Raw genomic sequence first — 144,179 nt, forward strand, 5'->3', positions numbered from 1 at the left:
GATTCCTTATTAGACCGATATTTGATCCAAGTCACATCAGATACTTCTTTTTTAATTATTATTTCTTTAGTGGGTAAATTCCTGCATTTGTCTTCTCCCTTCAAACCAAGCAGCTGTGTACTCCCAGCTTACAGATCCATAACAGCTATCCCCAACAGCTGGGGACTTTGGGACATTTAACTAATCTGTGTGGCTATATTATAGCTCTGCTGTCATCCTTACGTATTTATTCAGGTTCAGTTCATGAACAACTTGTGTGCACGTGGGAAATAATTCAGCCTGCAATTAAAGATGCCTCCTCCACAGCAAAAATGCCTCTAAGAATCTAGAACATCTTTCCCATTCATATTGAAATTCAGCAGCTAAAATAATATCTCCCCAAGTGATGTTCCTAAGGAATTTCCTGCTGCCTGCAGAAAAAGTCTGAGGTAGGAGACCCTGAGCACTTAAATATGATCAGCATTCTGAACAGACTCCAAAATTTTTCTTTCACTTCAGCCTTTGTCAGCTATAAAAATGCTTCTGCCATTAATTTAGGAGCCAATGCCCAGGTGGCCAGCTGTTAATGTCACTGACAAACTGCTTGCTCCTGTTGAGTGGTGCCTCACTCCACGCCTGCTCCCACTGAGGTCAATTTGCTGGGGGCAAGCAGTGCACAAACTCAGCAGGATTTGGCCTTCGTTGGGAATCTTTTTATGAAAACTGAGTAAAGGACTCTTCTGGTTTCCTGCCCAGTCAAAACTTTTATGTCAGGTAGAAAGGGATAAAGTTCCTGCAGCACACATTAAAAATATGCTGGGGGAAGCAGCCTGGGTGATTCCTGCCTCAGGCAAAGACAAACCATCTGTGAGATTGATTTTGCTCAAGGACCTGGCTGTACTTGGCACTTAACTGGGGAGGACAGGGAATCCTGGTGTCTATCTCAGTGGGGTTGATTCTGGGTGAGAATTGTCTCCTGCCAGGTCTCCAGACCTGGCACCTGGCATTGCCCATCTCTGCCACTCCACATTTGGGGACCTGAGCGCAACCACGCTGATCAGGAATGAGCTACCAAAGTACACCATGAGGAATGAGCTGTGGCCAAACTGGACACGTGCTGCAGCAGTGGAATTGGGGCTGGCTTCAGCAGGTGACAATCCACCACCACACACCACCTCTCCCACCCTGAAAGACTGCTGGACCCTCCCAAGGGCAAGGTCTAAATCACAGAGTGTCCTGAGTTGGAAGGGACCCACAGGGATCAGGGGGGCCAACACCTCAGTGAATTCCCCACACAGGAATCAAACCTTGGTGTTATCAGCACGAGACAATCTCAACCCGTTGCCTTCCTTCCTGAGTAAAATAATTTTTATTTCTTGCTCTAACAGCAGCCTCAGACAGAAGCAACAGCCTAAAAAGTGCATGGGGGAGAGCTGACTGTGTGAAATGTTTCCTTCTCTGAAATTAAATGCTGGTTACATTGGGACCCACAGGCAGTTTTTAAATGCCCTTTGCAGACATATTTTGAAGTTTCTAGATTTTTTTCTATAATTGTGGAGATGGAGGTGGCTCAGAACTGCACTAATGGGATGTTTGCATGTACCTTCCCCACTCTAGGTTCTGGTTGCCTTTCCATCCTCCAACTCTTCCTGTGACCCCCAAGTACTACTCAAAATCAGCCTTCTCCCACCCACTGGCACCTGTTGGGTCACAACCTGGCCAAGAGAACCCCAGGTCTGGGATTTTGTGAGTGTGTCTGCAGGTACACATATTTTTAAATTAACTTTAAATTAAATTAAATGCCAACTATGGTACAACTTAAATTGGAAAACATGGAGCAGCCTAGCCTTGCCTCCTGTAATTTTTTTTGGCACTGTACTGCAGGAAAAACCCTGTGGTTTTTGATTTTGAAACCGAAATAAGCAATACACTTATAACCTTTGTGTTCAGGGAATATCACAGAAATGGACACTGGTAGATTTTTGAGGGTTATTGAAGATGAGAAGGATTTAACAACTACACCAAGTGAAGTAATAAAGTACAGGGGGGGTTTTACAGTGCTTTATTTATTGTGCCTATGTCATTGTCATGCTAAAACTGCACACTGCTCTGGGCATAAAGGAGGATTTTAAAAATAATTGGAAAGCTGTATAATTTCATGGCTGTGGCTGATAAGAGTTGTGAAAGTGTTGTCTTAGCCTGGAAAGCTAAAAATTTCATCATATTGCATATATTTAAACCCTGATGTTTGTCACTTTTTCCATGATTTACTGTGGTTTGGACTGGTTTTCAGCCTGAAAATTACAAGTTATTGCATTCAGTCTGCCATAGATAGACTTCCCCTAATCTGAAATAAGTGTGCTAAGTGTGAATTTTGCTTTGTGTAAAATAGCATTAAATGTGCTACAAACACAAGTTTACACAGGAATAACACCAAACTGGGGCCACTAAGAGAAAAAAGAAGCCTCTGATTATCCTCTTACTGTACAAACTCTGCACCTTACTCTTGGATTTTCAGGCAGGAATGGCAATATTTTAATTACAGTAGATTAAATAAATTTGAGTAGGAATTAAATATTCTGGGCATTTTAAAAATAAACTCAGTGGACTTTTATAGAGATGGTCCATAAACTAAGGGAAAGATAGTTGTGAGAAAGTCTATCAAAAGATCAGAAAGTTAATGGTGCATTAGGAAGTGTGAGACCTGGTGTGACCTAAGTGGTGCATAAGGGATGGGAATTGTCCTGGTTTCCATAATGAAATAGGTCTCATCTCAGTCCATGAGGTGTTGGGGGATTTCCCTCCCCTGACTCTCCTTCCCATCCTACAGGGCTGGGAGTGAGCAAGGAGCTGTGTGGCCCTGGCTGCCAGCTGGGGATAAAACACAGCAAGGACAGACCATAATTTTGCTTTTCTATAAGTGAGAAGCAGCTAAACTAATCCAGAGTACTGGATCATCAGTAGCCTGCAATCGCTTTATTCCTGGAGGCATGTAGCAGATTCACTCTCAGCTCAATTACAGAAGCTGTGGAAATGACCAGGAAAACTTCTTTCTTCTGGGGGCCTGGCATCTAAACTCTCCACGGTCTTATCAACCCAACCAACTTCTCATATAAAAAACTTTTTAAAATACAGAAGACAAAAGAGTGAGCTCACTGAAGAGTCTTTTTTAATAATTACAGAACCAAGGATTAGTTTGGGTTGGAAAGGACCTTTAAATGTCATGTGGTTCAATCTCCCTGCAATGAGCAGGGACTGCTTTATCTTCCTATTCAGTACCTTTAACGAAAAGCAAAAATGCAAGTTTTTTTCCACAGCCCTTTGTCAAGGGATAGGGACACCTAAGCTTCTGATAAACACACACACAAAACCATAAGTTCAATATGTTATGATTACGCCTTCATTTCTGATGCTTTGGGGGTTTCTCTGGAGGTTCACACATTAGCATCTCCATCTATAAGAGTTACAACTGACATTTAGCTTTTCTCCAGGTTTGCAAACAAGAGAGGAAAACCTTGACTTCCTTCCGCTTCATCAAAGACCTCTCAGGTGCTTAAAGCAAATTACCAAGAGGATATTGGATTCAAGATTCTCTGGTGCTGCAAAAGTGGTGCGCTTTTTCTCAGAGGTGTTTGATTTCCAGGGTCACCCATGTGATGAGCCAGAGGAGTGCTGAGCTCTGTGTTTGAGAGCAAGAAATGGAAACTCATAAAAGACTCACAGAGTGTATAAGAGAGCTGAAAAGCCCAGGATTACATCATAAAGCCTAAGCTGTCTCTATTCTTTCTTTTCACATGATATATCTATCCCCTGCTATCCAGCACCACTTTAAAAATACCTGAGCTTGCTCTGAGAGCACACACTTGCACAACAGGAATAATTTGACACCAGCATTTGTGCTTGGAAATTCTGTGAGTGTGTTGTTAAAGGGGACTTGTGTTTTCCAAAACAGACTTTATAAAGATCAGGCTCTGTTTTCATCAGGCAGCCTGTGTAATTTCTTCAGTTCTTAGGTTGCTTCTGGAGTATGACAAAAACCATTTATCATATTTACATGTCTAGTTGCTTCTCCTGCACCACCTTACCAGGAGAGCATCCAGCCTCACATTATTTAAAGGCTCCTTGGAACAAAAGCCACATACCCAGTTCATTTATTTCCTCCTAAAACCACAACCTTGGGTGAGTGCCATTCTCACTTGTACTTTATCTCATGTGTCAGCATTTTACAGACACTTTCCTTCTGCCAGCATAATCTCCTATGTGAGCCTAATCTTGCCAAATTTCAGAATTATTTGCCCTTCTTAGACATTTTCTTTGTCACATATGTTTTTCTGATACCACTTTGAAGGGGATTTAATTGTAATCTAGACCACAGCAGACAAAACAAATTACTGAAGTGATCAGCAGCCTGCTCCTCAATACCACAACCAATACAGGACTCAATCCACAGGTGTGGGTACCACGTTTGGCTGGAGGCTAGAATGGACACATCGGAATCAAGGAGGTATCTTCTGCCGTTGGGAGGCTGGGAGGGAGCTCTGCACGAGGTCTGGATCCTCACAGGGACTCACATTTGTTTCAAGGTGGCACTCCTGGCAAGCTGCATTTTCTGCTGCGCAGCTCCAGACAGCGCCCAGAGGCACGAACGAGCCCACAGACTTCCAAGAATGTGGCTGACTCCTGCCCAAATCCACTTTTGCTTGTACCAGATATCCTCATTAAAGCCAGTAATTTAGGTAAAGGCACCCCAGCTGATTTGAGGAAGGGTTTACAAAGCCAGTTTCTAAAGCAGCAAACAGAAGGGTTAAACCCACCTTGCCTCTACGCTTCTCCGAGGAGACGAGGCAATTTGCCAATTTTGCAGCCCTCAGTAAACTTGACAGAATTGTTTAGCTGGACAAATTGGGCAAATTATTTCTTAAATACGTGCTGTTGCGGCCTTTTCCTTAGCTTGCTTGTTCTGTCTTTTCCTGGGTTTTTTTTCACCACTCTTATAATTCAACTTTGATAAGCCCTTGTGATTTCTTACTATTCCCCCCCTCGTTTACCCCACCTCTAAGCCAAAGGGAGCAGAAGGGGACAAACAGTAAGAAGCCTGTGATCCTGCCAGAGTGATGCAGCAGTGGGGTGCCCTCCCAACCTTGTGGAAATTGAAGCCTTCCCCTGAAAGTTAAACAGTCTTTATTCATCTTTATTGAGTGTTTACACCAAGTGGCCTTTTGAAGCCAACCAGAGCAGTGCAAGGGCTGCACACAGCCTGTAATAATTTTATATTTGCTGCAGAATTCAGAGCGGGGGGAGATATAATTCAGAGGCACCATGGTGCCAGCAAAGCAGTATTGATATTTTTTTCAAAATTCTGTGTATGCTCTGTGAGGTGTTTGTCTGACCTCACTACTCAAATGACATTGATGCCAGTAACAATTTTGACACTGACTTCAAACAGATTTTTTATTTTTCTCTTCCCACCTCCCTGAATTTTCACAAGCACTAATAGTGTCATCTTGAAATAAAGAAGTAAAACATACGGGGAAAGTTGCATTAAATCCAGTCTGGTCCTACAAAGTCCGTGGAATGGCATCCTGTTTTCATGAGGGATGTCCTGAGCAGAGCTGTGATAGGGGATCTCTTACTATAACAAAAATTGGGGGAGCAACCTTTATTTTGTGAGCCTGTCTGCTGAAAAAAAATCAGGTAAAAACCTGGTGTGCTCGCAGCAAAGACAAAAGCACATGAGCACACCACTCCAGAACCAGCCCCATGTCCTGGGCCAGGGCGTGCCAGCTCAGGGAATGAGCAGTGGAGATGACTTTTCATCTTCAACAACTCACTGTGGGTACTGGGGATAGCATCTTCCTGGCATAAGGCTGGTTCTTCTTTGGCAGGGCTCTGGCCTGGTCTTTGCTTTACCTTCAGGTCTGGAATATCCAGACAGCTCTTCCTGTACAGTTGGTTCCGCAAGTCTTCAAGACCCAAGACAGAGCTTTTATATCCAAGCATATCTCCTGGTTCCCAGATCATCACCTGCCTAAGACACAAATCTTCTAAAGACTCTCTGTGCCACCCACCACAACGCTGCAAACTGTGCTGTGACCAATCCAGTCCACTGGAGCTGCTTCCATCACTGCCACATGAATAAACAAGACAGAAATTTTGACAGAATGGAATAGATTCACAAGTAAAAAAAAACTAAAGGCACTGACAGAAACTTCACATAGAGGATCAAGGTACTAGCCAGATGTTTACTAATCAACCAAGTCACTATAGTGGTTTCTCTTCCAGTTGTCCCTCTGCCTGGGATTAATTCATCTCCAAGATGAGAACAACAGGGACTTTTAAAAACAACGGGCAAGGAGGAAAACATGACTAAGCATCAAACTCAAAGCACACAGCATGAACAAAATATGTGGCAAGTGGGGATCTCAAGAAGGTTTTACAGCTAGTTGTTTAGAAAAATATACACTGCCACCTCGGAGAGGGAGCAATAGAAACAATCGACTGGATCACTCACACTGACAGAGAGAGCAATGCTGTCACGTGCAGCTGAACACTTCCTCCCTCATCTTGGCAGTGGAAACAGGGCTCACAGAGTATTTGTGTCCCCTTTAGACACCTTCAGTCAGTCCCAGTGGTAGAATGAAGTTGTGACTGAGTACTGGTGACATTCGGGGGTTTGGGGTTTTTTTTTGTATTGAGGGGTTTTGTTGGTTTTTTTTTTTTTTTTGGTTGGTTTGTTTGTTTGTTTTTTGTTTTATTTATGGGTACTTGGAATGTACTGAAGTCTTTCCATGGTAGCATTAGATTTAGAGAGGAGACTATCAAAGCCAGAGGGGTGGTGAGCTCTGTGACCCTTCCTGTCAATGTTACAAGGTTCCCTGCCGCTCTTGTAGCCAAAAGGGACCACAGAGACAGTGTGGTTGACTGCCTGTTTTCCTCACCCACTTCTTGAGCACCCTCTGACAGGATCAGCCTGTCTGGATTTATACTGCCAAAAGAAACAAAGTGGAAGTTTTGTTCAGGTAACAAAAACTGCCTCGGCCTCTCCTGCAAGGCAGTAAAGTAGCACACAGCCCTCATTGGTGAAAATCCATTTGGCTTCAAAGCAGTTGTTAGGATTTGACACCAGGCCTGCCCACCAAAGGATTTTTGCAGGCATTAAGTGTTAATACATTAATTTTGGCAGAAAATAAACCCTCTTGCAGATCAGAGGGGCTGAGTGTGCTTGGGCTTCAGTTCTGGTTAAAAGCAATTCCACACCATCAGCCTGGTCACGTTCAGTAGGAACAGTCATGATCACAGATTCACAAATAGTGCAGTTTATTGAAAGAACAGAAATAACAGACTCAGAACTACCATGGATGAACATACCAGCTATGAGTGAACTCTAATAAAAACCATAATATTGTACTAACCTGGGTAATAGTAATCCTACACAGAAGCTTACCAAGAAGGTGTCCTCCCCTGAGAGAAGGGAGAACAGAGGATCCACTCATCTGTCTCCATCTGGTTTGTTTTGGGGCTCCCTCCTAGCTAGGTGAAATTTCCACCCTCCTGACAGACAGCCCAAACTTAACCCCCTCCTCCAGCTTCAAACAGCAGGATCAGGGTGGACAGTTGAGTACTTCAGTCACATATGTGGTAGCACTTACCTCATGAAGATTATTAGAGAATGCAAGTATGAGAATTTTAAAAGACAGGCAAAAATCACTTTTTGCCTGTGCTGTCGTTCAAATTTTCAGTCACACAGCCTTGTTCTGTTTTTCACATCTTATCTTCACGGGACCTCCCCCCACAGCCAGCTCAGCCTTTCGTGATGTCAGCCATGCAGATCTCCATCTGCAAAGATAACACAGAACGAGCACAGCATGTGCTGCACACAGGAAGCCTCAGCCCTTCCCTGACTCCTTCAGGATCAGCATCCATCCCACAGTAAGGCTGGAGCAGCCAGTGCACTGATGATCCACCACAGCAACGTGAAGGTTTTCAAACATAACACTCAACATCCTTAATGCAATTTTAGATATCTGAAAGTCTTTACAAATTTATTTTTCCTGACTGGTGAAAGACTGTGGAGGACAGAAAGTAAGGAACATCCAGAGGACTATTTTTTTTTCCCTTCAAGTGGCAATTCAAATGAAAAACATAGCATTTTGAAATCTTGGAAACTGTGTTTAGATAAATTGGAGCATCTTAATAGAAACAAAATAGTCCATTCCTAGTAAATTAAAGGCTTAACTTTATTTGAACAGTTTATTTTTCCCTCTCATTTCTCATTTTCTAACTATGATTATGAAAATGGTGGGGGGGGAAATCATCCCAGGCTGACCCAAAATAAGTCTCTCACCCACTCCAAGGCTAAAGACACAGTGAGAGGAGTCCTGCAGCTCAGCTCGTGACTTGAGCCTTTTAGAAGATGTGAGCAGCCAAAAAGGAGGGAGATAAGGATGAATTTAAGTAATATCACACTCTGCAAGGCCTTGGGGTTTTTTCTCAGCAATGGGAGCAGAACACAGAGCTGGACAGAAGGACTGTGATAACCTATTTCCAAACAAGCCCAGTCACTCAGAGGAAAAAAGCTCTGTAGAAGGTCACTGTGATATACACAGGACAAATGTTCTGCAGCCCAGAAAGCAAACAAACCAACCCTACTTCAAAGAAATGACAATGAGCCAAGCAAGCGGAAAGAGCAGCAAGAGAAATATGAGTGGTGATTTTAATCACATTTCCCTGCTGCATTTTTCGTTGCTGAAGGGCTTTCACCAACTCTAGCTGTGATGATCAGACACAGATCAAGGAGGAATAAATTCTGTGGCCACAGCTCTCCAGCAATCAATGCCACCAGCATTGCTCTGCTCATGGTTACACAGGGTGACAACCAGCTCAGAGGAGGCGAATCCATTTGCCTGGGTCTGCCTGGTCTTGTTTCAGTTGAATAACACACACACACAAAAAAAAATAGAGCAGAATGGACATTTCTATGGCACCGTGAGAAGGTGAAAATGAGGGAGGAGTGTTGAAGGCAGCCAGTCCTCAGCATGAAGTTGAAAAGTCAACAACTCTGTCAAAAATTATATTCTGTATTTTATTCAGCTCTGGAAGAGGGACTGCAGTACTTCTGAAAAGCACGGTGCAACTGATAGCAGTCTCCAAGTATTTTATTAGACTAAAACAATTGTGCTCTTTTGCACATGAATATTTATGAAAAAAAAAGGCAGAAAAAATAATGACACAATTTTCCAAATATATAAACTTTGGTGGCATTTATATCCTTTCTCAGGGCACTTTCTGGAAATATTCCAGCCTCTCACAGAGCACTACTTAAGGAGTACATAATGTCCTCTGAAAAACAAAGCCTGTGTTCAAGAAATTTTTTATATCAGGGACATTGCAGAGAATTTTATTAGCAGAAATATTTGAGCAAAGAGTAAAAATAAACACAAATGTCAGAGAAGACAAATCCGTAATTTATTTATTGCTATAAATAATGAAGCTGACAAGATACTTTCAAGATTAAGAGCCATTTGAGTCACAAGCATTACCAACAAAAGTTTGACCACTCTGTACAGTTCAGGTTTCTAACAGTGACAACTTGCTATGACTTGCTCAAAACTGAATCCAGAGCACAGATAATTCTTTACAGCCATAATCCCCAGAGTAGCACTGATGACCAAAAAAAATCATATCACAATCTGGTCATAAATTATCCACAAATGAAAAACAAACAAGCAAACAAAAACCCCAATAAACAAAACAAAACAAGCAAACAAATTAAAAACTGACTAGAAAAATGGCAAGCAAACAAGAAGAAAAAAAATATACTGAATGATTTCGTTTTTCTAATTGGTTTCTAGTGTAATTTTCAGAGTTCTTTCAACAATAAGGCTGATTAGTTTTCCTGAAGCATGTGCTTTTTTAAATTAGTGTCACCTGTGCCCAAAAGCCAGAGGAAGATTTTCTCATATAACAAAGCTTTAAATGAATGACAATTTAGGACACAGAAGAGTCACCATTTCTTATAAAAATAATTCCCACTTGAAAACTAGTAATTATCTAGCTACAGAACAGAAAATTTATGTGCTTACCAGTTATTTTTTTTCCAACCTGACAAGCAGGATGCAGATAAAGACAAGACCTCTGGAGCTGTACAAATCTCAAATGATCTCCTTCTCACTACCTAAAGGTAACTCCTGCAGCTCAGGAAAAAAGAAAAGTTTTCTACACACTGTGTGTGAGATTTACTATACCCAAAGCCAATTCTCCCAGCCAATAATTCCCTATTGCTAACGGAGGAGACTTGGAACACCCGTGTTAACACAATCCATCCATTCCTTCAAAGAAAATGAGGAAAAGCGACAGGAAGAAGCCAGGCTGACCAGACAAGAAACAAAAATGTGATTACAAGGCTAAAAGAAAAAAGGAAAAAGAAAATGGGAAATAGGAAATTGTTGCTAACTCAGACAAACTATCAGCTCACCCCTACACGTGGAACATGGTGCACTCTCGCCCTGCAGACCACCATGCTCTCCTCTGTACTTTTCCATGCTGGGAACCAATTTTGAAACCTTGTACCAATTTAGAGAGAGCCGGGCGCTGGGAAGGTAGCAACAGGCAGGGGTGAAGTCAGTGTGCTGGGGATGAGGACATGACGGGGGAAAGGACTTAGAGACAGAGAAACAGCAGCACGACTGCCCAAGACCTGGGTAAGACCTTGCTTTGAAGACTTTGTACACCTCTGGTAACCCCTGCTGAAGAAAGATGAATTTAAATCAGGAAACACACAGTTCAGACCTATTGGGAGGCAGTGACCTCCTCTTTCATGTAGCATGATGGGAAGTGTTTATTTCAATGCAGATTTTGTGTATATAAGTGGAAGAAAAACCAAGGGGGACAACAGAGTTTTTTCAGCAAGGGTAGTAAAACATTTTCAGAGTTTGTCCAGAGATATGGTGACTGCCCCATCCCTGGGAGCAGTCAAGGTCAGGCTGAATGGGGCTTTGAGCAACCCCATCTACTTGAAAATGTTCCCCTTATACCAGGAGGGTTTGAGTAGATGGCCTTTTAAGGTCCTTTGCAACCCCAACTATTCTGTGATTCTATTGTTTTCTTTTTCTTCATAAATATCTCTGAAGATACACCTCAAAGAAAGGGGAAAGAAAGTTAATATCCAAAGAAGGTCTTAAGTTAAAACACTGGGTCAGGGTAAACTGCTGGAGGAGGCACCGAAAGACCTCTAAACACTCCAGGAGTGAATGTCTCAAACCATCCTCCCATGCAGGACGCTGCACTGCACCCAGGACTCAAACGGGGAGAGAAGACAGCAGTCCCACGGGCAGAAAATGCACCCAGGTGTACTCAAGCTGGCAGCCTCCGCCTCGCTGCCGAGGAGAGCCGTGAGATGATTTCCACCGCGTGGCCGAGGAGAGGGATTCCTCTGAGATCCCTGCGATCCACCACAGGAGTGGAACGTGTCAATGCCCCAAGCACAGGATCAGAGTCTCAGCCCTGGGGTCTGCACGGCTCCGACAGCCCAGGATTAAACCCATCTACCAGAACTAAAACAAGGACGGGGACTTGCCCTGATCCTTTCAGACACGCACACAAACGCCCATCTCAGCTCTGCCCTGTTTTCCTTTAGGTCAAGGATGTCCTGTCCTAAAAGCCACGTCAGGCAGAGCCCCGGGTTTGCGGAATCACGATCTCGGGTCCCACATGTCGGAAATCGGTTCCGTTTGAAGCAGCAGCGCACGGGAAGGCACCGGGCATTGCCAGCGCTGCTTTCCACAACAAGCGGCAGCGGCAAACACGGCTCCCCCTCCATCCGAGGGGGGACCGAAGCCGCACCTTCGGTTCGCAGCCCTTGGAACACGAAAAACAGCTCCACCGCTCCGGCGGGGAGAGGGGGGCGCCCCGCGGCAGCACCGAGGGCTCCGGAGGGGCCGTCCCAGGACGCTCCCCGGGGGTGCAGAGGGGCGGCCCCCCAAGCCCCTTCCTCCCCTGGGCGGCCCGGGGAGGAGCCGAGCGGGGCCGGCGCTCGCCGTCCCTCCCGGTGGGAGCGCAGCGCAGCCCAGCGACCGCCCGCAGCCGCACCGGCAACTTTGCCCGGCTCCGGAGCCGGCGGGGAGCGCTCCGAGGGCTGCGGGGAGACAAGGGCAGGGGGCTGGCACAGGGAGCCGGGCCGGGATTACGGGGCGGAGACGCTGCGAGGCGGGGAGCGGAGCCGGGACGCGGAGCAGCGCGGGGAGCCGGGCAGGGGCGCGCCGGGGGGCGCGGAGAGGGGAGCGCGGAACGGAGCGGCGCAGAGCCCGCCCGGGCTGCGGAGGGGGGAGCCGGGCAGGGCAGCATCCCGCTCCCGGCGGGGCAGCGGGCGGGGGTCGGGTGCTTGCCGGCCCCGCAGAACCGAGGGGGGCGGTCCGGGGGCTGAGCCTCCCCGCAGCCCCGGGGCGGGGGCGAGGCGGCGGCGGCCCCATGGGCGGCGGCGGGGGCGGCTCTGCGCGGGGCTCGCCCGCCGCGGCTGATGCCGCTGTCGCCCGCCCGCGGGGCGCTTGATGCGGGCGGCGGGGCCGGGGGAGGCGGCGGCGGCGGCGGCGGGGGGCTCCCGGCCATGTGTCGGCCGGGGGTGCGCGGGGTCCTGGGCCGGGCGTGCCTGCTGCTGCTGCCGCCCTGCGCCCTGGTGCTGGCGGCGGTGCCCGGCTCCGCGTCCCACCCGCAGCCCTGCCAGATCCTGCGGCGCATCGGGCACACGGTGCGGGTGGGGGCCACCCACCTGCAGCCCCGGGCCGCCCCCGCCGCCGCCGCCTGGCCCGGGGAGGCGTCGGGCGGGCGCCCCGAGGGGCCGCGGGGCCGGCGGGCGGGGGGCGGCGGGGCACAGCGGCGGGCGCCCTCCTCGCCGCGGGACGCGCTGCTGCTGGCCGTGGCCAACCTGAACGGCGTGCCCGGGCTGCTGCCCTACAACCTGTCCCTGGAGGTGGTGATGGCGATCGAGGCGGGGCTGGGCGACCTGCCCCTCTTCCCCTTCTCTTCAGCCAGCGCCTCCTGGAGCAACGACCCCGTCTCCTTCCTGCAGAGTCTCTGCCACACCGTGGTGGTGCAGGGGGTCTCAGCCATCCTCGCCTTCCCGCAGAGCCGTGGGGAGATGCTGGAGCTGGACTTCATTTCGGCGGCGCTGCGCATCCCGGTGGTCAGCATCGTGCTGGGCGAGTTCCCCCGGCGGAGCCTGGTAAGGCGCCGGGGACACGGGGAGAAAGCGGGGGCAGGGGAAGGGGACGGGCGTCGGGGCCGGGCAGGGGTCTCGGCAGGACGATTCTGACCGAGGGAGAAGCGCTCGGACCCCGAGGCCGCCGGCATCGCTCTTCGGTCCCTCCCTCCTTTCGCACCCTGCTCCGCTTTAGCCCCGGGGTGGCCGGGGAGAAGCGTCCTCTCCGTGGAAAGTCAGGCAAGAGCTCGGTGGCACAAGCGAAGTTGCTAGCCTGAAGCCACACACTGCGATTAGTTGCAGAGCCGAGAGCAGAAGAGGGGCCCGGGACATGCTTTGCATATCAAGAAAAGGTTGTTAAGGGGGAAAGAAAAAAAAAAAAAAAAAAGGCAAACCGAAAAACCCCCGAACGGCTTTCAGAGTGTTTGTTTTGGGTCTTAATGCTGTGGTCTGTGTACGGGCACTGCAGTTTGGGCACCAGGTGACACTTCTCAGGGAAGTTGTTCAGTGTAACTTGACTTTGCATCGAGCTGAGCTAAAGTGCCAGGAATATCTGTAGTCCAGTTTCACCTCTAGTTCATGCGTTGGTACTAGATCAGATTTTTGCCAATTCGAGTTGCCTAACTAAAGTAGTGGAAACTGCAGCCCCTCCTGTTTGCTTGATTTTGTAGCACAAATAGTATAAATGGAATTCTTTGTGTTTGACAAAACTCTTAGGCACAAGCAGAAGTAGCGTCAGGAGCTAAACTTTCTATCGTACAAAGACATGTAACTTAGTGTCACACACTCTGGAGGAACGTGATAGATACAGTATTTTGGAACTGCACTTGATGTCAGGAATCATCTTCAGGTAAAAGAGCTGGAAGAAAATGCTCTGTTCTGTAAAGCCTGTGCAAGGGAAGTCATAAGTAAAATGGTACAGCTGCCTTTTAAGTACAGGATAAATAGCTGTTTGATGTAAAAAGAGGTAGCTCAACTTTGCTTTCAAAATATAATTCGAAAACACAAGTGAATTTCCTTTGCAAAAACAAATACAGACCACAGTCTGGATCTAATTTCTATGGTTTTGGGGAGTTTTTCAGCTTTTGTGTGTTTGATTTTTGACAAAAAAGGTAGAAAAAGTCTGCATTAGGTAGTTCCTAGTCTGTAACTGAAGATGTGACTGCTGTATCCTGGTCTGAATCAGAATTGTTGGAGTCAGAAGGGACCTTAAAGAGAATCTCATTCCACCCCCTTCCACACCTTCTACCAGACCAGGCTGCTCCGAGCCTCATCCAGCATGGCCTTGAGCATCTCCAGGGATGGGGCAGCCACAGCCTCTCTGGGCAACCTGTGCCAGGCCTTCATCACCCTCACAGTCAAGGATTTCCTCCCAATATCCCATCCAGCTTCTGCCCCTCCTCCTGTCGCTCTGTGTCCTTGTCAAAATCCCCTCTCCAGCTCTTTTGCTGCCCTTTAATTCAGCTAGGCTTCTCTACCTCAGCAGAACCCACATAACTCAGATCTCTCTAGGTTTAAGTAGAAACTCAGGGGTAATCAGTGCTGCTGAATTCTGCTGTTGATGGTGCCAGTGGCATCCAAGTTTGCTGTTGCATCTACCAGCCTTGCAGCTGGAGGCAATAGCCAAAGCTCCCTGAGGGCCAAATCCTGAGCGCAGGATTTGCTCTGGCTGTTAGCATTATTTTATCTTCCATCTCAGAGAAGGGTCTAAGTTCACCCAAAGCTGCCTGAGTTCACAGGATGTGTTCAACACATGCAGCACAGGGTTAGATTTCATTGCTGCTTTCCACAGATTTCAAAGCTCCTGCTTAACTTTCAGATTGTTCTCAGTGTGGAGCCCGAAGGATCAGTCTGTCCAAATCAAGGCTTTGTTCTTAAGCAGACTTTAACTGGCATCGTCTTCAGTGAGTGCAACCAGTGCCTTGCACTGCACCTGTGCTGCACGGACTCCGTTTATCTTTTGGGCTGAGTTTTAAAAGAATTAATTTTCAAGGATCTATGGCTTTAAAAAAACAACTCAGCCTTGCTCAAAGGCCAGCAGGCACTTGTATTCAAGTGTGCTGGTGTATCATGGTTGTCTTGGAAGGGCTGACATCTTTCTGAACACTGTTTTTTTTGTATTTTCACTTATTACATACCATTCTTAGGCTAATGCTGGAGGCAGTGCTACAGCAGCCTTGCCTTGCATACTTCTAGAGTTACAGGATTTCCAAGAGCATTTTGGACCCAGAAGTCCCTGGAGTTGTTGGCAGTCTCTGTGGCAGGCAGGGGTTTTGTGTTGCTCACAGTCCCACACCAGCACTGACATGAGATGAACATGCCACAGACCTGTCACCTTCCTGTCTCTGTAGAGCTGGAGCTGCAGATTGGTTCTTCTACTGACTGGCCATCTTGGAGGAGGCAGTTGTACATGACATCGTTGTGGACGGGGCAGATTTTACTGATAGGCCCAACATGCAGATATCCAGAGAAGAAAAGAGGACTGATTTCTAACCCTGCTTCTGACTTGGCATCCCTGGGATCACCCCTCCTGCTGATGCTTGGACAGAGCATCTTCCCTCCCACAAAATCACTGCAGCTTGCCCTTAGGAGTGCCTGCAGATATCTTCCTTCCACAAAGTCACAGTAGCAGACCCAAAACTTGTTTTGCCCTTGGAGGGCATTTTGTACTGTGTTCATGTGAAGACCATGGCAAACATAACAAACCCAGTATTCACTAGATGCTGTGTCATACTGCTTCTCCTTAATATTGAAATCCTTTATTAGGGTGATCTTAAGGTAGTAATGTCTAGCAAAGTCTCATTTTCCACACTACAACAGGACAGAGCATACACATGCAATGCCTTGTACTGCTGCTGAATGTTAATGTCATTATTTCATGCAGAAGTTTATAACAGGCAAATGTTCACTGTAATTGAAAAGCACGTTGATCTTGGAGCAAATCTCCTCTAACATGGAAAAAAGCAATAGAATAAAAGGGAAGGTAAAGATCCAGAAATTAAATACATTTCAACAATACTGCCTCTTGTCTCTGTGGTGTTTGATGACAGTAATATTTCAGACGTGTAACATCAGAGGAAATACACAGCACCACAGATGGGCAGCTACAGTCACATAAGATACCTAGACAGTGTTTTCAAAAGTTCTGTCGTTGCTCAAACGTATTTAAAAATCAATTTCTCATTAAATTCTACCACTCTGTGGATAAAAAAAGAGAGCAAAGTCTTTCCCCATGCCATGAACGATCACAAGACAACAGGCACCACAAGGTGTAGTACTGCACTCCTTCTCCCACAAAGCAACAGCATATTCTAAAGGTTCAGGAGTGTGTTGGTTTCAAGGGAGGCTATACAGAGTAAAATGTGACACACTTTTTTCATTTTATATCTGTGATTTAATTGTTAATGTACACTAACAATATATCCAAGTGCTTTTGTGACCTGAAAAAATGCTGTTTACTTTTCCGACTTTATTGTCATTTCAGTAAATTTTCACACTCGGTGAGCAAAAGTAACAATTTAACACTGTCATTCAGCAAGGGGAAAAAAATAGCATTGAGCATTGGATTTCTTCACTACTAACACAGATGCAAATTGCAATGAAACTTTGACAACTCATTATTTTGGAGAAGGCATCTTCACAAGCACTGATGCCACTGAGGCAAGGCTTGTCACCTTATGTATGTTTATATCAAGAGAAGCACTTTATCTTTTGTTTCCAAGATCGCCAATGTCATTAATAATTTTCCCATGGATGGAACAGGGAAAAGATCCAGAGAACATGAAGCATAAATAAATTCAGTGATATTGCTTCTAGTAGTACAGCTCAGAGCTGAGTCTGGGAAGAATAGCCCGTAATATCCATTTTGTTGGTGATAGTATCAGAAACACAGGGGAGGTCCTGTTTGCAGCAGTGTTCTCTGAATTCAAAGCAGTATTTTTAGAGGGTTTCAGATAAATCAGGACCTCTGATGTCTGTTAACATGAAAAGGAATCTTCTTAGAGTAACTAAACTGAATAAAGTAATTGCAGATCATCAGTCCCTGCCAGTCTGTGCTTTACCTAGTTTCTTAAAGGAACTGAAACTGCAGTGCTACTGATTACTGCTATGACTTCAGAAGGGGCCAAAAGAATAAATAAACCAAATCAAAGTTCCAGATTAAACTGAATTTTCCAGTAAAAAGCAAGCTCAGCCTCAGAACAGATGCTGTCAAAAGAAATGGCCTATAATATTTAATTTCTTGTTTTTAAAAGAATTAAGTGGGGTTTTTTAACAGCTTCCTTATTTATAAATATATCAGACCAGCCTGGATGAGGAATTGCAGGCCTTTTTGGAAACAGACAGGAGTACCACTGTGAATACAGTGTCCTCAGAAGTCATACTGACTGCAAGACACAGACTATGCATTGCAGTGAGGGCAAGCAGAAATTACAGCAAAGGGACAGAGATATGGGAAAGCTTCTGCCCAGCTAAATGCCCAGAGCCACTTTTTTCTTTCCTTCTCAGAGACAGAATTTCATTTTTGCAGAAAAGTGAGTTTGATTTTGGAGAAAGTTTTAATAATTCCATTTTCAAGGGAGAGAATGCAACACACACATTTGGCTGCAGGCTCTGGTCATTCAAACTGCCACAGCTAATCTGTCTTAGTCCAGATATTGGGAGCTTGTGCTAGTTTCTGTGTAGATGAAGAATATGTGTTCAGTCTTTCTCTGTGGCCAGCGACCCTCCTGACCCGACACTGAGTAAATAGTGTGTGGCACTTGCCTTTTGTGTACTTCAGGAGGGTTTATGAGAGGGGTCTTGAGAGGAATTGAGGACAGAAATTGAGAGGATGTGCAAACAAATGCCCAGTTGTTTCTCTTTCAGCCAGAGACCCCAGTGATATTTCCTCTATCAAAAATCTTTGCATGGAACAAAGAAAGGGAGAAAAAACCCAAACTAGTCTCTTTATTGGAGTTAAAGAGTTTAAGATACAGTTAATCAAACCCATAGAAAAAATCCCTTTTCAGAATGCAGGGAAGTGGTGAGAATGTTTAACTTCAGTTCTCCTCAGGTTTCTTAATTTTAAAGCCCTTGGCGACAGAAAGAGCCAGAAGTCTGCTGGGATAGCACTCATTCAGAGCTGGCCAGTAACGAGATTTTCTCATTCCTTATCTCATGCTGATTCTTTGATGCAGAAAAGCTGAGTTAACATCAAATTCAGTGCCATACATGATATTTATTTTGGGTTTGGCTCTTTTTTTCTATTCTGGGTGTTCACAAAACAATGTCTTCCTTGCTGCTAGGTCTTTCATAACACACTGCACAAACTCCTGTCAGTGATGAGTGACTAAATTGTGACAGCGTTAAATCATTGATTGTTACTTTGCTGAAGGACAGGCATTATCAGAAGAAACATCAAAGAATACTTGGCTTAATCCACTAAGTAAAAATTATAATTTTGCCTAGAATAGACAAATTTAAAGACAACCTGTTGTCAGATTCTATATGAGTACATAAATTACTGTACTGAACAGATTGTTAACAAAGAAAAGTAAGTTGGAGTATTTAATATAATTTCCCCCAAGTATTCGTTCATGAAAGCCAGTGAAAGTAGAGCTCCAGAAACTAGAAATCAATAAAAGATCTTGTGATGTGTTATTAAATTTATTTATTGTGATTAAATTCACACACTACCTTAAAAAGTTCTCCTTTAGTGTATATTTAAGAAATTGTTTACTATTTAAACACATGAAATATTGAAAATACATAATTTTAGAACTTGAGACTGTGCTGGATCTAGTTACTCCTGGATCTGAGTTTTAAGCCCTCAAATAAAGTGTTTATATTGTGTTGTATTATTTTCCTCTCTGGATTCCCAATCAACTTTTAAATGTGAAAGAAAACCAGGCATAACACATTGGGAATTTAACGTATTTATTGTAATCAGCAGAAAACTAGAAAAAGAAGTTTCCTTTAAAAAAGCCTAAATTTACCTTCCAACAAAGACTCAGACTATAAAGGCATGTTTCTGTAGCCTTTCACTGAAGGGCTTTTAAAGAGTGGAAGGGTTGTCTTCTCAATTTGATGAAATGAGAGTGCATCAAATCTCACTCCAATACAAATAGCTGTGCATTACAGAGTTTGTTCTGAAGAGCTGAAAGCACCCAGAGAAAAGAGGAGGAAGAAAACAAGAAAAGGAAGCCAGAAAACTGGAAACGTCACATGTCAGTGACGCAGGGCAAGAGAAGGAGAAAATAAGCTGAACTGAGAAGAGAAAGAAGAGGTGCCCTTCCCTATGTCTTTACATTTTGTGGTTCTAGCAGCAAAAAACAAGGGAACTGAATTTTTTAGGAAAGCACTGGACAAAAAGCTGGAATCACCAAGCACAGAGAAGAATGGCTTGCCCAAATCAGAGTTTGAATTCACAGGGCTGGCTTGATCCCTGGCTAAGAATAGTTACTTCCAGTGAGTAATGCTTGCCCAAAAAAGCATTCACACCCCCCCAAAATGCATTGTCTCTCTTGCAGATTTCTCAGGAAACTGATTAAGCCGGCATCTAGGATGCAGTGATGGGAACAGGAATTAATGTCAAATGTAGATAATGGTTTATTGCTGTTGCCAGAGGGATGTCTTGCAAAAGGTGTGAGGCCTTGGTGTATTTGGGTGTGATTAATGGAAGCCTTTTTGCAAACTTCATGCTGAGAGTTATGATTAGAGTCCCTCATGATGGTCTGGGACCCAGGGTCAGACCAGTTAGGATTTCAGAGCACCAGGTTACTGGGATGCATGCAGCATCATACCAGTAGGTACCCAACAGGGATTTCCTAATAAATGGGAGCAGGTTCAGGCACAGGGACTTAAGGATTGGAGCTCTGGACATTAGTGACTGTACTTTACTTCTGCTCTGGCCCTGAAAGACTCCACATTTTCCCCAAAACCCTGTCAGTCAGCCAAACTGGTTCTCACCACTCACATGGGAAAGGATGTGCAGATGGTGGAAGTAGCAGGAGAACTGGGAGAAGGATTTAAGCTTGAGTAGGCAGCGCTGATGGATGATTCATTTATTAAGGGAGTCACACTCGAGCAAAGCTGCTTGCTCAAGAAGCTCCTCATCAGTGTGACTCAGAAGTTCACAGCCTGGCCCCAAGTGCTTCACAGCTGTCACAGCAAGCTGATAACACTGCTCTTGGTAATATTCTTCATGAAGAACTGAGACAGACATACCACAGCCATTGTAATGTTGCATGCTGCACTTGTGGGGCATTGCAACCAAAAGTTTGTGTGCAGTTGGCCTTGAGACTTGGACTGGGCTGCAGACAGAGTTCCAGAGCATCTCTCTGTTTAGGCTTGATGTTCACCCCTCAGACCTGAGCTCTATGTGTCATTTCCCTGCAGTGTGGGTCCATGCAGGCACTGATGAGCATCTTGCGTCCCTGGAGCACAGGAATGCCCTGCTGGTACAAGCAGAAAGCAGGTGCCATCCCCCGTGCCAGGCTGCCATCCTGTGCCTCTGCAAGCTCTGAGTGCCTTGTCAGTAAGTGGGGAGATGATGCTGAACCTGTCAGATGCTCCCTGCTGCAAGAATGGTGCGGTGGGAGAGCCCTCAGAAGCTGATGAGAAGGTTTCCAGTTGGCAGCAGTTTGGAAAGGTCTGATGTGCAGTTTAGTGCTGGATAATTAACTTTTATCTGAAATGTTTCGTCCTGGGTGGCTACAGGCTGCAGATGAGGGGGTGGAGGAGGAGGGCACAGGTGGGCACAGGTGCACCCTCAGCTGACACTGAATCAGAGGAAATGGGGAAATTACTGTGATCACTCAGTTCTTATTATTATACAGGAAAAATCAAACATTGGGGAGCTCAGAAGAAGCAGCCACCATTTTTTCCTTTTCTTTCTACAGTATTTTTATTACTCTTTTTTCACTCACTTTCATCTGTGATGATCATTTCCGGAGCCTGTTTTACAATGTGGAAAGTATTTGAAGTGGATTATAAAAATCTATGAATGTGCTGCACAGGCATATTTTAAACTCTTAGTATTTCCCTGAAGGCATGCTATCCCACTTCCAGCTTCTTTAAGACTGTGAAGGAAATTATTGCCCATGCTGTCTATACGACATTTTACAAGACTTTCTAACTTGAGACAGAGTCAAAAGACAAGACAGATCTTCAAGCATCAACTGAGATTTTAAAATGAAGTTTTGCATTTTTTGCAAAGAAAGAGCTATTAGACATAGCAAATAATAACCAGAAAGAGCAGCTGAATTATGCACCAGCCTCTCTCAATGATGATACTGATAAAGCAGTTGCATTACACTGATTTTAATGGCATACTCACTCAAACTGGCTTAAAAAGATCTTTTTATTTTGCAAATCAGATAAAAAGTTGGTATCATAGAGTTCACAGTTTGATAATTTTCTGGTGCTATTTTAGGTGAAAGCATAATTATTTATCTCTTTCTGAGTGTGTAAGGCTCACTCATACATAACTGCTTTCTGTAAGGCAGCAGTTGTTTTTAAGAATTTTCTGCACTCAGTGTAAGTGTCAAAAGAGAAAAAAACAAATCTGACCTCTATTTGGAGCTGCCCTCCTTTGAGAATACACTGAAAGTGTTTTAGCTGTGATTTACATTGTTTTAGTGTGCTAATACTATAGAGCTGATTTTACCCTGCCTTAGATGGGCAACAAGATGAAAGGTTTATATGCCTGGGTTTCTTCTGCTTAAGTTTTGTGTGTGATAGGTGATGAACTACAGAAGCAACAAATGGAAACCCACTGACAGCCTTGAGGCAAACACAGGTAAATAGTTCCAGCATAAAGCAGTGGTATTTTTTGTTGAAGTGTCGAGGCATGACAATTTCAGTTGTCTCATCCTCTGTCCCTAGAAGTGTTGAAGGCCAGGTTGGATGGAGCTCTGAGCAACCTGGCCTGGTGGAATGTGTCCCTGCCCATGGCAGAGGATTGGAATGGAATGCTGTTCAAGGTCACTCCCAACCCTAATTATTCTGTGGTCTGTGAAAGTGTCTGCTGCAGAGTTCATGACCGGGGAAATAGTAAAACATAGCATAAGTGTTTCTTCCTCAGAGATAATGGGGAGAGAAAAAACACCTATTAATCACCTCTGTAAAAGTTCCTATCTCAATGTGGCAGTACAGAAATATCCTGGGTAGCTGGTATGGTTAACAACACTCCTGTGGCATCTGATTAGGAATCTTACATCAGCAGTCAACACAGGGAAGGCAAAATGATGATTATTCAGTCATCCTTATGATCATCTTTTTATATACATGAATTATTTACAGAGTACAGGGTGCTTACAAGCTTGTTAATTAAAACCTCCTTTTTCACTTCAGTTATACCCCTAAGATTTCTTCCAAGCATGTCATTCTTTTAAAGACTTTTATTTCATGTTCATTAAGCCATATTTTGTTTAATGTTTTCTTCCATTATCTAAACTGAAAATCCCTTAGTGTGGAGTACTCTTGGGAAAGGATTCCTTCACAATGAGAGTTAGTTTTTTGAGAGATAGATGGGTGGTGGGTCTGTTTTGGATATTGATGCCCAGAATCCCCAGGAATGCTCAAATATTTTTTTCAGGTGCTCTGTTATCTATCTACTCTTCCATTTTCAGTGTGGCATGCTCATTTCATCATCTCTTTATCTTGCCCACTGGTCTTTCTTCTGAGGTCCTGTTTTCCTCTGTAGGATACTACAGATCCTGAACTTACAGAGTCTGTGAACTGCAGGAAAAGACTGCAAGGCTCTATTGTGATACAAATGATCAGCAACATAAATTGCTCATCACTCACTGTTCATCTGCACTGAAGAGCACCAAAAATAAGGCACTTATTTATAAATAGCTCAGCCTGCTGGATTCCAGTGAAACACAATTTTGTATCTTCCCACCATTTTGACAGTGCATATAAATATGTAACATGCAGTTATGTGGAAGTGAGCTGTGCCACGATGTCCTCCTGGGGTTTTCACAACCCATACAGGTTTATAAGTGGCAAATTTAGACCCATGGTGGGATGCAGCAGTGCCACATGATTAGCAGAAGAAAGATGCTCTGTTTGACAGGGAATAGGAGCTTGTTGACCAGCTCATACTGCCCTTGCATTCCTGCCCAGAACTGTACTTTAAGAGGAAAATGAAATGAGAATTCACAGTGAATAATGCATCTGATATAATCACAGACATTTTATTTCTCTGTCTGAAAACCACCTGAAATTTCTGGAACAAGCCAGAACAAAGGAATGGCAGTATCCCAGAGCCTTACAAAACATCTATGGGAGTACTTCCTTTCACTTCACTAGCTTTGAGTAAGGACCAGTTTGAGATACAGTTTTGGTTGTCTAACTAAGCCCATGATTTTTTTTCCCCCAGTCCAATAAACACAGGAATTGGTGATATACATGGAATCTGGAACTTGCAAATATGTCAAGTGTTTGGTTTTGCTGTGCATTTTCTATAAGCATTTGTCCTAGTGTAATTTGATTACTGAAGTGTTCATGAAAAGGGGAAAACATTCTTGTTGAGGAGAACAAAAAGAGCTGAAGTGAATATTTTCAGTTGTATGAGTGCCTGCATGCTGTTTCTGATGCAATTGGCATGATTTTTAAAAAAATTATTCAGATTTCATTTAAGTGTGGTATTGTTTTGCTTTGAATGAGGAACTAGTCCAATAGGATCTGTGGTTTGTTGCTGTGATAATAAAAATATATTCATAAGCAAGCTTCGGACTTCTGTCAACTCTAACCTTTAATTTTACCTGAATTTGTCTTATTTTCACCAGAGAGCTCCCACTTTGCCTAAAATCCTATAGAAGGCAATTAACTAACTATGATCAAGAATAATTCAGACAATCCATCTTTTTGTGGATCCATATTATGCCAGCACTGTGAGAGCAAATGCATGTCTTCCGAGAGTCATACAAAATTATTACAATTTTATTGGAGAATAATAAGCAGCAAAATGGCTTATTATTGTCAGTAAGATGAGGAGAAATGAGTCTGCAGTCTGACCACTGAACAGGGGACTCAAAAGGGAAATTCATTCCTCTTCAATACAGTTAAAATCACAGGAAAGTACACTGGACTGAGTACTGGAATAGCTGCTGGTCTACCAGTCCAGGCATGAAGAAGTCCAGTGTATTCCTGTGCTTTGTCAGAAGTCTCCTCTGGATGATTAAAAGTTGCCAGGGAATTACCCATGACATGTTTCCTATCTATAAGCAATGACTGCCCAGTGTGATACTGATGTGGCTGCCACTGAAAATGTTTTGTGGTGCTGTGGCATCCTTTGACAGAAGATCCTTGTTTCTTGAGTCTCCCTTTGTTGCTTTTATTCTCACTGCTGGCTGTTTCACTCCAGTTTGCCACATACCTCACAGAGCACTTCTGGGGTATCAAAGCTTTATTGCAACAAAATTCAATTCAGGTTATAGTTTTTCACTTTCTTTAGTTCCATCCCAGGTGACTGAAGTGTGTAATTCTGCACGTTGCTCTAATAACTGTAGTACATTCCCCATCCCTGGAAGTGTTTAAGGACAGGCTGGACAGGGCTTGTAGCAAGCTGATCTAGTGGGAGAAGTCCCTGCCCTTGGGACTTCCAATCCAAACCATTCTACGATTCTGTATCTTATGCTGACCAAGACTTGCACTCAAGTGCTAACATCATGTAAGCAACGAAAGCTGAAATGTGGAAAGAAATAAAATCCCGACATTGCTGTGTCTTCAGGGAACATACTTTCTTTTTGTGGCAGTTTTTGCTGGAGGTTCTCTCTCCCTGAAGCAGTGCCGTTTCCTGCAGAGAGAGCGACAGCAGTTTGCAAGCTCTTGCCAAACTCTTAGGAGTGGTGATCTGTCATCCCTTCCTCTCAGGTTGTCTGGAGGAATTAGATACTCCTCTGCAACACTCCCCCTTGTTCGGAGCGTTAAAAAGAATCGCGGTGCCAGAAATAGTCGCTGCGAATTCCTTGTCCCCAGGCTTTGGTTCACCAGACTCTGCCGAGTCATCATGGATTATTTGCATGGGGATGGAGAGACGCAAGCATCTTGCAGAGATTAGTGAGACGTGACGCTCCCGTATTTTGTCGAAGGCGCTTATCCATGTTAAACTCCCGGGGTGCGCCTCATTTTCTCTGGTTCTTACCCTCTCCTTCAGGAGGATACAATCACCCACTCAAGGAGCAGAAATAGTGCATGACTAACTATGTCACGGAACAAATGATTAACACTAAGTAGTTTTGCAAGCTGTTTGCAAACAATCCACATGCCGACAATTACGCTGGAGCAATTTTGTGAATACCTAACTCAGTGTGTTTTGCATAACTCAAGACTGGCTCCCAGATCATTAAATTCATAACTTCTGTCTCGTTTGCTAAATTCATGAATATCATTATTTCTTTGAGTCCATAGAACTTGTAGTGTTAGACTTGACTGTGTTTATTAGTCTTGGTAACACCGGACTGGCGAAGCTGTCGGAGCGATGGTGGCTCTGATGACTGAGGAGCTGTTTAAGAGGAGTAACAGCTGCTGTGTTTCTAGAGTTTCTAAGTCACTTGCAAGTTAACTTACAAGTTTTTAAGTGCACAGGAGGGCAGGCTATGCTGGCATTACTGATCTGATGCTCTCAGATTCTCAGTGACACAAATAAAGATGCTGTTTGCCCCAGCTACACCCGGAAGACGCACAAGCCCGAACACTGGCTGCCCAAGTGCATCAAAACACTCTCAGAGTTCATTTCTGAGAGCTGAGAGCCTCTTTGCCAGCTGGAATAGTTTATTAGCTGTCTTCAGGGTCAAAAAGCTGACTTGTAGAGAGCGTAGCATCCATGGGTCAGGGCAGAGAGAGCTGAGCCATGAGGAAGAACGATCTTGTACCTCTGTAGGAGTCTCAAGCACAGACAAGAGTTTGTTGATCCATTTGGTTCAGAATGTTTGGGAGCCTTTTGACTCTCAGAAATGTGCAGCCCAAGCAGATGCTAAAGCTCTTAATAAAGTAACTAAATGCCCGATGTTCTTGGGTAATTGGTGCTTTGCAATGCATGTAGTGGCTTTTCAGTTGTCACAGGGTTTTTCAAACCCTATGTAATTCTAAGGAGGAGGTACATTAATTTTTAAGGGAGATTATAAGATATTATTTCATAATAGGAAATGGAAGCAGTGGAAATTTTAAGGAATTGCAACAGAGAAGATAAAACCAGTATCAAAGCTAGATTTCGTAGGCCTTTATGATAATTTCCATGCTGCAAAGCATTCTTCCCATCCTTAACATCCAGGCTATTAAATTGTTGCTGTTACTTTCATTACTTTCTCATAATCAAAGCCAACCCCTGTTAACTTGCCACAACCTTTCCTCTCAAACAATGTAAGGTATCAGTACACATAAGTTTTTACATAAATAGGTAGGTTAAAAAACTTTGTTTACAGAGAAGTTAAATTGGTATTTAATTATGTCTCAACAATTTGTCAACATTCTTCTGACTGTCTTTTTCCTACAAGTGTATTGAACTTCCGTGCCATGAAAGGCCTTGCCTGGTAAGAGCAGTATGCTGAGTTATTTATGGATGGACACATTGATTAAAGCCTCAGTTACCACTGCTCCACTGAATCTAAACATGATTCAAAGGAGGGATTAATATGTATGATTCATATTCCGTTGTTACTTACAAATCTTTTGCAGTCACACATTCTTGGTCCAAATGACTATGATAGGTGCAGAGAGACCAAACTGGTAGCAGTAGTCATGCAAGTATTTGTGTGTAGTAGGGACGTGAAGGTGTTGTGTATTTTCTGTCAGGCGTTTAGATGAGCCCAGAAGATTGAGTCACAAGTAGGAGCTGTAAATGCTCACTTGATGATCTTGCACATTGTAAATTCAAGAGTGAGACAGGGATGGCTGATAGTTTTTGACACATTCTCCCAAACCTTCCCATAATACTAGCTGTAAACCACTTTCTGTCCTCTACAGAGGCACCTACTACAGCAAGATCTTGTTTCATGGCTGTATCCAAGACTCTTTTGGAATACTGTGGACCATTAGTAACTTCCCTTTAAACTAATGAGGAAATCACAGTACCAAAATACCCATAGACATGGGGTCCTGATGAGGGGATTTTCAGTGGAATGCTGGAAGGACACACCAAGGCACCAGAGCAGTATAATGGTGCAAATACCCAAATTATTTAACAACACATAAAACAAATGGCTGTTACTTCCCATAGTTTTTATATATTGAGGCAGTTGTGTCTAGCACAGCAAAGAAGTGGAGATTTCGGCCTTAGATTTTGCTTCTGGCAAAGGCTTGGTGTATTACTTAATCTGGTTTTTTTTCCCCTTTTTCCCTCTGATCCGTGGCATTGTAAAAGTCTGTGAAGTATTTATCTTGCTGCAAGCCTTAGGATGGGTGAGAAGCCTGGTGGTGGTGTGTTCCCCTGGGGCCCTGTGTAGGGGGTTATCCCCGCATTACAGCAGGGTTTGCTCACTGAGATTAGGCAGGGATCTCAAACTGGATTGCTCAAGTTCTATATTCCACAGCCAGACAGTGCCTCTTCTTCCTCCTCCTCCTACTCCTCCTCCTCTCCTGTGTGCCTGGTAACGGGCTCTGTGCAGTCACACACTTTAGTGGGTCGTTGCTGTAACACTTTATTGGAAACTCAAATGCTTCTGCCTTTGGGGGCGGGCGGTGGGCGCCTCTTGATTACGGGATCTTGCCTGATTTTGTGGTTTGCATGCTCAGAAAAAGCAATTCCAAAACACGTCCACAAAACTTCTACACGCTGGCTTATCTTTCAGGATTTTGTTTGTTTGTTTATGACAGTGTTTTAAGTCAGTATTGGGAATTAAAAGTAGGGAGCAGTGGTTAAAGCATTTGTAGTGGGTAGAAGCCACTAGGCTTTGGTGCATTTTCAAAAGTTCAGATTTCTGTCTTGTGTTGAAAGGTAGTAAGTCTGCGGCTGAGGACCTAAAAACACCACAGCTCCCAGTTTATTTGGGTTTGCCCCCTGCTGAGGAAGGAACATTCACTGCCTGATTAGTGAAAGGTACCCAGCGAGCTGAGGATGCCCGTGTAGGGTGAGACCCTCTGACCCTGGCCAGCACTGTGGGCCTCAGGTCAGCAGCAAGAGGCATTTCAAGTCCACTCAGGACAGCACATTACAGTGGCCCATCCCCTTTGTCAGCTGCCTGCATCCCATCACATGGAAACTGTATTTGTTTCTAAAAGAGATGTTTGATTTTATTTTTCCCTGCTCGTCCTGTGCCCCGAGAGCCAATTTTAACTCTTTTTTTTTCTAATTTCCCATATTTCTAATTAAATCCTTGGTGTATTAAATAAGAAACCTCAAGTGAAGCTGCTTAAATTCTGATCCTGGTTTTAAGCCAAGCCATGTACACCCAAGAATTCACCTCAGAGCCATGTTTTTAATGCCTAGCCTCAGAAAGATGAACTACTAACTTAATCTACCCTGGCCTCATTTAATAGAGTTAAGAGATCAGGCTTTGCAAGCTTAATTCTCAGCTTTCTTTCATACAAAAAAATCAATATAGTACAAAATGCCCTTGTAGCTAAAATTAATCCTGTGAAACATGCCTGGAGCAAGGCCCAGCAGAAGAGGATGCAGTGATGAGCTGGTGCTGGCTTTCTGACTAATGGGACATGGGTCAGCATCAATTTCCCCTGCTGTATATTGCCATAGTCAGCTATCATTCCAGGGGTGCCCTGTGGATCACTGCTGGGTATTTCTTTGACAGGCAGAAGGAGGAGGAAACTATAGAGAAGAAGGAAACTTCTTCTCAGGGACACAGCTGCTGAGGGTATGGGGAACGCAAATGCTCAGGAAGGGTTGAAATCACTTTCAAGCCATGCTGTTATTGCACTGGTGAGTGAAAATGGTGCTCCATCAGATTTTATTCCTTGCTGCAGGTGTTAATGGTGAATATAATCTAATAGGATTAAATGCTGTGTGCATACACCAAGTATATCTCAGAAAGGACAATAGCTGCTTTTGTAAGATGGGACCAGACTTCTTTTACCAACACAGCATCAGTCTTCTCCATTCCCTCTCTTTTATTCTCCATTTCCTTCCAGAATTAATTTCTTCTTGTTCAGTCACTGTTTTGCTTATGCCAGAAAAGTTAAGTCATACAGAAGGAGTACTCACAGCCTGTCACGCCTCTGAAAAAGCAGCACTTTCCAGCAATATGCTGCAGGATGTCCATCTTACTGATGGGAAGGTGGAAGCTGCTGAAACAGGGCAAAGATGGGGGGAGTGCTGCTTCAAGAGCCCTTGATGCTGAGGAGCCTGGCAGGGGTGACGTGCCAAGGAGCCCAGTGTGGAGCAGTGCTTGGCAATGTGCATCATAATTACAGCCCTGGTTGCCAAATTCCTTGTCAGCTCTTGTGCTGTGTTAGCAGGGGTCCTCAAGAGCAAGGCATGCGAGCAAATATTGCTCTCAGCTAATGTGAGCTTCAGAAACCCTTCTTATGTGCAAAGCCAGGGATTTATTGTTAGCCTAATCAAGGTCTCAGCACTGTTAGCAAAGTGATATTGTTTGTCTCAATGATACAGGGGAATTATGCAAGTGCCACAGCTCATTCTCAGTAACAACTCAGTTCAAAATGTTGCAGTTAGAATCCCTGCATCTCTAGGATCATTCTCTGGGTTCCCAGGTCTTTAGAGAGACAGAGCACATCTGCCTGCGTGGTTTTGGGGGCTGGGGGTTGTGACTGGCAAGTAATCTGTGTTCCAGGATTTCTCTTCTATACGCTGTCTGCATGCCTACTGTATTTACTTGCCCATTCCTCATTTATTGGCTGTTCTACCTTATGTCCACATTTGTGGCATGTGGTACCTTTCATACACTGCGTAGTTGTCCTTTGTTCTGTGTAAATCCTGTTCTACTCAGTTCTCAAGGCTGCAGTCTGCTAGTGACCAGTAGCTGACCACTGGTGAGTGGTGATTTTTAGCCCTGGCACCTCGTGGTGTCATTCTGTGCAGGCAATGGTGTTACCTTGTGATGTCACTTCTGGGGACCTTCAATATAACCCTGTTTGGTTTTTATTTCATCAGTCTTCAAACTGTTATCTCTCCATAATCCAACTCACATTTTATTCCTGCAGCCTGGTCACAGCTATATCTTTGATCTGGTGTTGGAGGGAATCACTCTAAAAGGCTTAGGAGAGTTCTTCCATTAGCAGACACACGCACACACATGCACACACACACACATACACACACACACACGCACACAGAGCAACCTTGTATCTGCCTAAATAGTTTTCTTCAAGTTAAACCAGCAGCATTAGTGTGTTACCAAAATTTCTTTTCAACAGAGTCTTCCTCTATCATGCCTCGGATGTGAGGAGCAAGGAGACAAATTCCAACAAGCCCAAAGAACTTTAGTTAAAGTAGTATCTTCTTCAACGTGCTGCTGCTGGTTTGGCTCTGCTGCTGTCAAAAGCTGAATTCCTTGAACCAAAAATTTGGGGGAAAAAGCCCCTCCCCTGTGCATTGCATGAATAACAAGTGGGAAAACTCAAGACTGCCTGCTTCAGAACTCTTTTGAAATGGATCCATTTGGACTGAAAGTCAGGATGTGCAAAGTACCAGTGCTTGTGAGGTGCTTCTCTACAGAAAAGCACTCAGACATCCCTAAACAGTCTGCTGAAGGCCTTTGATTCAGAAGAATGCTGTCTCTTCTTAAGGGTAGGATTAAATTCTGCTTAACACCATATTACAGCTATCCAGTCCCATAGTGGCAATCAGAAGGAGCCCCAAAAGATGCTCTTAGTGGAACAGCTACTGTGGTTTGTATTCTTACAGGTGTGGGAGGACTTGTAGTGGGGCAGCTCCTTCTGGCAGGTCCTCACCCCCCTCCGTAGTCCATTCTGACCTCCACACACAGCAGCTCCTGGCAGCTTTTGCTCAAATGTTTGCAAGGGCTTTTTGGACGCTGATGACAATTCTGTGGCAGCTAGGAGGGAACACCACAGACGTGGACCCACCACTTCCTCCCACCCGAATTGTGCTGCCATTTTAAAGAAACGTCATGGAGAATTAGCACAGCTCCCCCTGGTCTGTCTGTACATGCCCCTTTTTTAAACCACAAAGGGAAATTTTAGGGAAGGGAAAACTGTTCTCTCCCTTGGATCTGTATGAAATGTTCTTCACTGAACTTTGAATGTTGGAATTTTTTTTTTTATTTTTTATTTTTTTTTTCTGAAGCAAAGAACACCTTGAAGTTTTTGAAGTAATATTACTTAGGATCATTTATAAGTGGCTATTCAGATAAATAATGGACCCTACTTTCCAAGAGCAGCTGAAAGTTCATATTTTACATTGCCTCTATGACCTTGTAGAGAGAGCTGTACATATTCAGATTAGTCTGGAGTATTTTTGTGTAGCATTAGAGAAAGCAACCTCAAGTCATGTCTGTCTGGTCTAATAAAAGAAATAATTTTCAAGACAAACTAAGTCAAAATTTAAATTAAGCTAACTCCTGTGGTATAGTGATTTTTAAAATCAACAGTCAGTGCATTTTTAGGATTTGCCTGTAAGCATTGCCTGGATGGATGCCAGGCTTCTTTTACTGCAGGAATCAGGATAGCTCTGGCTAGTCTAAGAAAGCTTTTCTTTCAGAGCATTTAAACCCTCTGCAAAAAATGGTCTTTAGTGTGGGGACCAACCCTTTTTGAAATTACAGTCTTGGTCAAACAAGGGTGTATAAGGAGACAGATGGACAAGAGAAGGAAACAGGAATTTCTGACATCATCTCACAGGTTTTTGGTCCAAAGCAGGTCTGGGATTTTCTTCCCCAGAGAACCAGAAGTCTGCATAGCAGAAGCAGCTAAGTGCTGAGGGCAGAGCAGTTTTTTTGCTATAACAGGAGCTCACCTTCCCTCCGGAGCAGCCCTGTGGGCTGGGCAGGATCTGGGATGTGGTGCAGAGGGGGCACCTCGCAGCTGTCAGGAAGGGGGCAGGACTTCCCACAGTCTATCAGCTTCCAGCACAAACTCCTTCTTCAAGTATTGCCATTCCAGCAGAGGCAGGACAGATTTAAAAAAATAAAATAGCATTTCCTAGCACCTTTTCTCATAGCATGAAATCAGGAAGTGCCCATAGACTTTAAGGAATTGGGCTTTAGGCTTAAATTTTTCTAATTTCAACCGTGGAAAAAAATCAGTCCTCCTGGATTGAATCTGTGGCATCAGTTTGCTCACAGCTGCTGTTGAGCTCTGTTTTAGAGCTGTGAGTCCCCACAGCAGCACTGCAAGCCAGGAGGGTTTTTTCCTTCAGTGGAGCTTTCTCTGATCTGATTATATAGCCTGTTTTCTCCTTTATGTTTCTTATCAAAAATGTATATACTTATATATATATATATATCTATGTGTGTGTGTGTGTGTGTGTGTGTAAGCACTGCCTTTTCCCCAAGAGTCAGAGGGGAATAATATTTTCTGTGTGTTATTTACTTTTACACAGTTAGGAAAACAATGTTCACATCTATGCTTTTAACTCTGCTAATGAAGCTATTATAATGTCAAATAAAACGTACCGTGACTATGCCTAATTAGCATTACAAACTCGGTTGAAGGGATAAATGACCAGATCCTTCAGGGTGCAAGTCAGCCCAGGTCCAGGCGCTTGTGCTCACAAGATTTACAAGGATGGGTCTGCAGACTGATGAAATGGAGGCCTGGAAAGTGCTGCATTAATGAAATGCAAATCGTGTTTCAGCTGCTAAATGAACCTGCTCTCTCAGGTGTCTCAGGCAAAGGGAAAAACCTGTAAAAACTGCTCTGGTTGGGATACAGAAAGCAAATCAGTAGTTACGGTCTCTGTTGATGGGCAGGAGAAGAGACACATCAGACCGTGTACAGCTTAATGTTCCATGAATGGCTTGGTCCAGAGCCCACTGAAAGGCGGTGGAAAGACTGTCAGCATCTCACCCAAAGGCAGTTAGTCAGAAATTAAGGATTCGAGGTCTGTTCTTTGCCGAGTAAACAGTGAAGTCAGGTGGTCGTGGCTGGTTTATAAAACAGGAGTTAGTGACGTCCAATAAAAAATTAAGCACTCGTGGACATAGAAGATGTTTCTGCTAATGGCGCTGTGTAAACACATTATTAAAAAACAGACAGCAATTAGCATTATTCAAATAAGGTTAAATTGTGTAGTTTGAAGAAAAACTGGGGTAGATCACCAGTCTTCAATGGCAGCTTAAAGTCAAAGACATTTAAACTGAATTTTCATGTGAGTTTTAATTGTCATTTTAACTGAAATAGTCAAGCTCTGCTAATTTCAAAGGGAAGTAAAGAAGGAGTTTGCCTGAGAACTTTAATAAGGGTGGAGGAGAGTTCAATATACAGATGAAATCTCATAAATCTCTGTTCTCTGTTATTACCATGAAGCTGTACACATCTAAATTATCATTTCAGTTGTCAGGAACCTTCTCTGTGAAATTACACTGTCTCAGCAATTACCACTGAATTATTTAATAAATAATTTGTAGAAGTTCTTCATTAAAAAGCAGTAATTGTTGACTTTGAAGAGACACAAATCAACAAGAGATATGTAAAAGCATTAAGAACACTATAATATCAAAGGCTCTCTACTGAAATGTGACTTCTGTGTATTTTTCTTCAACTGCAACCTCCATACAAATGGCAAATAAACCTTTCAAAATATAATTAGGAAGGCTTAAAATCCAAATATCTCCAAAGAAGCATTCCCTTCCCTCAGTCCCAGTACAAAGGAAACCATTGATTACTTTTCCTCCCCAACACCTACAGGGATGTTCTTATGGTGTGCGGAGACAATGAGCTGAAACCTTAGCAGAAGTAATGCCTGGTGACTAAATTTTATGTATGCTATTGTATCAGAAAAATTCTGAAGACAGGTTTGCAGTCCAATACTCTTAGTAGAGAAGAGAGACTCTGCTGCTTTTTCAGGGCTGAATGTTTATCTTTCAAGCATCTTAGCAGGGAATTTAACAGCTAATAAATCACAGTGATGATAAGTGCTTTTGCCAGTGCATCTGTGGGCTCCTGAAGGTGATGTGATGGCTGAAGCACAGATGGTCTCACTCCGAGGAGCCCTTCTACACGCAGGCTCAAGTCCAAGCCAGGTTATCCCAAATAACACCTCTATTCAGGGAGGAGGAGTGTCTCAGCATGGGAATGGGCTGTTGCGCCGTGCTGACACATCCAGGTGTTCTGAACATAGGGCAGGGATCCCAGTGCTGGAGCTCCTGAGCACTAATGCTGTGGATGTGGTTCTTTGGGAGAGTCCAGCCCTGCAAGAACCTGAGAACTCCCAGTCAGGTGGAAACTGCCTTCACCTGCATTGCTGGGTAAAATTGCTTCCATTTTTCTGGTCCTGAGGCAGAGTTCCACGTTCTCTGGACTGTGTGTGCTTGGGGGACCCAGGGTAATGCCCAGTGATCTTTGGGTGTGGGTTTTCATCAGTTCAGAGTGTTCTAATACAGGAAGAATGGTTCAGTAGAGGAGCAGAAGCAGTCTTGCTATTGTGAAACTGCACATGTGCGCTGAGTTTGGCATGAGGACATAGAGATCTTCAAAGAGCTCAACCTGCTGGGTGAGGTGGAGAGACAGTGCTCACACAGTCTTATCCCTGCTGGGATATTCTGGATACTCTTACTCCCCAAATGGTCTGGGTATGACAGGTGCCAAAACCAGACCCAGGATAGGGTGAGCCGTACAAAAGCTCCAGTTTGTTTTTTGTTGTCTGGGCTGTTTGATGCAGCAGTATGGACGCAGCTGTTACTGCAAACATCTGTCACTCTCTGGTTGTTTTTCTGCATCTGGTAGATGCCATAGTACTGTGCTTGAGATGTTATCCTTCTGAAATACTGAAGGTGTTTGCTGCTCCCTGTAGAGGAATGATCAGATTGTGTGCTGTCCTTTGTATGTGCACAGAGGCTGTTCTGTGTATACTGAAAAACATTTCTTCTCACTGGCATTAACACTCGAATTAACTAAAGCTTGCAGAGTTTGGCCGATGGGAGGTGAATCATTGTGTACAAAATATTTCTACTTCTCCCTAATCTTGGACAAAGAGGACAAGGCAAATTCTTTCTACTCCCATCTATTTCCAGTGAGAGACTAACTGGAGTAAATTTACATTAATATCTCATAACCTCAGAAAAGAAGTTTGCTGTGATTCAGTTTGCAGGGACTAGCTTATTCAAGCCAGCTTCCCAAACCCTCTATGCACAGTGCTTTATTTCCCTCCTAAACTTATCGTGTGTTTTAATTAGTAGGCAATGCTTTCCTGCTCAGAACTCAGAAATTCTACACAGATGAGCTCCTTGTGCACTGAGTAACTTGTCCTTTATCAAAGAGTCATGCCTCTTGTGTCTTGCTGGCAGTACATGATGTGCATCAATTGTGGACAGTGTTCTGTTTAATTAGCTTGTTCTTGCATCTCGGTAAAAAAAAAAGGGGCCACAGGTACTAAACCCAAGAGATAACAAAAAGAACTGAGAACATCTTCAATTACAGCATTCTTTTTATCAAGCTCTGAATTTAAACTGTCTGGAAAACAGATTATGAGTTCATGTAGCTGCAAGTTAACACAATGGGCCTGCTGCTTATAGCCAGTACATAGCTCTTCAGGGTTTGGGGTTTTTTTGTGATTTCACCCCTTACATCTGTGTTGGAGTGCCCAGGGTTTTATTTAATAAAACTAGTGTAAATTGACCCATTATCATATTATTCTCAATTCAGAATGACATTTCTAAGATCCGTACACACTGAAGCCTGTTATTATCAGTGAAGTACTTTTAAAACCAAAATGACATTTTTTATTGAATTTGAAAAGGTTCGATCCCTCACATAATACACATTAACTACTGAGAACATAAGAGAAGGATGAACTGACCTAAAGTGTTTAGTAACATAATGGATAAAAAGATAAAATCCAGGTACCTGTGTAGGGTAATATACAATTTGAGTGGACATGAATACAGGCAGATGCTGACATAAAGTCACAACGAAGATCTCACAGACCAAAAGGTGCACTGGAACAGACATGACATTTTTTGGACAGCCTCATGGCTGGAATTGAGTGCCAGTGTAAAGTGGTACAACTTCTTTAGGAAAGCTACAGGAAAGATTGTCAAGTTCTCAACTGAAAAGCAAAAGTTGGAGTAATATATAATATGCTAGCTGAAAGCCTGGTAGAAACATTTTTGTAGGGCATAGAATTTTTTCATAGCAAATGCCGGAAATTGCTTGGATTCTTTAACTTCTTTTCTTTTTTACTAAAACTGTAGATAAAAAATTATTTTTAAGACCAGGGAAAAGACAGGAATGAGAGTAAAGGAAAAGAATGATCAAATAATAACTACTCACCTTAAGAGAACAGAGGAGTTAGCCTCAAATCCCCCTTCCTTTTCTGGAAAAGATAAAGCCAAGGGCAATGGTGTTGGGAAAAATAATGGGTCTAGTTCTGTAATAGCATCAATGACATGGTAACAAATGAGTATGAAATGCTTATTTATCAAATGTTTTCCAGCTCAGAAATCAGAGTCTGCGTATCTTAGACTCTTGTGCATTGAGTAACTTGTCCTGTGTTGTTGGTAGTACGTGATGTGCCTTGGTGGCAGACTGTGATCCATTTGATTAGGTTACTCATATGTCTGTAAAAAATCCCCCCCCTACACACATAAAAAAAGAGCCATAATAAAAAGAACTGAGGGAGTTTCCTTTTTTTTTTTTATTGTTTACCAATGAACCTTTCAGCATGCATTTGTAAATGGGTCACTAAATCGGCTGAACTTGAGCTGTAAGGAAATATCTTTTCATATCACTGTTAGGGGTGCAGGGAAATCTTTGCTTGAGAATGCTTTGAAATCCAAAAGGACAAGTGGGTAGAAAGAAGATATTCTCAGAAACAGGCTCATAAATGACTGCTGCAGTTGAGTCAAACTAGCAGAGGAAGCCCATGAATCACAGTCCATTTAGGCTGGGTGGGTGTAAATTTTCCTGTTGCTCACACAGTTCTGTTGATTGGCAGGTGGTCACTTTGAACTAAAGGAGAGTATAAAAATTAATCAGACTCATTAGCTTGTGTCCAGTATATTTCTGATCATTGTCTTTCATTTTTATAACCACAGAACCCCCTTCACCTGCAGATGAGCTTAGAAAACTCACTGAGTTCTGATGCTGATGTCACTTTCTCGATCCTCGCGATGAACAACTGGTACAATTTCAGCCTGATGCTGTGCCAGGAGGAGTGGAACATCACAGATTTTCTCTTCCTCACACAACAGAGCTCCAAGTTCCACCTGGGGTCCATTATAAACATCACAGCAAACCTCACTTCAACCAGTGACCTTCTGAACTACTTGCAGTTTTACCTGGAGAGCATCAAAGACACGACGTCGACCATGGTGATGTTTGGGTGTGACATGGAGAAAACGCGGAGGATTTTTGAGATAACCACGCAGTTTGGTGTGATGCCTCCAGAGCTGCACTGGATTATTGGGGATTCACAGAACGTGGAAGAGCTGAGGACAGAAGGCTTGCCCCTCGGTCTCATCGCTCACGGCAAGACAACTCAGTCGGTCTTCGAGCACTACGTGCAGGATGCCATGGAACTGGTGGCCAGGGCTGTGGCAGCAGCCACCATGATCCAGCCTGAGCTGGCTCTCATTCCAAGTACGATGAACTGCATGGACACGGAAGAGAGGAATATCACTTCAGGCCAGTATTTGTCAAAGTAAGTTTTGCCTTTTTTTCCCCCTTTAGGTAATATTTGCTGTATTGCAAGAAAAATAATTTTCTTCTCCCTCCCACCATTCTCTGTGGGTTAGCTATCATGCTGCTTACCCTCCCTCACAAACACATTTTTTTCAGTATTTTCTCCTGCTTCTTTACTTATTGGCAGATAATGAAATTTTAACTTTGCCACAGTGGGAGAGAAGCCAGAACTTCGAGATTCTGGTAGAAGAAGACAATGTTCCACAGAAGTAGAAACCACATAGTCAGCATAGGCTAGGTTACAGACTGTGCTCTGAATCGTGTATTTGTGTTTATTTATATAAGGTGGGCTACTGTCAAATTCTCTGAGATTTTAAGTGTACAAAACACAGAATATTTGCACTGTCTAAGCCCTCAGACAATATAAAGATGTGTAGTAGCCCTTGATAGTATGCTTCCATGGAAAAGAGAGGAAAAAGATGCACCTTCATCTCCTCAGAGGGTTTATTTTGGTGAGAGCACTCAAAAGTACAAAGTGCTGTCTCTGCTTCATGTCACTATGTAGAAGCCATTCCCAAAACTACTTGGGTGTTCCTGTTTAGAAATATTCAGTTTTTTAACATACGAGTGGAAAACTTACATGGTTCTTTCTGAAAACAAGCAAAAAATATCTTGGGTAATTACATTAATTCATCACTTAATCTACATCCAGCAACTGTTGCATGTTTTCCCCCCTTTACATCTGTTTTTCAACTTAAAGATTTTGTTGGACAGAGTTAGGATAAAAGTTCTTGAGGCATTTTTTGAGAAACATAATTTTTTCTTGGATATGTCTGCTCAATCATGAATACATTATTAACAGCACTGCTCAAAACACAACCATTTGAGACCCCAACATTTCCTTAGTCCACTTGTCCATTCAGAGTCAAAAACTCTCTGTTTCCAAAGAGTGGAAGAGGGCTTGGGAAATAAACACTGGACCAACTCACAATAACCCAGCGACATGTGATGTTTATTTTGCCACATTATTCTGGATATTTTATCTGAAAAGTAAAAGCAGAAGCCTTCTTAGAGTAACAAGAGGACAGCAGTTTTATGAATAGGCTTTTTGAGGTTTGAAGAAGAGATTTTAAAAAAAGAAAACAAAAATAAAACACTTAAATGTATTCATGAAAAATAATTCATCATTGATGCTCTCTACAGAGAACCATTAGCTTTTGTAGTGTTTTGTAGTTTTCACATCTGTGAAATTTCCTTTTTCCTTCATATTGGTAAAGGTATTGTGGAAGTGAAAGAAAGAACTGTGTGCTTAGCCTTGTTTTTTTCCCCTATGCATTTGCTTGTGAACGCTACTAAAGAGAAAATAACAGGTTAGAGAAACGCTTGTGCTAAATCAGTGCAGCTGTTTCTGCAGAGTTTGAGCGAGACAGGTACTGACGGCCAGAACTGTGTTTGCGTCAGCAGCACAACTGTTAACTCTGAGTGGTGCCATTAATTTCTCAGGTGTGGCATGCTGATGAGTGGCTTCACTGTGACCAACCTGGCCCATCTCACCAAGGGTTTAGGCGTTTTTAGCCCCCAAAGATGAACATTTTTGTCTGGTGCTTAACTGCTTTTTAGTAATGAGTGCATTTTTCTGTCTTAATGAACCCAATTGTCTTGGTGGGAAGCCGGGAGCTGCCATGCATGGGGATGGAGAAGGGGATGAGGGAGCAGAAGCAGTGCCTTCACCTCGCCTCTCTGCAATGGGTGGATGAACAGCAGCCACACTCTCTGGCACAGCCAGAGCTTCTTCTGCCAGCACTGATCTCATACTTTGGCTGTGCAGACATTTAAGTGAACCCAGGAGCAGAATAATGAGTTAGTGCATGGCAAAGCATGCTTGTATCTGCATGGATAGGGGTATAGATGTACAACCCCCTGAAGATTTTACTGTTGTAAGTCACTGTCCATTATTTCTCTTAGAATGAGATTGATTCCCTCATCTATTCTTGCCTGCTCACAGGAGAATCCTTGTTGATGGAACAAGGCATTAAAATTTCAAAGCCCCATCTTGTCTTATAGCTTTAATTAGTCTTACAGCTTTAACTCAGCTTCTTGGGTAATTTCATCAACCTGCTATTTCATAAGTCCATAAAATCACAGAATGGTTTGGGTTGGAAGGGACCTTAAACATGACATCATTCCACCTCCTCGTATGGGGAGGGACACCTTCCACTATCCCAGGTTGCTGCCAACCTGGTCTTGAGCTCTTCCAGGGATGGGGCAGCCACAGTTGCTTTGGGCAACCAGTGCCAGGGCCTCCCCGCCCTCACAGGGAAGAACTTATTCCCAGAATCCCATCTAACCCTGCCCTCTGGCAGTCTGTAGCCATTTCCTCTTGTCCTATCAGTAAGAAGTCTCTCCAGCTCTGTTGAAGTCCCTTTAGGGACTGCAAGTTCGCCCCAGAACCTCCTCTTTTTCCATGCCAGTTCTGGTTCTTGCCTCCAGTAAGCTTCCCAAAAAGAGAGGTGGAATGACCCAACCATCAAGCTTGAGAGAAAATAATTTCATTAAATCATTCTTAAATATACAACAAAGATACTGCTACTGGAGAGTGATAGTGCTGCTAAAGGTCTAAGGAGCAGTTCTTGTAACAAAGCACATGAGAAACAAAGCTGAAATGCGCAAATGACACACTTTGGACTCGTTGTTCAAACTGAACTGACTCTGATAAAGCCTTGATGCAGTTATCATAGACTGTCATTGTGAACGTCAGCTCCCATATATTGACACAGCATCAAGAAAATTCATTCAGCTGTCAGACTTGAGGATCTGGCCCTTCACCTTCTGAAATTTGTGCAGGCTGTCTTTCTATACAGATCTGTCAGTAGCCCTTCTGAAATAGCACTGCTCAGATACTGCCAGTGTGTCGGTGCAGTACCCAGCACTTGTAATTCCCAAAGATTCACACTGGAGATTTCTAGCTTAAAAAGTGTAGTCAGAGCCTCTTATCTGTTTCTTAAAGTTATTGAGTAAAGGAGTTTTCACTTGAAGTTGCTGGCACGAGTTTCACTGGTGCTGCTCACAGTGCATGCAAATTCTCAGCAGCCACAGCTGCTTGCGTATAAAACAAAGTGCTGTTAAAATGCTTCTCCAGCATGGTTCCCATCATTTATTTTGATTCATGTTCTGTCACTACAAAAAAATACAGAACATGCAAATCAGCTGCAAAGATAAGCCACCAACTCAATGAGGTGGTGAAGTTGTACATTGAAATGCTGCTGAATCTCTCTCAGGTACCCGCTCCTAACAGAACCACAGGATAGGTTCAGAGGGCTCGTTCTGCCCTTCTGGGGATGCTCACTTCTACTGTACAAGTCAGGGAACAGCACGCATTAATTCCAGTGGTCTCCTTCCAGCTTCAGAAATTTAATGTAATGCATTGTTCCATGGCTTCAGTCACGCCCAGAGCACCTGCTTTGCAGCATTCTCATGCCCAGGTCATGCTGTATTAGCAACATGGGGCCAAATTCTTGAGAACTTTGCAAGCTTATTCCACTTGAGGACTTGTGTCCCCCTGCTTTTGGCATTTTTGTGAACTGCTAAGTCTTTTGAGCACATCTCCTAAAAAAATTTTCACGCAGGTCCATCTACACACATGGAATGGTTTTACTGTTAACTGTCACAGTGATGGCTTCTGCCTGTATGCCCAGCAAGGCTTGTAAAGAAGTTGCACAATTTTTTACAGAGACTGAGGGAGATAAAAGTAAGAGAGAGATAAAACCCAAACAAGTTTATGGGCACATAAACCTTCCTTTAGTGCTAAAGATTGCCTGCTCCCATAAACTTTGTCTTGATAGTGTTTACATACACAAAGAGGGAAGTTACACCATCAGGTAGGAAGCATGGATTAGGAGGGAAGGAGTGGGTAAACAGTTGCAGACACCACTGATTACAGGAGCTATGGTGTCCTTTAACAGTGGACTGAATGGTAAAGGATTTAAAACATGAAAACTGCATTTATAGTTTATATACGTTTATATTTATAAACTGTCTGCGTTTTTAGGTGTGATTTCCTGACCCAAGCTAGCACATGTACAGATCATCTGCTTTTGAGAGTATTGTCTGTGTCATCTTTCTCCAAACTCAACCTACTCAAAGGAGACTGAGCAAGAACTGTGAAGCTGCTTTAGAGAAGGCTATCACAGACACAACCACACTCAAAACTAAAACATTTACTTTCAAAAATTTGCCTTTGCAAAGGGCTAAAATTTATATGACTTTGAGACTTAAACAGTGCAGAGTTTTAACTGCTGAAACCCCATCAAAAATCATCAAAAGTCATCAAAACAAAGTGTAGAGACCGGGCAGCAGTATGGATGTACACACACTTGCAACTGATTTATTGTTTTCAAATCAATTGAAGGTTATTTTTTTCCTCTGTAACTATTGATAAACAGTTAACTGTACTTAAAAGTTTATGTCTTCCTTATTGAGGCTGGAATGACAGCCTTTATACTTCTCCCAACACTTACTTTCATCCAATTCTCAGGATTAATGTGAAGTGCTATATTCTGCTACGACAGCTGAGTAGTCTGTCTTCTAAATGCCTCTTACTGAAAAAAAATGCACACGACTTGCCTTGCACCATATTAGCAACAATTTAACTTGGTTGTTTTTAATGGAACCAGTGTTTTAAGGCTTGTGCAGCCCCTGCCAAATGCATAGCAGCTCTGCTGTTAGCAGCCTGCAGTTCAGGTAGGCCTCTTACTGAAAAAAAATGCACACGACTTGCCTTGCACCATATTAGCAACAATTTAACTTGGTTGTTTTTAATGGAACCAGTGTTTTAAGGCTTGTGCAGCCCCTGCCAAATGCATAGCAGCTCTGCTGTTAGCAGCCTGCAGTTCAGGTAGGCATGGTGCTCACACTGAAAAGGATTTTCTACTTCAAACACTCAATTCCTACTGAGTTCCCAGCTCCTTTACCCATGTCGTTTTTAGCCTCTTTGATGATGGCTTGCCAGAAGCTGAATTCAACAGGCAGAGAGGACAACTACTAGCAAACACAGCCTTGCAATACAAAGGAAATACACAACTTAATTGTCAGTAACTGAAATAGTAAAAGCCCAGAATTCTCAATGCAAAATGTGCAGTGCAAAACTGGCACACTTCATGAGTTCTGCTTCAGTGGCAGCACTGCACATTTAAGAACATTACTTTTGCACATTTTTTTTAAAAACTGCTTTTTCAGTTGGGTTTTTTTCTTTGTAAGAATTAAAACTGACTGTCCTAGAGCAACCATCTTTCACTTTCTTCCTTTACTTTATTCTGAAGTGTCTAACAGTGATTTACCAATGCCAAATTTGCATTTTTGAATCCAGATTGGTTCACTTGAGAGTGCTTGAAAGCTGTTGACAGCACTTCAGTAGCCCCTCTTATGTAAGCTAGATCTTACTGAGATTATAGCATTTTTCTTGGAAGGACATTTCATACATAATTTCCACTCTTCCATTTTCATATGTATTTTTATCTAGGAAAGTGACAGCAGATCTGGTGAGTTCAGCTTAGAACTAACCTGTGTTTCATCAGTTTGTGAGGCAAAGGTAACTGAAAAAATTACTGTTCTTGTACTCATTTTTTCTAGTAAGTAAAAAAACACATCTTTCCCAAGGAGTTTTCATTTGCATTAGATAGTAGGGGAGCATCCTCATATAATTTAGTCATAAATTATGTGGCTGTTTCGTTGTACCACAGGATCTATGTGCTATGAATGGTCCAGGTGTTCAGCAACATCCCCGTCTACTCTCTTCAACATAAATTCATGATTCACCTGTCTGCTCTGACTCCTCTGCTTTCTCTCTCCAACAGGTTTTTAGCCAACACAACTTTTGATGGTCTCAGTGGCCGCATTAAGGTGAAGGGCTCATCCATTGTCAGCTCAGAAAATAATTTCTTCATCTGGAATCTGCAGCATGACCCCGTTGGAAACCCGATGTGGACACGCCTGGGGAGCTGGCAGGAAGGGAAGATCATCATGGACTATGGGATATGGCCAGAACAGGCACAGAGACACAAAAGTCACATGCAGCACCCCACCCGGCTCCACCTGAGGGTGGTGACTCTGATTGAGCATCCCTTTGTCTTCACAAGGGATGTAGATGATGAAGGTCTCTGCCCAGCAGGGCAGCTGTGCCTGGACCCGCTGACCAATGATTCAGGTGTGCTGGACAACCTGTTTGAAACCCTCCAAGGGGGCAATGACACCGTGCCCAATGAGCTGAAGAAGTGCTGCTATGGCTACTGTATTGACCTGCTGGAGAAGCTGGCTGAGGATATGAATTTTGATTTTGACTTGTACATTGTTGGGGATGGAAAATACGGTGCCTGGAAGAATGGCCACTGGACTGGGCTGGTGGGAGACCTTCTTGCTGGTACAGCTCACATGGCAGTGACATCATTCAGCATCAACACTGCCCGAAGCCAAGTGATTGATTTCACCAGCCCTTTCTTTTCAACCAGCTTGGGGATTTTGGTGAGGACCAAAGACACTGCAGCTCCTATTGGAGCCTTTATGTGGCCACTTCACTGGACTATGTGGCTGGGGATATTTGTTGCTCTTCACATCACAGCTGTATTCCTCACCTTGTATGAGTGGAAAAGTCCTTTTGGAATGACCCCTAGGGGAAGGAACAGGAACAAAGTGTTCTCCTTCTCCTCTGCCCTCAATGTCTGCTACGCGATCCTGTTTGGAAGAACAGCTGCCATCAAACCCCCAAAGTGCTGGACTGGAAGGTTTTTAATGAATCTCTGGGCTATATTCTGCTTGTTTTGCCTGTCGACATACACAGCCAACCTAGCTGCTGTCATGGTGGGAGAGAAAATATATGAAGAACTTTCTGGAATACATGACCCAAAGGTAAAGCATGTCTGTTTTTATTAACTCAGCCTTTTCTTTTCTCCATTCAAAATTCACTGCTGCATAATTTATGGTTTCTAACAAAATCAGAAAGTAATCTTTGTGGAAAACTGTGGTTGCAATTACTTACAACCTGGTGGCATTTCAGGAGGAAAGTTCAGTGAGATAGGACCTTGAAATACCCATAAGAATGTAGGGGGAAGGATTTAAAAGATTGAAGGTGAGGAGAAAGATGAAGTATTCTGGTACTGTCCACTGCAGAGAAGAATAATTGGTTCTACATGAAGATTAAGGATTTGAGTTCAGTTCCAAGTTCCCTTTGATGGGACTTGTTTAAATCAATTGGATGACTCAGGCCATCCTAAAATCTACTCAAACAAAACAACTGCACAGAATGAGATGAAACCATTGATCCTCTCTAGGTAGGATTTTTCAAGTATTTCACTGGTCATAATGCTGCTGGCAAAGGCAGTGCTGGCAAAATTCCCCATGAATGCTAAATGAAACATAGCAGAACTGAAATATTTTGAAAAATCCTACCTTATGCTTTAAAACAGAGGAATTCACTTTACAAGTAGTCAGGCATTTGATTTGCAGTGCAGTTTCTGCTGGGGAGCCATCATGGGAGGAGATGAGCATGCTGTAGACAACCCATCTGCAAAGAGCTCAGACTTCCTCCGCCTGCTCTCTCCCCCTTCCCAAGAGGGCTTCAGTTGGAATTTTAGTCCAGTCCTTTTCTAAGACTACTCTTAATTTATTTGTCACTAAGTAGTGATCAGGAAAACAAGGGGCAGAATGGCTTTTAGAGAGATGGCTGCAGGTGACACCTGAGCATCCTCTGCACCCAGCAGCCACTCCAGGGGACACAATGGCAGCAGCAGATTTCCCTTGCTCATGTGGCACTTCCTGCAGTGAAGGTGTGATTGTACTCATGACATAACTGCTGGTACAGAAACCATCCACCATGTGTTTGTCTCAAGGGACTGAACTGACAGATTGTTCCACTATAAAAAAGTAACTTTAATAACACAAGAACGGGGCATACATCTTGCTTTTGTAAACTGTGTGGATAAATGGTATATATGCCCCTCCAGACAGCAAAGGCCAGGCCCCATCTGTTCCATTAGTGGAACCTCACAGTCAGGCTGATGACCAGACAGTTTTAACTGTGCAAGTGCAGTGACTGACTCACTCCCTGCAGTGTTAACTAGATGGTTTCTACCAGAAAATGTTATAAACAAAGAACAACAGTTTTGTGGCTCACACAAGGTGCTCTAAAATTGATTTATGGCTTAAAGCAAATTGCTTCTAATAATCTGCCATTCCCCTCCCAACAAAAAATATCATAAATATTGCATTAATATTTTCATCAATACAAGGCATAGAAGTCCATTATATATGATTTCCTCAAAGCATTCTGAAGAAGCAGATGAGAGCTTTCAGCTGAATTTCCCCAGCTCCAGGGATATCTCTGTTACACCGTTGTGTGAAGCCACAATGTTGGTTTGAAAATGAGTTTAGTCTTCTACTCTTTGCATGGGCATCTCCTCATCCATCAAATTGTATCAGATTACATCCTGTTTTTCAGCATCACTCCTGTGATCACATGCAGTGTTTTTAAAACAGGTGTTGGGAAATTCCTGCAGCCCCAAGGAAAATCAAATTATTCTAAATCTGTGCTGTTGAAGCTTAGTGCAGAACGTTAAAGCATGTCAGGTGCTGCAGACACAGATCTTAGTCCAGAACAGAAACACTGATGACTCCTGGTTAGTAGCCTCAGTGATTCCATTACCTCAGTGGGATTACTAGCCTTTCCTAGGAAAGCACTTCCCTGCTTTACGGAATAAATCTAAGCCTCTGAGTAGTTACCACCTCCCATCATAGGAATAAGACTACACAGATTTTAGGAAAGAAGAAGATTGCCTGCCATTGCATGAGCTGCAGAGTAGTTTTGTGTGTGTCATTCATGCATTTGCCTCCAAAGTCTTAGTCTGAAAGAGTAGTTGTAATAGAAAGTGCACTGGTTTAACCTTGCTCACACGAGAGCCTGAGCTATGGGTACTCAAAGTTCTCTCTAAGAATTAAAGCTTAGGTTTAGGAAATATTTGGGCCACAGCAGTCACACATTTACAGGCATCACTTTAGTTGGTTACTTAAAGCATTTTTTATGTGACTAAAAGATGTTATGCTTGGGATTTTCTTCCCAGATATATTTACCTCTTTACTGGTGGAGACTCATTTCAAAAAGAAGGCAGCAGGAGAGAGAAATAACCTTTTTAATTTAAATATACTCCTAAACATCCTTCTGCTGCTTTCAGTATGCATGTGCCCTTTGTACTGTGCTTTTGAAATTTATTTAAGAAACAAAGCCCAAAATAGAGGAGCAGCTTTCTGGAGGTGATGTAAGACATGTAATTTCTTCAGGCTGTCAGCCATAAATGGCAAATCCCATCTAAGGTTGTGAACAGTCAGGAAGGACAGAACTAGAGCTATCTCAGTTGGACCTTTAAATGCACTAATGATATAGAAGAGAATATAGAAATATCATCAAGCTGCTGAAAGGAGGAACAGCCAGTGAGACAGGAACCAGAGCAGAAGGAAAGCAGTGTGAGGAGTGAGAATTAATTTACTGGAATGTGTCTTGAATTTGGGGAACTTGCCCTGTATTTTCTGTGTAAGAGTCTTAACCAGGGCAGGTCACTAAAGCCACACTCCTACAGTGTCCATCAAAGGTGGTACCCCCCTTTCCTAGGAGGTACAACAGGAGCCCATTGGTTGTTGAGATCTTGAAGCAATGTCCTCACACCTTAAAATCTAATTCTTCTAAGCAAATGGGTGGCTTGGGGCCAGAGCTGCCCCCTCGCCCCTCATTTTCTAACTGTACAGGTTTTAGACATCATCTCTTGCCAGTGGAAACTGGCAAATACAGGTTTTGTGTCCACTGGAACATGTTCAGCCTCCTGTTTGAGGACAAGGAGACAGGATAGCTACAGGATTCATGTGCTGGCTGCCCAGATGGAATATGCATCCAGGTCCTGAATCCTTCTTAAGAAACTCTCTACAGTATATGGCAAAGAAGTTTGAAAGCTGTCTAAAGACAGAGGACATAGAGAAAAAACATTGTATTTGTATCATTTCCTCTACTTTTATCTCTTCTCTCATCTGAACCACACAGGCTCATTTCACTTTTTCTCCTAATGTCACCTCTTAGGCTGCACAAAAATATTATACCATTATTCTTTGTCAGAATGCCTGGCAGCCAGGTGCTCAACCAGAGCTGAGTTCTTTCCAAGGTTCAGATATTCCTCCTCCAGGCTTGCAGACCAGGAGCCTGCCTTGGGGATGGTCTGATCACAGAATTACGGAATGGTTTGTGTTGGAAGAGGCATTAAAAACCACCTCCTGGTTCCCCCCAGCTGCCACGGGGAGGGATACCCTCCACCAAGTTGTTCATTTATATATATTTTACTCTTTGGTACAGCCATGTGTAAGCCCTAGAAAGAAGATATTTTACTCTGCTGGGCAGCTCGTGGCAGGTGATTCTGCAGGATCCCCCAGAGAGTGGAGTTCTTTTGGTGGCAAAGGGACCTGAATGGCTTTTGGGTTTTTCAGGCAAGAACACAGAGTGGAGATGCACCTTGATGTCCTGAGTGTGCTGGATAGTTCAGGTTATTCGAGGCGAGAGAATTCTGGAAGTCCATAGTGCAGAAGAAATATTTCAAACATGCCACAATGGAAGCAAACAGCAGCAGAAGGGAGAGGAGCTGGGCAGATTTTCCATAAGGTAGTCCAACACCTAGCCTTCCTTTCTGCAAAAAGTGTTTTTTCAACAATTTAATGAGGGTTTTGGGTGCTATCCACCTGTTGCGACTTTTGTGACAGCTGACAGTTTTTCTTTCCATCTTTAGTACACACTTAAGTAGCCATTTACTCTGGTTATGTTTTTACTACTCTGTATCACTTTACCTTCGAAAACACCTCTTGGCAGTGGCAAAGTTCCTTTCTCTATTATATTTTGACATAAAATATTGAACGTATTTAGCTTCATTAAAAAAAAAAGGGCTACTTCTTTGGGTCCCATCACCAGCAATTTCACTGCATTGTGTCTCCTAACTTTACATGCCTACAAAGAAGAGATAAGATATAATTAGTCTACTATACCTTTACAGTTATATTTTGTACAGGTAGGCTGCTCTTAAGGAATTGGCTTCAGGACAACATCACCTAAACCATTCCCTGGAAGTGCCTCCTTCTCTCTGCCATGGATGATGGTGTTTCCAAAACTCACAAAAAAACACAAAGTGCCCCAATAACCAGACACCTACAGTCACTCTGGCAAGCTCCACCCAGCAAGTCCTCCAAACAGCCTTGGTGTGCATTGGGATTAGCCTCCAGAAATCTCTGATCTTCTCCTAGTTCAGTGCCTGAAGACTTGCTCTTATGAGGTGGCCACGTTTTTATTACAAAACTAAGTACTCTGAGTGATCCAGGCAAGGTATTTCTGAGATTTTGTTAATCAGGAATTCAGTATGTGCAACCACACAGATATTTGTATCTAGATATACAAAATATGAGGGTGCAAGCTCTCATTTCTGATTTATGAACATCTCAGTTAATTTAGAGGCCCTATGGCCCTTATTATATCAGTTGAATACTTTGTGTTATTTGTATTAAAACTGTCCAGAAACAAAACTGGCAAGCAACTGCAGATGAGCTTTAGCAACACCAAATCACAGGAAAAGAAGGTCAAGCCACTCTATGTGTGGTCCCTCATTAGAGGCATGATTCAAATACTCCTTCTTTTAATGATATTTTCCATTGAGTTCAGCAATTTTTAGAGTGAGGCCAGAACTGTTGTGTGTTTATTGGTAAATTTTCTTCCTGAAAAAGGAATTTTTGTAGGAATTACACTAATGGAAATTACTGCTGTGGTCTTTCACTGCAGCAGCCTGAGATGAATCATTATAAGGGGCACCACTTGAACTGCTATGTGTTAAATAGATAATAAAGTAGCATTTATTTAAATATGCATTAAATGCATTAAATAGTATAGCAAAAAATCAAGTTACAAACTCAGTGGAATTTTAAAAATCTTATTGCTGCCCATGGGGTTTAGTATTTGTACAGGACCGCAGGGTTCTTTTTACAACTAAAAGAAGAAACTACAGAGCATGTTTTTCTGTGAAGGAATTACTGATCACAGGAAGGTCATGATTTACAGCATCACAGCCTGCTAATTAATACATGGTGCTTTTCTGAGTATTAATGAGTCAGTGAAGGATTTCAACTCAAAAAGACTTTCAGTGTCACAAAGAGGAAAGTGAAAAACTCTCAGACAAAGGCAAAATTGAGTATCAAGCTCCAGCCAGAATAAAGAATTGCAAAGCTGTCTCGTACAGGAATGAAAGGCACATACAATTTATGGATGTGCAATCTTGACTTCTTTAGCTTCCCCATGCAATTTATGGTGGTGAACACTTGACTTGTTTAACTTCCCCATCACCTCATTAAAGATTTCTTGTTAAAGTTACAGCTTTGGAGGTTCAGAATCTGTCCAGCTCAGATCTGCTTTGTTCTGATACCCATTTTATCAGACAATGCCTGCAGTGTTCTGCAAATGAAGTTTCCTTTCCCAACTAAACACGTTTTTTTAATGCCTTCTTGCCAACAATTATCTTTTTGTTATCTTTGCATATTAACCCTTACTGCTTGAGGTCTTTACCTACACACATTGCCTCACTATCACCGGCTGCTCTGGCCACTCCTCACTTCCCCTCATTGTTTCAGACAAAGAATTTAAGGGTAGGTGTGGAAGAGAGGAGGTCCTGCTGTCTTCATTCCGTGTGGTGCAGGTCATGAAGGTTGTTCTTCGAGCACCAGAAGGAATTAATCTGTTTTAGCATTTTCCCATCTGTGTGGGGGTCAGTTTCTCATTCTCAAGCTAAATACCTAAATACCTAAATGCCATAATATATTTTGAAAAAAGGAAAGTGAGCCCACCACCAGAAATAGCACCTGCATCATAGGTGGGGTTCAGACCCTTGCAAGAAATAATGCAAGTGGAGAATGACAAGAAGTTAGTGAAGTAACTGGCAAAAAGTAGCAGAGAACAGTGAAGGTGCACAAGCTGATCCTGTCACCTGAGAGGTGGAAGGTCATTGCGTAGCTGACTTAGCAGCATGGAGAATGTTTATTTCTGTTCACAAAAGTCACGGCCATGGTGATCTACAGAGACCAGAGTGCTAGTCTGGCTCACCCTCCTGGAGCAGAAGTCCTGCCTGGTCCACTGGATTTCAGGGATGACAACTGTCCAAGTCCTCCTGAAGAAATAGTGGTTTTCATTGAGTGCATTAAGATTTGATTGAACACCAGGTGAAGTCAAATACTAATGTCTATATTTCACTGTGCAAGAAGCCAGGGTATCCAAGTATGGCCATAATTTTTCATTTACACTTCATGCTTAACACATTCCTCACTGATTCCAAGAAGGGAAAAATCCCCTTCTGTTCCCATGCTGGATCTGTCCATAACACAGGACTCCCTCTGATTAACCTTTATTTGATGCTCTTGAATCCAAAGCAAATAGCAAATAGTGTGTGTTGTAGAAATGAGGGCAGTGCAGGTAGTTCTACCACCCACAATTGGAAACCTCTGCATCCTGGTTACTCACAACCCCTTTACAACACAAACCCATTGTTTGTTCCTTTCCTGGAAACCTACCTTACAGGTTTAGGCAGAGGACTGTTTCCAGCCCTGGCACCCAGGGGACAGTTGGCACATGGCCAGGGGGTGGGAGGACTGACCTTCAACCAGCAACAGCTGGAGCAGAAGAAATTTGTAAGGAAAATTATTTTAAAGACAATGGTTTTGAAGATGGTAAACTACCTACTTAAAGTTGCTGCCACATTAGATTTCCTCCTTCCGCCCTCAGATGTTTGTAGAAATCTGTGATAGCTTTTCATCCCGAGGCTGGAGACTCAGGATGGAAGGACAAGAGGAATTCTCCAACCAGAAATCTTCTTTGGTATCTCTTTACTAGCTTGAACATGTTCTCAGCCACACAGCTCTTCTTCACTTGCTTGTGATTTGAAAAGGATTTCACCTGCCTGACAGTGCATTAGCCACGTTTTACAGGGAGCAATCAGGAGAACATGCTGGATGAAGTGACTCCATCTGGAACATCTTTACAGCTGCTTTCTGATGAAGTGGAATTGGAAGCAGTGATTGGAAGCCTTTTGGGAGCTACATCCCTTCTTTTCCCTCAGTGTATTCATTTTTCTTATAATATTTTACACTTTCTACCTTACAGCACTCAGCTCTCACAGAATAAATCACAGCTTAGAGATCCCTCTGTCCAGAAAACTCTTAGAATGCTATTAAGAAACAGGGATAAACACACCTAAAAGCTTATATTCTCCAGAGTGCTCTTCTTACAGAGCTTTTTGCACTGCCCAGCACCTGAATCATCAGGGCAGCCCTCAGAAATTTACCACAGACCTGAGTCCCCAGTCTCATCCCTTAGCTGAACAGCTTTTCCAACACACAAAGGAGCAGAGCAGATCTTACATTTAATTATCAGTGCTCACACAGGGACCATTAACACAAAGATTCACATTTTTGAGCAGAGACCTAAGTCACAGTTTCCTTTCACATATTCCCTTGTTGCAGTGAAAAGAATAAACTGTCAGCAGTGGACTCTGCACTTGTGTCCAGATTGAAGCTGCTCATTGACTTCAGTGCAGCTGTCAGGTTTTATGGCAACTAATGACCTCTCTGAGCTGGATTCAAAGTGACAGAATTTTAAGGAAATCTGTCATTATCCTGACAACGAAAGAATCAACTCCACCAACACTTTTCACAGCAGAGAAGCGAAAGCATTGATTCAAATGTATTCTGCAAACACCCTCTCCTGGAGGGCCTGGGAATGTCCCAGCTTCCGAAGCCTGAACACGTAGGACAGTTCCTGATCAAAACCTCCACTTCCAGAAGTTGAGCTGTGAATTTTCATCTGCTAAAATCTGAAATTCATGTGCTTCACTGTGAATAATTTTCTTTCATCTCCCTCTGCACCCCATAAATATTCACTAGTTAGTTTCAGTAGTTAGTTTTCAAAAACTCCTGCAGATACAAAGGGAAAGCCCATGAATAGTTTTATATTGGTTTGTGGTTGGGATTTTTTTAATTCCTATTATTTCATTTTTTTTGTTCACTTTCCCCTGAAATTTTGCTTATCACTTCCAATTGCTTATATTTTCTCACTGGGCTATGGAAATCTATTGGTGGCTGGGAAACTGCCTAAATATGTGGGTTACATAAGGTGAAGTAAAATTCGATTGCTTTATGTGTGAGAGACAAAAATATCGTTGTGAAACAGCAGATTTCTAAAACCACATCAGTCCTTTAACTAATGCTGTCTTTCTCTAGTGATTAGGAACTGAAACTGAGCAGATTTTTAAGATTCTGGAGCAGTTGCCTGGCAGAGATCATGTTGGCAATTCTGCTGATACACAAGGTGCCCATTAAACACTGCACTTGGTAACCAGCACTGTTGTGGAAGTGAGCTACTAAAACCTTTGGCACCATAGTTTTTCTTCAGAAGTTGTTACAAAAGTTAGGAAAGTGCTTTCAGCCATGTTTTTCATTTCTATACCCTATTTAAATTAAAAAGCACCTTTATGGGTAGTGGTAAAAGCTAAATTCACATTAGCTCTGTCACTGAAGTGAGTGGTCGCTGGCACTGCCCTCAGCTACATACTGAGTTGCCTTTTTCTCATTTGCAGCAAAAAAATAGTTCATGGAGTTGAATTTGGGCATTGAAGAGGCCAACAGAATGAATGATGAAATGCTTCTCGTGAGTTGAGATCATGATTAGAAATGGAGTTCCCAAAGCATTTTTCCTCCAGTCCCATTTCACAGAACTCTTCTCAGCCAGACTCAGTAAGGCAGCACCCCATCAATCAATTTTCTAGGTTTCAGTTACATCGATGCTTGTAGAAAATAGCCACAATTTCCCTTCCCAGTAGCTGCTCTGTTTAGATGTTCCTTATCTCCTCGCAGGTGCCAGCAAGCTCAACCTCCATGGGATCAGCAGGCAATATTGTACTGCCTACTTTTGTGGACCTGAGACCACAATTTTCTGTACCTGGGCTCTTACTGCAAAAAGAAATGGCAACTGAATGGGATGAAAACTCAAAATGATACTAAACTAAACCAGGGCACCAAGGGGGGAAATGTGCTTGAGGTAAATAATATGGTTTTGCAGCACTGAAAAGTCATAGAAAATCCAGAACCTGCTAGAAAGATCTCAAAACCCCACAGTTGCACAGCCTTGAATGTGCCAAGGTTAACTGATGCATTTTCAGTTTTAAATCCCAACCTGCACTGGAGATTTCTGGACCTGTTTCCTTTCAAGTTGGCATCTAGGTGTTCTCCCCAGCTGACAGCATTGAGTGCAATGGCAATGCATTGCATAAAATGGAATGTGCCGAGTTATGCAAAACCCCTGTCATTCAGGATTGTGTTTTCCTGTTTCTGCTGCTGTGATAAACATTGATGTTTATCATGTTGGTGTTTTCATGCATAATTGGCACCCCAAGCCATAGATGTATGCAGATTCCCAATTCATCTCAACATCTCCCCAAATAAAACAAGTTCTCCACTTCCCACACAGCAGATGTTTTAACAACAGCAGACAGAAACCAAGGAGATCTGGATGTAAGGGGCCAAGCTGAGGGAACTGGTAACTGCAGTGTTTGCTTTCAGCAGCAAGAAGCACAAACATCATTTGTCTGGGAGCACCATGTTATGCAAGGCACAGAAGACTCTGAGAAGTCGCAAAGCTTGTCCTGGCACTGTCAGAGAAGTTGGATGTACTGTAAAGCTCTGGTGTTTTCTTAAATACCTCATGGCCTCCCTGTCTCAAGGGACCCAACAGCCATTTCACCTCTTCAGTGCTTGGCAGCATTCACATTTCCCTTTTTTTTCTTACACAGTGCCTCTTGTTTGTTTCCTTACCCATGATACATTTCCTTCAGCAGTGAGACTCCTTCTTGGAAATGCTGGTCACAATCCATGTGTCCTACAATAGATACTGTCCTGAGAAGTCACAGGGACAGCAGTGTTCACAGGGACACCACTTCCAGAAATCACAGCTCTTTAGCCTTTCTCCTGCCTCTTCATCCTCTACTTCCCAGCAGCATGTCCTAGTCTTTCCTCTCAAGATTGCTGCCTTCACAGAAGATGGAACATCCTCCTGAGCCATCCGTCCCTGTCCTGTACAGCAAGATCCTCTGGTCTTGACATTCCACAGCTCTGAACCTGTAAAATCCAAGCACTCAGTGCTCAAGTGCTCAGGCCCCTCTAGCTCCATGTCTCACTCATCTCTTGAGTCTGCCCCAAGTACTAAACCAGGTCCAAATGGGATATCACCATGTGCGTCATCACAACTTCATGTGCAACGGCTCCCTTACAGTAGAGTGTGGAGCTGGTTCTAAAATTTGGGGCGCACCTAAAGAACGGCCCCTCATGGTATACACCATTGCTTCAGGTATAAACAGTTCACTGATAGGAAATCCATGATCTCCAGTATTTGAGATGCAAAAGCTATACTGTTAGCTGCTGGGGCTGTCACCCCTTTTTTGGAGAGCCACTAACCAGCAGCACTAAATAAGTTTTTAACCCCTTTTATCTTCTAACAAATAAAGTATTAAAATACATTAGCAGTTAATAGGTTTTATCATAGCTACTCAATTGACATAATCTTACCCCATGCTGTTGGACTGCCCAGGCTGTTGGTGTTTCCCTGCTGAGGCTTACAGCCAGCTGCAATTGGCTGCAGTGGCCTTGCCAGATAACACTCAAAGGGCTGGTTGCTTGATAAATGCTAATGGGTCTTCAGAAGAGAGATTCAGGGAAAATTTTTTCACCAAAATGGTTGTTGGGCATTGGAACAGGCTGCTCAGGGAAGTGGTGAAGTCATGATCTGTACAGGAATTTAAAAGACCTGTAGATGTGGCTCTTGGGGATGTGTTTTAGTGATGGGCTCAGCAGTGTTGGCTTAGTGGTTGGGGGGTCTGATCTTTAGGGTCTTTTAAGCCTTAATGATTCTGTGATTCAATGATCTGATAGTCAAAGAAATTTAGATATCCTTATTTGACATACTGTTATTTTGTAATATCTGTACCCATAACAATCCTCACATCTTGTTCAATGAATTGTCAAGCCAGGACAATTGCGGTGATGATTTTCTCAGGAGAGAGGGTGCATAAACCCCACTTCACTGTTACCTCAGAGCCTCATCCAGGTCTGAACAAACCTTGTTCTTTCCATTTCTTACAGCCACAGATGTCCGAATCTGGAGGGACTTTGTAAGGCTGTCTAAGCCAAATGCCAAGAAAACTCATGTCTGCAGATGGATCTGCAGCTATTGCATTGATTTATTTTTAATTGTGCTTGAGTCACCAGCAAACCTCCAGGCGCTCTGGATACAAAAGTGTCAGCATTTCCTAGTGCTCTTTACCTGCTTTGTGGTGGTTATTCACCTCTGACACTGAATGCTGAATTGAAAAACACGGTATATACACAGAAATAGAGAATCCACATAGCAGAAATTACTCTGATTTCAACAGTTATTTCTTCCAGTAAGCTGGTCTTTATATTTGCAATTACTGGTATAAATGCAAGTAACTGCCTCCCCTGAATTATAAATAAAAAAAAAAAAATACATAGAATCCATTCTTGATTCTTCAAATGCTGATTTTTCAGACTTTATGATTTCTCTGAAGCCCTAGGCATTAACATTCCATTGCTGGTTTATAGAAAACAGAAAGACTCTTTCAGTGTAGGGCTTTCAAAACATAAGACGAAAGATAGAGAGCATGAGAAACAGAAAAGATCAGAAAAAAGAGACACTAATAAGGCAATATTCAGAGCAAGACTATGGTATTTACCTATCCTGTCAGGACACAGATATTTGTGGTTTCCATCTTGTCACATAATCTTCCCAGGAGAGGGCTACAGAAGGTAAGAAAGCAGCAATGACAAGTGATGAGTCTTGTTTCCATTCTGAAGTTTTTATCTTCTGTTGAAGCAAGTAACCCTTAGCACTCTTAACAAATCATCAGTGAAGTGCTTTTGGCAGCATTTTGCACTGTCAATCCACAGAGCTGCAAGCAGACCTTTTCCTCCTGTGGGTGAGCAGCAATAAGAAGAAAAGAGAAGTCCTTGAAAGACATAGAGGGTTAAAATAAGTGTTAGCATTTATCCTTCATAGAAGGAGTTGATCAAATACAAAGCTGCAGACACATAATGATTCTTATGAAAAAGCAGAGTTTACCAGAAGCAGGTAGAGCCCTGGATACAAGGGATGGCTGAACAATTCCCTTGTGCAGACTTCCCAAGACTTCCCACCAGGCATATGGTGTTGCTAGAGACAAGCTATTAAGCCAGATGGACTTCTGATCTAATGAATAATCTGGTGTTGTCATCATTTGGGGTGAAATTTGACGGCATGCCCAACACAAAGCAAAGCGTGGGCAGTCCTCAGTAAAGGGTTTAGGACAGAAAATTGCATGGAGGTGCAGTTTACTGGTTTTGTACCAGCCTTTCTCATTCAGGCTTAAAAGTTTAGCCAAATGCAGACATTGGTGACAGTCTGAGTGAAAGATGTGTTCCAGTGAAGACTTTATCTGCAGATCAGATGTTGCACTGCAGTTGGCATCACTAGGTGGGCCACTAACTTCACAACAAGCACCTAAGTTGACTTGGAAAATGCCAATTTGGTTGAGTGTTGGGTCTTAATGGGGTTTTCAGTCTCTTCACTGAAACTGAAAAGAAATAAAACCTACAAAAATAGTCCTGACTGTGGAGATGATCTTCTTGGGATGGAGAGTGCATGAACCTCACTCCAAGTTCCTTCCTTAAGCAGGTCATCTTCAATGTCTCAAGACTGGCGCTGGCAGCATTGTGCTGGAAGTCTCCATGATGTATTGTCACAGCCCAGCTCCTGTTATTTATGTCTTCTGGCACCTGAATGCTGCTCCCACACTCCCAGGCAAGAACATTTCCCTCTGTGCCCACAGTCCTTCTGGCACAGCACTATGGCCAGCTCCAGATGGAGGCACACCCTGCATTGCTTGTCCCACAGCCATCTACACCAGAAAACATTAAAAAAAAAACAAAAAAAAAACAAAAAAAAACCAACCCAGACTAAAAGCAAACCCACCAAAAAAACCAGGACTCTTGGCCATACTCACAGACTTGGAATTAGTGGCCGGTCTCATTCCTGGGTTGCAACACAGGGACCAGATCAGCAGACCACAAGATGGTAAACACCTGCCCACCTTAATTTTCAATTTCAGGTAAAAATTACCAGAAATACAGAATGTTCATAGCTTCCATGACAGCAGAAACACCATCCAAAAGACCTTTTTCTTTTCCTTTTCAGACTAAACTGGGTGACAGTGAGTTTGCATCCTACCTCTGCCATTCTTAAAAAAACTACAGACACTCTTAACCATGGGGTCGTTGAAGAGAAGACTGGGAAAGGTCTTTTTATGGCTTTGTGCTGCCCTGCACTCTGTTCTGCTTAGATGGTAATGCAGAGGCCAGACGGACTGGCAGAATGCTTCTTTGCTTGGTCTTTGCCAAGCAGAGCATGGCTGTGGTGAGATAATTTTTGCAAGCTGCTGTGATGTCCATGAGCTTCCTGGGAAGCAAATACAGCATGACTGCTTCAGCCTTAGCTCTGTTTGCCTTCCTGTGCTCTGAAAGCTTGGCCTGTCAGAGGCTGGTGGATTGCTGAAGGCTTTTTAATTAGTGTGCCTTGGCAGCACTTGGCCAGTTCAAGGAAGTGCTAGGCGTAGTGGAAGATGCTGCCTAATTTCTCCATGGCAGCTTGAGACTTCCCCCAGCAGTCACTAAATGCTCCAAAGGCAAACAGAAACTTCAGGAAGACGGGTCTGTGAAACCCAAACTGGCCTCCTTGTGGCTGCAGACTGTGGAGTTGGTTCAGAGAAGGGCACAGAACTGCAAAAGACTGTGTTTGTGTGTATATCCATGGTTGCAGCCTGGGCCATGCAAAGGGGAATTCTCCCTCCTCACTGCCAGGGGAGTCTTTTTGGTGACCTTTCAGTCCTCAGTTTGTCTGTGAGCAATGGCAACCAAAACTGTGATATGGTGGGTAGACTTCTAGAAATGAACAGCCTTCTGCAGAAGGCTAAATTTCACCCCTAACGACAAAGTAAAACATTCTGAAAAAACAAATCTCGGCTGTGTGTCCTTTGCTGGGTACCCAGAGCCCAGAAGGTGGATTGTAGCTAGCCCAGAGGCTTTTCATAAAGTTTCAGTTCCTGAAACATTGTCTGTTCTAGAGACAATCCCAATAAACACCTACACGTGGGTGTTCAAGGTGTTTCATGGGGATTAATTTCAGTATTTGAAGAAAACCCTGAGTGTGGACAGACAGGTTATTTAGCCACCTGGTAAGTCTTTCCAGGCTTTTCCTGGGGGGTGGGAAGCTGCCTGCAGGAAAACACCCAGAGGGGCAGATCCACACCGAAGATTTCTGAGGAACTATCAGCACACTAGGGCCGAGACACCACATGTGATGGGAGGCAAATGGCTCTGCTAACCTTCTCCTGTGCTCCCCTCAGCTCCACCACCCGTCCCAAGGGTTCCGGTTCGGCACGGTGCGGGAGAGCAGCGCGGAGGACTATGTGAGGCAGAGCTTCCCCGAGATGCACGAGTACATGCGGCGCTACAACGTCCCTGCCACCACCGACGGCGTGGCCTACCTGAAGTGAGACCCTGCAAACAGCACCACGCCTGCCCCACTGGCTGCTTGTTATGATCTGGTTATTAAAATTGTAAAAGGAGATGCTTGGAGTAAGGGAAAATGAGGCCAAAGTCAATAGTAGGGATTTTATTTAACAGTAAATGTGTGCAAGAGAGAGTGAGTGAGAGAGACAGTGACAGAGAGACAGATGTAGAAAATATCACCACTCCATGGATGCCATTTCCCACTGATCTTCTCCTTCCCAGTGTTGAGGGTCCCACAAAATATGGGAGTTCAATGGATTAATATCCATTTATGGTATTAAACCCCTCACCACCTCTTTAGTCAACCTATATGGTAGGTCTTGTTCTTATTTCTGCATTTGTCCATAGAGGGTAAAAATCATCAGCTTTGTTTCTGTTGGTGGTACTCTGTAGTATTGCTTTTGCCATGATACTGCTTTGTCTGGCATGAAGCAAAGTATTGATGATCTGTGCTGTGCTTGAAAAGACAAAAGTGTATCCCAGCTGCTTCTTGTAGCCTTTGTTTTTTTCTACAAGGAAAACTGAGGAAAAATGCAGTGTAGACCATCACCTTGAATGGTGATGTGGAGGAATGACCTCCTGGGTGTGGGAGTGCCATCAGGCCAGGCAGTGTATAAACTCCTGGTAAGTTCCTGAGCTTGGGAGCCCTTCATCAGGCAGTGAGAAACATTCAGAAAAAGACATCCAGTCCAAGCAAAAGCTGCCAATGAGGTTCCTCAGTGTGGTAGGAGGAAAGGAGGTTCTCAGAGAGGAACCTTAATTTATCATTAAATTAATAGAAGAAGCACTAGACTGGTAAAAAGTAATAAAAGTAATAATAAAGTAATTACTAATGAAGTAATAAGAGCACTATGGTGTCAGTGTGCCTCAGAGACATTTGTGCTTAACAGTCTGGGAGTCACACAACTCCTCCAGGAAACATGGGAGGTGGTAATAAGCCTGAAATCATTCATTCATTTTATCTTAAAAGTTGCCTGGCAGATGGCCTGAGAACTTTTCACCAGAAGTTTTTTCCTGTTGTTTCCTGTTCATATATTTTTCCCCAGATCCATCCTGTTGATAATCAAGACCCATGGCAGTTCTTTGGGTCAAAGTGGAGTAAATGGATTGAAATCAATGAAGTAATCACATCAAGAGAACACCCAGACTTTTAAGGGGACAGGAAGGGAGGGTGCAGTCCTGGGGTCAGATGAGATCAGGCATTGCAGCTGTTATTTTTATCCAAACCTGCTGTTCAGATATTATTATTTTAGCAAAATTCAGTCATTGTGTTCGTGAAGAAAACACAAGGAAAATATAGATTTCCCTCCTTGGGTGAAGGAAATAATTTACTTCATATTCAAGGAGAAAGGAGGAGAAATACCTTTGAATAAGTTATCCCTCTGAGTTTTTGCTATAATATCCCCCAAGTTTAACATCACAAAGAAAATAATATAGCAACAGTACTTTTTAGCAATTTTTGATCTTCTCCACTAAAGCCTTGTGCCACTTTCAATTGAGTCAAAGTCCAACATTTTGTAGTGATTTTTGTCTTTCAGAACAATAGTATTTTGTGGGAGCAAAACAAGTCCTAAACACACTGACTGCTTTTAATGCACAAAGTTTGCATTTCAAACAATTCTGTACTTCAAAATACAAATGAGTTTTCAATTTAAGTGCAGATGTGCTAATATTAGTCCCTATTTTCATACAGTAATTTTCCAGGAAACTGCATAGAAAATGTTCTGTGTCACTTAGACAGTGAAGTGATTGTATTTCTGACTTTGGTGTTGAATACAGGCATGATCCAGAAAAACTTGATGCCTTCATCATGGATAAAGCACTCTTAGATTATGAAGTGTCAATAGATGCTGACTGCAAGCTCCTAACTGTGGGAAAACCCTTTGCCATTGAAGGTAATAACCTGTTTTATAACACACCACTCTGTTCCTCATGTGCTGAATTTGCTTTGTTGTGCTGTGGTATTCTCAGTGAAAATATGGAGGTGAAACTGAGGACCCCTTGAGGATTATGACAAAATCCTCAGTGACTGAGCAGAACAAAAGCTCCAGCCTTTTCTTCTGGTGGTTTTTTTTTGGTTTTTTTTTTTTTTTGAGATCTCTTATCACTTTTACCACCTGTTTCCAGGCCGGGTTAAGTGGAGCTTTGAGCAATTTGGCCTAATGGAAGATCCCCCATGGCAGGCGTTGGAATGAGATGCTCTTTAAGGTCCCTTCCAACCCAAACCATACTGTGATTCTATGATCTGTTGCCATGCTCTATACAGAAATTATTCCAAGTGCTCAGGCAGTGTGTCTCCAGACAAGTAGGAGGCAGAGTCCATTTCCCTACTCACCATGAAAAAAGAGGCCCCTGAAATGAGGCTTCTTTTCTGCCAGTTCTCTTTGTTGACATGTGTTCAAAACCCAGTTCTAACATGTTCACAATGTGGTTCTGCAGTTTCACTCTCATCTGCAACAGGCAAATACTGTTCTCATTTTAAAGGTGAGCTCAAGATTCCCACTGAATCTATAGTTAAATGAGAAGGGAGCCTCCCCTGGTGCTTGGCCTCCTGCAGCCTTGAGAAATTAGCAAGGACATCTCAGAAGGCAGCCTGGAAGCAAGGTTGGTGTGAAGCTGCTTCCAGCATGGATGAGCACATGGGCAGCAGACTTTAGAAACCACTTTTGTGATAAATGGACAGTGCAAAGGACTGGTGCTTCCACTTTCCTCCCCTCCAAGGGCAATAGCTCCAGCTGATCCCATCACAATGTAAAACAACCTCCTTCAGAAACCTGATAAATCCCTTTCAAAAAGGTCAATTCAGCTGAAATAAAACCAGAAGCTTCCACAATTTCAATTCAAGTAGATTAGATTTCAATATAGAAAAAGAAACAAACAAATAGACACTGAACTATACGATTTTGGATGAGTGGACTTCCTTCATTTCACCCAATTACAAAAAAAGTATGCTGAAAATGTGATATTTATAAGTTCTAGCTGTGCTAACTCTGAAACAAATCCTTTGATGTGAGCAGGTTTATTCAGGTGGAATTACAGGCATAATGCAAAATACTCAGCAGCAAGGGAGAAGCATTGTAGGAACAGTTATCACCTCATCACACATAAAAAAGTGAGCCACTGTCCTGGAAAATTCAGCACCTCTCTGTGAGGGCTTTTTCTTTCTTCCTGTGTTGTTATGGGTTTCTTTAAGGAGACAATCTGAAATTCTGAATTCTGAACTGAAAAACAAAAATCCACAGTGGACTAGAAATTAATCTCTGCAGGCAATTGGCATGCAACTGCATGTCTTCAAGGGATCAATTGTATTTGTTTTGAATTTCTTAAATCAAACCCCAGATTCTGGTAAAAGTACCACATTCAGAGTTACTGAATTCATTTTCACTTACACTAAGTCCTTTACCCACACTTTGACATGGTGAAAGATAGCACAGTGGCTAAAAACTGCATTTATTAGTGTCTGAAAATCCCTGTCACTGCAACAGCAGAAGTGCACGAACTGAAAACACAGCCCCAGGGCTTTAAATTGCTGTTTGATAAAAATGAAGATGGCTCCTGTATATATTGATGTACGTACAGCTCCTCATCAGAAAATGCATAGAAAGAAAATGTCACATCTGACACCACAGTCACATCCACTGCTCTAACAATCCAAGGGGATCACAGAATGATTTATGTAACATTGAGGCCCTTTTGCATTGCTGAAACAATCCATGACAAGGGCATGAAAAGGTCTGTGTTTCTAGAGAAAATATTTATTAATCCATTGTCTCCATTTTAAGTTTTTGAATCTCCAGTTTTAGATATTTCTTGTGTGGCCATAATAATGTTGAATTTGCTTATTCTGTTTGTATTGGGCGACTTTATTTTGCACCAGAAAAAGGTCTTGTCTCAGCATTCTCAGACCACAGTAAGCCAGGTTTGAGCTGGCTGGCTGAAAGAGATTGCCAGCTCGCTCTTCCATGCTGAAATGAACATACATCAGCAAAAGCCAAACAAGAAAGAGAGAGATGATTGCACTGTTCTCCCTTCTAGGATATGGCATTGGTCTTCCCCCCAACTCTCCACTCACCTCAAACATCTCTGACCTGATTAGCCAGTACAAATCCCACGGCTTCATGGATGTTCTGCACGACAAGTGGTACAAGGTTGTTCCCTGTGGAAAACGAAGCTTCGCCGTCACGGAGGTAAGCAATGAACTCGGGTCACTTAAGTCACTTGTGCAAGCTGACAATTATCTCCCCTCTTTCCTAATGGCATGCCCACTTGGCAGGGGTGGATGGCAGCTGAAGGGAAGGAGGAGGCATCAAAGGCAAGAGTGCTGACCCAGGCAGCAGTCAGGGCAGAGCGGGAGGAGCGCATCAGTGAGATTGTGCTGCTGAGTGGGCACCAGGGAGCTCCTCTGGACACAAGCAGGGCATGAGGAGGGCAGTAAAAATCGTGATCTGGTATATTTCATAGCAAACCTGTCTAATTCTGATTCCACTCAACTGTGTGTGTACCACGATCCACAGAGAGAGGGGGAGCTCAGGACATCCCAAATTTTTAATACATCCTGACCACTTCCAAACATGGGTGGCAGCTACCTGTACCAAAGATAGGATTTCAGGCTAGAAATGGTCTGCTAAGACACCATGCCAAGAAGAGAGGGGAAGTAAGTCTCACTTCATGTAGTTCTATGAGAAATGGAAGTAAATCTTCATGGATGTACCACCTCACAGGAGTTACACCATTCTTTATGAGGAAAAGATAACTCTTACCAGAACAGCAGTTTTTCCTCAAGTTCCCTAGACTGTCAAGTGAAAAAAAAGATAAAGTATTGAAGAATTAAAAGCACCAGCAATGTGTGAAGCTTATAGCATACTCTTTTAGCTGAAGGTCTTCCAGGAGGGATAGGTTATGTCTTCTCACAGGTACAGAACAGTTAGAACTCTGCTGTCTCCTTCTCAGACCGTTCAGCCAAATGCCAAACACACACATGGTGTTCCCTGAGGAAGTGGCAGCATTCTCCTATCAAAGAGAACCTCAGTTTCCTGGACTCTGACTCCCACTTTTCAATGATCAGCTACAAACCTCTGGCAGCTAACTAAATCACTACAAAGGTAGCATTTTTTTGAGATACGACAAAGCAAATCTTTATTTGGCATTTTTAATATAAAATTTGTTGGGGTATTTCTGCAGGTCTTACTACATTCTTTACTTTTTCATTACAGTTGTGTCAATAGGAAATAAATTCTATTTTAACATCAGACATTCATAGAAGAAAATTCAATTTATTTTTATCCAACTTACTCATTTTTTCTTTCTTTTTTTTATGTGATTAATTCAACACAAGAAAGCAAACTTAAATAGAAGTGTATATTCGCTTCTCTTTCTGATTTAGCTTATCTGAAGATTGTATTATCATCTAAAAAGGAAATTGTCTTCTTAAAATAGCAGTTCCTTCAATGACTTCTTGTTCCTCTACTTTTTAACAAGTCTTTTGAATTAAATCTCAGGAAATTACAAGGTGGTAATGCTATAAATTACCTCAACATTGCTTAAAACTGAAAACTCTTACAGCAGAGAAAACTTACCTTCCTCATAAATCCCTAGCGATGTGACAAAAGGAGCTTCCTCTGATCATGTCTTACCCCACAGCATTCATCTGGGGCTGTATGCTCTCTATTCTTAGTCATAGAATAAATTTCAGTCAAAAGTACAATTTTATCTAGTACTAGTTTACTCTCAGAACATGCGGTTCCTTCTGAAGTCTGTGGACCGAGGTGCTTAGATCCCCTGGGAGGGGCATGAGATGATACACTGGGCTGCAGAAGTATTAGAACCTGAGTAATACCTGCCTATAAAAATTGTAAATAGATGTACATATATGGGGGTCCTTGTTCAAAATGTTACCAAGAGAGGTGCATGATCAACACAAGATTCCTCAGGGCCTACCAACAAAGGGAGAGGAGGTGGGGCAAAAATCTGCTCCAGTCTGAAAATAAAGTTCAGATTTTGCCCTGTGAATAGTCCAATAGTCCCATGGAATTCCTTTGGGGTTTTTTTTTTTTTTTTTTTTCACTATTGAATAGGTTTTAACCACCGGATTTATGGGAGGCCTTAAGCATGGCATGACAGATGGAGGACGTGTTGTGCTTTAACATAATTAATTCTTTTAGTATAATATCCCTGTGAAGAAAGAAGGGCAGGTGTAGCTGCTCCCAGGCTGGTTGTCTGACCATAGTCCTTATTCCATCTTCAGTTGCACTAATTCAACATCCACAACTGAGTTTTTTGTTCAGAAACTAAAGTCCAACAAGTTGGTTCAGTTGTCTGAAATTAAGGACTCAGTTCATGGAGTCCAAGAAGGCCAAGTGCAAGGTCCTGCACCTGGGCTGGGGCAATGCCAAGCACAGATACAGGCAGGGCACAAATACAGAACGGATCGAGAGCAGCCCTGGGGAGAAGGACTTGGGGCGTTGGTGGATTAGAAGCTCAGGATGCCCTGGCAATGTGCTCTGGCAGCCTAGAAAGCCAAAGATGTCCTGGGCTGCATCACTAAAAGTGTGGCAGAAGGTCAAGGGAAGTGATTGTGCACCTCTGTTCCCTCTCGTGAGACCCCACCTGCAGAGCTGCATCCAGCTCCAGGATCCTCAGCATAAGAGGGACGTGGCACTGTTGGAGGAAATCCAGAGGAGACCACAAAGGTGATCAGAGGGCCTCTGCTCTGGACCCAGGCTGGGAGAGCTGGGGATGTTCACCTGGAGAAGAGAAGGCTCTAGGGAGACCTTAGAGCCCCTTCCAGTGCCTAACTGGGATCCAAGAGAGCTGAAGAGCGACTTGGACAAGGGATGGAGTAACAGATAAGTGTTTAGACTGAAAGAGGTAGGTTGAGAGGAGATAAAAGGAAGAATTGAAACATTTAGGTGGTGAGGGCCTGACAGAAGTTGCCTAGAGAAGCTGTGGATACCCCTCCCCTGAAAGTGTCCAAGACTAGGTGGGACAGGGCTTGGAAGAACCTGGTCTGGTGGTTGGTATCCCTGCCCAAGGCAGGGGGTTCAAACTAGATGGTCTGTAAGGTCTCTTCAAAACCACAGTGTTCTAGGATTCTGTGAATCTAAAAAGTCGCTGAAAGACCCTTATGCAATCAGAAAGTGAGCGGAAGCAGAATACCACTTGCAAGTCTGTGCCATTTGTGGGTAAGCTCTGCTAAGTCCAGATCTTCATTTTCCTGAGTTGCTTCACTTTTAATGTATCTCCCACATGCATCCCCCCTTCTTCATCCATTCCTTTTGGCCAAGAACTTGCAGATTTTAGAATGTGTGATTTCTTAGTTGGGAGAAATTTATTAAACTTAACAGCCAAGCAGCAAACACTCTCCAAAGTACAGGTTCCCCACTGTTACAGCAAGAAGCATGGGAATTAGTCTTGGACTTACCTGTATGTTGGTTTGTATCATTTACTCCTGTACAGCCCAAAACTCTCTGTAACTTTACTTCCTGCACTCAGTCACAGTAGTATTCTGCAGATTCACTGAAGAGCGGACAGCGTTCAACAGAGAAGCAGATTATTCATTTTTTGAAAAAGTCTCAACTTCTCAGTGGGTAGTCATTCACATGGACTATTTACCAAAGTGAGACCCAGCAATTCCCTTTTGACAGCAAGAGTAAGGCTTTGTATTCTTCTATGCCGATTTGATAAATTTGGTCTGTGACATGCTGCACCTGTTCACCAAGAGTAATGATGCCAAAATGGGAATATATGTAGGTGAAATACTGATCAGTATAGCCTTTAAATTGGTGGGATATCCATCATCCATTTTGGTCATTACCTCTTTAGCTGTGCCTGATTCATATCCACCTGCCACTCCTGCCCACTGAAGTTAATTTTTCTATAGATTTGTTTTGACATCCATCTTCCTACTCACCATTTTTTAGTAATCTTACACTGGGAAATTATATTTCCTGTGGCAGAACTCAATGCTAGCTCTTCCCATCTCTCTCTCTCTCTGGCAGTGGATGAGCACTTTGCTTATTCTAAACGGCATTTCAAAACAAAGTTGTCCTGGAAAGAAATTATTCAGTCTGGGGCTGGAAGATTTGCAGTGAAAACCTTGCAGCTCCTCAAGCTGGGAAACCAATAAAGATGGTTTATTTTCTGATATTGCAGAGGTCAGAAGTGCTTGACTGTGCTGTTTTGTATCAACCTCTTCAGCAAAAACACTTACCCAAGGTATCTGACCCTGACCAGCACCCACTGGATCATTTATGGGGCAAGCAGCTAACTCAGGCTTGGAAAGGACACTGCAGTGAATTGCACTTTACCCTCTCCACTGCAGGTAATTGTGGATGGCAGTGGCTGTTCTGGGTGAGTGCTAGCCTCTAGCAATATTGCCTGAGTACTCTTGGTTTAAAATTGTAATGTTTTAGTTTCAAAGGAATGCCTATGTGGCCAAATTGCTGAGTCCCCTACTTAGGGTGAAACATGGTGCAGAAGGGATAAGGGATTGACAGAGTTATATTTGCACATCATATCTGGGCATAATCAATGTAATTTGGTTTTATTTTTGCATAAAGTACACTCAGCTTCTCCTCTGCCCTACTGTTATTCTCACTGATGCCTCTTCAGAAGGAGCCAGGCTCTTGGGACTTGCCTTTCCGTCCCATTAGCTCCACCCAAGCTCAGAACAGACTACAGAGAGAAGGTTTTAACAAAGAAAGTGGAAAATCAGAAAGTGAGCAGAATGTTTTCCAGAGGGGTGGTGGATGCCCCCTCCGTGAAAGTGTTCAACCATCCCTGGAGTTATCCAAGGCTCCAAGCAAGCTGTTCTAATTGAATATGGCCCTGCTTACTGTGGGGCAGTTGGACAAGGTAGCCTTGAAAGATCCCTTTCAACTCAAACCAGCCTATGATTCTGTGATTTTGGGGAACCAAAAATTTTGCAATTTTCTACTCCTGGCAGCAAAGCAGCTCTGGAACTCAGCCAGCAGGGCAGCAGGCAGGGGTATCCCTGAAAGGCAAAGTGCCTGCAGTCAGTGGGTTTGGCTGCTCAGGCCAGGCAGTGGTGACCAGGGCAGGGTTTATCAAGACAGTTCAAAAAAGAAGAGCCCTACCTGGTCCATGCTTTGGGAAAAGCTAATTAAGTGTATACAATCTTTCACAGCTTTTTAGCTATGTTTTTAAAAATGTTACTGTTGAAACTGTATCTTCTGTTTCACTTGAAAGGTTTGTATTTCTCCTTTTATATTCATAATGATCACAGGACAGCTAGAACTCTAGAACTTAGACTGATTTCCCTGTTGACTGGCAGTTCAGTCATTTAACAACCAACACATGGAATAAAAAATGATATATTGCTGCATGCCATTATCCCAGCTATTAATATCAAGAACTTTCTGATGCTTCACACAAATGGTATCTAACATGACATTTAAAATAACAATGTACAAAAGCACACAGACCTTGCAGCCCAAACTGACCCTGACAGTGGTGATGCTGGGGAAGGCAAAGTGCTGTGAACCTCCTCCCAGTGTCTGAGGGACAGGTCCATGCTAGCAGTGGGAAATGGTCCTTGACCACAGCCTTCCATCTGATCCAGATGGAAGCCACACATAAAAAAATATCCTTTCATCTTTGAATCACGGAATAATTTAGGTAGGCAAAGACCTCTACGATCAATTAATCCAGCCATTAATGCAGCGCTGCCAAGTCCACCACTAAACTGTGTCCCTAACTGCCACATCTGTAGGTCTTTTAAATCCCTTCAGGAATGGTAACTAATCCTCTTTTCATCTCCCATCAGTGGTGAGATCCGTTGATGGTTGTTAGCTCTCAAGTTTCTGAAGGAACTTGCTCAAACTCACTGGTCTTTTGCCTGAATTTATGATCTTTGGCCTCAGCATCACTCAAGAGGCACAATCAGACAGCGCCTCATTCATCTTGCCATGATTTCACCCAGTTGTCATCCAGAAAATTGTGCCTTTCTGCTCTGTCTTCTTGCTAGTCCCCTTAAAGCTCAACCAATAGTTTCCTTTTTTGTTACACCCATCGCCTGACAACTCAACAGTGACTTTTCCAACCTTGAAGTTCTGGTTTATGTTTGTCCCTGGTGCACTGCAGGTGTCAAGGAAAGGCCATGCAGACACTTCCAAAAAGGAAACAAACTGCAATGTGCTCATAAATAGCAGCTGCCCATCACTCAACTTTCACAGCACCTTGTCGTGAGAGCATGAAAAACAAACACAAAGAACAGGGAAAAAAGGTTCTGCTGTACCAACACTTTTCTCAGTCTGCACGTATGCTGTCTAGGGGGGGAGAGGTGGCCCCTGCCCACAGGAGGAACTGGGAATGTTTCCAGAAAGGGTCTCACAAAGTGACAGATGTTGCATGGAAAAGGGGTCATCTCAGTGTGGGAAGAAACAGTGGGTTCTGGACTTGCACTGTGGAAAAAAATACTTTGCACAACAGTCCTGCAGAAGGAAGTGAATGAGTATTGACTCTGTCAACAGAGTCAGGAGAAGACGTGTCCTGCAAATGAGTAAAAGATTTAGATTCATCCATTGAAACTGAAAACAAACAAAAAGAAAAAGGTGTCTGTCTGAAGAGGTACTGACAGAGCTTGGAAAATTGATGAGTAGAAAATAAAACATTTATTACAAAACAGTGTTTTTCCAGCTCTGTGCAAAACCCTCACAACAAGGAGGGAAAGGAACTTGTCTTGCCAGTATGAGACAGTATTTACAATATCTTAAAATTTGTCACTCGAAACTCTAAAGCCATGGTCATCAGTCTTTGGGGGGGATAATCTCCCTGAAGAGATTAAATATGTATTATTTTTAAGCTGCTACTTCTTTGAGAGCACAGAAAGCCATAAGAATGAAAATCAAGTCTAAAAATAAGTCTCTCTGTAGCTACAAAAAATGCCACAACATGGAGAGGGGGACACCTTTTAATAACACTTAGCTGACTAAATAAAAGTATCAGCATCAGTAGGATTTTGCAAGCCTACTGAGATATGTAAATGAGTTTAGAATTCTACCCTTCATATCCATTTATCCCTACTAATTCCTTATCAGCACAGGTGCTGCAAAACTGAACTTCCAAAGATCAGCAAACCTTTTAAAGGGAAAATGCAATCAAGAAAATACAGTTTTTTTATTATACTTAACACACGCATGATACCCATATTTAGTATTTGGGTTCAGCAGTGTGTAGCACCAATATCTGTTCTGCACTGCCAACTTGCAGATTATCCATAAGAATCTTTACAAGCTTCTAATTAGTCAAAGTTGGACCACAGGAGCATTTGATGACTTATTCAGTGCAGCCAGGGAGAGTAAAGCACTTACAGTCTCCTGTAGTAGGGAGTAAAACAGGAGTTCTTCCCATGAAAACAAATGCTGAAATCACTAAGTGCCGTTTTTGTCTCTACTGCCTGCTCCAAAGTGAACACAAATGTCAGACTAGCTTCTCTGCATCCCTTTGCTTCTCTTCAGGGTTAAAAAAAGAAAAAAAGGCACACAACTAGAGTGGAAAAAACAGGAAGTATTCAGATAGCAACTGCATATATGGGTTGATAAATTGGAAAAGTGTCTTCAAGGATGTATTGTAAAGAAAAAGCACGTATCTTCTGTTGTATTTGTTGGTGTCTAGAAAATGCCAATTTCCCAATTTGTCAGTGGGAAACAACCTGGAGGCTGTTGCAACTGTCGTGGTTAGCACCCATTAGCAGTAATTATCACAGGATTGACTACACGGCCTATTGCTCCAGAAGAATTACATGACCATAACTGAGTTCATTCTCCTAAAATGCAGGAAGCTACCTCCTGGATTTATGATTACAAACTTGGAGCAAGGACTGCATTTTTATCCTGGCTTAATACAGAATACACCACATGGTGGGCTTTTATTCCTTAGGAAAAAATAAAATAAAATAAAAGGAAATAAAAATAATATATTGCAGTAGAGAAATCCACCAGTTTGTTTTCTGTTGCCACCCCCAACCCACATACCCACTCCCCTGGCTCCTAACCCTTGAGCAGAGAGGAATGCAGTAATGCAGAGAAACCATTTTTTTCCTGCTCTTTCCATGTATATTCTATGTATGCACCTAAAAATACATAAAAGAGCAACAAAATAAGTATTTGAGCTTGGTCCTCTAATGAGACAAGCCTCTGTTAGAGGCTGAAAATGAGAGCTGCCTCTCTTATATGGTTTCCTTTACTATTTAACGTGTGTCTCTACAGTAATTACAGACAGCTGATAAATAGCCAATTTACAATGGTTTGTGATTATGCTGATACTGCTATGTATAATCACTCCACACTGTATTAATTATTTCTACCCTACCTTTTTTCCCCCTTAATTTAGTCTCAAAAATTTCCTTCTACTCTGCAGCTTTTATCATGCAGCTCTTCCAATGTATTACCTTCTTCATTGCTAGATGAAATATTATTGATGCTTTGTTTTGGCACTTCCTTTGCTAGGAAAAGATGTCTTGTTTGGGACAATTTCAAAAGCCATCCATTACAGGTGAAAAACTCATCTGGGATGACAGTGCTGGAATTTCTTTCACCTGCTTCCAGGGAAGGTAGAAAACAATTCTGCAGAGCTGACAGGACAGGGAGCCAGACCCTCATCAGCGTAAATCAGAGAGGCTTTGCTGAAGACGAGGGAGTTATTTTTCACGTAAGGAGCTAGCCAAGTGTGCTTTCTGTTGCAGTGCTGGAGTGGCATCAAACACTGACCCCAGGCATTCAGGAACCCCCACTGCAATAGGGCTTTTAATTATTGTTTTGAATGGCTAGGGTTTTATGATATTACATTAAACCCAGTTCCCATGGCAAGAACCACCCACAGGCTGTTACTCTCTGTGACATCCAACAGCTGGAGCCTGGGAGCACTGGTAGATAAGTGTATTCATTAGATGACTGAGCAAACACATAACCTTTTCATTATTGTTCCGTTTGTTCTCATGTTTACTGTTAGCTCTGCATCTCTTAAGTTGTTGCATACTTGCCTTTGAATACCCTTTCTGGGAAGGGAGTGATTTGCATTAGAGCTTCCTGGAGAACTGGCAAAAGCAGCTTTAACCAGCATGTTCCACTATTTGGGATAGCAGGTTTTTTGCTTCTTACAGATACTTAGAGATGTGTCAAATTCAAAGGTGAGCCATACTGAGGCCTTAGCTCTGAGACTTCTGAGAAAAAGGTCAGACATGGAACCTCATTCTTATTTTATTCTACCTGGGCTAAAAGTTGGGCTTCACTGCCAGACCTACAGTCAAACACTTTGGTGCTTGAGCAGTGTAAAGCATTACCACCTGTAATCTCTGTGTCACCCTCCTATGCCCCCAACTGAAAGGACAAACTGTGATACAGCAGGTCATAAGAAATTGCGATGTGGAGAGGCAAGTTTTGCCTTGAGGTTGAATTGATGCAGTTTCCATAACAAAAAAACCCTTGTGCCAAAATTTTGACACACTTCTACCCCAGAGCCATTTTGCTATGTCTTTCTTATGGTTTACAGCTTCTTTAGAAATTGCTTTTACACCTACATTAGACCCTTAAACACCCTAGAACTGTTTATTCACTAGTACAAAAATTCTTGTCTCGAAAGTTCTGCTCAGTGTGCTTCGGGACAAGGAGGCTGATCTTGGCAGAGGATCCCCAAAACAAGAATCCATTGCCAGTGCCAGTATGGGAAAGTTCTCACTCTGCTAGATTGCAGAAGCTCTCTTCTTGTAAAAAACCCGCGATATGTTATCTCATACCATTGTGTTCTAAAGAGCAGAAATCAAAATGCAAACCAGAAGAGAGAAATACAGCTCACAGTCACCCAACCAAAGTACACAGAGGGATTTCCGAGCCCTCAGCTTCAGTGGACTCATCAGTTACGAACTCTGTGGCTTAAAATGACCTTAGAACAAGACTTCACAAATATTCTGTGATGCATCTTCTCACTAATTCCAGTTGCTTTTTCCAACTTATGGAAATACTCATAATAAAGCACAATCCCCACCCCCACTCATGGAGCAAATGAACACAAGGAACACAACAGGTCCAGGGTAGCAGCATCACAGATGACACACAACCCTTCCCAAACTCTGCTCCTCTTTTTTTTTTTTCATTCATTTACTTGGTGAGTAACATTGTTTAATAGAAAGACACAACTGGACTTTGTGTTCCTGGAAATATTTCCATAATAATCTGTGAGCAGTAATTTTTTGCAAGGGATTTTAGTTATTTATAAACTTAGTTATGGAGGCCTGAGAACAGAGGTATGACATGCATAGCTCACCCACACATTGCAGTACAGGTATCTGTGGTACAGATTTCTGCTCTATTTCTGCTCTACACAGTTTCTTGGTGTTCAAACATGATTAATGCCAATAAGACAAATTAATTAAAGGCTTTCTATCCTACATGAAAGGGTGGGTTGGCAGAAAAAGGTGTATGTGTTCCTGTTTTCCATAGCTGTAGTCAGAGTTCCTAACACAGTTTCAGTCCTGTTAATGTAGGGAGTGGAGAGGTGCCATGTTTGTGCTACTTACTTCATATTTTCTCCATGACCCTCCATCAAGGGCAAAGCACAAAAAGGGAAAGTTCACAATCAATTCCCTGAAAATATGAACACTTACAGAGCAGTAGCTCACTGCTGATGAAGGACTTGCTTTACAGCTCATTGACTGCATTTTATCAAGCAGTACTTGCTTTTACAAATGCAAAGACACTGCAAACACCGTATTCTTGTACATTTAACACTCCACCTCATTAGGGAAATGGCTCAGTTTCCCTGGTGTTTGGCTGATTCTCTTCCCATGACAGAGCCTTTGCTCTGGCTGAACACCAAGCAGCACAGAAAGGCTTTGCTGTGAACTCTATCCATACTATTCTGCATTATTTCACCACTCTGTATTCAGAGCACATTTCCACATGAGAAAACAAAGCATCTGCTCCAGCACACTAACAACCTCCTGCCTTAACTTTTCCTTTTGATTTTATTCACAGACACTGCAGATGGGGATAAAGCATTTCTCAGGGCTCTTCGTGATGTTGTGCGTTGGCTTTGGTTTGTCCATTCTCACCACCATTGGGGAGCACATCGTGTACAGACTGGTCCTGCCACGAATCAAGAAAAAATCCAAGATGAAGTACTGGCTCCATACCAGTCAGGTATGTTCTTCAGGCATTCTGAAGGCACCCTGTGGAAGTTGTGTGACTGACCAAGAAAGCCTGGACAAGAACTAGTTATGAAATGTTGTAAGAGCACTGACAGTTGGAATTTGAATGGTGTCAGCAGCTTCTGGAGTTTGAAGAGGCTGACCTAAGGATGGAATGGGAAACACAGAGGAAATTTAAATATTATTTAAATATTCCGTTGCAAAGCTTATGGAGGGACACCTCCATTTGCGCCTGTAGCCTCACAGCTCAGCTCTTTTGGATGATGGAAGCAACAGTGTTGTTATCCTGAACTGGCAAACCAGAACATTCCACCTCACTGTTACAGGTTCCCAAACCTGTGAGGCATGCAGGAAATGCTGGGTAACCTTCCTCATTATTCTAGAGAAACTAATGGGACAGAATTGCTCTGGGTGTTTGCTCTAAAGGAAGAAGTTACTTTACAACAAAAGGCAGAAAAGGGAAGAACTTCCATTGCTTTAAAGCAGCACAGAGGAAGAAATCTTTTAAAACTAATTTAACTAATAGTTCCCAAACTATTAATCAACTTTTCAGCTTGCCTTTCTTTGGGAAAGTACAGGAAAATAAATCTGTTGTAATGACAAAGCACAGACAATTGCTTGTATCCTTCAATGTGTTAAATAATTTATGCTTAGGTCCATCATACAAAGCCCAAATTGTTTACCTATTTGTGGAGCCATTTTTAATCTTACTTCTACTAATTTATGTTCCTCTTTTTCCTCTAGAGATTACATCGTGCTCTAAACAGTTCATTTATTGAGGAAAAACATCAGCCTAAGAAAAAACGAGTAGAAAAGAGGTAGGAAGCTATCCATGCCTTAAAACACAAACTATAAAAATTACCTTGAAATTAAATGCCTTCTGTTTGGATATACAGTTATGCCCCAAAGGTAATAGCAAAAAAAAAAAAAGGAAACAAGGTAGAAGTGACAAATGAAGAAGGCAGAAATTAATTATTTTTTATAGTATTAAATCTAGAAATCTTGTTCTTTCATGATTTTAAATGCAGCTAATAAAAAACCTCCCACTGCAAAGAGAGGCTTTGCAGTTGAAGTCCACTTGTGTTTAGGGAATGGAGTTTAGGGAATGAATGACTCCCACGCCAAAGCACCGGCAGGTAACCGGGGCTCTGAGAGGCAGAGCCTTTAGAGGCAAAGAGAGATCAGGCACTCACATGCCTGAAACTCCTTCAGTTCTCTTCTTTAAATAAGAAGGCTGAGGAGAGGCAAATGCAGTCCTTTGAAAATTATTGCATCCAACAAGTGTTGTTGGAGAAAAACATAGGTAACAGCTTGGCCTTGTTTTCATAGCTTGTGTCTTCTGCAGAGGAGACAATGGGATGTACAGCTTCCAGGAACACAAGGCATTGCATGGAACTGTGCATGTGCTCAGCAACTCAACTCTACTGGTGCACTTTGTAAGGACACAGACAGCAGCACTGCTTTTCTACAGAGAAGTTCAGGCACAGAGCATAGAATACAAAAGGTCTTTCAGAATGTTACTGGATGTTTGGCCTGACTGAAACCTATAGAGGTCAATGTATGTTGTGTTTCTTTAATAATCCTCTGCTAAAGGCAGCAAATATAAATGAGTAAGCATCTCTAAGCTCCTAACCTGCCTTTATACACACAAGTGTCTAAAAATGCCTGCAATTGATCTCCTTTGTTCATTCCTTCATCTTATCAAAGAACACCATGTATGGAACCAGCTTTCACACATCCACTCCTGGCTTTTGATCTGTGAGCAGCAGGAGAGGCCATGAGTGCTGTAAAATGTTTCCTTCTGCTGCACCCTCCTTGTTTGGTAGAACAGGAGGAGATGGTGCATAAGCCCCCCAGGCAATGGCTTAGAAAAAGATCCATGCAAATAATCTTCCAGCTTGGGAGAGTGAAGATGTACAGCGGTCCAAAACCTTCTGCCCACACAGCAGTCATCCCTCAGGTGTGTGCATGTACACCCACCCACTGTGTTTGCTCTTCTCAGCATCTCGGGGCTGCTGTTTGCACAGAACTGGGATGAATTTAGAGCCACGAGTGGGATGTCCAGATTGTCATGAACACTCATGTGGCAAGGCACTGATGCCTTGTGAAAGCTGACCTAGATCAGAGACTAGACAGAGCTAAATAATAAAGTAGGTATTTATTAAGAGGCCTCAAATAGATCCACCTTGGGTAGCACAACCCAAAATGGTCAGAAAAATGGACGACAGGTCATGGGGTCTCATACTTTTATAAGTTTTGGTCCGTTAGCATATTGGAGCTAATTGTCCAATTACAGCTTTTACAGCCCATGAAGTCCCATCCTTCTTGTTTTCTCTCTTCAGTCCAGCAGTGTTCATGCTCGGGGGCGGGAGATCTGGATTGGCTGTCTTTGGTCCCCAGCTAGAGAAAGAATTGTTTTGTCAACCTATTCTGTGAAGAGAGCTTACAATCCCCTAATATGAGGCTCAACACTACACAATAAAGCAGAATAGAATCTGAAAAATATGAAATCTAGAACCTGAGCCATCAGCACAACACAGAGCTCTCAAATCACTGACATTATCACACATGCTTTCATTCCTGCTGGGCCCTGAAGAACTCTTAAAAGCACCAAAGATACAGAAAAGAGGTGGAAAAAATTGGCATCATGCTACTGCAGGTATTCTCCTGGAGGAAAATCTGTTGGGTTTCTTAAGGTCACCAAAACTACAAAAGCTGCTCAGCATCGGTACCAAATTTTAAATGGTTTTATTGACTTGGTGAAACTGGAGTGCTAACAGTGTGGACTGGCATTTGTTAAAATCAACTGCCCGGTCTTGGAGTCTTCCCATCTTTTAATTTTGAAATATGAGAATATAGCTGATCTTCACAAAAATAAGCAACTCTACATACACATCCCTGCTGGGATTCCCTGAGCTCTCTGGAGCATGATCCAGGCAGGGGTTGCTGCTCCTGCCTGACACCTCCCCTCCAGTCTCTTCTCTCTGCCAGCCCATCTCTTGGAAAACACCCCCAGTCACCACCTCCTTGAACAAAATTTTCACTTTCCAAGTTCCTTTACTGCAGTCAGATGAGAAAAGTATCCATCCCTTAAACCAACTGCTTTCAGCAGTCACAACCCTGAAATATCAATCTCCTTCCTTAACCTGCCACATAGAGCTCCCACCAAGAGGCCTTTTGTCCAAGGATACCCACAGAAGAGCTTGAGAAGGGAGCAGTTTGAAACACAACTGCTTCAGAGTTTAAACCTGCCTTTATCAAATGAGCACACACCAACCTGTCCCAAAGGGAAAGCAGACAGGAAAGAGAAGCTCCTCTCCCACAACAGCAAGCTCTGTGCTTCCTTCTGTTCCAGCTGCAGAGTGGAGGCCATGGGCTACACCTCACTCTGGGAAGAAGCCCTGGGAATTGGCCTGATCTGGGAGGGCACCAAAAGGAATTCCCCAAAAACTAGGAAAAAGTTCTCTAGAATCAAAATATTATGGAAGTATTTCTGCAGGAAAAAAAATTGAAGCATTTCAAAAAGTTCCCAGACTGAAATTTGTGCTCCAATTTGACAGCCTTTAAGTCTCTGTGGTGTGTCAGGAAGCTCAGGAATGAACCTGCAAGGCTTGGATAAACATCATTGGTTTAAACATCATCCCCCAGAGCACAGGCAGCTCCCCAACAAGACTTCAAGACTAAAGGACAAAGCTTCTCCCTTCAGCTCCCCACAGCAGCTCTGGGGAGTCTCTTTCCTTCTCCATGAGAGCAAATGCCCAAGTCAGAACTGACTAGTAACACACAAAGGACTAACACTGTAATAAACTTGCACATTGCAACCACAAAAGCTTTCAGAGGCTTTGAAGGACTCAGATTTTCCTGAGCTGCAGCTGAGTAATTTCATAACTGAAAAAAAGTTTTGGGAAAAATTACATTCTGGGTTCTGTTCTAGCCTCTGCTATGGTTAAATCACAAAAATTTGGTCATTTAAATTCATGATTTGTGCTTTGCAAGAAAAAAAAACATCATTTCAGGGATAAAGGAATAATATTTCTATGTAACATGCAACAGCAGCCTTATATTTTGCCGGTAGAATGGCCTACAGTGGAGGTCTGCACACAGACAAGAGCAGGCCCTGATGTGGTGTTAACTCTCTTCTCTCTGTTCAGGGCCCATGTGGGGAACAGCCAGCATGCAGTGTGGAACACAGCCAGCCTGGGCAACTGCCACCGAAAAAAATACATCTGCACTGATGAGGGGCAAAACAAAGTGACAATCCATCAGCACCAGGACATCCCCCTGCCACAGGGGAGGAGAGAGACCCCACCTTCCTTAACCACCAACGGGAAAGCAGAGTCCCTCAACACTGCGAGGACCTCAGTGCTGCAAGAGCTGACAGAGCTGGAGAAGCAGATCGAAATCATCACACAGGAGCTGCAACTTGCCATGGACAGGAAATCAGAGCTGGAAGAGTATGCACGGACAAACAGAACTGCAGAGCCCTAGGCCAGCTTATCTGTGCCCTTCCCCTTTTCTTCCTTTCTCCCCTTCCTCTGTAAAATTTGTAACACACTTTTGTAATGCCAGAAAGGGGTGCAAAAATAAACCAGGCAATAAGCTCTTCAGGAGAGCAGAATTGCAGCAGCCACTGCCACCCTCCTGAGTTCTCCTTTCACAGCAAGTTTCTTATTCTCCTGGAAAACACCAGCCATTCCCAAGGGACTGGAGAGACAAGGAGCATCCCAATGAGAGTTCCTTGTTTCTCCACTTGACAGTACAGTGAGGTTTTACTTTTTTAGCCCTTTCTGTGCATTAATTAAGGGGGAAAAAAAAAGAAAAAGAAACCAAAAAAAAGGTTTAAACTGTTCATTGGCAGTATATCCCTTTGTTGGTACATTTTTGTTGTGTTCTGTGTGGGTCTAGTCTCTGTTCATGTGAAGGCTCCTCACGGATGCCTCTTTATGGCAGGTGCTGTTCTGTGTTGGCAGTCCCTTCCCTCCTGGCACAGGCTCACAAGACAAATTCCTGGCGGCAAACCCACCACACACCATTCCCTCAGCTCTGTCACACAAATGGAGGTGTGGCTGCTCTGAGGCTGTGATGAGGGAACTCACCCAGCTTAAAATAACTTGGCAAAAACCAAACCACCACTTCTGTCTGCCTGTGAGCCTAGGCTGGGCTTCCACTCCCTCCCAGGGAGAAGCCGTGCAAACACTGCACTGACAGGTGAAGGGATGGATTCACAGTGGCACAGGACAAGGATGAGAAGGGAGAGGGGGCACTACTGTAAATCAGTATTTACCTCAACAAGTAAAATATTTGCTAGTGTGAAACTACTCCCTTAATATTCTCTGTCTTAAGATGACAATAAGGTCCTTTCTCACAGATGAGGTGACTAAAGGGGCTCTGGACCATGATTTATTCAGATACCAAGGTCCAGTAAAAACCAAAAGGAGTCACCAAAACCACCCTGTGAATGAAGAATGAGAATTGTGGTTTCAGAGGCAATGTACTGAATGGAGCTCTCTCCCTTCTGGGTGATAAGGGGAAGGAAGGGTAAGCTGTTCAGCATCTGAATAAACACTGCATCAACCCAACTGATTGTGTTTTTTAAATAGGGTTTCTACCAATTTTAAAAATCACTTCCACTTCCCAGCACATCCCATATTACAGAGAAAAAGAGTTGATAATAATGTCTCTTAACTGTGGTCTCCCAGATAAATCACCAAAGTAATTTTTATTCTCCCTCTATCTCCAGTCACCTGTAGGGGTTGCCTGGGGTGTTCCTTGTTAGGTGGAGTTCAAAGGCTGCAGGCAGATTGAGGAAGGCTTTATTCTACCTATCTGCATCTCTAACCTTTGAAGAGCCCTTGTACATGAAAACCTCTGCAACAGCACTAAAAGCTGATCACAGTGAGACCCAGACTAATTAGCCTCAAGAGGTGATTGTCTGTTCCCTGCTCAGGGCTTGTTCTCTGCTTTTGTGTGTCTGCTCCTTCCAATGCAGTAACATGGGGAAGAGAAATTAGGACATAAAACAGAGAAGTGGGATCCACAGGTCTGCACCTCGGTAGGTCTAATAGATCTGGGATGTCCCCACATTCCTGACAAGCTTGATGGATCCTTACCCACTCAGATTACTTTTGTTGCCTTCCCTTGCCCCTCCCTCTCCCCTTTAGATAATCAGATTTCTAGAAAGAGCTTTTTTGTTGTGTAGCACCTGGTACCTCACAACATCACTGGTTTTTGAACAGATGAATATTGTTCTTTTCATTAAACACTAGGAAAGAAGTTTTTCAGTCCAATTTTGTAAGTATTTTTATCAAGGCTTTTATGTCCTTATCTCTACACACATAAGCCCAGAAACAGATTTAAAAAAAAAAAAAAAAAAAAAAAAAAAAAAAAAAAAAAAACTGAAAATGTTAATCATATCTTAAACAAAAATGTTTTGCTTCAAAGCTCTAAACACCAAATCCTTAAATCCTTCAACAAATCTGACTTCATTTAAAAGCAAAAATATAAATGGAAAAACGTTAACCACCTAATAACTACTGTTAAGCAAGTGTTATTTCTGGTGGTTGTCTGAGGAGCTTCTTTTTTACCCCAATACTTACTTGTCCTGAAAAATTTTAATTATTTCCATATATTCTGTTTCTCAGAATGTATGGAAATGGTAAAAGCAGAGAAAAACTCAGTTATTTCAGAAATTAGCTTGAAATAAGCTATTGCTTTAGAACAAAACCAACACATTTTTCTTGCTAAGGGAGGACAGGAGTTTCCAAAACTCCTCTGTGAAACTAATGCAGATTGTTTGAAGTATCCATTTCCTGCCAGGAGCAGAGGGATGCCAACCTGGGCAGAGTGCACACAAAGCTCATTTCAGTAGGAAATGTGATACAAGAGACACTGGGGATGGACAGAGGGGCTTTGCAGCTCTGCTGGGGCTGTTCAGTTCAGGGTGCTGTTCTCAGCTGTAAAAGGAACTCTTGCTGCTGTAGCAAAGCTGTTTGAAGATGCAGACAGTTTGCTCATGAGCCAGGTCCTGGTTGAAGAAGCATTTGTACCCCAAAATCTACCAGCAGCATTACCACCCCATTCTTCAGCCAACTTGCTGCCAGAACCTGTAATCCCAGGAGCAACTTCCAGGGAAAGGGGAGTGGGTTCTATTCTCATTGCTCCTAACAGCTCTTATACCATGGCAGGAACTCCCAGCAGCCCAGGTTCCCCTTGGAAAGACAGGATGCCGTGCTCCTTTTCACTTTTCAGGATCCCTCATCATTTACAAGCTTTACTCATACATTCTGAATGTTTTCAATAAGATAATGAATAGTGTAAGAGCCTGTGATGAACTCCTTTCACTTTGTATCTGGTATGTCCTGCAGGGAGGGGATGGAAGAAGGCAGGAGAGTCCCTGCTTCAGGGAAGGGACACCCATGAGACAAACCTCTGACAGGTGCACCTTCCATGCAAATTAGGCTTACAGGGAAAACACTACACCCTAGGAAGAAATGTCACAAATCAACAACTTCCCATTTTGAGTTTAGGAGCAGACTTCAAATGCAGCCTCCAAGTACAGGGAGCACTGACACTCTAAGCCACACAACATCTGTGCCAAAATTCCCAGCAGCCACGACAAAATGACTGCAGAAATAATGCAGCATCCTGGTCCTCCTGTTGTGTCAGGAATAAGCCACTGGGGATACAGCCACAGGGACAAAAGTTGCTCTAGCTGAGCATATTTTGAAAGAAGAGGAAGGAAGAAATCACATCTCTACTGCAGTTTAAAGCTTGTGAGAAATGTTTCCAAGAACTGGACAAAGGAAGGATGGGAGAACAGACAGTACCAGAGATAGGAGTACCAGGAAAATAAACCAAACAACAGCTTTAATAAGAATTTGTGCATAACAAGGTTAATCTTTGTGGTAAAGCTGCAGCAAAGGGACGCTGAAAGCCCTTTTCTGAGAAGGACAATAACAGCAATGCCTCAGCCTAGGGGAAGGTGAGCACATCAATCAGGACTCATCAGTGGAATGCTATTTCTAAGGGTCTCCAAGATCTCTCCTTTCTCCCCTTCTAGATATTTCGATGTGTTTGTTTGGGGCTAGGGTTTCCTAGTGCACCAGCCCTCTGGGGTTCTTGCCCTGGCTCAGGAAGATCACAGGTACCTAAGGAGTTGTTCCACTGAGTGCACAGATTAATTTCCTTGGCCTCTATTGGGCCTGGTAATTGGGAAACTCTTCCCTTCCAGGAGCAGTGCCATCCCTTGATAAGATTTAATTAGCAGAGTGGAAGCAAGGGATGGCAAATTTCCTCTCAGGCACAAAGAACACACAAAAACCGAGGGCAAGACCAAGGGACAGGGCCAAGAAAGGAAGCAAGATCCAGAGTGTGTTTCTTTCCAGACCCTGAAGGGAGCTCCCAGGAGACGCTGTAGCCCAGGCAGCAGAAGCTGGGAGGGAGGGAGGCCTCAGCCGATGTCGATCCTGTGGGAGTCGCTGGCCCCGAAGGCCGCGCTGCACTTGGGGCGCTTGCGCTGTCAGGGGCCGTAGCGCGGCCGCACGTACTCCAAGCAGAAAACGTGGAATCACTTGGTGAGCACCGCATCCTTCTTGTGGGTGCTGCAGCATGGGCACGTCAGGCAGGCCTGCAACACACACACAGACACAGACAAACACATAGACACAGACAGACACACACACAGACACAGACACACAGAGACACCCTCAGACACAGACACACAGACAGACACATGCAGACACACACAGACACACAGCACACACACACATACACACAGACACACACACACACACAGACCCCCCCACACACAAACAGACACACACACGCAGACACACACACACAGACACACAGCCTTGAGGGGCGCTGCAGCCCAGCCTCTGTGCTCAGAGATGTCTCAACATGAAGGTCCTTCCATTCTTCAGAAGGACAGTGTGGTTTCTCCAGTGCCAGAGTACAGACGAGAGATATCAGATACTGGAAGTGTGCCTGCACACCTTCTGACTGAGGTAAAAAGGGAAGCTGAGGGACACAGATACTCACCTTGCAATCCTTGATGTCCTCCATCAGGATCTCATCACAGTTGGGAACCATGTCAGGCTTCTTTGTGGTCTCCAGCTTCCTGCACAATCCAGAAATATCTTCCTGCACAAAAACAGGAGACCAAGAGAAGGAGCAGCACATTCCCTGTCAGCTTCTTCAGGGACCAAAGAGAACATGCAGCTGGCTAAGTCATGCCACCCATAGTTTCATCCCCTGGATTGGAAGGGACCTTAAAGATCCTCTAGTCCCAGCCTCCCTGGAATAACTTCCACATTATCCCAACAACCACAAAAATGCATTCCCTACAAGTTTGCACCACAACAGATACTCTGAATTTGAAGGTGCAAAGAAAGCATGGTCACCTGTCACTTGTCTGGCAGAATCAGGTTTGACACAGTTGTTCCCAGAGCTGGGCAGAAACTAACACCCAATTCCCAGCAGCTGAACAGCTGTCAGATACACCAGGGCAAAAATTCTACATGTGGACAGCTTGACACTTCCAATTAACTCATTTTGGCCACTTCAGCTTTGACAAGGTAGAGCAGTTCTGTTCCACAATAACAAGAATCCAAATACAATAACAGGAACCACCTCCAGGAAGATCAGCTGGGACTTTGTAACTGATGACACTGTAAAGCAGGAATGGCTCCTGAACTGGAACAGCTGTGGCAATCAAGAGCTGTTAAAATCCAGAAGCAATGTGCAGGGAAATGGAGACCAAGGATGAACAAATTTGGGTTAGACAGAGAAGGGTATAAAAGGAGCCAGTCTCATGGGAAATATGGGCAGTCAGTACGCAGTTGTCTGGCTCAGCCTTGCCCACAGTCATCACAGCCTGTCCTGTCCTAGCTTCTTGTATCTTTTACTAAGTATTGCCATGTAATCTAACTCTTTACCCCATGTGTGTGTGCTGCACAGAGGAAGTGCTGCCTATAGGTGAGACCAGCTTGTGAACAAGGCAAGAGGGGCTTGGAACCACAGGGGTCCCAAAGAGAGGGACATGCTGGAACTGAAGGAATCTGCAAATGGGTCTGTGCTTATGAACCTAGAGATTGGTGTGTGTGTGTGCCTGCACTAGCAACTAGTCCCCGTTTATGTCCAGACCATTCCAATCTCTAAGTGACCAAGCTGAGAAGACAAACAATCCTCAGTTCTGAGGAGAGAAACAACACAGTTCTGCTGCAGAGTATCTGAAAAGAAGTTTAAGTAACACGTTAAAAAGAAAAGAGGAAGAGAAATTAGGAATACCTCAGCTTTTGCCTTCTCAGCTGCCATCAGCTGCACTTTGTTTCTCTGCTCTTTGGGGACAGAGCAGTATATATCTAGCAAGAGTTTCATCTCCTTCTGACTCTCCTGAGCCTTCCTGGAGAAAGGGAGACAGACCACAGTGAGAACACAGCAGCAAAGCCACTGTTACACAGCCAGCACCACAGCCTGGCAATATTCTCTCATCTCCCACATGGATATGGAGTCATCCTGGAGTCATCTTATCCTGGTAACATAAAACAGCAGCTGAATACAGGCTGGAAATAAAACATGTTCAGGCACATAGGTTGAAATGCAAGAAGTGGGCTGAAGAAAGGTACCCTAACAACAAGCTACAAACTATCCACCTCTGCTTTGGGAACCATATAGGAGTGGGAACACAGCTGTGTCCTCTATTAATAACCTGCTGCTGTGAACTTCTATGCTATTGTTATGACAGCAACAAATCAACATTACTTGACCCACACCATGAAGTATCTTCTTTGGTAATTCATGCTTTAGGCTACTGCACTGACCACATCATAATCAGACACAGAGAGTGTCAAGAAACTGTCTTGGTTCCAAATTCCAGTGATGCTGATCCCGTAAAAGCAAGAACACGTGAACACCCCAGGACTGGGCACTGCTCACACAGGAAAGGGAGAAACAGCAACTCTTACTTGAGCTCAGCCTTCAGCTGCTTGATCACTTCAGCCTCCTTCTTTCTTCTATCTTCATGCTTCCCTTTCTCCTTCTCTTTGGACTCTCTCTCCTTCTTTCATTCCTTCTGCTTCTGCTTTTCCCGCTCACACTCCTTTTCCTTCTCTTTCTCTTTTTTCTCGTTCTCTCTCTTTCTCCTTCTCGTTTTCCTTCTCTTGCTCCCTCTCCCTTTCGCGTCTCTCCCGCTCCCATTCCTCTTCATCTCGCCTGGCCTTATCTCATTAACATCTCCAGAAGCAGCCCTGGGAACAGTCACTTGGGCAGAAGGATCATCAGGCTCCTGCTTGATCTCTGCAGGTTCCTCCTTTGTGTCTTCAGTGCTGCACTGGGACTGGAGGAGAGCACTGCCACTGCGAGAGCGGATCTGGCGTGGAACAGCAAGAGAGATGACCAAGAAAACAAATATTAAAGTTCTTAGCCAGGAGTCTTCCTCATGCCCTTCTCCCTTGTCTTCCCAGATCCATGCTTCCACGCCCCCTTTTCATGGAGCACTACACAGCTACAAAGGAAGAGCATTCGTTTGGTCAAAGGAAGCAGCAGAGTGCAGAGTTCCACAGAAAATTTCACTGCATCCTGCACAGCGTATCAGAAAGGTTGGTATTCCTGGCAAGGGTGACAGCATTCCCCCTTCTCATAAGCCTTTCCCCTCTTTTCTGGCATTTCCTTCTGTGTTACCTTGCTCAGGTCAGACTGGGCCTCTCTCGGTTTGCACTTGTATCTCAGCACCTCTCCCTTCAGCTGTGGTTGTGACTCTGGAGGCTGCTGATGAGGTGACGCATCTCCCAATTAATGGGGCCTGCAAAAACAGAAACACCTCTGCAACAAACCACACTTCTGCCAACCTTCTTGAGGACTTTCATGGAGATGGAGAACAAGCTAAATGACAATAACAAAGAACAAAATAAGACTGTTATCATTCTGCCACATAACAGAGCAACACTTTTGTCTGAAAAGAAGTCATGCCAGTTTTACACCCAACCATGGCCCCCCAATAAAACAGGTGAAGAGCTTTGGTTTTTGAAATGAAGAGACCTGCCAGAACAAGTATTTAACAGTAACAAAGAATCAACCCAGATGTTCTAGTGCACTGTAGCCCCTAAAGGGCAGTGTGGGGGAGGTGGTGGTCATTTTTAGGCACAGCACAAGTCCATACCTTCTTGCTCATTGACAGCCTTGGACTTGCCATAAACAATAATCACCTCATCAACAAAGATGGACACATAGAAAAGTGAGAGAATAGAGAAAGTGCACATGCAAGTAGGCATTATGATAGCCTTCTACCAGTAAGACATAATGACTTAAAGGAAATGTAAAAAAAAAGAAGTACAGAATCCAAATCCTCCTTATAAAGACAGTTAGCAAATGATTGTGACTAGCAGCAGAGAAACAGACACAAATATACATGCATTCAGCTTAAAAGTAATTAGAAGGAAAAAAAAAAGTTATAAACTAAAGACCACTTATCTCTAAACAGACTCATATGGATAAACAGAATTCAGAGGTGCCTCAAGACAGCTCCCAGAATCAGATTTAGGTTATCGAGACAGGCATTTCCTATAATTGGCACTAAGATGAAATTTGGATTATTCCCCCACCATATACTCATCTATCACAGAACCACAGCTTCTTGTGCTACCACCTTTAAAACATCACAAACTCACAGGCTGTTTCCTATGTTTCCTTTCCCACACAGTGGGAAAGACAGAAATTCTTTGACTTTCAAGAGCCTCTCTCCCCACACAAATTCCCTTATTGTTTCTGTTCTCTGGTTTCCACTTGCACAGGGCATGGGGAAGGTGGAGGAGGGATCACCAGCAGAGGTGAAAACAGTTTTAACCAGATATGGTTAAAATGGACTCAAAGATCGGAACAGGACACGGGCAGGAAACCATTACAATTTCCAACGGTGACCACGCGGTGTCACCAACGCACTGAGCTGCAAGTGGAGCCACAGACCAGCTCAATTGTACCTGGAGCAAGCGTACCACAGCTGAAGAGCAGGCTCAGAACAGACACTGCAATGAGGTTTTCTGCACACACAGCACCGCAAAGCTGAGGGCAGCCCATCCCACAGAACACCTTCGTCCTCACACAGGTACAGATGTCTCACCTTGAGCTTTTCATTCTGTCTTGTTACTTCCTCGAGGCCCTGATATAGTTCCTCCAATTCATTAAGGCGATTCCCAGCTCTCTCTTCCAGCTCTGCATTCATCTCCTCAAACTGTTGGGATAAACTCCTTGCAAATACTACTGTTAATATGTCGCCCGAGAGTGCTAATGAACTATCTGTTCATGCAGTAACAGTACTTACAGACTGAGCAGTCAGGTAACTTGACCAAGTGAGACAGAGTCTAATTCCACCAGGTGCTTCTTCAGTCATTTTGTCATACACAGACAAAATGGCTTGCCCAGAGTCACCCAGCTTTGTGGCACAGGATCTAAAAATTATCTAAAATAAGTATCAAATTCTGTTCAAATTGTGGCCCTTGGTCTTCTTGACTGTATTCTTCCCCTTGCCTGCAGCCAAGCCCCTGGCCTTCTTACCTTGAGGCCATGAATTGTGATTATTCCCCCAGAGAGGCTGCTCCCAGCTGCTCCATACACCTTGTGGCCTTTGGAATTTACCCGCAAAACATGTAAGGGATTCCTTCAAGACCCAGTGAAATACTGACAAGAGTGATGCAGCAGAAATACTGACAAGAAAGAACACTGCAAGTTCTCAGCTCTCCCAGCAAAGTCCCAGAGAGAATGTCACACACCCATCTGTCTTGGTTTCAAAAGACAGGTGTCTGCTAAGGAAGGCAGGAGCCTCCCCTGAAATGGAAAATGTAAACCCCCTCCCTCCAAATTGCTATAAATTTTAAATTAAGGGGCTCTCAGGCAAAAAAATATGGGAGCAGGAATAATAGTTCTTTACTAGGGAAGAAAATAAAAAAATAAAATGAACAATGAAGTAAACTAAAACAACACTGACAGAGTCAGAACATAACCTGACACATCAGGGTGCTGGTAGCAGTCCACAATTGGAATTGTGGCTGCAGTCCTCCTGGAGTGTCAGGTGTGGTTCTGCTGGAGCAGTGATCCTGTGGAAAAGAGTGTAGTCTTCCTCTGAAGATCCAGTGAAAGAGGCAGCTGTTCCTCTGGGAAAATCCAGTGGAGAAACTGTGCTGGTGTTCCAGAATGTCCAGATTATATCTCAGGCAGGAATGCCTGGCTCTTCCCTCTGGGTGGAGCATCTCACACTGGGATGCTATAGTTCTTATCAGTCATGCAGTGACATTCAATAGCCTGTTATCAGCAGCAGATGCCTCCTCAGGGACAGAAGTGGTTGTGGAAGAGATAAGGAAAACTACCCACTTAACAGAAAACAACTGCCATAGAGATGGCAAATAGAATACAATTTGCTTGGCAATCCAGGACACCATCCAACACCCTTCCCACTTCCCAGGTCTCCTGGCCAGCGCTTACTTGCTTACTCGTTCCAGGATGTTGCCAGGTGGCGGCTGAGCCTCTACTCTCTCTTGTGGATCTTGTCAATGTCCCACTGAAGGTCAACAATCATGGTCTCCAGGACAGACACCTGGGATTCTGCTGTCTCCACCCTCTCCTGCAGCTTGGAGAACTGCAACCAAAGGAGTGCTTCAGCTAGCACATTGCATTGGGCCAACTTTTCCTGACACTGCTCAGGAGTCATTTTTGTCTTATTCATCATGTGCTTTTCATCTTTGCTGTGGTGACAGACTATTCCATGAACTGTCCTGAATTTAATACTGGCCAAATCCCAAGACAGCAACAAAAATAAGACAAAACTGAAAATAGAGAAAGAGCAGGAAGCTGGTAATATCTGGCAGAATACAGAAGCAGCCACCTCAGCTGATTCAAAGGCTTTTTTTGATTTTAATCTTTTCAATCCCTATGTCCATCTACTCAACAGAGCATCTAAGTGCTCAGAGGTCTAATGCTGAGCAAGACCACCATAAACAAACTTTAAATGAACTGAAATCTCTCAAACAAATGCTGCTACTAATGTGAATCCTTTAACAACTGGGAACATCTTGTAATTGATATCATTACACTGTCAAAAAACACAGATAAACCAAGGAACTGAGAATGACAGGGATGTCACCTCAACAGTTCCAGGTGTCTACACAGCCAACTCAGCATCATATGCCCCCAATTTCTCTGCTCTCCTTTTCTTTAAAAGTTAAATCCATTCCGTTCACTGACTTGCTTATATCCTTTCCGTTAGTCATGTAACAAGCAAATCCATCTGATTTATACAGAAAATTTATGTACAGATCTCCACAACCCTTTTTCACAACTTTCAAACCATGCTCCTCCTGTGCTTCTCCAAGGAAATGAGCTGCTTTCCAATCTATGGGAACCATAAATTATGCTAAACAGGCCCTCAAAGCAGATTCCTTTCTCTCTCCTTTTTATACCTCCTGAGACATGACTCTATGCTTCTGCTGAAGAACAGCAACCAGGTCCTGCAGCCATCCACTGCCATGTGACAGGTAGGTATTCAGCTCCACTACTGCTTCTTCCATCAGTGAAATATCTGAAAGATGCACAAAGAAAAGGAAATTAACAGAAATCAATGAACACTGATTTTAATTCCTGAAGAGCGTAGAGAGAAATAAGAAAACAGAAAAGGAGATTTTTGGATCTAAGTTCAGTTTAATTTACCTTTGCCACGGGTGGTTCCTGAGGGCCTGATCTCCATCCACAGGTAGCTTTGACCTGCACTCCATAAGCAAAAGGCTCTGCAGTTTAACAGTGCTGCCCATTTCTGACCTGGGGACCATCCCCTCACACCAGAGATCACTTCAGCTGTGTCTGTGCCAGCAGCCCAGAGCATGTCCTTGGAACCAGGGACATCCAAATGCTGCGTAAATTCATGCATAAACCTGCTGCAACAGGTGGCCCAGGGTGACACACCAGGCCAACACACCATGACACCATGTGACAACCACAGCACCAGGGTGACGGGTGAAACTAGAGCACCTGAGAACAGGCTCACATGGCACCAGTGTCAAAGCTACTACAGTTTATGACTGCCGGTCAAGGACAGCAAGACTCTCCTGCACCAATACCAGACTTGGTCAGAGCACACAGAAGCATGAGCTGATATTTCACCCAAGGTTTCTTTCAAAAGATTAAAAATCTAACCTTAAGCTAATGATGTTTTTTCAAGTCATCTGAGTCTAAAGTGAATCTGCTACATTAATTTTTAGAAGATGGTCATTTGGCTTTCTCTGCAGAACTCTGCTATGTTCAAAACTGACAGCAACACTAAGCAAACCCCACCATTAGATGGGTACAATTTTGCTCAGGACTCAGTGGAAACTGAGCAGCTTGTTATTGCTACACCTTCTACTAAGCTGCAAAGGAGAAGGAGTCCACCATCAGACCACAATGCTGATTTCACTTCTTTACCTGTAAGCACGAAACCTTTTATGCGGTGGCTGAGAACAGGTGGCTGAGGAGGTTCAGCCGTGCTCTCTGACTTCTCAAGCACATGAACAGAGTACTGGCAGAAACAAGCTGCTTCTTAGCCCAACACGCTGAGCAGAGCCCTCAGCACTCAAATACAGAGGCAGATATGATGCACTTCCAGCATATTGTCCTTTGGAAGAGGTTTTGATAACAAGAGTTTGGAAAGGCAAACAAATTCATTTTAGAAAATAAATGCGCATGAGAAGGACTAGATCTTAATGTCTACAATGCAGGATCAGGTCTAAGGTGGGGACATATAAGCATTCTTGAATACCTGCCACCTTTGTCATACCTCCACTATTCAGCTTGTGAGACAGCACATCCACCTTCTCCTGCAGCTGGTCATACATTGTCACAATCTGGGCAACAGCACTTCCGGAGGACTCCACACGCTCCTGCAGCTGAGATTTTATCTCCTCACTGGTGTTGCTGGTCAGAGTAGCCAGGATGGAGAATGCCAGCTTCAATCATCCCCTGAGAACATAAAGAGGTGAAAAAAAGTGTGTTCTAGAAGGTAGCATATCACTGCTCTTTACAGTCACAAAAAAAAAAAGTCTGTCAGCATTTAGAAGTGGAAATCACCGTTGTCCACAGCTGAAATCCACCTTTCCCACTGTCCCCAGACAGGTGCCTCACCTCATTCCCTCTCATCTTTACACTCCTGATTACTGTCAGAGTCTGGATCAGGTTCTGGCACCACCAGTCCTTTTCTTTCAGACAAAAGGTCTCCAAGAACTTTGTCCAGGTCAAAGCATTTAAGGATGATGCGGATATTTTCATCAAACTGAATGACGGGACAGGCAAGGCAAGACAAGGTAAAGAATGGATGTGAACAGTAGGAGTGCAGCGGTACAGGGGAGACAAGAAAACTGTATATGAAGTAACAAAAGCTGTTCCCAACCTGATTCCAGTAGCAGTTGATGATCACTAGAGAGGCATCGTCAGTGGCCTGCTGACACTCCAGCTTCTCCATGTGCTCCCACAGCTTATCTTCCATTGCCCGGTGCTGGTCAAGCATCTCTGCCAGCTTCCGGTTCTTGGTCTGCAGCGTCCAGATGTCCAGTTCCTCCTGGGCACAGGCACACGGCACACAGGCCAGGTCACAGAAGGGCTCACCATGACCTCAGAGACCTTTCTGCCTCCAGATGAAAAAAAACCAAAAGGTGGAGTAGGGGTATGCAAGGAAGACATACTGTTGAAGAAACACCACCAAGTTTAATGGTCTCCACAGTGCCCAAAAATGGTGCCCAAATTTTCAATCCCTGCCTTCTTTTCCAGAGGTGCAGAAGGGCCAGGCTCTCCAGCCGTCCTTTTATTGCCAATTCCAGACATGGTGGCTGAAGTGTACAGATTCCCACCCTCTTCAAGTTCTTCCTGAACATTAAAGAATACTATCAAAAAAAACATCAAATACACATCCATGTGGTCAATTTCATTGGGGGTTTTTAACATACTGAGGCATCATGGTAACAAAATGCCTGAAACAGAGAAGATCATGGAACCAAAAAGATTTTGAAAAATATTTGTTGGGAGGAATAGATTAAAAATGGAAGACAGGTAAGGAGGACTGTAAATCACTGAAGTGAGTTTGCAGCTGGAATAACCGTTGACAAGCCTGTGATCCTCTGACTGACTTTAAGAGTGCTCACATTTCTAATCCTGCACCTCTGCCCAGGCTCTTGCTTCAGGGATCCCACAAGGAGCAAGGTAACAGAAACAAATCTACTCCTTGTGGTCTAACTGGGAGTTTGTGTCAGCCTGTGCTCACACATTCTGGTCCAACACTAAGCCGTAAAAGACACCAGCAGGATCTGCACTGCAAGCAGAAAGTTCATGGGGAAAATGTCCACTGCTCTGTAACATTAAAATGGAAGCACTGCACCTTATCACCGTCTTCACAAAAAAAAAAATCTTCATCTTCCAGATGAAATCCTCCATCTCTGCTTTTCTGTATTAACAAAAAAGAACCAGGTTAGACTTTAGCAAACAACTGAGACAGTGTGTATGTGCACCAGTTCACTGCACAACAACCAAACTGTTCCTATTGAATCTACACACAAAGCCAGTCAAAGCTGAGGGCAGCAACACCCTGGAAATAAATAAGCCCTGTACACAGAGAGCTCACAAATCCTATGGAACTGAAAAGCAACTCAGACTCAAGGCTTGTAAAGACCCATTCCAAGAGTTTTGCTATGTACCAGGAGAGATGCAAACATGTTTGATGAGAACCTATTCCTAACTCAAAGCAGTCTGAAAAGCTCTGGACTAACAGAGAATCACAGAACAGCTGGGGCTGTGAGGGAGGATGGGACATGACCTGCCCTGTGCTCCTGCCTGAAGCAGGCTCAGCCAAAGCAGGTTGCCAAGGATCCTGTCTAGGCAGCCTGAGCATCTCCAGGCACAGAAACACAGCCATGGCTCTGGGCAGCCTCTCTAGTGCTTGATCACCCTCAACATTAAAAGAGGCTTTTCTCCTGTTTGAACAGTATTTCCTGTAGCTCTCTAAAATATTATTGAGCAAAGCTACAAGAATCTCCTTAAAGACTTTGCAAAGTGAACGAGCAGCTGGAGATGAATAATGGAACCAATCAGATAGTCACTAGACATGAGCTGCATTCTTCTCCCACAGCCACTGAGGCTGCGCCAGACTGAATGAAACCAGAAGTGAATGAAGTGCAGACCATACCAGTAAAACCCGACCTGTTCCATTTAAACCTATAATGCCATTTACAGTCAAACCAGGGGTTAGGAACTGAACCTTCCAGTTCTTATCTGCTTTAATTGAGCAGTTCTGCTGAAAGCAACAAGGCCGCTAACCTTTTGAAGACGCTACTTTGCCAAACTGCAGCATTTCACAAGCATTTCAGCTTGGCAGTCCCCTTTAGCATATAGTATGGTATACAGCATAGTATACAGCATATTGTACAGTATAAAGATTATTTCTAAGTGGGTTATTGAAACAGCACATATGGGGATCCTGTGAGGTTTCTTTTAACAGAAACATTAAATTACACCTCAAATTTAAAAAGATAACTGTCATGGAACCATTTTCCTTCTCTTAGCAGCAGCAGTGACTTTAGCTGGAATTCTAAACTCAAGTTAGCTTGGTAGTAGAATATTTACAGATTCCAAGCATGCTTGTGGGTTTTACATGCATTTGGAAAGCTGGGAGGAGTGAGGATTGTTAACTTGAAGGGAAAAACGTTCCCTCCTTCCCTCCCAAGAGCTCAATTACTCACTTGTTGAAGGTAGTGAATATGCCTAAAGAGGTAGAAATAAGAGCAGTTAAGGGACATCAGGCAGGGGATTCAGAAGAGACAACAGGTAATCAACTGTTCAATGGAGATGTTCAGAAAGCAGTGCTTCTGCCAAAGGTCTCTGGGATCCCCCCTTTGCCCCCTGTGACTGAGCTACCGCCTGAGGGGGAGGGGGGAAGTGGTAGTGCTGGTGCTGCCTTTTCCACCAGAGGAGTTGGAGATAATTAACGGTAGTAGGGCACAAGAAAGAGGGGAGAACTTATTAATAAAGGACAGTAAACAGTGGATGCCAGGAGCTTTGACCCTGAGGGTGTTGGGACAGCTCCATGGGGTGAGTCATTGGGACTTTTGAGGATTGGCAATGCTCTTCAAGATCTACTGCATTGGGTCTTTTTGTTTTAGCAAAACGTGCTAATGAGAGGTGCCCGACTAAAGTTAATAGTCAGACTACAAAGGAAATTGTAAGGTAGGGAAATGACCCTGGGCTCTGTGTCGTTTCCAGGCATAGGACATATTTTACCGAGATTCCCTGGGCAAGAGGGCTTAGATATCCTCTGGTAGAATATGCCGGCTGGCAAAGTGGCCAGACGAGTTTCTAGATGCTTCAGCAACTATTTGATCATTGTGAGAAACAAGGCTCACTCTTTAAAAATTTTAAAGGTTTTATAAGAGATAATAAGCGATAAAGCAAAAGTAACAGCACTGGGTGCACAGCCAGATGCACATGGTTAAAAACTCTTATATACTTTTTCATTGCATTAGTCAAATGCATATTTATGACAATTACACATATTCAAACATTCCTTTGAGTTTACATGTTCCAGGAATTCTTTATCTTAGTTCAACTCCTGACCTCAACTTCTTAAGAGTACATGCCACAAATCAGATGTAATTTTGAGAGTATTGTATTTTATTTATTTCCTCAAGAGGCCCCCTTGTGTGTGGTTAGAGTTATTGATAGCCGAAGGGTCAGTGGTAGATTTTTCCTTGCTCTTTCAGCATTACTTGCCTGGTTCTTCTCAGTTATCTTATCACACAGACATTGTAGCCATTTTTACAAGTACTTCCTATCAACATTAGCTTTACTACTCTTCAGTTAGTTACAAAAGTAAAGCTACAATTACTTCTGCAAAAGTTAATGTTATAATACACATTACATAGCCTCTATTTTAATATTTTGTCAAAACCTAAACTATAATATATATCACACTAAGATATGCAATCTACACAGGGATTAGGGTATTAACATAAAAGGCTGATAAATTCTACTGTATCAAAGGCAGTTAAATAGAGATTACAAACTGTACTGTATGAAAATAGATTACCAAAGTCAATAATAGCAAAAGCCAATAACTACATAAATTATTCCTAACAATCAGTTAACAAATGGTTTCTGAATATGGGATTGTGAAGGCAGTGGACTTGGATGGGGGAAGCTCATTTTACAAGGGGATCCTTCAAGGTATTATGGCTGCTTTGAGATTTCAGTGGGACCTCCAAATTCCCTGGCACCCTGAGAATTCAGGTCAAGTAGAAAGGATGAATGGAGGAATAAACACCTTTGAAGCTGTTAACAGAAACTAAGATGCCATGGGTACAGCTTTTGCCATTAGGTTTGGCAAGATAAGAGCCAAAGCCGAGGGAATATTCAATTATTCACCTTTTAATTGTTTGGGATTCTTACCTTGTTCATTTTCAAGGTAGCAGTGAGGAGATGTATATTTAAATTAGTGTGTGGCCAGGATACCATGTCTTGTGAAATCTCTTTTGACATGAAGCCCAGTTAGCACAGATGCTGCCTTCGGACTTTGCTGTTTATAAAATCCAACTGGGACTGCACAGAGAGCAGCCAGGAGAGCTAAGCACGGATGGACCCATCCCACTTGAGTCGAGGTCACGAAAGCCCTGGAGATTTGGACTTCTCACCTGGAAGAAAAGGATGGGAGACTTTGGCTATCGGTAGCCATGGACAAGGACTTCTAGTGACTAATGGGGTAATAGAAACTGTTATTATCTACTTAATTCTCTGTATTTATTTGCCACACCTAGTGCAGGGAACAGACATGAAAAAGTCAGCAGGGGGTGTTTCAAATGCTCCATGTTGTGAAAAAGGGCTAATAATAACTAGGGTTTGTAAAGACAAATTGAGAAATAAGAAGAGGAGGAACTGAGAGAAAAGATCTGTGCTAATGTCTTTACAATTAACTGAAATGGGTCTTAATGTCTCTACTGACTTTGGGCAGCAGGTTTGTTGCAGAGCTCAGACAGTTTGGCTCCTGAGACAGACAAGTGGGGTCTGTACAAGCCTGAACTTCGGAACTTTGGGGTAGAACAGGAGTTTTAAGGGGGGATATGGGGTAGGCGGTTCAGGAAGGCTGTACCTCAGCCAAAGGGGAAAGGCGGAGGGAAACATGCGGCCAGGAGCTCAGGATGAAAAGGGGCTGCGCCCTCCAAAAGCCTGAGAGAAAACCCCACGGCCAGGTGCCCCGGTGGACTCCTTTCCTTTATTCGAATAAAGGCGAAGGACTCCTCTGTCTCCTTTTTGGACATAAACGCTAACGTTTGTGGATTTTCCTGACACCGGGAAAGCGTGGAGCTTCCCCCTCTGGAGACATCCCAAACCCACGTGAATGTGTTCCTCTGTCACCGGCTACAGGTAACTGCCTTGGCAGGGGGATTGCACAGGGTGATCTCCACTCGACCGATTCCGTGATTCAGCTTCCCATACACACCAGCCGCTCCCACACCTCCTCCGCTCTCCCATATCCCGTGGGGTTCCTGCCCCTATGCCCGGCACCTTCCCTCCAGCCCCCATCGACCCCTCCGATCTCCACACAGCCACCTCCAGGCTCTCCCTGACCCCGACCGTCCCCACAGACCCCCATCACCTCCCCGTCCGGCCGCCCTTCCGCCCTCACTCGTCAGGGGGGCAGAGCTTCGCCCTCGCCCGGCGCCGGCACTCGCACCAAAGATGGCGCGGGCGGAGCCGCCCCCGCCGACAGGCGGTCCCGGCAGAGCGGCCGCCTCCCTGCGCGCTGCTGGGTGGAGCCGTGTCCCGGCCGGAGCGGGCGGGAAGGGCGTCGGAGATGGTGAATGTGGCAACATGGTCTGTGCCAGCCATGGTGTGGCAGCAGGGCCAGAGCAGTGATTGTCCTCCTGCATTAGGCACTGGAGAGGCCACGCCTCGAGTGCTGTGTCCAGTTCTGGGCCCCTCAATTCAGGAAGGACACTGAAGGGTAAGGTGTGTCCAAAAGAATGTCTTCAAGTCTCTTCATCATTTCCCCTTCTCCCATTTGACCTGTCTGGTTGGAAATGAGGAACTGTTTGCAACCTCAACCAAAACAGAGAAGCTATTTAGACTAAGACGTTTTTCCTGACTTCGGCTATGCAGACCACACAGTGATTTTCCTTTCACTGAACAAAGAGCAAGAGTTTCCGATGGGATTCTCAGTTTCGACCTTTCTGAAAGTTACTGTGCTTGCCTTGGTGCTTTGGGGCTGTGCCGCAAAGCCAAGGCAGAAGGATGACTGCAGCCACAGAAAGAGGGGGTTCGCACCGAGCCCGGCCAGCCCGGAGCCGCCCCGCCCGCGCTGTGCCCGCAGCCCCGACTCTGCCGGGCTCGTCCCCGCCAAGGCCGGCCCGCGCCCGGGCCGCGCTGGGCGCGCGGGCCCGAGCACAGCGCCCCCTCAGGCCGTGCGCCGCTGGTGCAGCCGCGGCCGTTGCGCTGCGGGCGTTGTGGCCACAGTCGGCGATCGATGCCATGGCGGAGCTGCCGCTGCCCGCCGGGCTCAGCGCCAGCACCTTCCCCGCCAAGCTGTGGCGCCTGGTGAACAGCCCCCGCGTCCGCTCCGTGCGCTGGGACAGCCGAGCCCAGGGACTGCTCATCGACCGCTCCCTCTTCGAGCAGGAGCTGCTCAACTCGGGCGACGCCCACGGGGCGGGCACTGAGGGGGCGGTACCAGCCCCCGACTCCTTTCAGGCCACGCACTTCGGCAGCTTCGTGCGGCAGCTCAACCTCTATGGCTTCCGCAAAGTGCCGGGCTGGGTTGGCTCGGATGAGCCGGGCGATGCCGGGGGCTGGCTCCACTTCAGGAACCCCAACTTTCGTCGCGACCGCCCCGACCTCCTGCTCCGCATCAAGCGCCTGACCAGGGCCAACAGGCAGCGGCTGGCAGCGGGGCTGGAGGTGCGCAGTCGCCAGCCCAGCCGCTTCCAGCAGCTCCACACGGAGCGGGCGGTGTCCTCCTTCCCCGCCGGGCAGCCGCCCAGAGCCGGTGAGACGGGGTGGGAGCTGCGGGCGAGGACGGTGGCGTGGGCTGTGGCCGTGGACACTGCCCGGCGGGGCAGGAGCGGGCCCTGCCCGTGCTGGGGCTGCTCAGGGGCTGTCCTGGGGCAAGGCAGCTGTGCCGGCAGGGCCCGGGAGCTGTGCCGGCTCTGCCGGGCTGCCGGGGCTGCGGGACAGTCCCGCCGCGGCTGCGCTCACCACAGCCTGGCCCGCTCGGCTGCAGCTGGCCCAGCCGTGCGCCGTGGCTGGCGCTGCTCCTTGCCCTGCCCTGGGATGCTTGGGGAGCTCTCTGTGAGTGCGTGTGAGCCGAGGGCTTGGGCCCAGCTGGAGGGAGCCTCCTGTCCCTCCGGGGCAGCGGGGGAAAACACCTGCCAGTTGGGTTTCTGGCAGTTGCCACCTGCCAAGGAACAGCAGTGGGACAGTTTTCCCAGACAGTTGAATGAATAGGTGAGAGCGCAGTAGACAAGGAACTGCTAGTTGAATAGCTCCAGAACATGTTTGGTTCTTTTTTCTTCTTTCTCACGCTGCTTGGGAGGATGGGAGCTTTTGTCTTCTCTTACAGAAGTACAGTTGCTGCCAAGGGAAACACACCTGAAGACCAAAAGTGACCCAGCCTTCCCTTTGCTTCCTTTCTTCTTCTCTCACTGATACCCAGTGCTCTCATACCAAGACCTCGCTGCTGCCTCATCTGAGGGTTTAGAGCTGCTTCCAGGCCCTTCCAGGCTAAGTGCAGGTGCTCAGGAGGCTGATATTTTCCTAAGATCACCCAAGAAAGTCTTTGCCACATCCGGACTTCTTGGGATTTCATCGCAGCAACCAGGCACAGGCAAATTTCAATTTAGCCATGAGCTCATCATTCCACTGGTTCCCATGGAGCTTAAATGCCAACCTGAGCTCATCATTCCGCTGATTCCTGTAGACCATCACAACCCTTCCATGGCCTCTCCACAGAGGAGCAGCTGCACATCTTCAGAGCAGCAGTTGCCAGCCTGCAGCCCATCAGGTAGGGAAGGAGCTTCTACCCTTGCTTTCCAAGCAGGTCCTGGTTAACGACCCTTTAAAGTGTTTTTCTGCAGTGCTCTATCATGGATAGATCACAGGTGAGAATCAGGTAGAAGGTGTTAAGTCGCCTAGGAAGGGGGACCTTGAAAACAAAGATTTTCTGCCTGCTTTTCCTGCCCTTGCTGCAGATTTGGAGGGTGTTCTGGGCATTTTGCAGACAGCCTCTGTAGGGGTACAAGGGCAAGGTGAAAGATATTGCCTAACAAGTGGTCAGTGTTAGGTGCACTCTCCTTTCTTTGAATGAAGCCAAACAAGGACTCTGATATGATATTGCAGATGTTTAAGACTGTCTGCCCTGCAAATCAAGCTGTGCCATTGAAATGAGCTCTGTGCGCCCCACAACAGCTGCAGCAGCAGAATATGGTCTCACAAGCCTGGTTTTAGAAAAAACTCACAGTTTCATTTCAGTGTGTGTGTGCAGATCTGGGCTCTTCCTGGGTGAATCCACTTTCTGTGCATTCTGTGGTCCATTGTGATGAGAAACTCAAGCAGCCAAATCCCAAAGCTGCTGGGAAAATGCAAAAAGCTGTGATTATAAGGTGTTTCTGTGTGTCTATATCAGATTTCCAGTCCATGCTTTAATCTATGTACATATCAATTAGCATAAATATTTTTAAGAGGAAGAACTCACTCCTCCAATCCCCTGGGAAGTCTGAATACATTTCTGGAATGGAGGTTGTTGTATGCTTCCCGTGATGTTTGATGCAAGGCAGCACTAGAGCTCTGTGTCCCAAAGACACATTGTGGAGCCTGACCAATGTGTTTGGATTTTGCAGCCATCCCAGACACTTCAGCCCCCAGCACTCCAGCTGGCAGTGCAGGCTGTGCAGCATGGACAGCCCCCAGCTGGCTATGGAATACTCCTGGAGAAGAGGAATTGCCACCACCGGATCTGGACATGGTGCTTGAGACGCTGGAGGAGATGTTTTCTCCCTCTGCTCAGGTAACTGCATTGGACAGGGAAGAAAGGGGCTGGACTGAGAGCTTGTGAATGTTGTTGCATGGCTGAGAAGGAAAAGCTCCTTGAGTTCAGCTGTGAATGGACAAGGAAGGCTTTGCTTGCTGAAAGAAGATTTCCAGAAGAAAAGGGAATGAAAAAGAGGGATAGCCCTTAAATGAGCATGAAAGGTGTTCACTGGGTTTGGTTGCTCCTACTGGGAAGCATCCCTGGTGCAGGGGCATTTGTGGTGAGGAAGTGGAAGCTTTGTAGGTTCTAAGAGGCTCTGTTTGCTGGGAAAGAGGAGAAGAGTGTTTGAAGAAGTGGCACTGAAGGCCAAGTGTCCCGTGCAGGGAGGGGCATGCCAGAGGTGCCTCTGTAGCAGCAGCAGATGTGGGCTGTGCCTCTTTTGGGTGGGAAGGCCAAGGCAAAGCAAGGGCTGGGCTGCAGCTGCTGCTGCTGTGTGAGCCCTGCCGTGATGTGGGCGCTCCCAGAGCCGTGGCTGGGGCTGGGCTGCAGCTGCAGCTTTCTTGTCCTCTCAGTAAGCTGCTGCCTGCAGTCCAGTTTCCATTGGGAAATCCTCAGCTGGGCAAACTGGCCAGTCGTGCTGTCCATGCTGCAGAGCTCAGTCCCCTTGCTCTTGGGCATCTCTGTGGGAAGAGATGTGTGTTCCCATGCTGTCCCTGCCAAGCTGCGGCCTGGATGAGGCTGCTGTGCTCAGGGCAGTGGAGGGAAGAGCACATCCCTGTGCCAGGAGCTGGCAGGACTCCTCCTTAGCAGCCATTCCATGTGTTCAGTGTCACCCCCATGTTCAACACTGTCAGCTTAGACAGCTTTTGGACTGTGTTTGAGAAGTCAAATCTTTTTGACTGTTGAAGGGCTTTGGGGCCCAAAGTTCTTGTTAGGAACAAGGGATTAAGTGTGTGAGCCATGGAGGTGTTGGACCAGGTGTTTTGTGTAATTGGTGAGAAGGGTTTCTTCCTTTCTGTTTCTCTTTCAAGGGGAAAATTAATGTTGCCCCTGAGTCTTCAGGGGGGGAGCCTGTGGACAGAGCTGCAGCAGAGGGAGCTTTGCCTGGCACCCAGAGCTGCGGGAACAATTCCCAGGAGCCCGAGGAGCTTGGTAAGGACAGAGCCCCCACTGGTTTAGAGAGGGGTGAGATGGCTGCTCTGAGCCTGCCTCTGGCAGGAAGGGAGATGAGAAGGGTTGAGTTCCTGTCTGCAGGCTTGGTGCTTCCTGGTGCCTTGAGTTCAAATCCTGCACGGGCACAACCTGCCTGAGCCCTGCTCTCCACACTTCTCCAGAGGCTCTGACCCTGAGTCCTCTGCTGGGGCAAGAGAGCAGGGAATAAACCTGAGCTTGTGGGAGTTGTGTCACCAAGCCGGGTGTCCAAAATTGGTTCATGACTCAGCTCCCAGCACCTTCAGCTTCAGCCATTTCAGTGAGGACTGAGGTCTCTCTGTCAGCACAGAGAAAGAACAAGGCTGGGCTTCTCTGTGGCAGCTGGGACTGTCTGTGTTTCAAGCTCTCCTGGGTGCAGTGCTGAGTGCTGAGACTTTACTGGGACTCTTCAAAATTTCCGAAGTTTTGAAAACTTGGAAGGATCCCTGTTCTTTAAAGAGCAGATCTGAAATTGTTAAATAAGAGTCTGCCTTTCAGGCCATTTTTTCAGTCTTTGATGGAAGTACAGTTACTTCAAAATGGAAAGATGCACAGTGGCCAATACTGACCCAATGTTCCCTTTGTTTCCCAGATATCCACCTGATCTACCTCGCCAGGAGGGCTGCCCTGCGTGAGAAGAAGAATCAGAGGGAGAGCCTGTGACCATCGGGCAGGTGGAATCTCTCCATTTATATACAGATTTCTATAAGTCTATTTGTATATCCCTATAGTTATATTTGTCGATTTATACAGGTGTGTTAATATAGTAAATCATTATATATAATTTTAATATATATTTATTTTTAAATATAAATTTTATAAATATATATTTATATATTTATATTTATTTTATATATATAGTTATAGATTCACACAGTTGTGTTTATATAGTTAAATCAGTATATATATTTTTTTAATAATTGCATCACATTTATACATGTTACAGAATTATATTTATATGTATGTAGTTACATTCATAGATTTTGAGATTTATGTTTATATGTGTATAGAGTAACATATATGTATTTATATATATGTATTAAAGTGCATAGCTATTTAGTTAGAGGTTTGTGGCAACTTAGATGCATAGATTGAGCTGTGTAGGCCTAGGCTGCATTTGTACCTCTTTCCCCCTCGGCTGCCTTTTTCACCTCTTGCTTTTCCCCCGGTGCCCCCTGTGTCCCCTGTCCCTGTGCTGGGTCTGAGCTGGCGGCCGGGCCGGGTGGAGCAGCATTTCCAGCCCCGGCTGTCCCTGGAGTGGTGGGAGCTGCCGCTGGCCCCAGGCACTGTCCCCTGAGGAGCTGCTGAAGGACGGTGAGGCTGAGGGGGCGGTGGCGCCCAAGGGATGGTGACCCTGAGCTGCTGCTGGGGCTGAGGGCTGTGGGGCAGCCGAGGGCCATGGTGGCACTGAGGTGACAGGGAAGTGGCACAGGCTGATGGGGTGGTGGGTCTAAGTGGATGGGATGGCTCAGAAGGGACTGAGGGGGGTGAGAGGACTGTGAGGGGCTGAAGAAACTGAAGGGGGCCAGGGCTTCACCGAGAGCATGGCGGGGCTGAGGGGATGGAGGGGGCCAGCAGGGAGCACAGAGGGCTCCGGGACTGCAGCTCTGTCAGGCCTTGGAAGCAATTCCAGAGCCTCCACTTTTGCCCCAGCTGCAAGGAAGACCTTGAGGACAGCCACAGACTGACGGGAGGCAGCAGGGAGGAGCTGAAGGCCAGCAGCAAGAGCAGTGAATGGGGACCTGCTGCTGCCAGCCTGGAGAGAGCCCGGGTGAGGCCACAGGCCCGGGCAGGCAGGCTGGGGCTGAGGCTGCCGTGGGCTGCGGCCGTGGGCACTGCCCGGCGGGGTAGGAGCAGGCCCTGCCCGTGCTGGGGCTGCTCAGCACAGCTGCCCCGGCTGGCACAGGGGTTGTCCTTGGGCAAGGCAGCTGTGCCGGCAGGGCCCGGGAGCTGTGCCGGCTCTGCCGGGCTGCTGGGGCTGCGGGACAGTCCCGCCGCGGCTGCGCTCACCACAGCCTGGCCCGCTCGGCTGCTTTCTCTTTCCGACCCTCCTGGGGAGGCTCTGACATTTCCTCTTCCCTGATGGAAGTGCAGCTGCTGCCAAGGGAAACGTCCCCATACTCACTCAGTGTTCCCTTTGCTTCCCAGATGTCCCATCTGCTGTCGCTGCCCAGGAGAGCTGCTCTGCACGGGAGGAGGAGATGGAGGGAGAGGCTTTGAAGATGGGGCAGCTGGGATCCCTCTGCTTGGAGTGCTGTTTAAAGATGGACTTTGACGTGGGCAGGGATTATTTCATGGGTATTTCCATATGTGGGTTGCTATTTGTATAGCAATATTTCTATTTATATGTAATTATATGTATGGATGTATGGTATGTCTATGTATATTGTTCCATTTCTGTCTATTTATTGATATTTACATATGTGTCCAGATGTATAGCTCTGTGTAGCTGGATGGATATTTAGCTTGGCAGAGTGATATTTGTATATATGCTGATATATATATTTTTAATATGTATATTTTTTGTAGTATGTGATGTTTAATCTATATTTACATCTGTTGATTGTTATATGTATGTATGTATTTATATATGTGCATATACATATGTATTTAATTCTATTTAAAGATGTATGCAGGGTATAGTTGTGTAATTCTATTGAATTCTTAGTGTGGGGCTATTTAGAGAGGGAATGTGTATTTTTGTATTTCTATATGGGCTCTACATTTGTAGCAATAGGTAATAAATTAAGTTGTTAAACACCTAATTGATCTTTGTGTATAGTGAGTTGTGTATAGTAGAGGTTGGCAATAAATTAAGTTTTGTTAAGTGAATTTGGTATTTGTATATTTTTACATGGACTGGTTATAATAATCTAATAAACTCCTGGGTTTTACCTAAATTGAGATTTGTGTAGTTCTATATTGTCAGTGTGGGTGTAGCAATTCCAATTTGTAATAAATTACATTTTCTAACTGAAATTGATTCTCGTGTATTTGTGGCTCAGCAGTGTGGCTGTAGCAATCTGCAAGAAATGCCATTTGTCAGCTGTGATGAGTGTTCTGTGATTTGTGCTACCCAAAGCCATGGGTAGATGTAAATGCTGGAGGATTTTGGCCATGCAAATCTCCAGCCATGCCCAGCACATGCCCCACCTGCACTCAGGCTGGGCAAGGAAAGTGCAGATTTGGGCTGGCAGCAGAGCCCCACGTTGGCTCAGAACTCACTACAGAGGCTGCTGAGAAAACTCCGAGACTCTGCTGAGAGCACAACTGCTGCTCTGTGGATATGCAGATAATTCAGTCCATGTTTGGTTCTTTACATACAAACACACACAGGTATACGTAGGCAGCACTTAGAAACCTGTAACATACTCAATTATGGGAGCTGAAATGGATTTTTCTCTGTTTATATAAAGGGTGAGCAGAGTTGTGCCATTCTGTAGCCATCCTGTAACAGGCAGTGATCACTGTGTCTAAGCAGTGCAGAAATCCATAATAAATTTCCCTTTTAAACTGAGATTAGCTTTGGGGCACTTCTCATTTCCATGATGAGTTACCACATCAATGTTTGTCCCTATTTCTTCACTGATCCTGAAGCTCTGATGAGTGTAGGACAGGCCCTGGCACCCAGTTCCTCACAGCTGTGGGCAATAGACCTGTCTTGTCTGTGAAACATCCATCTGAGGTTATTTGTCTGAGAGCCGTGTCCATATCTAGAACCCCCTCAGGCAGCACCGTGGCTGGGGAGGGGAAAAATGTAAGGGGATTCTGGCATTTAATCCTTTTTAACACGTACTTGCACTCAGCTGTAGCCTAAACTTAGTAAGGAAAAGGACAGACTTTCTTTAGTCATGCAGTGTGGGATAAAGGGTGTGGGAACAGCCACAAACCAAGCTGCAGGAGCAGCTTCTTCTTGGTCTTAACAGGACATGGTGTACAGGAAAGCATTACCACCTTAATGATTCACCTCTTAGGTAAAGCCACAACGGTTCACCGTGTAAAACTACCTGGGGATGGAAATAACGAACGTCCCTGGGCTGGGGCAGAAGCCTGGGAGTCAAACACTTGGAAAAAGAGACCTGGCAAAGCCAGCCCAAGGCACAGGCACACATTTGGCTCCAGGCAAGAGGGAGATTGTACTGCCAGCACGGGAAGGGACTCCAGGCAGAGGAGCTGGCCGGCAGCAGGGAGCAGCTCCTGCTGTCAGGACTCGCAGGACACAGGAGCAGCGGGCACATGGCGGATGGACAGCGGAGCCGCTCCTGAGCCGCCAAGGTGACCCCTCCTGGGGCTGCAGTCACAGTGCAGTCACCTGTCCTGCACGCTCCCTTTGGCTTCTTGAGCTCCAACCTGTGTTGGCGTTTTTCCTTTTCATGAACGGGACGGGATTGCTGGGGTACATTACTTGAGCTTTATTAGCAGCATCAGCCTCGTTACATGGTTGAGAAAATAGGAACATGGCAAAGCTCACGTACAGCCAGCAGCAGCCAAAGATTTCTTTGTTAGAGCATCTTTAAAACTTTTTAGCCAATAGCATATTGCTAAACCTTACAGACAGTTGTTTTAACCAATTACTAAAAGTACACATACACCTGCTGCACACAGTGCTTGTCTTCTTTCTATTGACAATATACAATATTCCATTTTAAGGTTAAAACCTTCTACGATCTTGCTAAGCATATTTTCCTGCAGTCTTAAGGTGTCTATCTTAGCCAAGCCTAAGACTCAAGTTATTGTTTAATGTCCTTGCTTGGTGTACTATTGTAACTTTTTCTACTGGCAGAGTTTGCAGCTAACTCTTAAGTTTCTTGGCTCTTTCTGTTTCTTTCCCAGCTTTCTAAAAATCTTCTTAGCTTTACTAATTCCTACACAACTCACTGCAGAAAGCAGACCTGATTATAAATTATAGCAATTACAAGACCTCAAAACTAGTTGGCCACTGCTAATAGTGGATTTTCAATTTCTTTTACTATCTCTGTATTAAGTATCATCTGTACTTCCAAAAGTAGTCCTCCAAATTTAGAACCATGCATTCTCTCCTTTAACAGATCTATACATATACATATACATACACATACACATATACATATACACATATATTTATGTTTGTAATTTTATATGTTTGTAACATCTGTGTGAAGAAAGCATAACCTTAAGAATGTGTACTTGTTTTATAGCAGCATGTTTCCATAGAAATTTATTTCAAATTCTTTTCTGAGGTACCTATAGTATAAAGACACTTTGCTAAAGCTATTAAGGATGAGAATTGCAGGGCTGGTTTAAAATCTAATCCAAAATCTATTTCATTCTGTCCAATATTTCCATTAAATCTGATTAAAGCCCAACATTAAAATACTAGAATTCTATTTTCTTCTCTTTTTTTTTCCCCTAGGAAACAAGGCATGTGTATACTTTTGATTTTTAATTACAGGCAGTAATCCACTGGACTGACTGATACCTTGGAACTTCTTTATCATTTAAACTACCCATGGCTCTCAGGAATATCACCAGCTGGGGCTCTATGTACAAATCATGAATAGGACGGGACTGCTGAGGAACACACCTTGAGCTGTTTTATTTTTCAGCACCAGTCTCAATACATGTTTATGACAATGGGAAGACGCCATCAGCTCACATCCCAAAGAGCAGACCAAAAACTTAGTCCTACAACTTACTTTAAAAGTTTTTTGACCAATCACACAAAGCAAAAGCACACTGACAGTAGTTCTACCCAACCACTGTAAGCACACATTAAAACAAGCTTGTTAAACCAAGGCTTGCTTATTTCAAATAGAATACTTGACCTGCTTACCTGCTTGTAAGCCTTAAAACACAATGCACAAAACTCCATCATTAAGCTTAGAAGTTCCTAATATCTTGCTAGACATATTTTTCTGCAGCTTAAGTCAATCTAAACAAGCAGCAAATAGAACAATCTAAACCATTGTTCTATTTGTCCTTACTTTTCTACTTTTTACATAATTTTTCTGCTGACCTATCTCATGGCTACTGCTGAGATCTAATCACAGTTCTGTTGTCTCTGAGGCCTGCCTTTTGCAGCATTCCCAAAACTTTCTGATTTTATAAATTCCCACAACTTTTGCCTAAGTTTTTGTCTTTTCTCTTCTAGGCTGCTCCAAGATTGTATATGAAGGCTTGTCAAGTCTCTGATAACCAGGTATCTAGAATTTAGTTCTGTGTTCTCAGCACAGCCATCTAATACTGTTTTAAATTGTAAAATGTCCATAAAGAGCCTACAGATACCACCCAAGACCTGCAGAACACTCATGTCCTTTTGGACAGGCAAATAAAAAATGGCATCTCCCCTTAAAAATGCTCTCAAACACTCTTAGGCAGCTACATAAAGTTTCTGTAGTAGGACTGCATGGTATTTGCAGTCATTACTTCCCCCAGTAAAAATGAGGTGTATTACAGTTGATATTTAATAATTTCAGGCTGTACTTTAGTTTCCCATGTACCTGTGCCTCCATGGGAGCTGGGTGTCCAAACTGCCTGTAGAGCTGGTGGAGATCTCATCCTTGGTTCAGGTGCCTTCAAGAGGGCACCTTGATCAATTTAATCAGCCTGTGGGATCTATTGTGCCTCATTTGCTGCTCCAGAAGAAAAAGGGTCTCCCATACAGACATGGACCCTACAGACATGGGGTGCAGGTCAGGGGTCTCGGGTACAGGAGATGAGCTGCTGAGGTGGAAGGTACACTCATCTTCTTTAGATAGATAGATAGATAGATAGATAGATAGATAGATAGATAGATAGATAGATAGATAGATAGATAGACAGATAGATAGATAGATAGATGTGAAAATCTAGCTCAGCTTGGAGGCATGAGGGGCTGCAGGAGATTTTGGCAGCTGCAGATGTGCTCAGCTGGCACTTCTGCTCCTAACTCCCAGGGTAAAACCAGGAGGCTTTGTTGAGGAGGTCTCTTTTGATGGGAACACAGCTTCATGGAGGGCACTGACTTTAGGAGTCTGACTTTTGAAACAAATTAATCCTTTGCTGAATGACTGTGATATTTGGCAGGTATGAATAATTATAGTGAAATTCACTTAAGGGGAGGGTGACACATGTATGTCACATAGCAATAAAAACCAAAAAAACACACAAGTGGGATGCACTTTCTGACTCTTTGCTGTGAGCTGTCAGCATTTTTGTCCTTACTCGTGTAACTGCTAGCAGAATAGAAAGGAGAACAGCAAATTCAATTTCAAGAGTGGTGTGAAATACAAAATAAGACTTACAGAGAGCAGAGGAATGGTTGTGATTTATAAGCACGTGTCTCACTTTAATTGGGGGAAACAGAGACTGATTACAAAGAACATGCTGACCAGTTAAATGTTTTCTCTGTCATCTTTTCAGAAAGCATGCAGTTTCCAAACCACTGCATGTCAGCAAGAATCCTTTCACTGACCTGAACAGGACAAACTGTCTATCATAATAGAAGGTACTTATGCATGGATATTTATTAAAGATGTGATAGCCAGTCTTGTCTTTTTTTATATTTATTCTGGTTTTTCTATCATTCCTTTCAGTAAGTGACTTACCAGCAGACTTCAGATGCCTTCAGAAATTGCTTGACATGGTTTGGCACTATTTGATTCTGCCTGTATTTAACATCACTCTTTGGAAAGTATTAACTGTATTTCATGCTTTTCCTTACTTTCTTTGTACAGTCTTACTTAAAAATAAATGTGAGGAAAATATACATGAAAATGTGTGCAACTTGAAATAAAAGTTACAGAGTCGTAGCCATTCAGTGTATCATATGGGTTAATAGTTGTAATGTTGTGTTTCTGTGTTTTTATTCTCAACTCTACTCTAAGTTTCCTTCTGATCCCTATATTGCTTCATTGCCTTCTCTGAAGTGCAACCTCCTCAGGCAGGTTTAGGGAATTTCTCAGTGTAAATACTCTTTTTCTCTTTGGAAAACCAACATTTTTTCTTACCTGCAAATCACAGATCAAGTCAGGAGAGGATGTTTTTCCAGTATCCCTTAACTGCTTCATTAAACACTGCTCAGAGTATGGAAGGATTACCATCTAACACGTGAAATGCAAGTTGGTCCCTTCAGGCTTTACTCATTTTGCAGCTCTTGAGGCTTAGAGAGGGATTTTCCACCAGTTCCTGAGGAAAGCAGCTCTTGACCACACCACCTGCCAGACCAAACAGCACTGTGTAAAATCATGTTCTCCTGTGTGTTTGGTACGTCTTCTTCCTCTGGAAGACAAAAGTAAAAACTTATCTTTTAAGAGTTAAGCTATAATAGAACTGAAGAGTTGTTTCTATTGTTTATTGCTACTTTTGCCCATTCATTCAGGATGGTAAGAGGAACGACTTGGAGCTACTTGAGAGCATTCAGCTATTTATTGCAACTTGCAGAATGAGTCGTGAGATGAGAGAGCAAATGTGTTTATGCACACAGACAGGTATAAAAGGCCTTTGCTGCATTTTGTAACTTAATAACTCAGCTTACAACTATTTCCTGTTATATGTTTTTAGTCTGTGTTTAATGGAACCTGCAGAGAAAACATGGATTACTAATTCAGTTGTAATAGCATTTGTAAGGTGTTTCCCTATAGAGAAAAGACAGTTATCCTAGTTTGTGAGAGGTTTGTCTCCTCAAAAATTCCAATGCAAAAATTCATTTGGGATATAGGTACGTTGTTGTAATGTAACTGTTTTAAATTCTTACTCTAATTTTTAATTTTTTAAACCTTAAAATCAATGATCAATTTACTGATTGACTGCAGAAACCTTTAAAATGCTTGTCAGGCTGGCTGAGAATTCACAAGCACGCTGCTCTGCAATGGTGTACAACCACGGCTGCTGAGGCTGCTGGGAATGCGAAGCAGTTTTTCACAGGTGTGGGACTCCTCCTATCCAGCACAGGCGCTGGCACAGAGGAATTGCGGATCGGATGTTTTGACGGCCTGTTTTGCAGCAGTCTCCGGCCTGGACGAGCCCTGCTCCGACTGACAGGTCCCTGCAATGAGCCGATGCCCGCAGGCGGCGAGGAGAGACCCGGACCCCTTTGGCAGCGCTCCCAAAAGGCCGCAGGACGGACGGGAAGGTCGCTGTGCCCCAGGCGGCCTCTCCCGCAGGCTCTGGATTCGGGCACGGCAGGGATCCCTGGAGCAGATCCCGCCCTTCTCGCGGCCGGCCCGGAGCTTTGCTGAGGGCGCGGCGCTGCCGGGGCCGGGCCGAGCCCTGCCCGGACCGGGCCCCGCAGCCCTCGAGGCTGCCCGGCTGCCGCAGCAGGAGCTGCTCCCGCTGCCCGGGGCTGCTCCGGCCCCGCAGGAGCTCTTGGGAGCCCCGAGCGGAGCACACGGCATCGAGCCCGAGCTGCTGAGCTCCCATCCCTGCTCCTGACGCTCCGGGACGGGCTCGGATCCGCGGGCTGGAATGAGCTGGGCAGGTGAGACGCCGCTGGCATCCGCGCTTGGGGCACTGGGGACCGCAGGAGAAGTGTCACCGGCAGCTGTCATTGGTTTGGCCATTTGTATGGCGAGGAAGGCATTTGTGTCTGAGTTCGGCCTTATTTGGCTGTGCCATATCTGGGAGCACAAAAACTATTTTTCATGAAGGTAAGAAAATGGTTTGATTGTTATCCTATGTGCGCATGATGCTAAATGTAAACACTCTCTATTTTACATACCAGAGGCCTGCCTTAAAGAACCTATGACTTTGCAGATATTATTTCCATAATTGTATATCTTTCAGAGGAAGCAGCACAGTTCATCTGAACTAAGTCCTTCCTTACACTTAAGAGAAAAAACAGGCTTTGTGAGAGCTCTGCTAGCTGGGAATGCATGAATGGAAGAATTTTAGGACATTGCTATGGAAAGTGCAGATGTTTAACCACAATTTAGGGAAAAGAGCTAGTAGGTATGTTATTAATAAGAAGCTTGACTAGGCCAATATTCAAGCAGTAATCAATTTATTATTTAATATGGTAAAGTATGAGCAATACAGAGCTGGGTACAGTGGGGGAAGTTTTCCCTGCAACTGCACGCTGATAATTGATGTTTACAAGTATTTATAGGGGTACTCATTAGTTTTTTTCAGCAGTTTCTATTTCCAATCTTTTACTCATCAGCAATTTTTATTCCAAATTATTACATCATAATTCTATACACTATTGTGATTTTAATTTCTCAGGATGTATGTCAAAGGAGTATCCCCAGATGGTGACGGTCCAATTTCTGAAAAAAGAAAGACAACTCCCATCTGGTGGGGTCCAGCTCCCCAGATGTGTGTCCACCTTTTAATTGCAGAGACTATAAATCTCATAACAGTGATGTCCAGCTTCTCTTTGGTCGAAACCATAAACCCTTGAAGTGATGTTCATCTTCCTTTCTCAAGCTGTTTTTCTCTGCTTCAATAAGGCATGAGATAAGCATATTTCCTTTATATATATTCCAAAGCTATAGTTTCAAGGATACAAGTAATACTCTAAAATTATACTTCAAAAGGTTATTATCGCAGAGCTTTTTATGGATTAAATGCAAGCAAAAAGCAACATCTTTGACACCTTAATTCCAATGCTCCTAAATCAACCAGGGTTAATTGCAAACAAAAGATAGGTTCAAAGGCCTTTTTCCATGCTTTATTTTCCTCAGTTATTATTAGAATTCGCAACTGTCCCATTGTTGGTGTCCACACATTTGCATTCACAAGTACACACTTTGCCTGTTTGTACCTGACATGAAACACAGCTTTGCATCTCACCAGTATGCTCATTTATGAAGGTAAGTACCAAAATCTGAATTTTTCATGTATTATACTGAGCCCCCAATATGTTTTGTAATTGCACTTTTCTCTGTATTTTTTCATGCTGATGTCACTGGCAGTGACTGGCTCTGTGCTAAGTGCTGGATTGGATGGTTGGCTGGGAGATGCCTTTAGTTTTATGGCACACAGGGGTCTAAGGAGGGTGTGCGGGTGTCCCTGTGCTCTGGCACCAGCTGAGGTGCAGGAGCACTTCCAGGGCTGCCTCCAGGCATGATGAGCTGGAGTTAAAGCTGTGCCTTCTGCTGAGCAGCTGATACCGCCTCTGACCGTGAACAGCTGGGCCTGATATAATAAATAGAGCTTTCTTCCTTTCTTACTAAGAGCCAGAGTCTGATAAAATGGATTCTTCATCCTGCTCTGACCAGTGAATACCAGGGTTCATTTCCACAAATTTCCTGCTTTATCTGTTTTGTACCTGCCAGCTACATGAGCCATAATGTCCTGCTGCTCAGCTTCCTTGAGAGAAGCAAGCATTTCTTTGGAAAAGAGCTCTTCACTAACAGTTGGACTCACAAGTGGCTCATTGATGTCCCTCTAATTCCCAAGTTGTTCCACATTTACAGTTGCCTTTTAGGGATAGACCGTGATGCTCCTTTGATTTCTGTGGGATCCTCTTTGCCTAACGCTTTCAAGAATGAGCTAGAAGAGGCAAGTCGAGGTTCAAGGGAAGGACTTGTGTTTCCTACTTCATCCTGGATCATTTAATTTGAAAAGTTTTAGACTTCGATTTTCAACAGTGAATTGTCATCGGCCCAGACTTCGAAATCTCTAGCACATTCATGTTTTGAACATTAAAGTTTTTACATGCTAAAACAGTATCTTTTACTGAATTTGAATAAAAAATTAAATGGGTGAAGATCCCTCCACTTAGTGTTTTGCTTAGTGAAAATTCCATATTGATACGGAATAAAGTGGATTTATTTGGATACTCCTGAAAACTCCCTGCCTTCCTTCTCCCCTTCCTTTGCTCAGTGCAAGGAATAGCAACATTTCTTATGTCATTATATATGTTTGCCACTTTGCCAGACATTTTGGAACAAGCAAAACTGAGTCACGCCTTTTTTCACCAAAACATGCAAGCACTTGTGCGAATGTTTCAAATTTCCAAAAGTCAAGCTAAGGCTATCATCAGTACTTGCCCTGACTGTCAGCTTGTGCAGCCTCCTGTTTCTACAGGAGCAGTCAACCCACGATGTTTGCAAAGCCTGCAGTTATGGCAAACAGATATCACTAAATACCCTTCCTTTGGTAAATTTAAAAATATTCATGTTTCAGTAGACATGTTCTCTGGTGCAATTTTTGCTTCTCTTCACACAGGTGAAATAAGTAATCATGTAATGAGATTGATGCTGAAAAATAAACAGCTCAACGCACTTTCCCAGCAGCCCCATCTCGTTCACAGTCTGTAAATAAACCCCCTTACCAGTGTAAGTTTGAAGATCATGCATTTAGTAATGCAAGGTAGTTAAAATCATTTGTTCTGGAATCCCTTCCCAACTTCAGAACCCGCACACTTAATTTTTTACTCCAGCTACAGCAAACCTAGACATCTTTTCCCTGCTTTCTCTGTTGTAATTGACCAGTCCTTTCTCTCTTTGATCACTGATTTGGTCAAATAAGACTAAAATGCAATGATCCCTGAAAGCATAGTGATCTAGTCAGCATATTTCCTATTTTCCCATTTATTAGGCAACAAGACTTAATTCTGACAGGTAATAAATACATGCAGCGAGGGGTGGTCTTAATTTAGGAGTCCAGCTAGCAGGAGGGGCGACCAACAACCCACTGCAACAGGACGAGCACCCCTTGGCGTCTATGGCCTCGGGCTGCACGGATTTGCTGCTGATGAGGCAGAAGAGTCTGGACACTCACTGGGCACTGTCAGATTTATTGTAGAACCCAACGTGTCAACCAGGGAGTGACCCCGAACAAGCGGTGCGATAGGGTTATAAAGGGGGAGGAATTCAAGGGAGGGGTTTACAGAGATCCAATAGGGGAAGGTAAAGGAGTGGGCTTAAGATAATAGGCATAAGGGTAGAACCAATAGGTACAATGTAAGGGAGGGGCCCCAGAACCACAGCCAATCATACCTCCCTAAGTGGAGAAGATTCTGGCAAGATAGGAGGAGTGGGGGAGTGATTGACTGGGCCCAGGGAGGAGAAACAAGTCTACATAAAAGGGAATGAGGGGAGGGGAAATTATATAACAGAAGGGATTGACAGAAACAATGGCGGGAGTTACTAGGGCAACCAATTAATTGACAACACAATGGTGGGAAAACTGGTGAGGGCAGAACCATTACGGAAAATGGGGGAGCAATACAGAAAATGGGGGAGCAATTAAACAAACTAACAGAACACACTACAACAAATACAGACCTTCAGCTTTAAGAGGCAGAGGACATGAATTCCATTTAAATTGGCTCCTTAATATTTATTTTATCTTCAGAGTGACTCATGAACCCTTTCAAGTTTGGATAAGAAATTAATGCATCAGTGACTGTCACAGACAAGGAAGAGATGATGGTGAGCAAAAAAAAAGAGAATTTAATTGCATTTTGTGAGTTTTAAAGAAGTAAACGGAGAACAAAAATCTTTAAATGCTTGGAAGTATCATATATAATTATGCAAGTGTTAATGTGAGAATCTACAGAGTATCCTGCTAATGATGCATGTGGTTGTGCAGGTTTTTTTTTTTGTTCATGGGTATGTTTGTGTAAATAACCACATGTAAAGGAATTTTTCTAACTCCTTGCAGGAATATTTAAATGGGATATATATTCATGCTCTAAGCTCTGTGTGCTGTGGCAAGAACACTAATGCCTATATAGCAAGGTTTCCTTTTACAAAACTCTTTATTCCTACTCATTTCCAGCTTGTTCCCTGTTCTCCTTGGGTCAGCAGAGCAGTGCCATTCTGCCTCCACCTGGAATTTGTCTGTCCCTTTCTTCTAACTGTTACAAAATCACCCTTAATCCCTGCCTCCCACAGCTCTGCCCACTGAGAAATAAGTGCAGCACCAACCAGTTCATGGTCTCCACACCTGTGCATTATTTGCTGCCATTCCGCAGAACCCAGTGGAGATGTGTGGGCTGTGCTACTATTGGTGGATTTATGTATTTTCACATCTCCACAACTGTCATTGCTTCTGCTCCTGAAGTCTCTCTATGTCCATTTATCTACTGCTATTGCTCAGGGTACCTGGTGCTTTTCAGCTGGAGCAGAATTGTTTTAGCAGACATCTGTGTGAATGCTCGTGCAGATACAGTGTAATAGGGGCTTAAGAGAGCTGCATCATACAAAACTACATCAGTGGGCATTTTCAGGAGAATCTGAAGAGGAGGGGATGTAGTTCTTGCACACTGGACAACAGCTCCTAGTGCCTGTTGTCACAGAGCACCCTGCAGATCATTCTGTTCTCCTTTGTGCTCGGCCCGAGGTGCCAGTGCTGCTCTCTGGGCTTGTGCAGAGCCAAGGAAACCCCATGGAGGCCACTCTACAGCCTCATGGATGCACAAGAACTTTACGACACATTTAAGCCTCACACACATGCAAAAAACCCAAACCAAACTAAAACACCACAACAAGCCAAAAAACTCCCATGCAAACAAAAAACCCATGGAAATTTGTTTACAAGTTATAATTGATTGTCTCATGTCACCTCCATTCTGTTTTCCAAAGCACTGTCAATGTTCAGACAGAAGGACAAGGACAGGTTTTAGCAGAACTGACCAAGTTTTGGTAGGGATGGAGCCTGCTCTCCCCCATCAGAGCCTGCTGGCTCTGCCTTTCTGTCTGGATGGGTGGCACAGCCCCGGCCGTGGCAGAGCAGCTCCTGTGCCCCTGCAGTGGGGCTCAGCAGCACTTTAAGCCACTCTCACCCTGCCTTGCCCAAGGGCTGCTCTGGCAGTGCCCTCAGCTCCCTCTTGGCCCTTTCCCTCCATGCTGCCCTGGCAGCTGAAAGCCGAGCTGGCCCAGGGGGTGTCTGGGCTCTCAGCCACAGTTGGGTTCTGCTGCTCCAAGTCTGGAGCTGCCACGCTGGGGAACCCACAGCTGAGAGCTTCCCTGGAGTGCAGCAAACAGAGGGCCTGGCAGGAGGGGAAAGGGCCCTGAGGTCAGGCCAGAGATGAAGGAAAAGGGGAATGGGAAAGGAGAGAAGAGAAAAGTCACAGGGCTTGAGAGCTGAATCTTCCTTGCAAACTTTGCATACAAGTCTGGATTCACAAAAGATCAATGGTGTCTGAGTTTATTATTAAATAAAAGAGATGAAAAAGAATATTGATTAGTTGTTCATTGGCTATTCTGATTACTTATGATTTTGGGATCTGAAGGAAATTGGAGTGTGTGACCATGATACTAAAAAAAGATACATATGCATATAAAAATGTAGGAATCAGAAACACAACATAAAAAATCAAAGATCAAATAAATTCTGGCATTTCCTCATTTTGAAAGTAAGGAATCTGAGCTACAGGTTTGCTAAAATTCTTGCAGGTACTTTTATATGTAATACAAGCATACAAAACTTCAGAATGGCATTTTCAAAAACACTTTGTCTTCACCATGTTCTAACAGTTTTCCAAACAGTTGGAGACAACAAAAATATCAAAGTTCTGGAAGCTCGAAAGTCCTTTCATCTCAGTCTAATCCTGAAAGAAAATCCTAAGTTATGTGTCTTCTGAAAAATAGGCATAATTATATTCTATTAAGGAGACTTTTGTCTTGTTTTATTTTTAAATCAGCTGTTCAGTACTCAGTACTGAAAAGAAAACAAGATCTTTCTTGTGGTCTAGAATGGTAGCAGAAAGAAGAATTTAATAGACTCTATTTAGAGCTTCATTTTCCTTACTGGTTATTTTTGCTGGAATTGCCTAGCTAAAAACAGCCAGAATTGCTCTAATAGAGTGATTTCTTCCAAGAGAGTAAGAAGGACAGGAAAATACAGGTCAGTCAGCCTTGCCTCTGTCCCCTGACAGGTGATGGAGTAACTAATCCTGAAAACCATTCCAAACAAGTGGAGAAGTCGATTGGGAGTAATGGTTACCTACCTGATGCCCATGATAGGGCAGCCAAACGGATGGATATGGAGCAATGGATGATGTCTACCCCAGCTTTACCCAAGCCTTTGAGACAATCTCCTACAGCATCCTTAAACACAAACTGCCAAAATGCCCAGTGAGGAAGGCTGAAAAATGGATGAGGACTGTCATCAGTGGCACAAAGTAGAGCTGGAGACAAGTCACGACCCCCAGGGGCTGATGCTGGGGCAGATGCTCTTTAATGTCTTCATTCATGTCTGGGCTGGAGGAGCAGTTCACCCTCAGCAAGTCTGTAGACAATACAAAGCTGGCAGGAGCAGCTGATAGCCAAAATGTTTGTGCCATTCAGAGGGGCGTCAGCAGCTAAAGAATTGGCCTGAGGGGAATCTGATGGAGTTAAAGGAAGGGAAATGAGAAGTCTTGGACCTGGGCAGGAATAACCCCAGGCATCAAGAGCTGCAGTAGGCTGACTGCCAGGAAAGCAGCTTTTATATTTTTGTTGCCTTGATGCTGTGGGGTTGTGCCACAAAGCCAAGGCAGAGGGATGACTGCAGCCACAGAAACAGGGGGTTCACACCGAGCCCGGCCAGCCCGGAGCCGCCCCCCGGCACTGTGCCCGCAGCCCCGGCTCTGCCGCGTTCCTCCCCGCCAAGGCCGGCCCGCGCCGGGGCTGCGCTGGGCACACGTGGGCCAGAGGGCAGCGCCCCCTCAGGCCGTGCTCTGCCGGTGCAGCCGCGGCCGTTGCGCTGCGGGCATTGCAGCCACAGTCGGCGATCAACACCATGGTGGAGCTGCCGCTGCCCGCCAGGCTCAGGGTATTGTGAAATACGAACGTATCCGTGTCTCTGACCACACACTGCCTGAAACAGATGTCTATTCAAACTCTGAGATTCCCGGAGACAGCTAGATAAAGATCAACACTTTAGCATAAGAACAGACGCTGCCAGCATGATGATTGCCGGATCGGAAACCGCCTAAGAACGATCATTGTCTTGCAGATAACATCAGGAAACCGCCTAAGAACGATCATTGTCTTGCAGATAACATCAGCCAGGGATGCCAGAAACATACATGTGAATACATGACTTCGCCCGGAACTCAATCAACACTGGCTATCAACCAGGAGATGGCCTTTGTCCAGCTCTGCACAGTGAAAGAACCAACTATGAATGTGAAGAGTTACAAAAGAAATTGGGACTCCTTTGCCTCAGGCACAATAAGCTGTATAAAACCTCGTTGCTAGAAGTGGCTTTCGTGAACAGAAGAGAATTTGATGCAATAGAGGTCGGATCCAGGTTCACCCAGCGCCGGTCCCAGGCTCGATGATGTTTCCTTGGCTGTGGTGGTTTCCAGGATCATATTTTAGTCACACAAAAAGATAAATCTTTTCACGTTTTTGATAATTTGGCTTTCAACTGATCATTTATAACACCCGCCAAGCTGAGTAGCCTGGTGAACAGCCCCTGCGTCCACTCCATGCACTGGGACAGCCGGGCCCAGGGGCTGCTCATCGACCGCTCCCTCTTCGAGCAGGAGCTGCTCAACTCGGGTGATGCCCACAGGGGCCGTGGCCATGGGCTGGCCCCGGTCCCGCACACCTTCAGGGCCACCGCAGTTCCGCAGCTTCGTGCGGCAGCTCTACCGCTACGGCTTCCACAAGGTGCCGGGCTGGGTCGACTCGGCTGCGCTGGGCGATGCCGGGGCCTGGCTCCACTACAGCAACCCCTGCTTTCGCCGCGACCGCCCCAACCTCCTGCTGCGCATGAAGCGCTGAAGCGCGGCCAACAGGCAGCGGCCGGCGGCGGGCCGGGAGGGCAGCAGGCGCTCGCCCTGCGGCTCCCAGCAGCTCCCCGGGGCACGGCCGCTGCCGGACGGGTGCCCGCCCAGCAGCTTCCTCCTGCTGCACAGGCAGCGAGCGCTGCCGGCCCCGCGGGAGGGGCTGAACCGCTTCCAGGAGTTCTACGGGGGCGGCCACTGCCACTTGGGCGGGAGGGACCTTGCAGCTGCTTGCAGGAGCTCTATGGGGAGCAGCTGCCTCCGGCCGAACGGGAGGTGCTTGGGATCCAGCCCTGCAGCTTCCAGCAGCTCCACAGGGAGCAGCAGCCCCCAGCCTATTACCCCCGAGGTAGGAAAAGAGTTGTAGCCTTGTTTTTCCAAAAGGTCATGAAAAGTGACCGTTTGAAGTAGTTTTCCACAAGGCTCTGTCATTCTCAACCAGAAGTTGTCAAGCCTACTAGGAAGGGGCACCTAGGAGGTCAAAAGATTCTCTGGCTGGTTTTCCTGTGTGCTTCCCGTGATGTTTGATCCACAGCAGCACTAGATCTCTGTGTCCTACAGCCACATTGTGGAGCCTGACCAATGTGTTTGGATTCTTGCAGCCACCCCGGGCACTTCAGGGCTCAGCGCTCCCGCTGGCAGTAGTCTGTGCAGCACGGACGGCCTCCAGCTCAGCACAGAACGCACCTGGGGAGGAGGAATGGCCACCAGCAGATCTAGGCCTTGCCGTAGAGAAAATGATTTGGGAGATCAGGAGGTCCCTGTCTGAAAGATCTCCCTCTGCTCAGGTAATTTCATTGGATGGGGATAAAAGGGGTGGACTGAGAGCTTTTGAACCTTATTACATGCCTGAGAAGCAAAGGCTTCTTTAATTGAACTTATTTCATCATTATTTAGTTATTGAATTATTCTTGGTAAAGAAAGATTTCTAAAAGAGGAAATGAAGAATAAATGAAGAAGAGGTTTACTTGCTGGGAAAGAGGAGAAGAGTGTTTGAAGACCTGGCACTGAAGGCCAAGTGTCCCGTGCACGTCCCCTCACTTGATGTGTTCTGGTTTTCTGTGTTCCCCTTTTGTCTCAAAGGTCATTTTGTAAGAGCTTCAGTTTCACCTAGGCCCCCTGAATCCTGAGTTTAAAAGGCTTGTCATGTGAACCATGGGGGCAGTGTTCCCTCCTCTGTTCTCCATGTCCTTTGGGAGTGGAGAAGGACAATTATTGTATCCCTGATATGATTTCAGCAAAATAGTGGGTGATCTTTGGGTTCCTTTCTTTCTGTTTTTCTGCTCAGGGCAATGTTGGTGTTGCCCCTGATTCTTCAGGAGGGGAGCCTGTGAACAGAGCTGCAGCAGAGGAAGCTTCATCTGGCACCGAGAGCTGCAGGAACAGTTCCCAGGAGCCCAAGGAGCCTGGTAAGGACAGAGCCCACACTGATTTAGAGAGCTGTGAGATGGCTGCTCTGAGCAGGGTTGGTGCTTCCTGGTGCCTTGAATTCAAATCCTGCACGGGCACAACCTGCCTGAGCCCTGCCCTCCACGCTTCTCCAGAGGCTCTGACCCTGAGTCCTCTGCTGGGGCAAGAGAGCAGGGAATAAACCTGAGCTTGTGGGAGTTGTGTCACCAAGCCGGGTATCCCAGATTTGTGCTGAAGTTGGTGGATAAATTTGCTGCAGGGTGCTAGGGGAGGTCAGGCTGAGTGACTCTTGAAGGACAAAGAGCACAACATGAGAGGCCAACCAATTGAAAAATCACAGTAACTCCAGTAACAAAAGGAAAAGCTTGAATGACCCCTGATTAGGGAGGCCTAAGAGGAGAGAGAGAGCACTGTGGATCCATTCCTTAGCCAAGCTGGTGCAGCCTGCAGGCCTCATAGGGAACTCTGTCCCTCCCAGCCCTTCCTGCCAGAGCTGATGGTCGAGTTGCAGCAGCTGCTGCTCACTGCAGAGGGCAGGTTGTAGATGCCAGGTAATGGAGCTGGTTCATGACTCAGCTCCCAGCACCTTCAGCTTCAGCCATTTCAGTAAGGACTGAGGTCTCTGTCAGCACAGAGAAAGAACAAGGCTGGGCTTCCTTGTGGCAGCTGGGACTGTCTGTGTTTCAAGCTCTCCTGAGTGCCATTTACTCTGTGAGTGCTGAGACTTTATCAAGATACTTCAGTGTTTTGAAACACACTTTTGAACACTTGGAATGGTCCCTGTTCTTTTAAGGGCAGATTGCTTCCAATTGCCAAGTGAGAGTCTGCCTTTCAGGCCATCTTTGACAGCCCCTGGTAGAAGGACAATTGCTGCCCAAGGGAAAGGTACAGAAGAGCCAATATTGACTGAGCGTTCCCTTTGCTTCCCAGATGCCATCTGACCAACATCTCCAGGAGGGCTGCCCTGCATGGCAGGAAGAGACAGGGGAGAGACTGTGACCATCGGGCAGGTAGAACTGCTCTGTTTGTAGATATGTTTAGAGATTTCTATGGTTCTATTTATTAGTGGTTATAGTTCCATTTATAGATGATAGTGTTCTGTTTACATGGGCATATATTGATAGATCTGTATAGTTAAATGTGGATTTGTATACAGTTAGAGAAGTGATATAATTATATTTTATTATAAATTTACATTTATAGATTTTCAGAGTTAGATTTTTATATCTGTAGAGTAAAATATATATACATATATATCTATATATGTAAATGAAGTTAGATTTATAAATGTGTATAGTTATATAGTAAGAGGAATAGGAATGTTTAGATGGAGAGATTGATGGATAGATTGTTGTTTGTGTAGGCTTAGGCTGCATTTGTACCTCTTTCCCCCTCGGCTGCCTTTTTCACCTCTTGCTTTTCCCCCGGTGCCCCCTGTGTCCCCTGTCCCTGTGCTGGGTCCGAGCTGGCGGCCGGGCCGGGCGGAGCAGCACTTCCAGCCCCGGCTGTCCCTGGAGCACTGGGAGCTGCCGCTGGCCCCAGGCACTGTCCCCTGAGGAGCTGCTGAAGGATGGTGAGGCTGAGGGGGCTGAGGGGGCTGAGGGGGCGGTGGCGTCCAAGGGATGGTGACCCTGAGCTGCTGCTGGGACTGAGGGCTGTGGGGCAGCCGAGGGCCATGGTGGCACTGAGGTGACAGGGAAGTGGCACAGGCTGATGGGGTGGTGGGTCTAAGGGGATGGGATGGCTCAGAAGGGACTGAGGGGGTGAGAGGACTGTGAGGGGCTGAAGAAACTGAAGGGGGCCAGGGCTTCACCGAGAGCATGGCAGGGCTGAGGGGATGGAGGGGGCCAGCAGGGAGCACAGAGGGCTCCGGGACTGCAGCTCTGTCAGGCCTTGGAAGCAATTCCAGAGCCTCCACTTTTGCCCCAGCTGCAAGGAAGACCTTGAGGACAGCCACAGACTGACGGGAGGCAGCAGGGAGGAGCTGAAGGCCAGCAGCAAGAGCAGTGAATGGGGACCTGCTGCTGCCAGCCTGGAGAGAGCCCGGGTGAGGCCACAGGCCCGGGCAGGCAGGCTGGGGCTGAGGCTGCCGTGGGCTGCGGCCGTGGGCACTGCCCGGCGGGGCAGGAGCGGGCCCTGCCCGTGCTGGGGCTGCTCAGCGCAGCTGCCCCGGCTGGCACAGGGGCTGTCCTTGGGCAAGGCAGCTGTGCCGGCAGGGCCCGGGAGCTGTGCCGGCTCTGCCGGGCTGCCGGGGCTGCGGGACAGTCCCGCCGCGGCTGCGCTCACCACAGCCTGGCCCGCTCGGCTGCTTTCTCTTTCCGACCCTCCTGGGGAGGCTCTGACATTCCCTCTTCCCTGATGGAAGTGCAGCTGCTGCCAAGGGAAACGTCCCCATACTCACTCAGTGTTCCCTTTGCTTCCCAGATGTCCCATCTGCTGTCGCTGCCCAGGAGAGCTGCTCTGCACGGGAGGAGGAGATGGAGGAAGAGGCTTTGAAGATGGGGCAGCTGGGATCCCTCTGCTTGGAGTTCCTTGTAGACATGTCTAGAAGTGCACATAGGGATGGATTATCATTGGGATATGTACATATGTGGGTTGCTATTTGTATAGGACTATTTCTGTCTGTATGGTGTTCAGGGATGTATGCTCTGTATATATGTATGAGTGTACATACATATATGTCTGTAATTACATCTATGTGTATATTTGTATCTAAGTATACATGGATGTTGTTATATCTGTGTTTAGTTCTGTTTCCTATTTATACAGTTGTGTTGCTATTTATTTCTATTGATGCAGCTATAGGCATATGGGTCTTTAAATAGTTATATTGGTATTTGCATAGGTATATATATATATTTTTTTATATTTTTATATGTATCCATATGTATAGCTGTATATTTGTATTTATGAATTTGTGTTGATATTTATCTTGGCACAGTGATATTTTTGTATTTATAGATAGGTTTGTGTTGTATATCTGTTTATATATTTATTGTATATAATATGTAATATTCAATCTATATTTATATCTGTATATTTTTATATATGTATTTCTATATATTTGTTTATATTTATCTATTTATTTATATTTCAACATGTATGGAGTTGTATCGTTGTATAATTCTATTGGTTCTGTGTATAATTCTATGAGTTCTTGGTACACGGCTATTTAGAGAGGGAATTCTTATTTTTGTATTTCTAGATGGGCTGTATGTTTGTAGTTATATGTAATAAATTAAGTTATTAAATGCCTAATTGATCTTTGTGTATTGTGAGTTGTTTCAGAGGTTGCAATAAATTAACTTTTGTTAACTGAAGTTAGTATTTGTATATTTTTACACAGACTGGTTGTAATAATCGAATAAATTCCTGGTTTTAACCTAAATTGAGATTTGTATAGTTCTCTATTGTAAGTGTGGGTGTAGCACTTTGTAATAAATTACATTTTTCAACTGAAATTGATTGTCATGTATTTGTGGATCAGCAGTGTGGCTGTAGCAATCTGCCAGAAATGCCATTTGTCAGCTGCGATGGGTGTTCTGTGATTTGTGCTAAATTGGTGTATTTTATTGAACAGTAAAAGAGGCAAAGAGAATAGAAAGGAGGAGAAAGAAGTGTGCATGGGTGGTGCGGGGACAGGGAGAGGGTGGCAGGGGTTATGTGTGACAGCCTTATCACACATCCAAGGGTCCCACCATGTCTCGCTGCTCTCCTCCATCTGGTCGCCTTGGTGGTGAGGGTCCCACACCACACTGCCACACATCCTGACAAGTGAGGGATTCCCTGGATTAATACACGCCTTGGGCTGGTGGGAATGCCCAGGTGCCTCCCTTGTGGGGGGCCAGCTGGACACTGTCCCTTGCTAAACTGAGGGTCTGTGGCATTGGGCTGCAGTGCTGTGATGCAGGGTCTGGGCACCTCTTTGGGGGGCCCTTTGATGAGGCACATCAGCTCCTCTGTTGTGGACAAGCTTTCCCGAAGTGAAGGGCCCCACAGCTGGGCTGCTCTGCCCAGCAGAGAATGGGCAGCCACTGCCTCTCAGCAGAGGCTTTCCAACACTCATCCAAAGCCTCTTTGCCCCCAGGTTTGGTGCCAGGGTCTGTGTGAACCTGGCAGCTGATAGCCCTGGGGCTGTCATCTCCACCCTGAAGGCATTGGCTTTGCTTCCTGAATGCCCTTGAACTGTTACTTTATCTCCTCCTCATCACAGAACCCCATAGGGCCTCTCAGAGCCCCATTCAGGGTGTGGTGGTCATCTGTGCAGCTTTTGTAACACAGCTCTGCTGTAGTAGGCAGAAGTCTTTCATGAAAATGTTTAAACCATAAACTATAGTATTTCAGTCTCCGACACCGGGGAGGACAAATCCACTCCCCATCCCACAGGCAGCTCTTTAGGAAGTGCTCCAAGTGTCCCCCTGAAGCTCATCCCAGAGACCAGAAGCCAGCAAGCATCCTGAGCCAGCTCTGCTGCCTTTGGCAGCACTTTGGCAAATGAGCTGCAGCAAAGGGGAAGGCACCAGTGACTGTGACTGCTGCAGGCTGGGGATGAAGGAAGGGCCGTGGACACAAGTGCTGAGATGCTCCAAAATCCAGGACAACTGGGAAGCAATTAAGGTCTCACAAGCACTAATATGATGGAAGCCCTTTGTGCGAAGTTCCATGGAGGAACTGCCAGGGGACTTGCTGCTAGGATCAGCAGTAGCTGAAGGCAGCAGGATCTGCTCCTTTTCCTGGGTCTGTTTCAGGACACAGGCTCTGATGACCCCTGCTCCCAAAAAGCCCTTGCCCATGGAGGCTGTAGGGCAAAAGCAATCCCACTGCAAAGAGCGGCTTTGCAGTCGAAGTCCACTTGTGTTTAGGGAATGGAGTTTAGGGAATTAATGACTCCCATGCCAAAGCACCGGCAGGTAACCGGGGCTCTGAGAGGCAGAGCCTTTAGAGGCAAAGAGAGATCAGGCACTCACATGCCTGAAACTCCTTCAGCTCTCTTCTTTAAATAAGAAAGCGGAGGAGAGGCAAATGCAGTCCTTTGAAAAAATATTGTGTCTAACAAGTCCAGAGGGTAAAAAACGTAGGTTAAAGCTTGGCCTTGTTTTCATAGCTTGTGTCTTCTGCAGAGGAGACAATGGGATGTACAGCTTCCAGGAACACAAGGCATTGCATGGAACTGTGCATATGTTCAGCAACTCAACTCTACTGGTGCACTTTGTAAGGACACAGACAGCAATTGGATCTATGTATCCACCCATTAACAAAATGTTGTTAGCAATAAGATCGAGGTATCCATTGCCTGGGGAAACCTTTCAGCATTTCAAATCTGGACAAGGCCACATCTGGCCCGGCCTGGGGGTGCTGGCTCCAAGCCAGCTCCCTTGGTTCCTAAGCAGGCTCGGGGAGAAAACCAAGAGGAGAATGAAACTAGCTGTCCCCCAGCAGAAGCTCTGGCACATTGCTTGTCCTGCACTATCAGAGCCGGCCTACTCTCACAGCGCACTTGGAAGCCTCGTGGCCGGCAAAGGTGGACGCACCGCAGGATTTCCTGGTTCCTGGCCGTGGCTCTGCAGGGCTTGGCTGGGACAGCTTCCTCCAGCTGATGTACAGCTCTGGATGAAGGGGAAAGCATTAGGGTACTTGATGATATATCTTCCTTAATCACTGGAGACACCCTTTTGTAATAATGCTGAGGTGCATTGCTTAGCTTATCCTTTCCTGACTCTTTTTTGCACTTTTGTATTAGAGTAAATTACATCATTCCTTCAGCTGGTGTCTGTGTCTGCATCTCTGACCCTCCCCACCACTGAAACAAACACACAGCCAGTTTAGCAGGAGACCTGCCTCTCTGCCAGCCCATCTCTTGGCAAACACCCCAATGGCCATCTCCACAAATGAAATTCCCACTTTGCAGCTTCCTTTTCTGCAGGCCAGTGAGAAAAGGAGCCACTCCCAATTCTGGACACCTCCGAAAACCAACTGCTTTCAGCAGTCACAACCCTGAAATATCAATCTCCTTCCTTAACCTGCCACATAGAGCTCCCACCAAGAGGCCTTTTGTCCAAGGATACCCACAGAAGAGCTTGAGAAGGGAGCAGTTTGAAACACAACTGCTTCAGAGTTTAAACCTGCCTTTATCAAATGAGCACACACCAACCTGTCCCAAAGGGAAAGCAGACAGGAAAGAGAAGCTCCTCTCCCACAACAGTAAGCTCTGTGCTTCCTTCTGTTCCAGCTGCAGAGTGGAGGCCATGGGCTACACCTCACTCTGGGAAGGAGCCCTGGGAATTGGCCTGATCTGGGAGGGCACCAAAAGGAATTCCCCAAAAGGTAGGAAAAAGTTCTCTGGAAGCAAAAGATGATGACAATATTTCTGCAGAAAAGCAAAAAAAAAGAATAATTGAAGCATTTCAAAAAGTTCCCAGACTGAAATTTGTGCTCCAATTTGACAGCCTTTAAGTCTCTGTGGTGTGTCAGGAAGCTCAGGAATGAACCTGCAAGGCTTGGATAAACATCACTGGTGTCCATCCCCCAGAGCACAAGCAGCTTCCCAACAAGACTTCAAGACTAAGGGACAAAGCTTCTCCCTTCAGCTCCCCACAGCCGCTCTAGGGAGTCTCTCTCCATTGCGAGATCTCCTTTGTCAGTCTACAGTGACAAGAGTTGGCTGCAGGAGGCATTTGTATGGGAGCTCTCCCCAGATGGGGGGAAGAAAAAGAAGAGGTGATTCCTGAGGAAAGAAAAAGGCAATGCTGTTTGGGAAGACACCAGAGTTCGCTAAAACTCTAGGCCAAAAATCCCTTGAATAAAGCAACATCCATCCACGAGACAGCACTTTAGCTTTGACATCAATGCTGACAAAATTGCTGCCCCTTCCTGATGCTGTAGCTGACTCCAAATCATGAGAAATGGCCAACTCTGCCAAGGACAGGCAGACATGGTGAGATAAAAACAGCTAGTCTGCTGAAAAGGAGACCAAATGAATGTCCAGAGAGGGGGGAACTCTGGCAGCCTGGAGATACTGGGAGCACGGACAAGGGGGACCCATGAGTACTCCAGAGCCCTGAAACAGGGACCCCAACAGGGAAGACCTTGCAGCCGCTCTGTCACCAAACTGGGGAGCCCAGGGAAGGGGAACCTCTGGGATCCCCAGGACCTCCAGTAGCCCAGAGAGGGGGGAGCCCACAAAGGAGACCCCAAAGAGGAGAGACCAGAGTGGGGGAACTCCTGGGTGGGAGCTTTTTCTGAATCTTGGTATTTCAGAGGTTTATATGGACACAAGGTACCTGGTAACTTCTACAGTGAGATTTGGGCAGAAGGAACTCCCAGCCCAATTATACTCTCATCTTGCTTCCCTCCAAAACAGGACTTCCCTTTCCCAAACCTTGCCTGGAACAAGCAGGCAGAAAGGAAAAGGAAGATGCCCCAGAACACCCAGGCAGGTGAGGAGGAAGTCACTGCCCCTTTCCTCCTCCATCTCCCAGCCCAGCATTGCCCCTGGCTGCAGGACAGCCCCACTGCTGACATCGTCCTTCCAGGGATGGACTGGGGAGATCTCCTTCCCCTTCCTCTGGCATGGAGGCAAATCCCATCCTCTCCTTGTCCATCCTCTCCTTGTCCTTCCTCCCCCAGACAAGGAGCTGAGGATGGAGACCAGGAGGACAAATCCCCATGGCAGAACCTCGTGGAAGAGGCTGTTTTGGGCAGCTCCACAGTGCAGGAATCTAATGGGGAGGAAGAACCCCAAAGATCTCACAGAAGGAGGGGCTCCAAACCCAGCCCAGTGTGCTCCAAGGAGGAAAGGGCCACCCTGTGCCAGGATGGCAGCCAGAGATCCAGCTGGAGCTTGGAGCTGGTGGTGTATGAGCAGCTTCCTGATGGAGAGAAGCTCTACGAGTGCTGAGAATGTTAGAAGAGCTTCAGCTGGAGCTCCAGCCTGACCCAGCACCACACTGGGGAATGGCCCTATGAGTGTGGGGAATGTAGGAAGAGCTTCATCCAGAGCTCCAGTCTGATCTGTCACCAGATGATCCACAGTGGGGAACAGCCCTACACATGCTTGGAATGTGGGAAGAGTTCAATAACAGCTCTGTCCTCATTAGGCACCGGCACATCCACAGTGGTGAACGGCCCTTGGAGAGTCAGGAATGTGGGAAGAGTTTCAGCACGAGCTCCTTCCTGATCTGCCACCAGCAGATCCACACTGGGGAGGGGCCCTGTGAGTGTCCTGAGTGTGGGAAGAGGTTTCAGACAAGCTCCAGTCTCTTCCTGTGCCAGTGGATTCACACAGAGGCGAGCACTTCTGCTGCCCTGACTGCAAGAAGGGCTTCTGCCTCAAATCCAACCTCATCCCTCGCTGGCACATCCACACTAGGAGAGGCCCTACAAAGGTCTGGAGTGTGGGAAGAGCTTCTCCTGGCTGTCATCCTTGACCCAACAGCAACAAACCCACCAGTAAGGGCAGCCCTGTGAGTGCCCCCACTGCACAAAGAGCTTTGTCCTCTGCTCCAACTTTATCCCCCATCACAGGATCCGTGTTGGGCGGAGACCTGGTGACCCACATTCCCCAAGATCCACATTAGGAAGACACCTGTCCCTTTGCTTGCACCTGGCAATGATGTGAGATGGGACCAAAGAACATGAGAGTTCGGCCATGTCCCCGTCAGTATCTTCGATCCCACCTCAGGCCATTGTCAGAGACAGAGAAAGGAAGGAACTCTCTCTCTCTCCCAGGGAGAAGGGTGTCCTTTCCAGGTGGGAGAAAATACATGGTCCAAAAGAGCCGGGTCGGTGTTGTCACAGTTCTCCCTTTAAATCATTTCTTTGTCTTATTCCTTCTGTTCTCAATATTGTTGTGCTTCCCAGTAACTTGTTCTTATCCCAGCCTGGGATCTTTGCCTTTTGTGCTTTCACACAGGGCCACTGTTTACACAGCTGGAGCCCTGATCAGTCACCAGGAGGCATTTCTGCTGATCCACTGTAGTAGTGTGTTTGTTAGGTTTATTGTATAGCTCCCCCATTTTGTATTGTTCCCCCCGTTTTATGTAAATGGTTTTGCCCTTCCCAGTTTTCCCGCCATTGGCATTAAGTGTCAGTTAAGTTATATAATTTCTCCTCCCCCTTTTTTCCTTATATGTGGACTTTCTCTCCTCCCTGGGCCCAGTCAATCACCCCCCACTCCTCCTAGCTTTCCAGAATCATCTTCTCTCTGGGGGTTGTGGTTGGCTGTGGTCCCGGGCCCCTCCTTTACTTTGTATTTATTGGTTTCCACTTTATGTCAGTTATGTTAGGTTCATCCCTCCACCCTTCCTTATTGGTTCAGTGTAAACCCCTCCTTTGTACACCCATCCCCTTTATAACCTCATTCCACCCCTATTTCAGGGTCTCTCCCTGGGGTGTCCACCTGGTTGTTGTCTTGGGTGCTCATTAAACCTGATTTGACCCCATCGAGAGTCCAGCTCCTTATTCCAGTCGCGTTGGCAGTGAGATCTGTCCACAGGCGAGCACAGCCCGAGGCCCTCAGATGCCAAGGGGTGCTCGCATTGGATTGCAGCTGGGTGTCGGCTACCCTCTGCTAGCCAGACACTGACCACCCAGGCCAGATACATCCTCGCCGCAATCCACCCTGTGGTACTGTGGACTCTCTTGAGATTTTGGTATTACTGCAGCTGAATGATGCTTTGCCACTCTTTATGCCTAGGCTGATTGCTATCCTTTCCTTTTCGTAATTCACCAAACAACAACAAAAGTAAAGTAAAAATGGTAGCTGAAAATAATTTAAGAAGGAAAAAAAACATTTCCCCTAAAAATAACTTCATCAAACCAAAACCAGAATCAATCTTACTCAAGGATGTGCTGCAAATTCCACCAACAGACACAAATATAAAACATGTTTGACACCATAAATGTGTGTGGGTTCACCACTTTCCAAAAGTGATTTCAGCTTCATTTGAGGAGCGAAACAAATTCATGCTTCAGCAGCTGGTGCATGGGCTGGGTGCACCACACAGCTGAGCAAGTAAGTAAGGCAAAATTTATCAAGCAGTAGTTGCTTTGCTTTCTCTTTAATTTCTTCCCACGCAAGAGGAGACAGACTTCAGACTTCAGGCTTATGGCTTCAAGAATATTTGAGTTTTAACCACTTCGTAATTCACCTCATCTGCCTTTTTATACAACCTGCTCTCATAAAACAGATGGATTTTTATTTATTTGCTGTGGGACATAAGAGCTCAAAAACTGCCCCAGTGTTTCATTTCTTCAAACAAAATTGTATACAAAAAAAGTTCCATCAGAGTCAAAGCAAATTGCTGCATGGTTCAGTTAAAATAAGCTAATTTTTAGAACTAAACCACAAAGTTGGGAATGTGAATAAAGGTATGAAATTGCTATAAAATGAACTGGCAAATTTAATAAGTGGATGATTAAGCATTACAGATGGATCTTCTCCAAAGAAGTTCAAAAGAATAATATCTTTATTAATTATCACCATATGATCAAAAGATGTTTAAGTCCTGGGTTTCCAACATATTTTTTAAAATGCTACATTTAGCATCATGCTTCAGAGGAAAACAGAAACTGTCATGTTTCCAATTTAGGTAAAGTGTACTTTTGAAATGAAACATTTCAGTGCTATTTCTTTAGTTTTTAAACAAGTACTGTAGCTCTGAGATATTGCTATTGCACAGCTCTTAGGTCACAGTATTTTACTGTAATAAAAGTAAGTTTGATTGAGACTGTAAGACCATTAGCAGTTTGTTGGTTTGGGTTTTTGTTGAACACATTTCTAATAAAGCCTCTGTTCCTTGCAACATCTTGCTGTTACTCTGACACTTCTACCATGTCCCCTCCTGCAGATGCACACACACAGATGTAAGGCAATCCAAAATTCAAACTTCAGTTAAGGAATTACAGATTTTGGGGCAGGATGTGGAAGCACTACAACATAGCCTTGTAGACATAAACATGAAGGTGTGTTGTAAACTCTATATCCACAGACATGTGACTCTTAGGCAAGAATGATCTTTATATTGAATTTTCTAGAATTTATGGAGCAATGACTTTAACATGGGAAGTAGCTAAGCAGGACGTTCTGACAGGCTTAAGGTAAGGAGCCTTGATCCACAATTGCAAAGAAATTTAGTTCTAAATATACCTGAAAGTGAGATTAAAACACAAACGAGGTTACATGTTGGGAATCCAAAGTGATAATACAACTTTTTTTCATGAAGGATGAAAGAAAAAGAAAATTGGGTAAATGCCAAGAAAAATATGAGAAGCAGACTAAAAGGGTTACTACCACCATGGGCCCAGCCCTGGTTTCTCAGTCAGGTGTGACCCCAGGCAGCCAGAGCAGCAAGGTGGGGCAGGACACGCCTCGTAGGAGCAGCTGGGACAGCAAAGGACAGCAATGACAGCAAAGACTCCCGACACTTTGCAGACACTGTGCCATGCTGGGCACTTGTTTATTTAGGGGTGTCTTGCTTTAGGAGAGATGGTAGCAATGGCACATGCAGCACGAGCACCCTCAGGGCAAAGGCACGTCCAACACATCCCTCATGAACTCCCTCATGATCTCTGCTCTCTTGAGGAGTGCCTGAGGTCCATCATGTGTCCAGCTCTGCTGGACAGCTGAACAAACTACCCAGAGTTGGTGAAAAATGCTGTGAACAGCACCAGCACCATCTCCCTTGGAACAGGAGAACACCTGTAGCTGATGCTGAGTCAGTGCAATGTGCTCATGGGTGCTTTGGCAGCAGAGCCTTGACTCGGTACCGTGCAGGAGACACCCCCTTGTCTGATTGTGTTTTGTTTGCTTTTTGCTCCCACTGCTGACACTGAGCTGCTATGGCTGAGCCTGAGACATCACAGACATCCTACCCTGTCAGCAGCAGCCCTCATCCAGAACTGGCTATAAAATATGAGCAAAGCAGCTGGGAACAGCAATGTATGGAATCCTATGGCTCAGGAGCTCTTACGTCAGAGCCCTATATTGCCTGTGCCTTATGCTTGCCAGCACGTCCTTCTCTGTGCACAAAATAGCGATTGGTGGAGTTTTTTTGCCTAAGAACTTTTGAGAAGGAAACATTCTGCTGGGATTCTCATGAGTGTATCCGTTCATTGCTGGGAAACAGAAAGTAAGGCCAGGGTAGCAGAGCAGCTGGGAGCTGGTCACTCCCTGCAAAGGGCTGGTGTGTGATGTGGGAACACCACCTTCCAGGATGGGCCAGAAGGGTAAATGTGCTCAAGGTGCTGCAGGTGAGGTTTGGGTTCAGAGGGCAGTCAGGGGTGGTGAGCACTGAAGATCCAGCTGCAGTCCCCATCCACGTCCCTTTCAGTGCTGGCTTTAGGGTGTCTGCAGCCTGGATCCAGAGTGCCCTGGGGGGCTCCTGTGGCTGCCTTTGCACTCAGGGTGAGGATGCCCAGGAGCCGCTGAGGCCGGCAGTGGGGACCAGGGCTCTGGGGGCTGTGACATGCCAGGGCACGGGTCACAGTGGGAGCTGGGAGCAGGGGCACGGCCAGCTTGGCAGCTGAGTGACATGGTTCTGCTGGCTGTGACATCACAGAGGACAGGTCACGCTGGCACCTGTGTCCAGGGGCAGCACCGGGCAGTTGGATTCTGGCAGCCAGTGAGTGCACACACAGGGGGACAGCTGGGCTGGCTGGGGGCTGGGAAAGGTGCCCTGGGGGTTTAAAGCCAGAGGGAAAGCTGGGACCCTTAGGGCAGGGCACTGTCCCCAGGGCTGGGGGTAGAGGGGCTTGGGGCTGTCAGCATGGCTGGTGCCCAGAGAGGCTCTGGGGACATTCCAGGTGCCACCTGCCTCCTGCTCCCTCCCAGCCAGACAAGCTGAGCCCCCTTTCTCCAACCAGGCCATGTTTCCAACAGTGGCCTTCATCCTGGCCCTGTTAGCCACCTATGCTGTGCTGAAATTGAATCTACAAATTGAAAAAGGATGATGTTAAACGGATGCTGGAGTGCGAGGAATATCTGCACCAGGAAATGATCCGGCTCCTTCAGGAGATTCATGAGGACAAGTCCATCATGGAAAGGCTGTTCCTTTCTCTATGGCAGCTGCCCTGGCTGCCTTTGGTCACCGAGGCTCTTCTGCTCTCTCTGGCCTTCTGGCTGGTCAGGAGATGGAAGAGTGGCTCTGCCAGCTGCAGGATGCAGGAGGGATCCAGCAGCAAGGAGAAGGTCACTGAGCATGAGAAGGTCAAGGGTGCAGACAGGGGTGGCAGCACTTTGGCTGTGCCCAGCCCATCACTACTGGGCACATCTAGGATAAGGCTGGAGTGGGCTGTCAGCAACCTGATCTCACTGGGAATGTCCCTGCTCGTTGCTGTGGGGTTACACTGGATGGTCCATAAAGGTCACTCCCAAGCCCAGCTGTTCTGTGATTCTGCAGCAGGGCCTGCCCAGCACGAAGGTGCTACAGGAGCTGGTGGACGAGCTCCTTGGTGTCTGCCGAGTGCTCTCCAGGAGGAGCTTCATGCCGGAGCTGCACCCAGCTGTTGAGATGGACACCAACCCTGCAGCCTGCGGTGTCCAGGAGCACAGCAGCATCTACTGCCCGCTGGTCATCCTGCGGCCACCCCCGGCCACTCCTTCATCCTGGAGAGCACCAAGTGACCGCCAGCCAGGCGCATCCGTGTGGTGCTGGAGTGCCTGTGCTCTGGGGAGCAGCTGCTGGGGCACACGTGCTTTCTGCACGCCTCCGGTGGCCAGCTGCCCACGGATCAGGACTGGTACCTGATGGACACCCTCTGCACGGGTTCCTACTTGGATGCCAAGAAAGTGACCCGCTGGGTGCAAACGTTGGTGCTGTTGGCCTGGCTGCTCCTGCCACAGTCGCGCCACTGCCAGCTCACGGCGCTGCCCTGCGGCAAGTCCTGCAGCTTCTGGCTGAGCGGCGCCTCTGGCCTGCACTGCAGCATCGAGATGGCTCTGGCCGTGCAGCGAGGCTGCTCAGGGGCCTGCCTGAGCCTGGAGTAGGCAGCAGCGGCTCTGCCAGAGAGCTGCCGCCTCTCAGACTCACTGCCATGATGCCACTGCTGCTGAGGTGACAGCATTGCCACAGAAAAGGAGTGAAGTCACCATGTTGAGGGTGAAGTCACCATGTTGAGGAAGGTGAAGTCAACCATTCCTCATGGGAGTTTTTTTTGGTGTTCTGTTAGAATTCTTTAGTTCATTTATTATGAACTCTGAAAAATTTAAACAGATTATAAGACTTCTAAAACCTCTCAAGGCAGAGCTGGGAAGGTTAACATGACTTTTTCTTTGTTAAGAAAACTTATACAACCATAGGAGGCTTTCCTCCAGTTTTTTATTCTTAAAAAAAAAATAAAATTCAATTATTTTACAAACATTTGGTCTACCATCAAGTCAGGAAGAGGAAGAACGAGCTGGGTCAGAAGAGTGCCACATGCACGTGTGTGGGGAGGGTCAGCTTACCAGGGGCTTGGTGCGGCAATAAGCGTATACAAGGATTGTTGCAGGGGCAGGCCTTGTGAACAGGCCCACCGGACAGCCAATGCTGTCCCTTTTTCTTTATTCAGTCCCTTGTTGCGATTCAAGGAACCTTTTAAAATTTTAAGAAGTGAGACGTCGTTTCTCACAATGCATAAAGATGTGTTATCAAGGGTATAAAAGGCCATTTTGTGCACGAGCCTCTGGCATTTTGCCATGCACCCAGTCCTGTCCCTTTTGCTTTGCTGATTTTTTTATTGTTCTCAATAAAACATCTATAACTCATTCCCACTCGGAGTCTGGGTCGTTTATAAAAAGCTTGCGGAGAGCTGCTCCTGTGCCCGAGGCCGGCAGGCAGCCCAGGCCGGCTCGCAGCTGCGAGGACGCCGGCAGCCTGTGCCCTGAGGCCGGGGCCGTGGCGGGCGCTTTGCGGGCAGGGCTTTTCCGAGCCGGCCGCAATGTGCTGTCCCCCGTGTGGGCGCGGCTGCGGCAGAGGCAGGCGGGAGCGCGGCGGGGCCGGCAGCGGCGGGCAGAGGCCGCAGAGAGCAGCAGCCCGGCCGGGCCCGCTGCGGAGCGACACGGAGCTGCCGGGCAGCCCTCGGCGGTGTCTGTGCGCACAGGGAAGGAGCAGAGGCAGGAGCCGCGGCAGGAGCCGGCCATAGCGGCAGCTCGCCGTGCCCGGGGCCGCAGCCGCAGCTGCAGCTCTCCCCTGCCGGCCACAGCAGCAGCCGCTCGCCACCGAGGCTTCGGCGCTTCCGAAAGAGGAGGGGCCCGGCCCTCAGCACGCCCTGGAGCCCCGCAGCGAGAGGAGCCGCTGGCGCCGCGAAGGGCAGCGCAGAGGGCGCAGGTTGAGGAGGAGAACATTAGGCTCGCTCTGGGCCGCGCTGGGGCAGCTCTGCCCTTTCGGCCTATGCCTTGCGCCCTTTGCTTCTTTTCCAGGAGCCCTGATCCCCGTCCTTGGCCAAGGGCCCCCGGAGCCCTTCCAGGGCTGCAGGAAAAGCTCCCTCAGTCACAGAATCACAGAATCCCTAGGTTGGAAGAAACCTTCAAGATCATCGAGTCCAACCCGTGCCCTAACACCTCAACTAAAGCACGGCACCGATTGCCACATTTAGTCTTCTTTTAAACACATCCAGGGATGGTGACTCCACCACCTCCCCAGAGGGTTCGTTCCCAGGAAGAGCCAAAATGGCGCTGGGGCCTTGGACCCCCCAGTGCTTGGAGCTCTGGAATTTGTTTTGTCTTTTTGCTTAGGGAAAGGCCTTGGGAAAGTATTGGGAAAACTGGTCACTATACAGTAGGCTACAAAGCTACAAATATATGCGCAAAGAATATAAAAAACATAGAAAAAAAGGCAAAACCCAAATGGCATCAGCAAGGTCTTGGGCATGAACATTTATGTCCAGATGGCCTTCTCAGCCCTATTTCTGTGTATTTCTGGGAACCAGAGGAATCCTGCTTGAACCTGTGCAGAGATGGGTTTGGGAAGTAAAAGTTCATTTCTTTTTTTCTCCTTGGGGCAGCTCCTGTTCCTAACATCAGCTGAGCTTCTCTCCACTGAGATGCCTCTGATTGCAGCAAAACAATTCATGGCAGACAGAAGACACTGACACCTCCAGGGACATGACTTTTCCCAGTGCCAGCTGTGAGTGGGAGTCAGAGCAAAAACTCTGTAAACCACAATTCCACTGGAAGATTTCCTTCCTTTTCAGTCTGCGAATAAGCTCTACATTCCCTTCTGAACTGTCAGTTGCTTTTTAAAGATGGAAAGTTCTTTTTCATGATTTTTTAAATGTGGTTTGGAATATGATAAGGCTGTCCTTCATTCACAAACTCCAGACCAAAGTGCCTTTGGAATATGGCCCATGGGCAGTTTTTGCCCAGCCATGGTACTTCTAGATCAGAATTTGCAGCCAAAACCCAACAAAGCCTGGGACAGCCAAAACATCCCGGGGAGATAGAGGCCTCCAGCTGTTCCTAGAAATCAGCAGAGTTCCAGCCAAATGGTTGTGTAGCACTAAGTGCAATCTCTTTGCATGGATCAGAGCCTTGCTTAACTGAAAAAGCAGAAAGATCAGCAAGGGTGCTCCCAAAGGCCCATCACATTGTTTTTATTCTGCTTATCTGGCTTAAGTTTGCAACTCAATGTGTGTCTGCTGTTAAACTGATGAGAGAGGGAAAAAACAAACAAACCCCAAAAAACCCCCAAAACCAGGCTCATGGCAGGGCCATGATATTTGACAAGAGGAATCACTGGTGTGCATTTCATGGATCCTTCTCAATCCTATTAAAGTAGTGTAGTCCTGGTTTAAAATAGACATGTATGAGCCAACTTTGAGATACAGAGACTAAAATGGCTTGTGGATATTTTTTTTAAGAATGAGGAAAGCTACCCAAAAGATGTTTTTTTAAAACATATATTTTTATATAAAATATGCTACATAAAAATTAACAACTGCAATAAATAATTTAAAAAATAAGTGCTTTGTGAGAAATTGGGGACAGGCGGTCGGAAGATTTCGTGTTGAACAGGCAGACAGAATCCCTCCCCTCAGCTGTTAAAGTTACTTAGCCCCCGTTTGTTGGCCAGTGACCCCTGTTTGTGATGCAAGCAGAACCGAGGTTATGTAACCCCATGTAACCAGTTAATAAACGCCATTTTGCCGTCCACCATATTGGTGTCTGCGAGCACATGGCCCGAGCAGCTGGGGGTTTGCCTCCGTGCCGTTCCTGAACCAGGTCGCCACGCCTTGGTGGAGGCAACAGTGCTTTGGTATGCAACTAACTAGAAGCAAAAAATGTGAAGAGATGAATGCACATTTTCATAAAAGTATGAAATTACTGAAATTACAGACAAAACATACATATACTGAACTACAATACAAAGGCAGGTAGAACTGTACTTGAACTAGCTCTTTTTACATTGCGGGAGTTTTTTTCCTTGTGAAGAGGAGCTAGGGTATTGATGAAGAAAAGTGACACCAGCAGGATGGGGCAGCATGCGGTGCTCCATGCAGAGGCTGCCAGGGGCTGCCCGAAGAGCACCCTGCTGCAGCCAGAGCCCTCCTGGCCTGGGCCCGGGAGCAAAGGGCCAGGGCAGCCACCTCCTCCTCGTCCTGACTCTGCCACCGCTCCCTGCTGCTGCTGCTGCTGCTGCTGCTGAGGGAAAGAGAACCAAAGGCTGCCTGTGGAGAGCACCAGGGCAGCGCTGCTGCAGCCTGGCCTGACCTGGCCTGCCTTAAGCGCCTGCGGAGCCATGTGGCATCCTGAGCAAGGAGCAGCAGCTGGCGTGTGCCTGTGGGGCTCCTGAGAGCTGGCATGTACCTGGGAAAAGCTGCCCCAGCCCTGGCCCTGCCCTCTCCAAGCTGTGGCAGCAGCACAGACTCCGTCTCTGCACAAACACCTCCAGTGCCCACGGCCCACTGGGTGCCCTTGCCTGCCGGGGGATGCCCTCCCTCAGGGTGCCACAGCTCCATGGCCACACTTGGGGGAACAAGTGAGCCCAGCTTGGCCTCAGGAAGAGGTCAGCTTTGCTTCCCACTTTGGGGGGCTGGATGGGGCCATGGCAAGCCCTTACTTGGGATCAGCCTGCAAGAAGCCAGCTGCACTCACAGAGCAACCCCACAGCACAAAGGGCCAACAGCCAGCAGTCACCCAGATCCAGTAGCCTGAGCTGGGAGCCTCTGCCCTGCTGGACTCTTCTTCCTGTTGAGGAGCTGTGCTGCCTGTGTGGCTGCTGTGGGAGCATCCATTCCCCTGCAGCAGCAGCAGCAACAGCTGATCCCTGCAGTGTGCCCACACACAGCTCCTTCAGCACTGTGGAGAGAGCAGAAGCAGCGTAAGGCCCTGCTGCCCCCCCAGCCCCTAGGCAGACACGTTTGCCCATACAGCCCTGCCCCATAGCCAGGGACACGAGGGCAGGACAAAAGCCCGTGGTAGCAGTAGGACAGAGATGCTGCCCAAGCCCTAGCTCCCTCTGTGCTGCCAGAGCAGTGGTTGTTGCCCCTTCCTTCTGGTGTCTCAGTTTAGGATAAATTTCTTAAACTTTTATTGTTGTGGTTTTTTACACAATGATGTTATCGATGTACTGTAGATGTTTTGGAATATTAATAAACTATTTTAAAAATGCTTTTCTACTTTCAGGAGTTTTATTGTAGATGGGATCTTTGATAGTTTAGGTAAGGTGTTTAATTGTTTGTTGCACTTTGATTTTACAGTTGTTATCTCAAATGCTTACTTGAGTCTGGGTCTTTCAAATACCCACTTTGAAGGAAGTTTATGTCTAAAATGTTTGGGGCTTTTGAGCTAGTCACAGTAGGGTGGGGTTTTTATTCGTTTTATTCATTGGTTTTTATTCATTCTAGTTGGGCTTACCTCAGCTTCTACTAAAGTCAAATTTTGTCATCCCCTTGTCATGCCAGTAATAGAAATAGATTTTGTTTTTACATGTTTTGGTGGGATTAAGGTTTACTGTGCACTAGTTTTAACTAAGGATTTATATTTTTGTGGTTCTGATGTGTTAGGCTAATGAATTTACACAGTCTAAAAACCACATCTTTTCTTAGCCTCTACCTGCCTAGAGGCAGGGCCCCTCTAAGCCTGGTTATTCTTTTTGGGTTTTTTTTGCATATATGTTTGGGAGGTTTTTTAAAGGGGATTGAATATGTTGTTATCATTATTATACTTGGTAGTTTGCTTATGGGCCATTGGAGTTTCTTTTTTGGTGGAATTTTTTCTTTGAGTCTTGTTGTCTTTTAATTTAAGTACCCATTGTGCCAGAGCAGTAGTCAATTTTTTAATCTTATTTCTTTATGTTTTCTCTGTTGTTACATAAGATTTATAGTTTAGTTCATGGGGTGTACTTTCTCTCCCTATCTGGAGGATGTTGTGTTTGGTATTAGAACTTCTGACTTGTATTGTTGAGATTTGGAGAAAGGTTTCTTTCATCTCCTTTCTGAGATTTTTGTGATTTTCTTTTACTTTGTCTTCTGATTTTTGTAGATGTGTTTCTACAGTTGTGGTTTTTGTACATGCTGGGCTACATATAGTACAGTACGTATTAGCTGTATATGTTCGGAGCTTCTTTGCCATATTAAACAGGGTTTCTTTACTGTTATCTTGCTTTATTATTGCTAAAGTAGAAGTGCATTCTTGTGGCCCAAGTGGTACAAGTTTTTGTCACGTCAGGGACGTATATGGTACTAAGTTTGGATTTATAGTGTTTATGTCATCTGAGAAGACAATTTTTATTATTGTAATTTTTCTTAAGAGTTTAATCTTTTGTTCTGTGGTCTTCCAATGGGTTTGTTGCATATAGAGATGGTTTGTATACAGGTATCTTTGTGCCACACTTCCCAGGACCCGTGCCCAGAGGTTGTGAGGGTCAGCCCCTCTCATCTTTTTTGGTTGGTAACTGGATTATGTGGCAGCAATCTTAAATGCTTTGCGTTAGTGTCGTTTAGAATTGCGGTTTCACTTGTAGTAACTTAAAGATGGACTAATTAATTAACTATAGAGTTTTCAGGTCATTGAGTGTAATCTTAGGTTACAAAAGTGTTTTAGGAAAAAGGACTTAATTCTGACTCTTGATTTTGTTAGTTTTTGGTTTTGAGGATCTTTCTCATGGATCGTCATCATTGTTTATTGGTGATTGGTTTAAAATGTGTGATTTTTGTTTGTTGTGGTAGGAGTAACAGCTATTGGCTGAGGTTTACTGTTTAGCTGCAGGCTTAGACTTTTTGTCTGGTTTAGCTATAGGCTTAGGCTCACTGCTTTAGCTACAATTTGAGTAGCTGGGGGGTTGGATGTAGCCTGAGTGACTGGAGTAGCTGCTGATTGATTTTCTTACCCCCCTGCGTCTATTTGTTGCTCTACAGTATCTAGTAGTGTGTGATAAGCATATGCCAGGGCCTAGCTTATTGCAATGATTTTTTCTTTAGAGTCATTATGGTACTTCTTTTGTAGGTATTTCTCTGCTTCAGTTGGGTTTTGTATTTGGCTGCGTAAAGGAAAATCTTAGGTTATATGGTCAGAAAATTTTTTCAGAGTTTGGTTTATATCTTCTCAATCTTTACACTACTCAAAATTTTCCATGCTTGGGTTTATTTCTGGGTCAGGGGTCTCATGAGCTGTTTTAGATATCTCAGCTCTCCTTCTAGAGAAGTTGTAGAGGCAAGAGGGGATGATGGCACAGCATGACCCATGTGGTGATGGGTCCTGGGCTCTCCAGAGTCATGACAGGGTTCCTCTGGTCCTTGTACCCCACTCTGGAGGGACAGCAACTCCAGCTCCTTCCAGAGGCTCCTTCCTCCTGCTGGGGAGGTGTAGCCATGATATTTTCTAAAAAGTCCCTTCCTTAGGATTTTTTCTCCTGAGAAGCCAAGAGGCCTCAGAACAAAATGTAAACAATAATTATCCGCTGCTGTGGAATGCCACAGGTGCATCTGTGATTGGTCTCATGTGGTTGTTTCTAATTAATGGTCAATCACAGCTGGCTTGGACTCTCTGTCTGAGACACAAGCTTTTGTTATTCATTCCATTCCTTTTCTATTGTTAGCTAGCCTTCTGATGAAATCCTTTCTTCTATTCTTTTAGTATAGTTTTAATATAATATATATAATAAAAATAATAAATCAAGCCTTCTGAAACATGGAGTCAACATTCTCGTCTCTTCCCTCATCCTAAGACCCCTGCAATCACCATCACAGGGAGGAGCACAAAGGCACTGCACTCCAGAAACACAGACACTTGGGAAGTGAAGAGGGATCTGGCACTGTGGGCAAGTGCCAGCAGTAGTGGATGGAGCTGGAGCAAAACATTCCTTCCTGCTTCTCCCTGAAGCAGGGGCACAACCTACAGGGGTGGGAGACTCTCACCTAGGGCTGGTACCAGAACCCAGGTTCTCCAAATCCCAGCATTGCCCAGGGAAAGGCAGTGACAGGAGGAGGTATCATCCAGCCACAGGCAGGCCATGCTGACTGGTCCCAGCACTCCGCTCCTCACAGAAAACCTTGGTGAGGTGTCAGGAGCAGGGATGAGAGATGGCCATGGACACATGATGCAGGTGGTCAAGGCAGAACAACATGGACAAGCTGAAAACAAGAAAAATACTTTCATCTTTCTCTTGACAACATGCACTGGTGAGGACATCGCCTGCTGATGGAGGGTGACATCAGTGAGAGGCCCATTGTGACATCTCGTCCCTCACTGCTTAAATACAGGCACGGGCAGAGATGGGGCCAGTCAGGCTCTGGCCTGACCTCCTACGGAGCGTGACTGTGAGGTGTGGAGGATCGATCCAGGTTTCTCTGGTGCTGAGTGGTGCCTGTTCCTGGCAGGTCCCAGTGCCAGTCCCAGAGCAACCAGCAGGGTTTCCCCAGTCCTGCCTAGTTGGGGCAGCCAGGCACTGCAGGTGCTTGCAGCAGAGTGTGAGGAAAACATCCACCCAAAGAAACATCCCTTCATGGGGCTCAGGGAGCTGGGGGATGTCCTTCTCCAGCAGCCTGGCCATTCCTTCCTCCCCTCTCCTGCAGGGTGTGACACCAGCAACAGAGAACAGCTCCGGATCCTCAGCGCTTTCCATGTGCTGCACAGGCCAAGTATGGCCACAGAGATGGGTGGCAACTGTGCCATCTGCCAGGACACCTGGCATGATGTGGCTTCTGCTCAGCCCTGTGGCCACCACTTCTGCCGCGGCTGCATCTTGCAGTGGGCACAGATAAATCCTGTGTGCCCACTCTGCAAAACAGCAATAGAGACTGTCAGGTTTTCTGATAACACAGGCGAGTCTCTGGAGATCGTCATCACAGCCCCTGAGCAGCGGCCAGCAGCCACGAGCTCGGCGGGGAGAGCTCCCGGCGGCCAGGATGGGAACAGGCCCCGTGGCCCTGTGCCGGCCCATCCCTCTTCTCCTCAGGGGACAGCAGCCAGAGCTGTCGGTGGTATCCTGCCCGAGGTCTGGGCACAGCTTTTCCGTCGGCAACGGGAACTTCTGGATCCTGTACAGACTTGGCTGAGCCAAAGGACAGAGACCTTGTACCAGGAGACCAGGGAGCCGTGGTGGCTGAGATCGAGATACCTCCGGCTTGTGCTCTGTGTGTATGGGCCAGGCCAGAAGACGATGATCCAGAGCTTGCAGAGAGACCTGGAGGAACACATAGGACCACTGCTCCAGGACATCATCAACATCATTGTGAGACACTGCATTTCAGGGGCCCAGAGGCTGCTGCACTCTCACACTGCCACAGATGAAGATGACAGTCCAACAGCCAGCAGCACCTCCAGCTCCAGCTCCAGCTCCTCCAGCTCCAGTTCCAGCTCCTCCAGCTCTCAGGTGGGGACTCCAGCCAGCAGCAGTTCTGCAGTCTCCATGGACGAGGAGGAAGTGATCACAGGAGACACTGCCCAGCCCAGGGGACACAGCCACCCCGCGAGTGTCACCATGCCCACAGGACAGGACCAGCCCCAGGAGGAGCCAGAGCAGGAGTGGTGAGGAGCCAGAGCAGGAAGTCGTGATGCTGGCAGGTCCCTCTGCCCGGAGCAGCAGGCCTAGATCCCCTGGTCCTTGGCATCCCTCAAAGAGAAGGGCCCCTGACCCCCAAGACTCTGCTCCACCTGCAAGAGATCCCCCCCACCAGGGGCCCTTGCAATTATTTAAGAAAAACGAAATAAATTGTTATTTCCCTCACACAGTCTCTGGGCACTGCTTCCTCATCCTTCTGGTGCCTT

The 144,179-nt window shown here is 45.1% G+C and overlaps 1 protein-coding gene and 1 pseudogene across 1 annotated transcript; one reads left to right on the top strand and one right to left on the bottom strand.

Annotated features, from left to right (window-relative positions):
* The first annotated feature begins 12,493 nt into the window (after window positions 1–12,493).
* Window positions 12,494–80,156, top strand: GRIN3A (glutamate ionotropic receptor NMDA type subunit 3A). Its single transcript, XM_058823871.1, has 9 exons — window positions 12,494–13,195; window positions 37,288–37,892; window positions 43,726–44,773; window positions 59,425–59,570; window positions 61,370–61,485; window positions 63,626–63,777; window positions 74,581–74,745; window positions 75,498–75,571; window positions 78,905–80,156. Exons 1-9 carry the CDS (start codon window positions 12,494–12,496, stop codon window positions 79,239–79,241), a joined length of 3,345 nt encoding a protein of 1,114 aa, XP_058679854.1. The 3' UTR covers window positions 79,242–80,156.
* Window positions 80,157–83,202: 3,046 nt separating this feature from the next.
* Window positions 83,203–92,588, bottom strand: LOC131571633 (E3 ubiquitin-protein ligase BRE1A-like; annotated as a pseudogene).
* Window positions 92,589–144,179: the final 51,591 nt, after the last annotated feature.

The sequence above is a fragment of the Ammospiza caudacuta genome, chromosome Z, assembly GCF_027887145.1.
Source record: "Ammospiza caudacuta isolate bAmmCau1 chromosome Z, bAmmCau1.pri, whole genome shotgun sequence".
Taxonomy (NCBI): domain Eukaryota; kingdom Metazoa; phylum Chordata; class Aves; order Passeriformes; family Passerellidae; genus Ammospiza; species Ammospiza caudacuta.

What these genes read in the sequence shown, in the direction of transcription:
- GRIN3A (XM_058823871.1), top strand. Translation starts at nt 12,494, where the DNA reads ATGCCGCTGTCGCCCGCCCGCGGGGCGCTTGATGCGGGCGGCGGGGCC. An exon ending in CTGGAATACATGACCCAAAG is followed by an intron (nt 44,774 to 59,424) that starts GTAAAGCATGTC and finishes TGCTCCCCTCAG; the next exon opens with CTCCACCACCCGTCCCAAGG. An exon ending in AAAACCCTTTGCCATTGAAG is followed by an intron (nt 61,486 to 63,625) that starts GTAATAACCTGT and finishes TCTCCCTTCTAG; the next exon opens with GATATGGCATTGGTCTTCCC.